The following is a 142958-nucleotide window of genomic DNA, read 5'->3' as shown; positions in this document are numbered from 1 at the left end:
CTTTTTAATAATTGATGAGCCTACATTGACACATCATGATCACCCAAATTCCATAGTTTACATTATGGTTCACTCTTGGTGTTGTACATCTACAGATTTGGACAAAAGTGTAATGACATGTATCCATCCCTATAATATCATAGAGTATTTTCACTGCCCTGAAAATTCTGTGTGATCCACCTATTCATCCCTTCCTATCCCCAACCCCTGGCAACCACTAAAATTTTTACTGTCTCCATAGTTTTGCCCTTCCCAGAATTTTAGCTGGAATCATACAATATGCCATTTTTTGGTTGGCTTCTTTTACTTAATAATATGTATTTAAGGTTTCTCCATATCTTTTCATAGCTTGATGGCTCATTTGTTTTTAACACTGAATAATATTCCATTGTCTAGATGTACCACAATTTATCTATTCACCTACTGAAAGAAATCTGGGTTACTTCCAAGTTTTGTCAATTATAAATAAAGCTGCTTGAAATATCATATGCAGGTTTTTGTTTTCAACTCCTATGGGTTAAATACCAAGGAGGACAATTGCTGGATGATATGGTAAGAGTCTGTTAGTTTTGTGAGAAACCACCAAACTGTCTTTCAAAGTGGCTGTACCATTTTGCATTCCCACCAGCAATAAAGGATAGTTCCTGTTACTCCACATCCTCAGCTCCACATCCACCAGCATTTGGTGGTGTCAGTGTTCCAGATTTTGGCCATTCTAATGAGTGTGTAGCAATATTTCATTGTTGTTTTAATTTGCATCTTCTTGATGATACATGATGTGGAGCATCTTTTCATATGCTTTTCATTTACCATCTATATATCTTCTTTAGTGAGGTATCTGTTAAGATCTTTGTCCCATTTTTTAATCCAGTTATTTATTATTGTTGAGTTTTAAGAGTTCTTGTGTATTTTGGATAACAGTCCTTCATAAATGTGTCTTTTACAAATATGTTCTCCCGGTCTGTGGCTTGTCTTCTAATCATCTTGACATTATCTTTCACAAAGCAGAAGTTTTTAATTTCAATGCAGTCCAGCTTATCAATTATTTATTTCATGGATTGTGACTTTGGTGGTATATCTAAAAGAAAATCACAATACCCAAGATCACCTAGGTTTTTGCCTAGGTTATCTTCTAGGAATTTAAGTTTTGCATTTTATATGTAGGTCTGTGATCCATTTATGTTAATTTTTATGAAGGGTGTAAGGTCTATGTCTAGATTCTTTTTTTTTTTTTTTTTTTTTTTGCATGTGGATGTCCAGGACCATTTGTTGAAGACTTTAGGTTTATTTCTGAGCTCTCTATTCTGTTCCATCATCTATTTGTCTATGATTTCACCAACACCACACTGTCTTAGTTACTGTAGCTTTGTAGTAAGTCTTGAAGTCAGGTTGTGTCAGTCCTCCAACTTCGTTCTTCTTAAATATTGTGTTGGCTATTCTGGGTCTTTTGTCTCTTCCCATATAAACTTAAAATTGTTGATATTTACAAAATAACTTGCTGGGATTCTAATTGGGATTGCATGGACTCTATAGATCAAGTTGGGAAGAACTGACCTCTTTTGTTTGTTTGTTTGTTTTATTTAAATTCAAGTTAGTTGATAAATAGTGTATTATTAATTTCAGGGTAGAATTTACTGATTCATCTGTTGCTTATAACACCCAGTGCTCATTACATCAAATGCCCTCCTTAATGCTCATCATCAGTTACCCCATCCCCCCACCCACCTCCCCTCCAGCAACCCTCAGTTTGTTTCCTATTGTTCAGCATCTCTTATGGTTTGTCTCCATCTCTATTTTTATCTTATTTTATTTTTCCTTCCTTTCTCCTATGTTCATCAGTTTTGTTTCCTGAATTCCACATATGAGTGAAATCATATGGTATGTCTTTCTCTGACTGATTTATTTTGCTTAGCATAATACACCCTAGTTCTATCCATGTCATTGCAAATGATTTCATTCTTTTTGATGGCTGAGTTATATTCCATTGTATATATACACCACATCTTTATCCATTCATCTGTTGATGGATATCTGGACTCTTTCCATATTTTGGTTATTGTGGACATTGCTGCTATAAACATCAGGGTGCATGTGCCCCTTCAAATCACTATTTTTGTATCCTTTGGGTAAATTCCTAGTAGTGCAATTGCTGGGTCATAGGGTGGTTCTATTTTTAACTTTGTGAGGAATCTCCATACTATTTTCCAGAGTGGTTGCACTAGTGTGCATTCTTACCAACAGTGTAAGAAGCAAGTTGGGAAGAACCGACATCTTGACAATACTGAGTCTTCCTATCCATGAATATGCAGTATCTCTTCATTTACTTAGGATATGCATCAGTTTTTTGTTTTTTGTTTGTTTGTTCTTTTTTAAGTGGGCTCCATGCTGGGCATGGAGCCCCGTGTGGGGCTTGAACTCACAACCCTGAGATCAAGACCTGAGCTGAGATCAAGAGTTGGACACTTAATCAACAGAGCCAACCAGGCACCCCTGATGTGCATCACTTTTGCGATTTTCCTCATATAGATCTTATACATCTTCCTTTAGATTTATACCTAAGTATTTCATTTTGGGCAGTACTATGTAAATGGTAATGTGTTTTTAATTTCAAATTGTACTTGTTCAGTTCCAGTATACAGGAAAGCAATTGATTTTTTAACCTTGTGCCCTGCAACTCTGCCATAATTGCTTATTAGTTCCAGGATTCTGTTGTTGATTCTTTTGGATTCTCTACATAGACAGTCACATCAGCTACAGACAATGACATTTTTTCCCAATATGCAGTACCTTTTTTAAAAATATTTTATTTATTTGTCAGAGAAAGGGAGCACGTGCCTACACAAGCAGGGGGAGTGGCAGGCAGAAGGAGAAGCAGGCTCCACACTGAGCAACGAGCCCAATGTGGGACTCAGTCCCAGCACCCTGGGATCATGACCTGAGCCAAAGGCAGACGCTTAACTGACTGAGCCACCCAGGCGTCCCAGACAATGATATTATTATTTCTTCCTTCCCAATCTATCTTTTGTTTCCTTGTGTTGTCTTATTGCACTAACTAGAACCTCCAGTGCACTGTTGAAAAGGAATAATGAGAGGAGTCATCCTTGCCTTGTTCCTGTCTTAGTGGGAAAGCTTCAAGTTTCTCACTTGATGTTAACTTTAAGGGCTTTTTAAAAAATATATGTAGATATTCTTTATCAAGTTGAAGACATTCTCCTCTGTTCCTAGTTTCCCAAGAGTTTTTATCATGAGTGGGTGTTGGGCTATAGGTTTTATGTATGTCCTTCACCAAGTTAGAAAATTCCCCTCTGTTACCAGTTTGCTGGGTTTTTATCATGAATAGGTATTGGATTTTTGTCAAATGCTTTTTCTCCATCAATTGATATGGCTCTCTGATTTTTATTCTTTTATTCTTTATAGTATGGAGGTTCCTCACAAAGTTAAAAATAGAACCACCCTACGACCCAGCAATTGCACTACTAGGAATTTACCCAAGGGATACAAAAATAGTGATTTGAAGGGGCACATGCACCCTGATGTTGGTGGATTAATTAATTAAAAAGTTGAATCAGGGGGCGCCTGGGTGGCTCAGTGGTTAAGCGTCTGCCTTCGGCTCAGGTCATGATCCCAGGGTCCTGGGATCGAGCCCCGCATCAGGCTCCCTGCTTGGCAGGAAGCCTGCTTCTCCCTCTCCCACTCCCCCTGCTTGTGTTCCCTCTCTCATTGTGTCTCTCTCTGTCAAATAAATATTTTTTTTAAAAAGTTGAATCAGCCTAATATAGCTGGAATAAGTCCCACTTGGTTGTGGTGTATAACTCACTGTTGAATCAATTTGCATCTATGCTCATGAGAGATACTGCTCTATAGTTTTGGGGTTTTTTTTTATCTTGTTTTAGTATTAGGGTAGTGTTGGCCTCACAGAATGAGTCAAAAATTGCTTCCTCTGCTTCTATTTTCTGGAAGAGATTGTGGAGAATTGGTATCATTTCTTCCTTAAATGTTTGGTAGAACTCACCAGTGAAACCATCTTGGTCTGGTGCTTTCTTTCCTTCTTTTGAAACGTTATTTATTATTGCTTCAATTTCTTTAATTGTATAAGCAATTCAGATTACCTATTTTTCTGTGAGAGTTTTTGTAGTTTGTGTCCTTCAATGGATAGTCCCTTTCATCTAAGGTATCAAATTGTAAGCACAGAGGTGTTAGTAGTGTTCCTTTGTTACCTTTTTAATCACTAGTGATGACCTTTCTTTCATTACTGATATTACAGATTGGTATGTCTTTTTTTTTCTTAGTTTGGCTAAAGCTTTATCAATTTTATTGACATGTTCACAAGCTTTTGGCTTTGGTGATTTTTCTCTATTGTTTTCAGTTTTATTGATTTCTGCTCTAATTTCTATTATTTCTTTTCTTCTGCTTGCTTTGGCCTTCAACTCTTCTTTTTCTAGCTCCCTGAGGTAGACACTTAGATTATTGATTTTAGATATTTTTTCTTTTCTAAAATATGCATTTAATGCTACTAAATTCTCTCTAAATACTGCTTTTGTTCCCTCCCCCAATTTTTGATGTTTTAAGTTCATTCAACTCCAAGTGTTGTTTTTTTTTTTTCATTTCTTGTGATTTCTTAAACCGACGGGTTATTTAGAAGTGTGTTGGTTTCCAAATATTGGGGGATTTTCCCTTCTTTATATTTTAGAAATTAAGCATTGGCCTTAAAGTGCTACAAAGCTATACTTTTTATCAAATAAGAACCAGAAATTACTTTTAGAGTGGCATGGATTTGGAGCACTCATACTGTACAACTTTTCCTTTGAAAACTTTCTAAGAAGGGGCGCCTGGGTGGCTCAGTTGGTTAAGCGACTGCCTTCGGCTCAGGTCATGATCCCAGACTCCCGGGATCGAGTCCCGCATCGGGCTCCCTGCTCGGCGGGGAGTCTGCTTCTCCCTCTGACCCTCCCCCCTCTCATGCTCTCTCTCTATCTCATTCTCCCTTAAATAAATAAATAAAATCTTTAAAAAAATAAAAATAAATAAAAAAAAGAAAACTTTCTAAGAAAATGCCACTTAACTACTTCATACCAGACAACAAAGCAGAAGAAAAATGCCTATAAGACCCCAGAACACCTTCTACGTGCCACATACAGCCCAGAGTGCTGTGGTCACAAAGGGGCCAGTCCAATATAATCATTAATTTTGAAAGATTGATATTTCTACTTCATAGACAATAACGTCCTTGCAGTTCAGCCAACCAGGCCTAGGCCAAGGTGAAGAAAAATCAGATTATTCATGGCTTATTTTCTTAAGTGAATTCCACTTTCCTTCTTACTACAGGAAATTCCAAACAATAAGAAAAGCCAAAGTAAAGAAATTAGGGAAAGGAAGAAGAAATAGTTATGACCTAATAAAAAACAACAACAAAATGAGTATCATCTTGATTACTTAAAACCTGCTTTAAACTTTCTGAGCAGGCTGAGCTTTTTAGTCTTTAATTACAAGTACTGTACCAACACAGCAATTACAAGGAACTGCCTTCCCATGTCATGGCAGCATTGGGTGTAAGTCCCATCATCAACATCATAAATAATTATTTCCTTACTACTGCTTTCTCCCCTATCCTTATGAATTAGTAATAGGCATTTCTATGAATTTGAAAATTTCACTCCCAATCTTGGATGCTACTTTATTATAAATATAATTAATTAATAAGGAATTCAGATGCCACCTCAGCTTTATCGCAACACATACAAACTACATTCCCAAATCACCTACCTCCACACGATCTCTGGTACTGTTAACAACTGACACGTCAATTTGATTTCAAAGTATTTATGCTTAGATTCTTATTTCCCAGACCAAAAAATATTCATCACCTTCTCTGGGATACTGGACATCCATTCCTTCTGGAAATCTTAAACTGAGGAGTTTATGGAATCTTCTAGAAACTACTAACTTATGATTCTTCAATACAATTTTTGGTCCCCAACCCCTAAAATGACTAATTTAAAAAAAAAATATGTGTTTACTGGGTCATACTCTAAATTGTATTTCATACCGTGAGTAATAGTAAAAATAAATGTGGAAGCCACTGACCTAATCTGACCCCATACTTTGCCTATCTCCAACTACCAGGACACTTCCATTTTGGTTCAACAGCAGCAGCAAAATGCTCTTAACTTCCTCTGAATGTTCTGTTCACCTCTTGCTCAAAGTGAAACCTAAAAACACAGGTTTCATAAACATAATTGTGGCAAAGTAGACGTCATTAGATGTCCTCTAAGCAGGAAACATTCTGCTTTATCTTGACCCTCATTGGACTTACATAAAGCAACTATGTGTTCATTTTTTGAAAACATATGAGTTTTTAAAGTTTGTCATATATGTAACACAAAATTTGCCGTTTTAACCATTTTTAGATGTATAGTTCAGTGTCATTAATTACACTCACAATGTTGTGCTATTACCACTATGTCTAAAATTTTTCCATTACCCTAAATTAAAACTCTGTACTCATTAACCAACAATTCCTCACTCCCCATTTTACTCAGGCCCTGGGAACCTCTAATTAATCTATTTTCTCTCTCTATGAATTTATCCATTCTAGATATTTCATGTAAGTGGAACCATACAATATTTCTTTTGTGTCTGGCTTATCTCAGTATGTTTTCAAGGTTTGTCCACATTGTAGCTTCTGTCAGGACTTCATTCTTTTTTTGTGGCTGAGAAATATTCCATCATATGTACACACCATATATTGCTTATCTATTCAGCTGTTGATAGATATTTGGGTTATTTCTACCTTTTGGCTATTGAATAATACTGCAGTGAACATTGGTGTACAAGTAGCAGTGTGAGTTCCTGCTTTCAATTATTTGGGGTATATACCCAGAAGTGGAATTGCTCAATCATATGGCAATTCTATGTTTAGCTTTGTGAGGAACCATGAAATTATTTTCCACTATACTGCACCATTTAACATTCCCACAAGCAATTTATGAGGGTTCCAATTTTTCCACATCCTCACCAACACTTGTTATTTTCTGGGGTTTTTTTTATCTAAAAATTTTTTTTTATTCTAGCCATCTTAGTGGGCATGAAATGGTATCTCATTACGGTTTTGATTTGCATTCTTATATCTTCTTTGGAGAAATGTCTATTCAAGTCATTTGCCCAGTTTTTAATTGGGTTGTCTTTTTGTTATAAAATGTAGTTGTTCTTTATATATTCTGAATGTTAGATCCTTATCAAATATATGGTTTGCAAAGTGTTCCCCATCTGTGGGGTTTTTTTTCACTTTTGTAATAATGTCCTTTGATGCACAAAAGTTTAATATTGTTGAAAGCCAATTTATCTATTTTTCTTTGTTATTTATGGTTTTAGTATCATATCTAAGAATCCATTGCCAAATCCAAGATCATTAAGATTTACTTCTATGTTCTCTTCTAAGAGTTTTTGGAGTTTGGTTTTGTTGTTATTGTTGTTGTTGTTGTTGTTTGCTTTTGGGGGGGTTTTGGTTTTGGTTTGTTGGGGGTTTTTTTGGCTTTTATATCTAGGTCTTTGAGCCATTTTCAGTTAATTTTTATATATGATGTGAGGTAGAAGTATGACTTCATTCTTTTGCATCTGGGAATCCAGTTGTCCCAGCACCATTTGTTGAAGAGACTATTCCTTCCCGATAAACAGACTTAGCTCCCTTGTCAAACATCAATTGGCCATAGTTGTATGGATTTATTGCTGGACTCTGTTTGGTCCCCTTAGGTGGCTGGGAACTCATTCCCTCTAAAGTCAACTCCTTCCAGATTGGTTAAGTTCACATAGTTTTTCTAAAATGGAGCTAAAATCTGTCTTCCCTGGGTCTTTCCCTCATATTTTTGTTCTTTCTTTGAGTCCATGGAGAATCTCTTCCCACTTGGTTTCCAAAACTCTGATGGATTTGCTGAATCAACTGTCACATTCTTACATTCCCAATAGCCCCCAGTCTGCTTTCCTCACTGGAAGTAATGTTTATGAAGCACCTACTATGAACCAACCTTGTGCATTTTCTCACTTCACACTCATCTAGCAAGAGAGATAAGTATGATTATTGACCCTATTTTATAGATGAGAAAACTGAGACTCAAAGAGGCTAAGTAACCTGCCTGAGGTCATATACCCAGACTCCAGATCCCACACCTTCTCTAATATACCAGGTTAAACCTTGTCATATTTTTTCATTTCTGCCAAGGACACAGTGTTGAGTTTGTCTTGTATATCTGAGGGATAGAGATACTGATAGCTGTTACTCCCCAGCTAACAGAATTTTTAAAAACTGGCCAAGGAACACATAGCTAGCAATGAGTCAAAGCTGAGATTAGCACCCAGGCTGCTAGATGCAGGGGAATGGAGAGGGTTTAGCCAGATTATAATTCTCCTTCCTATGTATGTGTTCTTGGGCAAGTCAGGCCACCTCTATGAGCTTCCATTTCATCTGTGATGTTTATAAATTGGAGTTCCATTCAAGATAGCAAACCAAGTACACACTGAAACTACCCATCTCACTCCAAACCTTAGAAATAACAGGGAAACATGAACATGAACAAGAGACAACAACAGAGGTGCCCAATGACAGGACTGAAGCCCCCACACACACCAGTGGGAGGCTAGGACAGTGTAGGAGCCACTAATATACAAAGTCAAGAGTGTGTGCTCTCATAACGCCCTAACCAGGTGTACCTGGGAGAAATATCCTAAAGTGATGGATTCACAACCACCTCTTCAGGTTCCCACAAACTCCCCAACTGCAAGAATTTACCTCTGAAAAAGTAGAGAATAGGAGCAATCTAAAAAGGACTTAACAACGAATATATTAAATGATTCAAAGGAAGGAATAACCACCATAAAACAAGAACAGGAGACTATGAAGCAAAAACAGGTGAACAGAAAAGAGCTCAGAATTAGAGCTCAAATATAAAAAGTACAGTTACTAGAATAAAAATTCAATAGATGGGGAAATAGAGACCCAGAACTGAGAAGGAATTTAGCAAAGTCACATCAGATTTTAGTGACAGACATGGAACTGGAACCAAGGCCAAACTCAAGAGTTAGGTTCTCTGAGGAGAATGGATGTTCTGTTTTTCTCTACCTTTCTCATTTCTCTCTTCTTTCTCTGAAGTATAAGCCTAATGCTGAGCTAAATTCCACAACTCCCTCCTAAATGAGAGACAAGACTTCTATTCCTTGACTGTGCAGAGTGAGGCAATAGGTTTCTCTTCAAAATGGAGAGTTAGCAGCCTCTCTCCTCTGGAACTTAAACAGAATCTTGATGTCTGAAGATGATTTGGTTAAGTGAAGACTAGAAAAGCAGCCAAAGGAATTGCCTCTTACATATTTGTCCTGAGATGCTGGGTTTGTGTCTTAACATCTCTAAGCCTCTGTTTCTTCATCTGTGAGATGTATTTAAGGGTCCCCACCATAGGCAGATGTTTTAAAAATTAAATGGGAAAATTTTTTAAAGACTTTATTTACTTTAGAGGGGGGGGAGCATGTGCACGAGTTGGGGGAGGGGAAGAGGAGAGGGAAAGAGAATCTCAAGCAGACTCCATACTCAGCATGGAGCCCAACAGAGGGCTCAATCTCACAACCCTAAGATCATAAACTGAAACCGAGTCAGATGCTTAACCAACTGAGCCATCCAGGTGCCCCAAGAATTAAATGGGAAATTTATGTAGCACATCAGAATTTTCTCACATGGAACAACTTCCTGGGACTTCACAGCCCTGTCCTTTGATCTCAAAGACACCCTAGATAAGGACAAAGCAATAAGCACGTGAGGCCCCAGCCAACAGAGAAGAGAAATTTAAAACTGTGAAGGGACTTAAAAGGAGAGGAAAAAAAGATAAATCAAAGGAGAATAGGAATATTGCCACATCACTTCCCCACCCACATGGCCAGAGAGCAGAGCTTTTCTTTTGTTCCGGAGATAATGCACATTCTCTGGTGGGCGAGAGGCCTCATAATACCCACAGGCATATTTGAAAACATTGTTCAACCATGCCACTTACAAGAGAAATGTTAATTTGTCCATTTACACAATAAAATAGTATTTTCCCACCTGAAATTTGAAAAGATGTTTAAATGATAAAACCCAGTGCTAGGGGTTTCTGGTCCAAGATGGCAATATAGGAAGAATCTGAACTCATCTCCTCCACAGAACACACTAAATTACACCTATTTATAGAATGTTCCTCCTAAAGAACTGGGGGTCACTGAACATCTTTTGCACAACCAAAATTAGAGAGAACACATAGAGAACAGCAAGAGAAATGAAGACATGGTAATGAAGGGAACCTCACTCCCAACACTTCAAACTGCAATGTGGAGCGATGGTACTGAGGGACCAGGAACAGATACCTCTGTCCTTGGGGACAGAAAAAAAGCTGTGGTTTACAAGAGCAATTGGCATATAAAAAAGCCAGCTTGATCTCCACCAAATGGTGGGGGGGAGATGCTGCAATGTTCTCCAGGTGGGAGGGGGTGACAAATATGATCTACACTCTCCCCCACCTTGAAAGCAGACTAGTGCACAGCCTGGCCAGTCTAACTAGCCTGCTGCCTCAGTGAACACTGGGCTCATAGCTCACACCAGCCCCAGCTGTCCCACCAAGGTGGCCACAGGGCAATACACACCAGGACACCCCTGGTTAACATTTATTGCAACCCAAGCCTATGCGCCAAGGTGATACAGGTGCCAAGCACCCTGGAACATTCCAAGCCTACACTACTTTGGCTTCAGATAGCTTGCTAGGGCACCTCCAGTGCAGAGTGCTCTGGAACCTCTCTGTTGACATCTGCTTCATATCCAGCTGCTCTGTCAGGTGCCCACCATGCGAAGCACCCTGGAACACCCACACCAGCCTCAGCTCCAGTCACCGTGCCAAAACACCCACTGTGCTAAACACCTTGGGGCACTGTGATTTGCACCCAATTCAGCTTCAGCTGTCCTGCTAGGGCACATTTTGTGCAGAGAGCCCAGGGACCAAACCAGCCCACACTTATTTTAGCTTTAGCTGTCCTACAGTGTACCCCCTGTGCATAGAGTACTAAGACGTCCCAACTTATACCCTGCCTCATCTCCAGGCACCTTTCCAAAGAACCCTTTGTGCCAAGACCCTGGAACATCTCAGTTTACATCTATTTCAGCTTCAGCTATCTTGCCAAGGTGCCGTTTGTGCACAGAGCCCCATATCCCCCCAGCATGCACCCACCTTAGTTTTAGCTATCCTGCCAGGATACCCTCTGCACAGAAAGCTCAGAGACTTCCTGGTCCACACATCACCTCAGCTCCAGCCATCTTGCCAGGGCATCCTAGGATGCCCCAGGTTGCACTCATTTCAGCTTCAGCTACCTACAAGGGTGCCCTCAACACATAGAAATCTGGGACATGCTGGCCTGCATCCACTTCACCTTTAGCTGTCTTGACAGGGTGTCCACTGTGTGGAAAACCCCAGGATCCCCATCCCACAGTAGCCACAGCTCCAGTCAGCCAGCAAAGTCACCAACTACACACAGTATACATAGGGGACAACCATACACAAGACCATCACTTCAAGTTTAAAAGAAGTAACTCTTCCACCTAATCCATAGAAACAAACATAGAAAGTCAAGCAAAATGGGGAGACAAAGGAATATTCACTAAAAGAAATAACAATAACAACTCAGAAAAACTAAGTGAAACAGAGATAAGCAATATGCCTGATAAATAATTTAAAGTAATGACCATTAAGATACTCACTGGGCTAGAGGGAATACTGGAAGAACTCAGTGAGACTTTCAATAAAGAGATAGAAAATATAAAAAAGAACCAATCAGAGTTGAAGAATATGAAACTGAAATAAAAAACACACTAGAGGGCGGGCACCTGGATGGCTCAGTTGGTTAAGTGTCTGCCTTTGGCTCAGGTCATGATCCCAGGGTCCTGGGATCGAGTCCTGCCCTATGTTGGGCTCCCTGTTCCATGGGGAGTCTGTTTCTACCTCTCCCTCTCCCCCTCCGCCTGCTCATTCATTCTCTCTCTCGCTCACTCTAATAAATAAATTTTTAAAAATCTTTAATTAAAAAAAAAACGCACTAGAGGGAATCAACAGTCCACTAGTGGATGCAAAAGAATGAATGAATCAGCAATCTGGAAGACAGGGTAATGGAAAGCACCCAAGCTGAACAGAGAAAGAAAGACGGAAAGATGGACAGACAGAGGAAAGGAGAGGAGAAGAGAGGAAAGGAGAGAAGGAGGGAGGAAGGAAGAAAAAGGAAGGAAGGAAGGAAGGAAGGAAGGGAAAAAAAAGAAAGGAAAGAAAGAAAGAAAGGGGGGATGGAGGGAAAGGGAAGGGAGGGAAGGGAAAATTTTTTAAATGAGAATACATTAAGGGATCTCTTGGACAACATCAAGTGAATAAACATTCACATTATAGGGGTCCCAGAAGAAGAGAGAAAGGGGACAGAAAACTTATTTGCAGAAATAATAGCTGAAAGCTTCCCTAAATAGAGGAGATAAACATCCAGTTCCAAGAAGCACAGAGAGTTCCAAACAAGATGAACCCAAGGAGGTCCACACCATGACACATAATAATTAAAACAGCAAAGTTTAAAGGTAGAGATTATTTTAAAAGCAGTAATAGAGAAGCAAAAGATTACTTACAAGGGAAAACCTATAAGACTATCAGCTGATTTTTCAGCAGAAATATTGTAAGCCAGAGAAGAGAATGGCATGATATACTCAAAATGCTAAAAGGAAAACACCTACATCCAGGATTATTCTACCCAGCAAAATTATCATTCAGATTTGAAGGGGAGATAAAGAGTTTCCCAGACAAACAAAAGATAGAGTTTATCACCACTAAACTGACCCTACAAGAAATGTTAAAGGGACTTCTTTAAGTGGAAAAGAAATGGCCATAGTTAGGTGTAAGAAAATTATGAATAGGGGCGCCTGGGTGGCTCAGTTGGTTAAGCGACTGCCTTCGGCTCAGGACATGATCCTGGAGTCCCGGGATCGAGTCCCGCATCGGGCTCCCTCCTCGGCGGGGAGTCTGCTTCTCCCTCTGACCCTTCTCCCTCTCATGCTCTCTGTCTCTCAGTCTCTCTCTCTCAAATAAATAAATAAAATCTTAAAAAAAAAAAGAAAATTATGAATAAAAATATGTAAAATATGACAGTATATACATAAACATGGAGGGAGTAAAAAAAAAGAAAGTCTTTTTTTTTTTTTAGAATGTGTTTGAATTTAAATGACCATCAAATTAATATAGACTGTCACATACTTAGGATGCTATATAAGAACTTCATGGTAACCACAAATCCAAACCTCTAACAGATAAAGAAAGCCAAACATAACACTACAGAAGCTCATTAATCCAAAGAAAGAGAGCAAAAGAAGAAAGGAACAGAGAACTACAAAGACAACCAGAAAACAAATAGCAAAATAGTAATAAGTACATACTTATCAATAATTACTTTAAGTGCAAATGGCCTAAATATTCCAATCAAAAGACACAAAGTAGCTGAAGGGATTTAAAAAAAAAAAAAACAAGACCCAGGGGCAACTGTGTGGCTCAGTCCATTGAGCATCTGACCCTTGATTTTGGCTCAGGTCATGATCTCAGGGTCATGAGATCAAGCTCTGTGTCAGGTTCCACACTCAGTGTGGGATCTGCTTGTCCCTCTCCCTCTGCTCCTCCTCCCCTCACTCATGCATGCTCTCTCTCTCTCAAATAAATTAAATCTTAAAAAAAAAAAAAAAAAAAACCAAGACCCAGATATATTCTGCCTATAAGAGACTTACCTCAGACCTAAAAATCCTAATGGAATGGATGGAAAAATGTTTACCATGAAAATGGAAATGGAAAAAAGAGTCAGAGTAGAAATACTTGTATCTGACAAAATAGACTTTAAAACAAAGACTGTAACAAGAGACAAAGAAAGGCATTACATAATGATAAAGTGATCAATCCAACAAGAGGATATAACAATTATAAATATCTATGCACCTAAGTACATAAAGCAAATATTAATGGACATAAAGAGAGAAATTGATGGTAATAAAATAAAAGTAGGGAACTTTAACACCCCACTTACATCAATGGTTAGATCATCCATGCAGAAAAATCGATAAACAGTGTCTTTGAATGACAGATCAGATGGACATAACGGGTATTTAAAGAACATTCCATTCCAAACCAGCAGAATACACATCCCTTTCAAGTGTGCATGGAACATTCTCCAAGATAGATCACTTGGTAAGCCACAAGACAAGCCTCAATAAATTTAAGAAGACTGAAATCATACCATGCATCTTTTCTGACCACAGCAGTATGAAACTAGACTTCAGAAGAAAAAAATTGAAAAAGACACAAACATGTAGAAGCTAAACAGCATAATACTAAATAACCAATGGGTCAATGAAACAATCAGAGAAGAAATTAAAAATACATAGAGACAAGGAAAATAAAAACATAATGACCCAAATTCTTTGGGACTCAGCAAAAGTAGTTCTGAAGGAAATACATAATGATACAGGCCTACCTCCAGGAACAAGAAAAAGCTCAAATAAACATCCTAAACCTACACCTAAACAAAGTAGAAAAATAAGAACAAACTCCAAGGTGAGTCGAAGGAAGAAAATAATAAGGATCAGAGCAGAAATAAATGACATAGAGACTAAAAAACAATTTAAAAAGATCAACAAAACCAAGAGCTGGTTCTTTGAAAAGTTAAACAAAATTGATAAACTCTTAGCCAGACTCATCAAGAAAAAAAAGAGAGAATCCAAATAAATAAAATCAGAAATGAGAGGGAAGAAGTAGGGGCGCCTGGGTGGCTCAGTTGGTTGGGCGACTGCCTTCGGCTCAGGTCATGATCCTGGAGTCCTGGGATCGAGTCCCGCATCGGGCTCCCTGCTCGGCAGGGAGTCTGCTTCTCCCTCTGACCTTCCTCCCTCTCATGCTCTCTGTCTCTCATTCTCTCTCAAGTAAATAAATAAAATCTTAAAAAAAAAAAAAAAGAGAGGGAAAAAGTAACAACTGACATCACAGAAACAGAAAGGATTATAAGAGAATACTACAAAAAAATTATATGCCAACTAATGGAACAAACTAGAAACAGATAAATTCCTAGAAGCATACAATCTTCCAAAACTGAATTAGAAAGAAATAGAAAATTTGAACAGATTGATTACTAGCAATTAAATTGTGTCAGTAATCAAAAAATAAAGTAAAAGTCCAGGACCAGATGTCTTCACAAATTCTACCAAACTGTTTCAAAAAATAGAAGAGGAAGTAAAGCTTCCAAATACATTCTATGAGTCCAGTATTACTGTGATACCAAAACCAGACAAAAACACTACAAAAAAGAAAACTACAGGCTAATAGCCCTGATAAACATGGATGCAAAAATCCTTAACAAAATATTAGCAAATCACATTCAACAATACATTAAAAGGATCATTCACCACAATAAAGTGGGATTTTTTTCTGAAGACGCAAGAATGAACAAATATTTACAAATCAATCAATGTGATACAAAATGAAGGACAAAAATCATATGATCATCTTAACAGATGCAGAAAAAGAATTTGACAAAATTCATCATTTGTTCATGATAAAACTCTTAACAAAGTGGGTTTAGGAGGAATATACCTCACCAAAATAAAGGCCATATGTGAAAAACCCACAGCAAACATCTTACTCAGTGAAAAAATGAGAGATTTTCCTCTAAGATCAGCAACAAGACAAAGAGGTCTACCCTTGCCACTTGTATTCAACATAGTACTGGAAGTCCTAGCCACAGCAATTAGACAAGAAAAATAAATTAGAGGCATCCATATTGGTAAAGAAGAAGTTAATTTGTACTATTACTACTTGTCACTTTTTGTAAATGACATACTATATATAGAAAATCCTAAAGACACATAAGACATGAATAGACATTTTTCCAAAGAAGACATACAGATGGCTAACAAACACATGAAAACATGCTCAACATCACTGATCATCAGAGAAAGACAAATCAAAACCACAATGAGATATCACCTCACACCAGTCAGAATGGCTAAAATTAACAACACAGGTTGTTGAGGATGTGGAGAAAGGGGAACACAATGGAGTGTGTGTATACACACATACAATGGAATATTACTCAGCCATCAAAAAGAATGAAATCTTGCCATTTGCAACAACATGGATGGAACTAGAGAGTATTATGCTAAGCAAAATAAGTCAGTCAGAGAAAGACAAATGCCATATGATTTCACTCATATTCATACCATATGAATTTAAGAAACAAAACATAAACATGGAGGGGGAAGAGGGGCAAACCGGGAAACAGACTCTTAACCATAGAGAACAAATTGAGGGTTACTGGAGAGGAGGGGAGTAGGGAGATGGATTAAATAGGTGATGTGTAAAGGAGGGGACTTGTGTTGAGTACTAGGTGTTGTATATAAGTGATGATGCACTAAATTCTATACCTGAAACTAATATTACACTGTATATTAACTAACTGGAATTTAAATAAAAACTTGAGAAAAAACATACAAAAAACCCCGAAAGACATCTCCAAAAAACTACTAAAATAAATGAATTCAGTAAAATTGTAGGATACAAAATTAATACCCCAAAATCAGTAGCATTTCTATACACTGATAATGAAGTAGCAAAAGAGAAATTGAGAAAACAACTCTATTTACAATTGCACCAAAAAGAGTAAAATACCTAGGAATAAACTTAATCAAAGAGGTAAAAGACCTGTACTCTAAAAACTATAACACATCAGTAAAAGAAATAGAAGAAGACACAAAGGAAAAGATATTCCATGCTCATGTATTGGTAGAAGGGTAGAAGTAATATTGTTAGAATGTCCGTATTACCCCAAGCAATCTACAGATTCAATGCAATCTCTATCAAAAATACCAACTGCATTTTTCACAAAACTAGAACAAATAATACTAAAATTTGTATGGAACCACAAAAGACCCCAAATAGCCAAAGCAGTCTTGAGAAAGAAAAACAAAGCAGAAGGTATCACAATTCCAGATTTCAAGACATATCACAAAGCTGTAGTAATCCAAATAGTACGATAATGGCACAAGAATAGATGCATAGAAGGGCACCTGGGTGGTTCAGTTGGCTAAGGGTCTGCCTTAGGCTCAGTTCATGATCCCAGGGGTCCTGGGATTGAGCCCTGAATCGGGCTCCCTACTCAGCAAGGAGCCTGCTTCTCCCTCTCCCCCGCTTGTGCTCTCTTTCATGCTCTTTCAAGTAAATAAATGAAATGTTTTTTAAAAAAAAAAAAAGAATAGATGCATAGATCAATAGAACAGAACAGATAGCCTGGAAATAAGCCCATGCTTATATGATCAATTAATCTATGACAAAAGAGACAAGAATATACAATGAGAAAAAGACAATCTCTTCAATAAATGGTGCAGGGAAACTGGACAGCTACGTGTAAAAGAATGAAACTGGACCACTTTCTAACACCATACACAAAAATAAACTCAAGATAGATTAAAGACCTACTACATGTGAGATCTGAGACCATAAACTTCCTAGAAGAGAATACAGTAATTTCTGACATTGGCCATAGCAACATTTTTCTAGATATGTCTCCTCTGGCAAGAAAAACAAAAGCAAAATTAAATTATTGAGACTACACCAGAATGAAAAGGTTTTGCACAGTGAAGGAAACCATGAACAAAACAAAAAGGCAACCTAGTAAATAGGAGAAGATATTTGCAAATGACATAGGCAATAAGGGATTAATATCCAAAATATATAAAGAACTTAGACTACTCAACACCAAAAAAAAACCCACACAAATAATCTGATTTTAAAACGGGCAGAGGATTATCCTACCTGACGATGAAAAACAAACTGAGGGTTCTAGAGGGGAGAGGGGTGGGAGGATGGGTTAGCCTGGTGATGGGTATTAAAGAGGGGACGTTCTGCATGGAGCACTGGGTGTTATATGCAAACAATGAATCATGGAACACTACCTCAAAAACTAATGATGTAATGTATGGTGATTAACATAACATAATAAAGAAAAAATAAGACAGTAAAATGGGCAGAGGACCTGAACAGACATTTTTCCAAAGAAGACATACAGATGACTAATAGACACATGAAAAGATGCTCATCATCACTCATCATCAGAGAACTATAAATCAAAACAATGAGATATCTCACCTTACACCTGTCAAAATGGCTAAAATCAAAATGACAAGAAATAACTAGTGTTGGTGAGGATGTGAAGAAAAGGGAGCCCTCATACACTGTTGGTGGGAATGTAAATTGGTATGCTACTGTGGAAAACAGTATGGAGGTTTCTCCCCAAAATTAAAAATAGAAATGCCATAAGATCCAATAATTCCACTACTGGGTATTTACCCAAAGAAAACGAAAACACTAATTCAAAAAAATAGATAGATGCACTCCTGTGTTTACTGCAGCATTATTTAAAATAAACAAGATATGGAAGCAGCCAAAGTGTCCATCAATAGAAAAATGGATAAGAAAGATGTGACACACACACACACACCAGAATATTACACAGTCATAGAAAAGGATGAGATCATGCCATTCGTGACAGCATGGATGGACCTGGAGGGTATAATGTTAAGCTAAATAAGTCAGGCTGAGAAAGACAAACACCATATGATTTCACTTATATGTGGAATCTTTAAAAAAAAAATAAACAACAAAAGCAAAATCAGACCTGTAAACACAGAGAACAAACTAATGGTTGCCAGAGGGGATGGGGCAGGGAGATGGGAAAAGATAGGATGAGGGGGAGTGGGAGATACAGGCTTCCAATTATGGAATGAATAAGTCACAGGAATAAAAGTCACAGCATAAGGAATATAGTCAATGATATTGTAATAGTGTTGTATGGTGACAGATGGTAGCTACACTCATGATGAACAGAGCATAATGTATAAACTTGTCGAATCACCACTCCATACACCTGAAACTAATGTAACGTCGTGTGTCAACTATACTTAAATTTTAAAAACTTAAAAAAAAACAAAACCCTATGCGAGGAAGGATGCAGCCACGTACCTGGACCCAGGGGCTGGGGTTGTGGGTAGGGTAAATAGTATGAATTACTTCCTAGCAAGCCACTAGGAAATACAAAAGGGTGCCACTTGTCTCCCACGGGGGTCACTGCTCCAGGGTTATCCCTTTACTGGCCTCAGCAGCCCCATTCAAATACAACGTTCTAGTCACTCTTTTGGTTTCCAAAACATGTTCTCTCACCTCCACATGCTGTTCCTTCTGCCTGGAACACTTTCTTCACCTCTTCCCCAGCCAAATCTCACTCACCCTGCAGGGGACTCAGCTTACACATTACCTCCTACAGGAAGCCCACCAAACTGACCCCTTCTCAACTAGGTCAAGAGCCTCCTCTGCCCTCAGAGCCCTGTGGGCTTCCACCATCACAGCAGCGGTTACTCTGGGTCTGTGTTCCCCCATGACACACATTTCCAGAATAAGCACATTGCAGCATTATATAGGAGGAGTGAAATCTCTTTTTGGAGAAAGAGGTGAGTTCTATGTAGTCTTGGGACCTTGAAGAGAGGGGTAGAGATCCAGTTTGGGGTCAGCATTTGAAAGAACATTCTAGGGGCGCCCAGGTGGCTCAGTCGTTAAGCGTCTGCCTTTGGCTCAGATCATGATCTCAGGGTCCTGGGATCAAGCCCAGCATTGGGCTCCCTGTTCAGTGGGAAGCCTGCTTCTCCCTCTTGCACTCCCCCTGCTTGTGTTCCCTCTCTCTCTGTGTCTCTCTCTGTCAAATAAATAAATAAAATCTTTTTAAAAAAGAAAAAAGAACATTCTAAGAATTCTGCCTCACTAACCAACCTGAGCTAGGACCAGATTTGAGGAACTGAGCGACCTTGGCTTGGAGAACAGCGCCACCTGGTGGTACCCATGTGAAATAGCACCTTCCTTCACTGGTTCATTCAACATTTATTGCCAACACATGTAGTGTTCACGGTGTATTTGACAGAGGGGATCATTTTTAATACCTCCTTCCTATAAAAAATATTTTCAGCGATAATCATAAAACAAATAATAATGATGACCATAAAAGAAATGCAGACAGTGAAAATGTACTTCCCTTCTGATAGAAAACTCTATGTAATAATGTAAATGATTGTCCAGTCACTAACAAGCGAATTGTAATAAAACTGAAATAACTGCAAACACAATTCAGGAAGCCACAAAATCTTGCCATTGATGTAATGTTTTTTCCTTGATTTGTTCGTTAGTTTTAAAACAATTTAAAAACAATGCTTGCATCTTAATGGTGTTATTCAAATTCAGTAATATAGTTCGCATATGAACTAATATGCACATTTACCAACTAAAAGTCTTACAGGTCATGTTTTTCCAGACTTCACTGTTTTATTTATTTTTTTTTTAAGATTTTATTTATTTATTTGTGAGAGAGAGAATGAGAGAGAGCACATGAGAAGGGGGAGGGTCAGAGGGAGAAGCAGACTCCCTGCCGAGCAGGGAGCCCGATGCGGGACTCGATCCAGTGACTCCGGGATCATGACCTGAGCCGAAGGCAGTCGCTTAACCAACTGAGCCACCCAGGCGCCCAGACTTCACTGTTTTAAATATTAAGCACAAAATCTCCAAATGGTCACCCAGAATGACAAAATGGAAGTAATATGAGCTTGTGTGTTTCATCTTTACAATCAGTGTTTGTCCCTTTTGAATCTAAATGTAGGAAGAGACTGTCTCCCAGGACGTGGAGACCCTCAGACAATTCCAAACCATTATAAATTTACTCTCCAAATGAATGCCATAGCCAAGAGTCTTGGTGTGTCTGGAGTTGAGGGTACAACTGGGGGTTCTCTGAATTAATTTTCATATAGAGTACAAAGTGCATCCAAGAATATGCTAATATGAGGCTTACACATAAATTATTAAAACTCAACAGTAAATGGTGAAATCAGAGTAAGGTCTGTACCTAATAATCCCAATGTAAAGTTCCTAGCTCTGGGGTCTTCTCACCAGCGTCACCCACCTGGGCCTCATGCTCCCACTCCACACAAGAGAAAAAGCCCCCGTCCTTCCCCCATAGTTCCACAAAACAGCCACAGAATTTCTAAACCTCCACAAACAAAAAGAAAGAAAACTTGCCTTCCCAGAAGCTGCAGAAAATCTCTTTGCCTTTCCCTGGCTCGGAGTGGGTTTCACGGCTGCCCTTGAGCCAGTTGCTCTAGAGAATGAGACAATGGCTGGGAACTGGGGATGGGGCCACTCACAGCTGAGGAACGGGGAGCAAGTTCAGAAAAGAAACACAGGAGCCTGCCTCTATTTCACTCGACCTGTTGGGTTCTATGCTCCAACATCCAATTTTCCATGTGGGGAGTGCTCGCTTTGGCAGCACATACACCAATTTTCCACGTGGGAAAACTGAGGCAGCAAGAGGTTGGGGATAGGACTTCTCAGTAGGACTGAGCCAGCACTTGGGACACCAGGTAATGAAGATCCCATCTGTGGCTGTCTGTGTCCAGGGAGGAAGGTGGGGCAGCTGAGTAGGGTTCTGGGTGATAGAATCACCTGAAGACACTTTAAGACACATCAGTGTTGGGGCGTGGGGTGGGAGGATGGGTTGGCGTTTGTTTAAACCTCTCCAGGTGATGGGATGCCTGGGTGGCTCAGTCGTTGGGTGTCTGCCTTCGGCTCAGGTCATGATCTCAGGGTCCTGGAATCAAGCTCCACCTCAGGTTCCCTGCTCGGCAGGAAGCCTGCTTCTCCTTCTCCCACTCCCCCTGCTTGTGTTCCCTCTCTCTCTCCCTGTGTCTCTGTCAAATAAATAAATAAATCTTAAAAAAAAAAAAAAAACCTCTCCAGGTGATGCTAACAAGCAACCAGCATGGAAAGCACCCACTTCACTCAATCCACAGACAGGGAAGCGGAGGCCCAGCGGCGCACCTGCCTCAGTTCCCAACTCTGCCATAGCTCCTCACTTGTACAAAAATGTCCTCAGGGCAGAGAAGTGGGAAGACCAGACCCCAAGGCCCTAGGAACCACATCCAGGCCCACCAAGAAAAGCTGTTTTCAGGCACTTCTCACTGACCCCTTCCAATGACCCAGCCCCTTTCCTGGTCCCCCTTCACCCCAGAAAAGATGAGGGACTCAAACAAGAGAGAAGCTGAGTTTATTACAAATGATTGAGGTCTTGCCACTTGAGAGTTCCCGGAGTCTTCCCCTTCAGGGCCCAGAGGAAGGAGGGTCCTTATTGTAAGCAATGCACCCTCAGCTCAGGGCTGCCCAGTAGATACCAGCCCAGGAGCAGGTTATACAATCCCACCCTCCCAGGGCCTTCCCTCCTCCCCCAGCCAAAGAGGACCGGTGACCAGGTGGGGAACACTAGATCAGTATGAGCCTGAGGTTTCAGCTGCCTGCCCTACCACAGCCCAGCTGGTTTGGGAAGAGGAGCTAAGCTGACTTCAGCCAAACTGGAGGTCCTAGGATGGGGCTGAAGCTGGGGCATCGCAGCTTGCAGGCCCCAAGGCTGGCTGGAGCTCAGACAGAAGCAGCCTCAGTCCCCTTTCCACACCCTGGGGGGCCTTCAGACTTGCTTGCCACGCTGTAGTAGTAGGCTCGCATGCGCTGCTCCACGGCCTGGAAGTCTGGGCGGTCCTCCCACCTGTGGGGGTTAGGTAGATCCAGGCCACTGACTACATCCCCACAACCCAGCTTCGGCTGGAGAATAGACACAAAGGGGGCTCAGAAAATCAGTGGGTTGTCAGGGTGTGGAGTTTGGGGTAATGGAGAGGTTTCTTGAGTATAAGAGGACTAGAATTCAGGTGTTGCCGTACCACGTAATAGAAGAGCTGCCGACATGCAGGATGTTGGGGGAACAATCTGTTGAGTGTTAACTGATGAAGATTAGGGAACTGGACTGATTAGGGAATCGAATTCATTGAGTGTCGGGGTAACAACTATCAACCAAGGGGAGCTGGGATATTGAATGCTGAAGTACTGCACATGTGCCAATGGCCAGTATATTGGGTGCTAGGTGCAGGCTTATATGGGTGCAAGGACGCTGCCCCTCATCTAGCAGAACATTGGAGCACTGACAGTGGGTTCAGCTAGTGGGGAGTTAGGCTATTAAAAATGCTAGCCTCTTTCAGTATTGGGGTGTTGGTGTACTGAGTATGTCCCAATGGGGGCCAGGTTAACACATGTTGGATGGACTGACCATTTATTATTTATCATAAATAGGGTGTCTATTTAATCAGGTGGCTTAGGTGTTTGGGTGTCAATGTCATAGGTGTTGGCCAGTGGAATAATGGATGCTGGGATAGGAAAGGTATCAAATGTTAGAATATCCATGCATTGCATGGCTCAGTGTAGGACAATAGCTTTTTTGGGTGCATGTTGCCTATCTTCTGATGGGAAGTTGAAATACTGACGATTTTAGGAGTTGGGGTGTTCAAGTGTTGACTTTGAACACCAGACAGGGGTGGAGGTTTTGAATATATTGAGTGTTTGGGTGCTGTAGAGGTTGCCTGTGAGAGTAAATAGGTGTTGGATGTTGGATGGTGGGGGACTGAGGAATTAGACTGGAGTATTATCCCATGCCCTGACCACTGGTACCATATTTTGGGTAAAAGAGTACTGACTTGTTTGAGAATGTGTTGAGTGTTGGCTGGTGGGGGACAGACGTTTTAGATGCTGGAGCATTAGGTGTCTACAGGAGGTGGTGCGGTGTGGGTCCATCAGAGCACCCTAGGGTCAGTGTGTTGAGGCACTGAGTGTAGGTGCAGAAAGTAAAGGTACCGAGGGTTGGAAAGGCTGTGAACTGGGCGAGTCTTGGGTGGGATGAGTTTTGGACTATTGGGCACCATGACCTCCACCCCAGGTCTAGGTGTCAGCTCAGCTGGGTACACTTCCCACCCACTGGCACTCACTTGTAGGTCCAGCAGTCACTCATGAGTGTATACATTTCAGGCGGACACTCTGCCGGGCACTCCATCCGCTTGCCCTGATCGATGAATGCTATGACCTCGGGGCCCTTCATCTTCTGCTCGAGCCAGAGCCAAGTGCAATGTGAGTAACGGGGGCCACCTCACTCTCACACCCCTTCCCACCCACCTACCCGCCTCTGCCCACACCTGCCTTGTAGGGCTTCTGGCCATAGGAGAAGGCTTCCCACATGGTGACCCCATAACTCCAGACGTCACTGCGGCTGGAGAACTTGCGGAAGTTGAAGCACTCGGGCGCATACCACTTGAGCGGCCACTTCCCTGCCGAGCGGGCCTGAGAATGGGGAGATGCTGCCAGGGCAGGGCTCAGGGACCCTCCACCCACCAACCTCATCCACCTGGGTGCCAAAGGGGCGGGGGCTCACAGTGTAGTAGCTGTCGTCGGCACCCAGTGCCTTGGAGAGACCAAAGTCACTGATCTTGGCGTAGTGCCGGTTGACCAGCAAGACATTGCGGGCTGCCAGGTCACGGTGCACAAAGTTTTTCTCTTCCAGGTACTTCATCCCCATGGACACCTGGTGCAGCAGCTCCGCCACATTGCTGACGGGGATCTCCTCTCTGGGGTACAGGGGAAGGCAGGGTCAGCTGGGAGGGGACAGCCCAAGTTCCCAAGGGGGCAAAGCCCACTTCTCTGACCCAGCTGAGCATGTGTTCATCAGGTGCTTGTTGGACATCTGCTGTGTGCCAGGCACGGGCTGGGGATATGGTGGGGAGGTGAACAAAAAAAGGCAGAAACCTCTGTCCATATCTAGTCTCAAGGTTCTACATTTCTCCCACATACTATGATTCCCAAACGTACACATTGACCTGCATCCTCTATATGCCCTTAGGGGAGATGTCTCACGGGCATCTCGAAAATAATAAAGACAAAGCTAGGGGCGCCTGGGTGGCTCAGTCGTTAAGTGTCTGCCTTCGGCTCAGGTTATGATCCCAGGGTCCTGGGATTGAGCCCCACATCGGGCTCCCCGCTCAGCGGGAAGCCTGCTTCTCCCTCTGCCCCTCCCCCGGCTTGTGTTTCCTCTCTCGCTGTGTCTCTGTCAAATAAATAAAATCTTTTTAAAAAATCTATTAAAAAAAAAAGACAAAGCTAAGTTCCTGATTGTTCACACACACAGGTGCACACAACCGGCTCTCCCCACTGTCCCCTTTCTCCGCCAGCAGCTACATCCTTTCATTTACTTGGGCCAGAGCACTAGCTTTCCATCAGCTCCTCTGTCTCACACCCAGCTTCCAATCTGTCAGCACACCCTGGCAGCCCTGACTTCAGAATCCCTTCAGAATCCTCCTACTTCTCTCCACCTCTGCTTCTGCCACCAGGGCCCAGCCCTCATCATCGTTAGCCTGGACCAAAAGAACAGTCACCTCTGCCCTAACCCCCCATGGTCTGTCCCCACACAGAAGTCAGGTCTGGCCGCTCCTCTGCTCAGAGCCTCCCAGGGCTCCCACCTCACTTGGGGTGAAAGTCCAAGGTCTCCCCATGGCCCACAAGGCCCTGCGTGATCTGCCCCAGCACCTCCCTACCCACATCAGCTCCCCCTCTCCTCCTCACGTACTCTGCTGCAGGCACAGGGCCTTCCTCACAGTTCCTCCGCTGCCCCTGGCACAAGCACACCTCAGGGCCTTTGCACTGGCTGTGCCCCCAGCCTGGACCGCTCTTCCCCCACAGCTACACTTGGCTGCCTCCTTCAGTTTACACAGGCCTCAGCTTCTCACTTTTCATCTCCCACCCTGACACTCCTAATCGTCTTTCTTATAGGACTTACTGTCCAACATACTCTCTGTTGTATTATAATTATTCTTGAAAACCTCTCTTCCCCAGCCAGAACACAGGACAGAGATCTTTGCCTCTTTTGTTCACTGATGAATCCCAAGGGCTGGTAATAGTCCCGATTACAGAGAAATTGCACAGTAAACACCTGTGGAAGAACTGACCGTGTGAGCCAGGTTACACCACAAACACCTGTGCACCAGTGGGGACGGGAGGTGATGGGCCCACGCCTCGGTGAGTGTAAAAGATCGTGTCTGTGAGGGTAAGAGTTGGAGGCATGAGGAAGCCTTGCTGTTAACGGCTCTGCCTTGTGGGTGTGAGTGTGGGCGGCGGGGTGTGCGGGGGGGGGGGGGCAGGAGTCAGTGAAAACAAGTGTGTGCTCATGGACAGATGAGCCTGCGAGGCTCCAAGCCCCACGTGCCCAGCCCGCCCCAGGGCTCACTTCTTCCCGAGCAGGAACTTGTGCAGGGGCCCGCCGCCCGCCATCTCCATGACGAGCATGAGGGCCTCGGCCTGGCAGACGCCAATGAGCCGCACGATGTAGGGGTTGTCCAGCTGGTGCATGATCTGTGCCTCGCGCATCATCTCGTCCTTGTCTGTCTTCTCCGTGCTGTGCTTCAGCACCTTGATGGCCACGTCGATCTGCTTCCTGCCGTGGCATGCACCTGAGTCAGCCCGGGCCCTGCTCAGCCCCTCGTGCCCACCCGACCGGCCTCTCTCCCCTCCAGACACGTTTGCCACCGGGTTCTCCCTTCAGGGCCCAGGCACACACTTCCTCAGCTGCCAGGGGCAGCTCACAGCCAAGCTCCTCACTGAGAACTACCCCTCACTGAACAAAACACCTCAACATTACACCCTCCCCAGGGGCTGCCTGTAGCCGGGGAGCGGTCAGCTCAAGGGTACAAGGGGGGCGTCTCTGCAGCTGCCCTGCGATGGGCGAGGCCTCTGTTGCAACTGCAGCTCGGCCCACCTCTCCCTGTCCCCGGCCTGCCTCTCCCACACTCTCAGGTGCTATCCCTGAGCCCTCCCAGTACTCCCCTAGCATGCAGTCTCCTGGCCCAGGGTCTGTCTCCCAGGAAAACTGACGTTGCATCCTGGCTCCAGCCCCCAAGGCCTGGGGAGGCCACTCCCGTCCTCTGCCCCCCCCCCCCCAGCGCTTCCCCAAACCACGGCAGGGGCGGCCATACTTGCGCATGCGGTAGACGCCCTGGCGTACTGAGCCAAAGTTGCCACAGCCAAGTTCGATGTCAGCCATGAGGAGGTTCTCCCGCTTCAGGAAGAGCTTCTTGTCCTTAAGCTCCTCAGGGTCGCTGTAGGGGCTCTCATACACACTCGTGTCCATGGGCATTGACTGTGCTTTCTCTGAGGACACTAGGCGTGCTGGGCACACACACACACAAGCATGCACTCCCAAGTCAGGATGAAGGAGTGGGATGGGGGGACAAGGAGGGCACGGCAACCCTGACAGCCACACAGCACATGCCGCAGACAGCGGTGCACCACCCAGAGCATGCCCAGGCACATGGGTACATGCGTGTGTTCATGTGCACGCGCGCACTCGTGTGTGCTCCTGGTCCCATCTGTGGGTGAGCTGGGAAGCCACATCCAAGTGGACTCTAAAGGCGTGTGGGTCTATGTGCACGTGTAACCACATGTGCCCCCGTGTGCTCACGCATATGCACGCATGGGTACTTTCACCCACATTCTGTGCATGATGAGGCCCAAAGGCATGTCTACATGAGTAACTGTTAGTGTGCCGGCTAGAGAACACACATCTGTGCGTGTGTGCCCACTGGCATGTCTGACCCTGCCCGGGTCTGTGGGTGTACCACATAGCCCATGTTTACCAGGGCTCCAGGATGGGGCTCTGCGTGCACATGCAACCATGTATGTTCTCTGCACGCACACATGGACAGGCTTGCATCTACACGTCAAACACATGAGCATCTGCAGCAAGGCATTTCAGGAACACGGGCTCTAAAGCCCACCTGCCCGGGCTCAAATCTCGGCTCCATTACTGCCGAACTGCAGGACCTCATTAAGTTACTTGCCTTCCTTTCTCATCTGTAAAATGAGAATAATTGCCATGACCACATCATCTGGCATATCAGAAACATTCCAGAAGTGCAGACATGCGTGAGCGTGAAGCATGACTGGCACATAGTAGGTGCTGGACAAATGTGTGTCTGTGGCCCAGGCGGTACTCCCCAGCATGTCCGCATGCCCCCCACGTATTGTCCAACATATGTAATGTACGTGCATACAGGCAGGCGTGATGGACACGCACCCACGCAGACGTCTATAGGCACAGTGTATGCACGGGGCAAACCAAGTCAGGCCTGGCCCATATCCCTCCCCTGCCCCAGCCCAGATCCCAGCCAGGGACCTTGACCGCAGCCTGGCATGAACCCCACACGCACACCTCCAGCTCACCTGGCTCAGGGGTATACCCGTCTGAGCTGGCGTCAATCCGTCTGGGAACCTAAAGGTCATGAGGTCAGCAAGGGTCAGCAGGACCCTGAGCTGGGGGCACCCAGCCCCTGGGACTCACATCCTCTGAGCAGTGCTGGGGGCGTCCCACTCTCCACCCCAGCCTCGCCTTGGGAACAGGACCCATCACCCACCTGCCTGGCTCCACCCCTCAGGACCCAACCCTGGGGTGCCCGCTAACTCACATGGGTCAATGTGGATGGGTGGACTGGGAGTGTGGGTGCAGCAGGCTCTGGGGGAGCAGAAGGGACAGTGAGGGGTGGGGCACGGGGCCTCCCACTCACCCCCCGGCCCCCACAACCCCCCTCACCTGCACTGGCACTGGTGTTGGGGCAGGCGTCCTTCAGGCAGTAGATGAGCCCATCCGCCTTCAGCTTCAGGTACTCCACCAGCTGTAGGGAGGTGGGCTCAGGGCCAGGGCTCCTCTCTTCCCCAGGCCCCTAAGCAACCCCCCAGCCACAAGGTGGCTGGGCAAGCTTACCTGCCAGAGAGTGTCAAACTTAGTCCCCTCAGGGATACAGTATTTGCCCGCCTTGTCCTGGCTGATGAGGTAGTGGTACACAGATTTCCCATAGATCAGGGACAGTGCGTAAGTGCCCTGCTCCTTCCGGGGCCTCAACCTGGCAGGGGGAAGGAGGGGATATCACCCCTATAATCACCTGGGCCTTTCCTGGGGTGACCCCCTGCTGGGCCCCACTTCCCACACACACACACATGCACACGCACACACGCACACACCCATGGGCGCTGCTCCTGATAGTCTCATAGAGAAGTGGCAGGGACTAGGGGCCCCAAGGTCAGGCCCCACTCAATGTCCAGACTTCTTGGTAACAGGCTGGTGGGGTGGGGTGAGGAAGGGGAATGAGAGGAGAATGGCAGGGTCCACAGGGAGACTTGTTCTGATTTGTGCAAAGGTGCCCTGGGACCTAGCCATGGAGTTGTGCTTACCTTTGTTGTTCTTCGTGTAAAACAGAAAGGAAAGCACTTCAATAACTAGACTGGTGGGCTAGCCTGGAGGTTATAGTCTCTAATTACTCAGACTTCAAAACCTGAAGTTCTGAACGGACAGCAGAAACTCAACAGCCAGTGCTCACTGGCAAACTCTCTTTGGAAAGAGATATGTGAGTTCATGAAAGAAGAGCTACCAATTCCCCCATAATAACCACATAGGCAAAGACATGGGTGTGGTCACCATATATATTTCCATGCCACAAATTCTACTTTATTTACCAAAATAGGTGGTATTTATTTACCAAAATACCAGTAGGTGGTACCAGTTCTTTGTCCTTGCTGTTCAAACTTGAACTTAAGCTAGAAGTACCAGCTAGGAAATCCATGTGGATCTCTACTTCCGAATATAGGGAACTTGATAATAGTGACAAAAAGAAGAGCTACCATTTATTGAGATACTGGTTCTAAATTCTTCACACAGTTGTCACTTAATCTTGACAGCATCCCCCACAAGGTAAGTCCTATTAATGTGCCCATTTTGCAGATGAAGAAACTGAGGCATATGATTACATCTCCTGCACAGTTGGTTAGCAGTAGAGCCAGGATTCAAATCCATTTCTGACTCAGTTAATTGCTAATAGGACCGACAGCCAGCTCTGTCACATGATCATCTGTGCCACCCCGAGCAAGTCACTGATCCTCTGTCTCAGTCTCCTCATATGTAAAAAGAGACAACTGAACTACGTCAGAGGTTCTTAACCTGAAAAGGGCTCCAAGGATGAGGATCGGGTTCAACTAGGATCTCCTATAGCTGTACGCAAAATCTCTGGGATAAACATGGTTTGGGTTGAGAAAGGAGTTCAGGGATGTCTGGGTGGCTCAGTCAGTTAAGCATCTGCCTTTGGCTCAGGTCATGATCCCAGGGTCCTGGGATCGAGTCCCACATCGGGCTCCCTGATCAGTGGGAGTCTGCTTCTCCCTCTGCCTGCCACTCCACCTGCTTGTGCCCTCTCTCTCTCTTTCTCTGACAAATAAATAAGATCTTTTTAAAAAAGAGAGAGAAAAAAAGGGGTTCAGCTTCAGAAAGATTCCCAAAGGGGTCTGTGATCCAGAAGAAGTTAGGAAACACTTAACAACATCCTGTTAAAGGCCCTTTGCAGGGGTCAGGTTTCTTTTCAAGTTGAATCAACCAGTACCACAAATCCTGCAATTACGCAGAAAGCTGTGATAGCAAACAGCATGCGGTAAAATTCCAACCATTCTTCAGCAGCTCTGAACTGTGGTCAAGAACAAGCATGGCCCTGGTCTTAATTCCAGGCCTGAGTGGCATGCATCTTTCTATCACACCCTACACCCTTATCTCAGAACTGGACCCGTTCTGGCTTGTGACAAGCATCAGGATCCACCAGGGGTATTTCCCTCCCCCCTGCCCCATGCAAGGTTCTATGCCTACAGCTTTGACCTTTAGCCCCCTAACTATCTCCATACTGAGAAAGCAATTCTTGACTAGAGGAACCACAAGAAGAATCTACAACAGCCTCTGTCCAAAGCATGCCTTGCCTAATTTTCCAATAGTCTGGCTCAAAGTAGCTGCTTCTGGTCTCTTGACATTGGCCAGCGTGAGTCACTGTCCCTAATAATGTCACTGCTCCAACTGCCTCTGAACCTCAGTGTCAGCTCAGTCTCTACACTGTACCTGATCCTAGCTCCCTCAGCCTCAGCCTCCTGTGGCTCTTGCTGGCCCTACCTGCCTCTATGACTTCAAGCTTGACATCCAAGGCACCCACAGCTAGTCAAAGCCCTTGGCCCTGGCTCTCCTGACTCCCCTCTTACCTCAGTAGACCAGTTAACTGTCATAAACTCTACAAAAAGTTTGCACAATTTTCCTTGGGGCACGGAATCTTCCATGGAAGCTTAAGACATAAAAGAGGTCAAAGCTGCGGTAGGACGGGGACAGCTGCTGGTAAGTAGCAGAGCCTGGATTCCCACCCAGGCTCTATTTCATTGATTCATCACTTTTGTCCTCCTGCTCCACAAGGACAGAGATTTGTGTCTGTTTTGTTCACTGCCATGTCCTCAGTGCCTGAAACAGTGCCTGGCACATAGTAAGTGTTCAGTAATATTTGTTGAATGGAGAGAGGACATTGAAGCAGGCAGAAGTTCAGCTACTTGCCCAGCATCCCCAACTGGGAAGTAGCAGAGCCTGGATTGCCACCCAGGCAGCCCAGCTCTGGAGTCCTAACCACTGCAGATCCCTTCCCATATAATGTCCCTTCGCACACTCAGAAACACACTACCGCCTTGCACATGTTAGCACAGATGCACCCCCTCATGGCCCACCTGCACGCTGAGGTCTGCCCCAGCCTCCAGGATTCCGGGCAACAAGCCCCAGCCTCACCACCCCAAAGCCCCAAGCCTCAAGCCCCACATACAGGAACTTGCCGTCGGTCTGCGAGCCCGAATAGAGTTTGCGCTCTGCCTCCTCGCGCGTCAGGCTGCTGTGGTACCAGGGCATCCGCTCGTGAGCTGTTGTGGCAATGAGCTTCTCCACCTGGGGAGCCTGGCTGATGATGGCCTGCTCCAGCGCCTCGCCCTAAAGAAGGGAGGATCGAGGAGACTTGTAACTGTCACCAAGTGTCACCAAGGGGCCAAGTGCGCAGCCAGAGGAAGCCTCTTTCATCTCCCGGGCCTTCCTAATTGCCACCGTCCCCGTGAAACCCTTCACCCTAGGCGCACCTAGGGTGAGTCCTTCAGGCAGCTGAGGACAGCCTCCCCCCTCCCATCTCCATGATCCCTCTCCCATCCTCCACCCATCCAGAGCCACGCCCCAGGCCCCTCCTTACAGGCGGCCCCAAGCTCATCTCCAGCTTGACGATCTGACACTGGTGGTCGTGTATTGCAGGCTGTGGAAGACCACCACCCACCACCCCCGCTGGCAGTGCCCCCAGCATCCTCTCAGGCCCGGCCCCCCGCCCCCGCCCAGCGCGACCTCCACCGGCCGGACCGGCATAGACGTGCCCCAAGGCATCGCTCAGGCCCCTCCCTCCGAAGCCTCCGACTACGTCCCGCCCCCACCCACCCCTCCAGCGTCCAAATCTGGCGTGGCACAGCAAAGCCCGGGCTGGCGAAGACGACCGTTCTCCCCTGCCCGCGCACCCAGGCTCTCCAGGCTCGGGGAGGCCAGCTCTCCCCAGGCCCCTCCGCAGGCCCCGGCCCCGGCCCCGAGGGCTCCGCGCTCGCACCTCCAGCTTCCAGGTCTGGCGCACGTAGTCGCGCACCATGGCGTCGCGCAGGCAGTCGAACACCCCCGGCTGCGGCTCGAGTCCCGACGGCCGGTTGCATGGCTTGCGCAGGTTGCAGGGCAGCCCGTCCGGGTCGCGCGAGTAGAACTCGCAGAGCTCGGCGGGGCCGCAGTGCGCCTTACCGCCGGCGATGGCGTAAGTGCCGTTGAGCTGGCGCTCGATGGGGAAGTGGTGGAAGCGCACATCGTGCACGAGCGAGAGCACGTATCCGCCCAGCGAGCGCAGGCACTGGCGCAGCAGGAAGAGCCCGTCGGCCATGCCCGCCAGCTTCAGGTGCTCCTCGGCCTCGGCGCGCGAGATGCTGCCGTAGAAGAAGGGCAGGTGCGCCGCGGGGTCCGGCATCGCCGCCGCCGCCCCTGTGCCTCGCCAGCCCCTGCGCGTTCAGAGCGAGATGGAGGGCACGTCAGGGTCTCGGCTTGCCTTCTTAAACAACGTCCGTTGGGCCCAGAGATAGTGGGAGCGAGGCCGCATTGAGGGGCATCCGTGCCAATCGTGCAGAGCCTGCTTTATGCCAGAATCGCCTTGGAGAGGAGTTCCAGCCTGCTGGGCTCAGATCGGAGAGTCCCCAGCCCTCCCCTGACTTTTCAGAGACTTTGTGCGAAGCGCCCAGACACCCCCACTGGCCCCCACACACCAGCACCTGGAACCATTCATTCATTTCCCAAACACGTGTTGAATTACTGTGTTTCAGGCTGGTGCTGGAGATAAGAGTGAATAAGACAGACATGGTCCTGCTCCTGAAGACAACAGTCTGGGGGACATATTAAACAAGAAATAATTACAGGCTGAGGTCCATGTCATAAAGGAAATAAATAGAGTGATACTAAGAGAAGAGGCCACTGTCACCTTCTCTGAGGAGGTAGCATTTGAACTGAGATCTGAAGGATGAGGAGGAGCCAGCTTTTCAAAAATCAGGAAAGGGAGCACATCACGCAGAGGGAACAGCAACAACAAAGGCTCTGAAGCTGGAACAAGCTTTGTTCTTCAAAAGAACCTTACTCTATTAACCTTTCCATGGAGTCCGCTCGGCCTTAGAAATTCCCCTTTGCCCTGCCCCCTCTGCCTTCACGGACAAATTTCTAGAAAGCATAAACTACTCTGAATATCCATCAGTAAGAGATTGGCTAAATACATTAGGGTTTAATTCCAATGTGAACTTTAATACCGCCACTAAATAAAATGAGATGTGCAATTGAAAATTATGATCCGGAGTGCCTGGGTGGCTCAGTCTTTAAGCGTCTGCCTCCTTGCTCGGGGGAGACCTGCTTCTCCCTCTCCCGCTCCCCCTGCTTGTGTTCCTGCTCTCGCTATCAAACTGTCTGTCAAATAAATAAATAAATAAAATTTTTTTTAAAGAAAGAAGTATGATCCAATGTGGAGAGGAGAAGGAATTAAAGATATTTAGATAAACATCTAGTAAGGCAGATAACCTAAAATTATCTGTTTTTAACTTTCTGGGGTTATAGTATAATGACAGATATCTTTTTTTTTAATAGATTTTATTTATTTATTTGACAGAGATATAGAAAGAGAGCACAAGTAGGCAGAGTGGCAGGCAGAGGGAGAGGGAGAAGCAGGCTCTCCTCTGAGCAGGGAGCCAGACATGGGGCTCGATCCCAGGACCGCAGGATCATGACCCGAGCTGAAGGCAGCCACTTAACCAACTGAGCCACCCAGGCGCCCCATAATGACAGATATCTTGATAAGCATTGGATTATACAGGTGTCTGAATTTCTCAAAGAATGTACTAAAATTTGTTCATTTCAGTGTATTTGGACCCTTTGGTTAAAAAAAAGAAGAAGAACCATAAAATATTGAATGCTAGTTAACAATCTATATGCAGAAATATTTAGATCTGGTGGATACTGATGATTGTATTTTACTTTGAAAAGCATCCAAAAAATAACATCAACTGATGGGTGGACAGATAGGTAGACAGATACAGTCAAGTCTTACTGTTCAGAGTAGTTCTGTAAAGTTATTGCAAACACTGAATTAGCAGATACTAAATGATTGCTCCTAGAGGAAATCCAAGGTTAGGTTCCTCACGTCTCTGGTCACAGCATTTTCATCACCTGATCAGTATATAACCCTGTTTCTGCTTAAAGACACAATTTGATATATATTGATTCATTGACACTGACTGTTCAGCCAACAGCACTACAACTCTAAGATTGTCTGACACATACTTTTCCTAGAAGACACATCACAGCCTTCTTGCACTTAGGAACACAAGAAAGCACATCAGCACTACACTGCCATTTGAGGACACTTGTTTACAGTGTGAGAAAAGGCAGAGGAGTGTCCCCTTGTTTGACCTCAGTGGGAATGTGCACGTCAGTTGACTCAAATTTCTTGCTTCTCTGCATGTGTTCCTGAATGACTATGAAAGGGCCTCAAGTATTTGGGGGTTACAAGTAAATATTAGCAAGTAGGCTAAATACAGAATCTGCTAATATTAGGATCAACTGCTTGTGACAAAGTGAATATAACAATATTAATTGTAGAATCTACAGGGTGGTTAACGGGTATACAACTAATTCTTCCCATTTTGCTGTATATTTACAAGTTTTTATATAATATTGAAAAAACTTACCTCCCCATAACAACTTCCAGACATTTCTCTAAGGTGGGCCCAGCAAGACCACCCAGGCATAGGTTGTGTTCAGGGGATGATCCTTGGGTGCCTTTCTTAGTTAAGCAAACGTAAGCAGGGCGTTCAAAGAAGGCTTTTGTGGCTTGAGAAAGGCTGCATTTCCCTCTGGGTGTCCAGGGACAGGCTAGGATGGGCACAGGGACTGAGAGGAAGATACTGGAATGGGAATCAGGTGAGGTCTGGGTTGGGGTAGCCAGAGGAGGAGCAAGAATCTGCATTCTAACCCGATTGCTCCTGACATTGGGGTTGGGAAGGCCAGGCTTAAGGGGATTCCTGGATGTCCTAACAGTTACAGGCAAGTGATTAATCAGGGACTACATTTGTGTCTCCACCTGGAGATGCAGGTCACCATTCCATCAGAGTGTTGAAGAGTCAAAAATGTTCCTAGGTATTTACCCTAGAGAAATGGAAACTTGCATTCACAGAAAAACCTACACAGGAAATGTTTATAGCCGCTCTGTTCACAACTGTCAAATTTTGGAAACAAATCTGCCTCCGCAGATGAATAGATAAACTGTGGTGCCTCCCTACCATGGGATACCACTCAGCAATAAAATGGAAGGAAATGCTAATACCCACAACACATGGGTGAATCTCAAAGGCATCACGCTGAGTGAAAGAAGCCAAACTCAAAAGGCCACAAACTATAATTCCATTCAAAACCGTATCAGTGGAAAACAATGCATCAGTGGTTGCCAAAGGCTGGGGGCCAAGGGGAAGGATTGACTAGAAGGGACATGAGGGGATTGGGGAGAATAGTCAATATTTTGATGGAGATGGTAGTTTCTCAGCTGTATGCATGTGTCAAATCTCACAGAAGTTTTCACTAAAATGGGTGAATTTTCCTGTATGTAAATTATACCATCATTTTTTAACGAAAGGAACTGGAAAGTATAAACAAACCAGACACTAGAAATAACTGACATAGGAAAGAAAATGCTGTCTATGCTCCTGCTCTACTTTCTTGACTCCCACCCCCTCACCAGCCTCACAGCCTCACCCACCAGGATGCTCTCTAGGCTAGAGAGGAAGCACTGATATCACCACCTGGTGGGCACGAGGCAAGCACCAATGCCCTCCTCAACACTGGGTCTCCTGAGTGAGGGACATTGGTGACCCCTCCCTCCTGCTTGAGCCTCTTGGCTCTCCCCAGTCCTTCCCTGACGTGTCTCCTCCCTCTCTGATGGTTCCTGCTCTGTCTCCTTCCCCAGCCCTGGTCCCCTTACTTGGGATGTTCTGCCTATGGCTATAATCGTGCCACCATGCCCACCTGTCTAGTCTAGATCTCTCTCCTGAGGTCTGATTGTGTGGTATCACCTCCTTTGATCTCCACCTGCTGTATCTATTAATAAAACCTGAGATCCAGATCTAACTCGCATGGTGTTTGTGGTTGGCTAAACCCCACAGTTTGTTTCCCATGAGCTGAGCTCCAGGGTCTGCAAGTTGCTTCTCGGCAATTTTTCCCCAAGGCCTCCCTTGCTCAAGAACTTACTGTGGCTCCCTCTGCCCACTTCATTGAATCTAACTAAACTCTTCAACCTTCCCTCTGCTCCAGCTGGGCTGTGCTATTCGCCCTTCTTTCAAGTGCACTTCCATACTTTTATCCATGCAGTGCCCTCTACTGAGTATACCCTCCCTACTCTTCTCCATCTTCCCAAATCCAGCCATTCCTGCCTCACAGACTTGTATAACTGCTCCCTATACACAGGACACAGGACCAGGCAGCAAGATGGGGGCTTGTCCAGGGGCTGTGGGGAGGGGTGGAGGTAGTGAAGCTGGTCTCTGGGGCAGGAAGCTGTGGCAGGAAATTGTCAACAACACAGTTTGAGAAGCTCCTCCCCACAGTGGCCACAGGTGCAACCTGGGTAGCCAGAGACGGGGTTAGTGCAGAAGGGGGGGTGGGGAGAAACTGGCCCTTGGGGCCCAGTTCAGGGCCATAAGCCATGATTGGCCATCTCAGATCAAAGGCCAAAGCATCCAAGAGGCAGGAGCCTTTCCCATGCATTCTGAGCTTTATCACAACCACCCTGTCTCACTGCCAATAACAACAACAGTAATAATAACACAACACTGCCCGGTAGGTGGGTCCTGGGCTTAGCCAGCCCCGTGTCTGCTTTTGCCTTCCTGTGCCCTTCTAGGCTGTCCTCACTAGTAAGCAGGGGGGTGAGAGCTGGAGTGACCAACTTTCCAGTTCCCAGAGATGCTGAGGAGGCCAGAGGAAGTAGACAAGAGGAGGCAGAAGATGAAGAGCCAGGGGGACAAGAGGCTGGAACATCTGTCCATGCAGCACTGCTTCAGGCCAGGCCAGCATGGACCCTTTCCTTTCAGAGGAGCTGGGCCAGTGTGCAGCCTCCTGATGGGACTAGATGTGGTTGGGAAGATCCCATGTTTCTATCCTGAGTCATGTCCCTATAGACTCCATGGCTTTCCGAGGAGATAAGCCCACCATGAGACCCTCCTACCCCATTCCTGCCTGGACTGACCCCATCCAGCCTCCCCATGAGCTTTGAGTTCAAAGATCCTAATTTGGCCTTCTCTGAGTTCACAGCTCCACTGAGAGATGAGGGGACACCAGGCTTGTTTTCACAGCCCAGGCCCTGGGAAGAGAAGGAAGAAACCTGTGGTTCTTGGTCAGAAGGATCTACCTGAATTTCCACCATTCAAGCATCCTCCTTGAGTAAAGGTAGGGTTCAGTTATATCTATTCCAGAGAGACTTGATACTCCAAACATACTTCAAAGGAAAAAAGGCTCAGGTGGTCAAACACATTTTCAAAAGCTATGGAAAGCATATTAGCATATTAAAGGCTCTGAGAGGCACCTGGGTGTCCCACTCTTGGTTCCTGCTCAGGTCATGATCTCAGGGTTGTGAGATTGAGCCCTGCGTTGGGGCTCTGTGCTCAACATGGAGTCTGCTGGAGATTTTTTCTCTCCCCCTCCCTCTACCCCTCACCCTCCATGCCCCCCTCTAAAATAAATAAATAAAATCTTAAAATAAATAAATAAATAAAGGCTCAGGGCGCCTGGGTGGCTCAGTCAGTTAAGCGTCTGCCTTCAGCTCAGGTCGATCTCAGGGCCCTGGGATCAGCTTTGTCAGGCTCCCTGCTCATTGGGAAGTCTGCTTCTCCCTCTCCCTCTGCCCCTTCCGCCCCCACTTGTGCTCTCTCCCTCTCTCTCTCTCTCTCTCAAATAAATAAAAATCTTGTTTTAAAAAATATAAAAATAAAAGCTCTGAGAAGACCTGCATGGAAGGACTGTTTTAGCTTTGTTTTATCCCCACTCCTATGTAGCAGAGCCTTGAGAGTCTACTATTCCACAGAACATACTCTGAGCATCAAAAGCCCCAATTAGATGTCCATTGTGAGAGCCCAGAGGGGAGACTGAGGCAATCAGGCTGCAAAGGGAATGAGCCCATCCAACTGGACTCGGTGGGAGGGGGTGGGATTTGCACCAGCCAGGCCTGGAGGCTCCATGAGCTGCCCTCAGCCAATGACCGCACCAAAGGCACTGCTGGAATGGGGGCCCAGCCCTCTCTGCCCATCCTTCCTCTCACTGATCCCCAATCTCCTGCCTGAGACCCAAAATCCCCCCTAAAGCCACACTTCCTGCTCTCTAGTCCACAATCATGGTGGGCCCCCCCTCTGCCCACAAATAGAGCAGCACAAGCAATTTCAGCCAATAAAATGCCACCTTGGTTACATTCTAAGTCACAGTGACATCAGTTGGCATTGGGCCATGGGTGGCGATTGGGTCCTTCATATTTTTTTCCTGACACCAGGGGATCAGATTTCAACCACAGAATCAGGGATCTAGTATGCAGTAGTGGTGGGGTCCTGGGCAGTGAGTTAAGCTCAGCAGACCCCACCTAGAAAATGGTGCAAGCAACAGTGCCTGGCACTGGGAGATTCCGGGGATTCCATGGGATAAGACTCACCAAGCACCAAGCACAGCACTGGCCTGCCATTGTGTTATCATGTCCTTCGCTGCTCTCAGCCCTCCAGGACTCCCACCTCACACAGGGGTAAAGCCCAAGTCCTCACAGTAGCCCCCAAGTCCTTATGCAATCTGCCCAATCCCTTCTTTGTCCTCATTCACGCCCCACCAGCCCCATGGGCCTCCTTATGTCACTTGTTCAGGTCACTTGATCAAATCAGGTTTGGTCCAACCTCAGGGCCTTTGCCCTGTCTGTTCCCTCTGCCTGGACCCTCTTCCCTCAAAACCCCTCACTTTAATCAAGTCTCTGCTTAAATATCACCTCCTCCTCCAAGAGTTCTTCTCTGACCTCCCTCTCTAAAATCACCTCCCCTTCTTCAGGATAGAGATATCCCTGACCCAGCTTTATGATTCTTCACCACCAAAAATGTGATTTATCCACCAACTTGTTGACATAGGACCTTTGTCCCCTGCTAGAATGTAAGCACCATGAGAGTGGAGATTTTGTCTCATTCCCCAACCCTGACCAGCAAGGCACATAGTAGGTGCCCACACCCTTCTTCTGGCCATATGCTTCAGTCCTCTCTGTTGTCCCCTCCTCCTAGAAGTGTTCCATGATTTCCACCCCTCCCTCCCCAAGCTAAGTCAGGCACCTCCTCTCTTGTCCCAGGGCCCGTCCTCCCCACATCACAGCCCTGATGGCCGTGTATGACCACTGTCTGTTGACTCCTCTGTCTGTGACCAGGCTGAGCTCCCCGAGGCAGAGCCTACAGCTGCCTTGTTTTCTACTGGAGCTCCTGCTTCCTCCCAATAAGCACGTGTCAAACAGGTAACAACAACAGCAGCTTCTGTGCCGGGGACTTTACTATGAGCATCATCCACTTAATCTAAACCTTGCCTCAACTCCCGTTAAATGGGAACTGTTAGCCCCATTCCTCAGCTAAAGCAACTGAAGCTCAGGGAGGTTAATGTCATGTTCAAAATCATGTGGCAGTCAGGATTTGAATGCAGGTGTCTGACCCAGCAGACTGCTCTCACCACTCTGGAGAATGAATGTCCTTTAGGGGACAGAATCCCTTGTTCTGAGCTGGATCCCTTGGGGCTTGAACCCTAGGCTGGCAGGTGTCCCTGCACTCTGAGCTTCCTTTGACCGTCACGGCCCAGAGTGCTGGGCTGTTGTGGGGTTGGGATAGGTCCTTGCACCCAGCAGACTTGCTAAGTGTCCGCTGATCCACTGGGCAATGCTGTGAGAGCAGTCCCCCCACCCCAACCCCTGCTGCCTTGGTTTAAGGGCCGTGTGAGCTCAACAAGGAGCTTCCCTTTGGAAGCCTGGGTGTCAGGCTCTGTGACTGTAAAAGGGAGATGAGGAGAGGCTTAGGGGGTGGGAAAGGTGGGATGATGAGTCGGGGGGACAGTAGGGTGTTGTCCTGTGCATTGTGGGGTGTTTAGCATCATTTCTGGCCTATATCTACTAGATGCCAACAAGACCCCCTAAGTCATGACCAAAAATGTCTCCAGACATTATCAAATGTCCCTGGGGGGGAGGTATAGGGGGTGCCAAAATTGGCTCCAGTTGAGAACCACAGCCTATGCTTTGGGTGGGCGGATGTGCAGGGAGGGGTCGACACGGTGAGGTCTGGCTGCTGCAGCCCCCAGGAGAGTCTCCAGAAGCAACGAAGTCCAGAGCCTGACCTCCCAGAGCTAGTAGTGACAGTTAGAATTACAGCCACGTGCTCAGATAACACCTACTATGTGCCGGGCATCTAGATCTGCAGCTGACCCCAGAACAACACGGGTTTGAACTGCTCAGGTCCAGTTACACGCAGATTTTTAACAGTACAATAAATGTCTTTCTCTTAGGATTTTCTTCATACTATTTTATTTCGTCTAGATTACTTTATTGTAAGAATACAGGACATGGGGCACCTGGGTGGCTCAGTCGTTAAGCGTCTGCCTTCAGCTCAGGTCATGATCCCAGGGTCCTGGGATCGAGTCCCACATAGGGCTCCCTGCTCTGCAGGAAGCCTGCTTCTCCCTCTCCCACTCCCCCTGCTTGTGTTCCCTCTCTCGCTGTCTCTCTCTGTCAAATAAATAAATAAAATCTTAAAAAAAAAAAAAAAAGAATATAGGACATAACACATATAACCTACAAAGTATGTATTAGACTCCCTATGTTATCAGAAGGTTTCCGGTCAACACTAGGCTCTTAGCAGTTACGTTTGGGGGGAGTCAAAAGTTATATGCAGGTTTTCAACTGCGTGGGGTTTTAGCACCCCTAAGCCCTGTGTTCCTCAAGAGTCAAGTCTATTTGTTCACACCCCATGAGTGAAGGATTTATGGACCCGGGACCTGACACACACAGAGGTACAGTGACCTGCCTAAGGTCCCACAGCACACACAGCAGGTAGCTGAGCCAGGACTCAAATCGAGGCCGCCTGGCTCTACAGTGTACGCTTACCACCGTCCAGGCTGTGTCCCTGCCAGCCCCGTGTCCCTGCCGGGGCTGCATGTGGGAGGCAGGAGGACAGGCACAAAAAGGTAAAGGAAGCACCGCACCGAGAAGAGCCTTCTGAGGTGGCACCCAAAGATTTTTCATGCCAGGAGTCCCTGGCCCTAAGCTCTCAGCAAAGCTTTACTAAGCACCCACTGTGCGCTCACTACCCAGGCTGAGACAGAAGTAATGATGCGCATCTTGAGTTGTTCACCACAGGAACCCCGTTCCTTCCTGCTGAGACTCTTTCCTGCCTGGGACATTTTTCCCAACCTCTTACCCAAGAGTTAAGAGCCAGGCACCTGCAAGGTGCCGATATTTGCCTCTGCATTTAACAGATGCACAAACTGAGGCTCAGAGACTCCAAGCAACCTGCCAAGGACACACAGCAGTTAAGCAGGATGCAGATTGTTTTCTCCTTCACCTCTCTGAGTCCCCCTTGAACCTGAGCTCCCTTATAAGTGGCTCAAGCTTCCTGGGCCCCCGATAGGAATCATCTGCACGTGGTTGTTCAAGTTCACAGCCCTGTTGAGCCACCCTCATATTTATGGGGCTGGTGGGGGCAGGGGGCAGAGCACATGTTTGCTCTCTCTGGAAGATTCTCTGCTTCCTGGAGCCAAGGGTGTCACCCTGACGGGGCCCAGCAGGAAGCGAGGGACTGAGCAGACATCGCTGTGTCCCCCGGACATGACCACTCAGCTGACACTCTGGCAGGGAATCTGCTTCCCTCAGGGTGGCCGCAAGGGGTGTCTGCTTCCTCTTCCACCTGGACACCACCCATCCCAATCCTACAGCCCCTCCTGGTCCTTCCCAGTGGCCTCCTAACTCCATCTCCCTCCACCAGACCCAGGCTACCCATGGAACTGGCAGCCAGGTGCTGTTCCATCCAGGATGACTTACCTGGAGATGTGCAGATGATATCGAGGCAAATGGGCTACAGGTCTCTGGTCCCCAACGTCAATAAACAGCTGGTTCTGGATGAAGAATTGGACCCAAGAAACTAACTTGGCTATCTCTGGAGCCCAAGCCCCCCGCCTGAGGCCCTGCGGCTCACCGCCCCTTCACATGCCCAAGCAAAGGGTAAGTAGGCTATACCGACAGAATCTTCACCCTCCACCAGCTGCCCCAAGTCCCCCGGGGTGTGGCTGTGGTGACGGGACAGGGGCAGAAAGCCGGAGGGCGGCCACTCACCTGGGCCCACCGGCAGCCGCACAAAGGCCCAAGCCAAGCAGGGACCAGGGCCGGAAGGCCTGGTGTACTCTCAGCAGCTGGTTTCTCTGAAACTCAACTTACTTCCTTGCTGTGAAGACAGGAAAGGGGGCTGCGTCTGAAGTTTACGCCAAAGTCACAAAGTGCTGTGTTCAAGGAAAATCGAAAGTCATGTGTTCCGGGGAGGGCAGAGGGCATTTCGCGTGCCAAGCAGGGCCTGCCCTGTGCTGGGGGAAACCAAGGTTAGCTGCAGGTGGGGGGGTTATGCAAAGTGGCAATTCCAACAGCATCCCCAAAGCCCGGGAGGAGAAGGAAAGGAGCGATGTGTACCAGAATGGGGGGTGGAGCAGTGGCAGTGGGAGGCTGATCCCCAGGACTCAGTGGAAACAGGAATGGCCCCACTCCCCCTCCTAGGGGGAGGGACATGGACCCAAGGCCTGCCTGGCCGAACTGCTCCTAAGAGTGATTTATTTATTCCACAGGCAGGTCAAAGCTGGAGAGAGGAGAAATTTGCTCAGTAGGGCCATACCCCAAAGGTTCAGAGCACCTACTGTGTGCCAGGCACTGGGAGAGCAATGACACCCCTGTCCCTGCCCCAACATGGGTCACAGGCTAGAGGCGGCGGCAGCTGAGTCAACAGGGAGATCAGGGCTGGGATGGTAACAGCCTGGGCACCATGTGTATTCAAAGGAGCCCCAGTGCACGTGGCGGGGGTGGGGGGAGAGGGGTAACCAGAGAAGGATTCTGAGAGGGATCAGCCATTTCGTCAAGACACAGAGACAGTGTGTCCCCCAGTGCCCACCTGCTCCCAGCCTGCCCCACCTCGGACCTTCCCCACAGGCTGTACCTGGCTGATCCCCACCTCCTGCTCTGGCCACAGCCTCCTCATCTTCATTTCCTCCCTTCCCTCACACTCACCCACACCCATGATGACAAAGGGGCCACCCATCACATCCACTCCCTGCTGCATGGCCACTGCCTGTGCTTGGTCTCCTCTCCCTCTGGTGCCCCAAGGCCTCAGGAGACTCTCCTCCACCACTTCCTTGCCCTCTTGAACATATGGGGACGTCTTCAGTGGCTTGCCCACGCATGCAGCCTCAGGAGTGGAAGGGTGCGGCCATCCTAGACCCACTGTTGAAACCCCAAGAACATTTCTTCTCTGGGTTCTGCCACTCTGGGGGACGTGGGCTCAGCCCCCCACAACCTGCCTGAGGTTTCCTCCATGCTCCACCCCAGGCCTTCTGTCCTGGGGACCTCTCTCCAGTCTCTACTGTCCCCCAGTTCCCTAAGTCCCCCTCTCCCCCCTTCAAGAAATCTTTTTTTTTCTGAGTTCCTGCCTGGGATACTTTTCTCCTACATCAGTTTCCCCCAAACTGTTTTTGCTAGAAACCTTCCCTTTCTCCACAGGCATCGTGAAACTCAGGATGCAGAAAAAAAAAAAAAAAAAAAAAAACCTGTTTCCACACTGGATAACCCTTTCTGGAGGGAGAGGAGAGGGTGCCAGCAGAGTGAAGAGAGTAGAAATCATAGCACCAGAATCACATCATGTACAGGCGTTGGAGTAGCTTTTACTGAGCACTTTACTACATGCCAGACAACAATGTAGGCAGTTGACAATTTAATCCATATATAACCCACTTAATTCATTTTCCAGATAAGGAAAGAGAAGCCCAGAGAGGTTGAATAACAGATACCAAATGGCCAGGCGGGACTGAAGCCCAGGCAGTCTGGCAAAAGAGCCCACCCGCTGGTGGACACAGGAGAAGGGAAAGACCTGGAAGGTGAGCAGGCTGCATGGGGAGGGCCTGAGGGCGGCCTCCAATCTCTGGGGACATCAGGCCTGAGAAGGGAACTTCTGGCCTCCTGTGAGGCACTGGTTCGGCGGCCCTCCAGCCCCCTTGCGGTCCCAGAGGTTGCTTTCTGAATCTACAGAGGCCAGGCCGGTGCTCAGAGGCAGACAGTTTGAGATTGGCTTGCAGATAAGGCCGTGTGTTTTGCCAAAGTGGAGGGAGGTAGATGGGTCTTTTGAACATTCAGAGGAAAGAGCAAACGGATGACGGATGGAAATGTGGGCTGGGAGAATTGCAGTGCATTTGTCCCGGCTGGGTCCACACAGGTAAAGAGGCTTGGAAGAAATTGGTGGCTTGCTGTCACGCCTCCAGGCCTTTTCCCACGCAGTGTCCCAGCCTGAACTCGCTTCCCCCACCTCCTCAACCGCCTGACACCGACTCCTCCTCCAGGTCAATGATGAAAGGTGGCTTCCTCCAGGAAGCCTTCCAATCCTCAAACTGAGCAGGGCCCTGTGTCAGTTTCACCTGATTTTCGAGCAGGCCACACTCGGCACCAGACCGCTGCTGGGGAAACCTCTGGCATTTGGATAGGGTTCGAGGTTGGGAGGCGGGGGAGGTTCCAGCCTGCCAGAGAGGGATCACACCTCAGCACAATGATCCCCAAAGGGAGGACAAACACCCCCCTTCCCCGGGTCCCTCCTGAATTTCCTCCCACCTGGGGAATCACCTGGCTGACCAGACCATGGTGACTTTAATCTCCTTGCTCTTTCTGGTTCTGCTGCTTATACCTCAGGGGCCTTGAGCAAGCTACCTGGGCTCTCCGTGCCTTTTCTCATGTAGGATATGGGGATGATAATGGGACCTACCTCATAGGGCTATTGTGAAAATTAAAGCAAGCCTCAAAGCAAATGCATCACTATTGCCAGCGACACCACTGACTACCGAGTTTCCCAATATCTAGAGTGTGCTGGTGATGGCGTGCACGCCCAAGGGCAGCAACGGGGTTCCCTTGCACCCTCCAGAGGCAGTTCTTGAGTACTATATCCTACCAAGCACCACTCAGGATCCTAAAGGTAGAAAGTGACACCCCTTAAAAATCCAGCATAGTTTAAGTCAAAAGAAAATTGATTTGCCACTCCAGCCATATGCGGTGCCCTTCCCTGGGGGCCATCAACTGGCTGGCTCCTTCTTAAACACTCAAACCACAATGACAGTGTTAACGTCTTCAGATAGTCCTTTGGGGCTCCCTATTTATTTAACACTGAGCACCTGCTCTAGGTCACTACAGATCTGCTGCGAACAACACCGATGAAAATCCCTTCCCTTTGTGGAAGTGACGTTCAACGGGGGGAGACAGAGAAGTAACAAATAAGTATTCTATCGAGGGTAGCAGGTGATTTCAAGTGCTAAGGAGTAAAATAAATCAGGAGAGGGTAGAAGAGGTAGGTGGGTGTGTGATTTTTAATAGACAGGTCAGGAGAGGCCTCGCTGAGGCGCTAACCTGTGAATTAAGACTTGAGGGAGCTGAAGGAGGGAGCCATGCAGAGATGAGGGGAAAAGCATTCTGGGGAGAGGGAACAGCAAGTGAAAAGGCCCTGGGGCAGGACGGTGACCACTGCGAAGTGGGGATCATCTTGTTCCTGGTTGTGTCGCCAGCAACTGGAGTGACACTTAGCACATAATAGTGGTCAGTAAATATAGCATGGATGGATGAAAATCCCAGGTATCGCCTTTAGGAAAAGCTTGCTCAGGGCTCAAATGATGCTTCCAGGTTGTTACCTCCTCCACTTGAAGACTTCATTCTCAGACAACTTTTCTTTCTGTGGTCTGACATAGTGACTCAGCAGATCTTACTCAAAAAGCAAGAATCTTGAGTAAAATCTATGAGATCTTTAAAACTCTGAGAATGGGATATGATTCACTGACATATTTTATATTTGGAAAATGTTGCAAAATACATATAGAGAGAGTTATCATTTATTTAAAAAAGAAGGAGGGGAAAGAGAAAAGAACCTATCTCTCCATTTTCCCAGCAGAAACTCTAACACAGTTCATTGGCTGAGTGGATCACATGTCCATCCCCCAACCAGTCCCTGAAGCCAGTGGATGGGATGTGAGAGTGGCTTAGGACTAGGTCACATGCCTCACGCACACCACATTGAGACAGAGGAGAAGAACCCAAGGGAAGTCAGAAGCTATGGCTGGAAGGAGGGAGAAAGGATGCTGGGCAGGCAAAGAGCCAAAGTGTTGCAAAATAATCATAATAGCTAAGATTTATTTATTCCTTTATATTGAACGCTACTGTATGTTGGCCCCAGCAAAGGTGCAATGCTCACAACAACCCCACAAGGTAGGTTAGCCCCCATTTTACAGATAGAGAAATTGAGGCCAAGAAGAAACTGAGGCTTGAGATTTCACAGCTAGTGAGAGGCAGAGGCTGGGAGCCCAGAGCCTCCACAGGGCTCCATCCTGAAATCCCCTGTGCTGTTTGGTGTCTGCCCCTCACCCAGCCAGGGTCAGGTTAGCTAGACCAACCACTGAGCTGAAGGTGGAAGCCCCCAGCATGAGAGCAGACTAAGAACGCAGGGAGACATCTCCTGGATAGAGGAAGAGGTAAACCCAAGCTGAGGCTCACAGTGGGCCCATAGGCAATGGGGAGACCACTGGCAGAGGCTAGAGGTCATTGACCCTAACTTGTTCTTCAAATGGAAGCCTGAGGTAGGGGTGGGAGGCCAACAGGAGGATGGGCTGCTTCTCAGTTCTAGGGTTCCAAGAGGTTGGGATGAGGATGGGATGAGGGTGGGGGTGCAACCTATCAGTAGCTCAAGGAAGAGTCTGGTATTTATGGTGTGCCTGCTGTATACCTAAGCCCTGACAGCCTCATGTCCTCCCAAGCTTCCAAGGGGATACCAGCAACCCACTGACAGGAAGGCTGTTCTACCTACTCTCCATGGTGTCCCCAGCCCCGCACAGTGCCTGGCATACAGCAGGTGCTTAATAAATGGTTCTTGCTGAATGAACCCTGGGAAGGAGGTAAATGCTTACCCCTATGGCAAAAATAAGGACACTGAGCCTCAGAGATGGTCAAGGCAGGACTGGTACTGGAGTCCAGCTGAGCCCAGCATCCCAGGGGACCGTTCGTGGGATATGCCCTCCCTTCTTTCCTCCCTCCCTGCTCAGTAGCAACACTGTTGGGGGCTTGGGAAGATGATGCCTAGGCCAGCACAAGATGGGCCCAGGGCTCCCAGGGCTCCAGGACTCCTTGCCCACATGAGACCGCCAGCCACCTTTGGGTATATGAGCTCCCTTGCCCTCAGACAGCGCTATAAGTTGCCCCCCAGGAAAGTCCACAAAACCTGCCATGAGCAGGTACCTCTCACAGTCTGTCTTTGGAAGGGTCCCTTCCTACAGCCATTGATCCAAATCTAGGTTCTCAGAGCTTAGAAGGATTTGGTTCAAAGAGAGAACATATTTTGGGGGGGGGAGGTTTTGTTTTTTAAAAAGAGGACAGAAGGGCGCCTGGGTGGCTCAGTCGGTTAAGCGTCTGCCTTCGGCTCAGGTCATGATCCCAGAGTCCTGGGATCGAGCCCCACATCGGGCTCCTGGTTCAGCGAGGAGCCTGCTTCTCCCTCTCCCTCTGCCTTTCTCCCTGCTCATGCTCTCTCTCTGTCTCTGTATCTCTGTGTCTCAAATGAATAAATAAAATCTTTAAAAAAAAAAAAAAAAAAGAGGACAGAAGATCCCACTTCTCAAGGGAAGACCCTTGAAATTGGAGTGGGATGTATGCCAGAGGGTCCATGGAGTTTGCCCAGACTGAAACCAGTAGGGCTTGTCAGGGGTATTAACCTGGACTTAAAGAGTCACAGTGACTCCCTGGTGCTGGTCCATCCTCCAGGTCAAGGCTTGGACCATCCCTAGTAGGACTCAAACAAGAAGAAAGTGGGCTGATTATTCACTGGGGAGAGAGGGGTGCAGAGGAATGTCTCACTCAGACCCAGCCTGGCCTTGACCTGTCCCCCAATTCCCCATGGCTTAAAGCTTTGAGGGCTTCCCCACTTTGGGAGAGCAGACAAGGAAAACCACATGGCCGGGAAAACCAGAGAGGGTGCCCTTAATATAAGCCACCCACCAGACCTGGTTTTCCAGAACCACTTCTATCCCTGGGGGGAATGCTTCACTCACTCCACCTCCCAAAAAAAGGAGACCAGAAGTCCTTCCCACTCATTCCTCCTCAGCAGGTCCCAAGGGTGACAGGGGCCAGGCTACTCAAAGGTTACAGCACAGACCCTGGGTCTGGATTAGAATCCAGGCTGCCCCCTTAGCTTGGGGCCTCTATCAGGTGATCTTAGGTGTCTGAGCCTTCCTTTTCTCGAAATAAAATGACAATAATCATGCCTAAAGGGGGACGACTGGGTGGCTCAGTCATTAAGCGTCTGCCTTCAGCTCAGGTCATGATCCCAGGGTCCTGGGATCGAGTCCTGAATCAGGCTCCTTGGCTCAGTGGGGAACCTGCTTCTCCCTCTCCCTCTGCTGCTCCCCCTGCTTGTGCGCTCTCTCTCTCTCTCTCTCTCTCTCTCTCTCTGACAAATAAATAAATGAAAATCTTTTTTAAAAAAAATCATGCCTAAAGGAATTTACACGCACAATAGGTTCTCAGTAAGTGCAGCTTATTAAGGTGGAGGAGGGTCCTAGGCTGAAGGTGACCCAAGAGACTTGGACCCAGGAAAGGAGCGCCGAGGCCAGCAGCGAGGAGGAGGCCGGGGTCCTCTCCAGCCGGAGGGAAGATTAGCCTGGGCCTGCACCTGCGGAGACTCTAAGCGGCTGAGCAAGAGCCCGCGGTGCTCGGCCCCCAGCAGACCGGGGGACCTTCTCCTTCCGCGGCGGTGAACTTCTGATGCGCCTCCAGCTTTTAGTCCACACCGGCCTCCGACACACCCGGGGTTCTCTGTCGGCACTGGTTGCCCTTGGTCTGCGGGTCCCTCCGGGCGTGATGTGCCCCCCGCCCTCCTGAGGCCACCTGCCTCCCTAGATCCCACTTCACTCCCTAGCGAACCCACCCACCCCCAGACGCCTTCCAGCCGGGCCCCGCGCGCGTCCTCGGCCGCCTGGACAGGGACCCTATGCCGAGGCCACAGCCCTCCCCGACCTCCGCCACTGTCGCTGTCGCCCGACCTCGGGCCTCGCTCGCGTCCTCGCCCTGCCGTCGCGACCGCCGCCCCCACCGCGGCCCCCGCCGGGACGGCAGTGGGTGTGCAGCCGCAGAGGGTGGGCGCTGGAGCGCGCGGACCCAGGGGCGGCTGCAGCCTCCAGGGGCCCCTGCGCCAGCCCAGGGCGCAACCTCTGTGTCCCCGTCCCAGGACAGCGGGCGTCCCCAGACACCACCTTCCAGCGCAGGGACAGGGCTGCTGGGCGTCCCCCACCGCTCCCCCCTCTGGACCCCTGCAGATGGGAGCTCAGAGACCTAAGAACACCACCAAAGAGCTTCAGCCCGCTGTCTGCCCTCTCCTCAGAAATGAGGACCTGCGAGGACCAGGCCTGCTTCCAATACTTTTGGTGGCCTCATGTGTGAGATTGTCTACATATTAGGTGTTCAATTAATACCTGCTCCCTGAATGGCTGAATCAGAGAACCGATGCTTTAATAAATAAATAAATCGGTAGTTGGTCGGGTTTGTCTTTGGGCAAATGTGTGTGTCTCCTGCACTAGCCATTAGAACCATACCACACCATAAGCATCCTGTGGTACAGCATTTGTGTCTTGGTCCATTCGAGATTGACAGGAGAAGGTCAACATTTTGTAGACCACACCTCACAGCCAGAAATCCAAGTGCCTCTCCGTGGTGTCCCGGTGGAGAGCTGCCTGGCCTCACAGCTTCCAGTCCTGGTTTGGCTGGCCCCACCGGCTGGCTTAGACACGGGACTTGCTCTTCAACAACTGTTTCTGTTTATCGCTGTGTTTTCCGGGGTTCTTTTCTTGAATCTTTTGCCACCAGGTCTTCCCATTCAGAATAAAAATATTATAGGTCATGTTCGCTGGAGGATGTCTAAAATAAAATACAACAAAACCATATTGCACAATGCTGTGTATAGGAATTCCTACCGTCTACTCATTGGGGAGTGACAGAGGCTGATGTTTCTGAGGGGTGAGCATTCTACTGCACATCAGGAAGGTCTGTCATGTGTGAAACTCATTTTGCCTCTGGGCACCAGAGAGCCTCTGGGAAACTCCTTTCCCCCCACCTTCTGATGACACAGGCTCTCCACAGCTTCGATTCGCCTCTATGGGATGGAGCCACAGTCTTTTTTTTTTTTTTAAAGATTTTATTTATTTATTTGAGAGAGAGAATGAGAGAGAGCACATGAGAGTGGGGAGGGTCAGAGGGAGAAGCAGACTCCCCGCCGAGCAGGGAGCCCGACGCGGGACTCGATCCCGGGACTCCAGGATCATGACCTGAGCTGAAGGCAGTCGCTCAACCAACTGAGCCACCCAGGCGCCCCCTTTTTTTTTTTTTTAATGAGCGAGAGAGAGCACATGAGAGGGGGGAGGGTCAGAGGGAGAAGCAGACTCCCCGCCGAGCAGGGAGCCCGACGCGGGACTCGATCCCGGGACTCCAGGATCATGACCTGAGCTGAAGGCAGTCACCCAACCAACTGAGCCACCCAGGCGCCCGGAGCCACAGTCTTGACCACTTCTTCTGACACCTCTAAGAGGCACAGAAGGGCAATGACAAATCCAATGGATAAGCCCCAGTCAGAACTGTGAAGTGGGTCAAGCTTATTTCCAGAATAAGCTCTTTAAATCTTCCCTTTCTAACTTCTGCCACATTCCAGGCTCCCCTTTCACTTCAGGGAACCCAGTCCTGTCTCAGAGGAGGAAGCTGGGTGTGAGGCAGTGGTGGCCGGCCTGAACGGGTTATCAGTCTCAGGAGTCTTAGTGTTTTAAAGAACTCCTTTAGGGAAAGCAATGTCACTCTTGTGGGCAAACTTAAGTACTGCAGCCTCCGAGTTGGGGGGGGGAGGGACACTTCACCCCCCATGGCACACCACAGCCCCCTTTCTCTGTGGACAAGCTGAGTTAGGCAAGACCCGAGGGACCTTGGGAAGCTGCTTTTCCCTGTGATTAAGAAGTGTGTCTCGGGGCGCCTGGGTGGCTCAGTCGTTAAGCGTCTGCCTTCGGCTCAGGTCATGATCCCGGGGTCCTGGGATTGAGCCCTGCATCGGGCTTCTGCTTGGCGGGAAGCCTGCTTCTCCCTCTCCCACTCCCCCTGCTTGTGTTCCCTCTCTTGCTGTCTCTCTCTGTCAAATAAATAAATCTTAAAAAAAAAAAAAAAAGAAGTGTGTCTCAAGGAATGCAGATGGAGGCACATAATTTCGAGATGCAGTTATTGCAAATGCATAGTCTTGTAAGCCATTTACTTTCTAGTGCCTTTCATGATTACAGCCACTGTGTCGGAGCCCTCTCATCGGGGGGATAGCAGACATATTTAGCAAGTGGTACAGACAGCCCCTGACTAGTCAACGTGGCCACTGTCAGAGCACAGCCCTGGAGGGCCACTCCTGGGCCAGGCATGAACCCTTCATTTGCAGGACTCTGGGGAAGACTGGAAAGTCTGTGGGAGGTCCTGGGAAGGTGATCTTCACCAACCAGTAGGGGGATCTTTCAATATTCTAACAATCAGGGCTACTGACCCAGGGTGAACAAGCCAAACATCAGCCCTGTGCTCATCTCCTCCACGGCCTCATCCCTCCCTGCCCTCATCTTCCTATTTTCCAATCTTTCAGCCCGAGGCTGTACCATCTCCTCTTTTAAGTGGCCCTCGGTGTGAAAACAGGTGTGGTCGAACCTAAGGGATTCTTTAGAGGCAAGCATGGTCCAAGCCAGGAAATCCATACCTAGCTGTGCATCACCACCAAGGCAGGGCTTAAAAACTCCTAGCTTCTGGGCCATCCGTACTCTATGAATATACAACCTAACTCCAGGATCAGCAGGAAGCTCTGGGGCAACATTGGCACAAATACCCACGAGTCCTTCGAAGGAAGGCGGGAGCTATGAGCCACTCACGATAGTTGTTTCCTCCTGATGCATGTGGTCAAGGCCAGCACCAACAACACTGTGACCACAAGGATTCCCGCCACTGAGGCGGCGGCAATGATGATGTTCCTCTGGAGGAACTGCAGAAGCTGCGCACACGGTACGTTCTTATTTTGAACATCTAAATGAAAAGGCACATGGCAAAGTAAACAGAAAGAGACAGCCCCATACAGATCTGCAGGGACAACCAGAACTGAAGACTATAGCAACTTAGCTGCTGGCTCCAAAAGTCCTCTTGGGGACAAAACAGGCTTTGTCTAGGAAAATACACTCGTAAGCTGTTTGGCGGTGGAGGTGAGAAGCTGAGGGTATGAGCCAGCAAGCAGCAAAGCAACCAAAAAGTAGAGACAACAAGGCACAGTTTGCAGGAGGAGAATAACAGGGGAGAGGTCAGATGGAAAGAGGAGTCAGGGGCCACAGAGGCAGTGGAAAGTTCTGCAATGGCTACTAAAAACAATGGAGTCAAATATTCAGTTTGAAGCTGGCCCCCATCACCCCACCCTCCCAGCTTCGGGAAGTTCTGCCAAATATATATAATCTGCCTCAAGTCTGTAAGTTTGGGGGAATTTCATGCACAAGGGTAAACATGCCACCAGATGATCTTGAGCTCTTACAGCCTGTAGGGACTTGCAGACATCTTGAGGGTAGATTCGGAATGCCACCGGGTGTGGGCTTTAGAGCGCAAGGCAATCTTAGCTGGAGACCCCAGCTGATATCAGGGACTCCTAGAGCTTCTGTCACTCCATTTGTAATGTGACAAAAGCAGGAATCAAGGACATGGGGCACAGACGTTCCATAACAGGAAATGGATGGTTTGGTGTGGAAAACCACTGAGGGGGCACCTAGCAATGCAGGCAGGGGGATGCTGGCCAAGGGCCATCTTGGGTTATGGGGAGAAATTTAGAAATGTCCAAGCAGGGGGAGTGGAAGAGGGAGAAGCAGGCTTCCCGCTGAGCAGGGAGCCCGATGTGGGACTCGATCTAAGCTACAGGAAGAGGCCACAGCACCAAGCAACTCTAAGGGCCCTGTTAGAAAAAGTCAGCACATTGCCATGATGGGCAAGTTTCTACCCATTCTGAATGGGCCCAGGCTCAGGTCATCCAAGGCTGAAGATCCAGGACTAGTTAATATTTGGATTTACTCCTCCTACTTGTTTGAAAGTCTCAGCGTGCAGTAATGGAGAGGCTCAGAAGATGATGCCTATGTTAGGAATGACCCTGGTTGGGTAGAAATGACTAAAAGTAGCATCTTTTCAAAAGGGTGGTCAAATTCCCAGAGTTAGTTTAATTCATCATTTTACTGGCAGATTGTATGCTTTTGTGGGTAAATTAAAGGCATGCTGACATCTCCTTTGTAAAAATACCATGAAAGGCACAGATGCACTCTGAAGTTATCTATACTTAAGTGTCTTATTTAGCTTACACTATATAGCTTATTACCTGTCCTAACTGCTTCTGCAAGTGTTTCTTTATCTATAGCAGAAAATGGCTCATTTATATCCCTGTTGGAGAGAGAGGATTCTTTATCCCTCTTCTCTGAATTGTGACCTACAGAAGACAAAAGAGAAAATGAGTTCATCTAAAAACAACCATTGGTCTGTGATTAGTTCTATTTTTTTTTAAGATTTTATTTTTAGGGGTGCCTGGGTGGTTCAGTCATTAAGCAGCTGCCTCCGTCTCAGGTCATGATCCCAGAGTCCTGGGATCGAGTCCCACATCGGGCTCCCTGCTCAGCGGGAAGCCTGCTTCTCCCTCTTCCACTCCCCCTGCTTGTGTTCCCTCTCTCGCTGTGTCTCTCTCTGTCAAATAAATAAATAAAATCTTAAAAAAAAAAAAAAAAGATTTTATTTTTAAGTAATCTCTACACTTACTGTGGGGCTCAAACTTACAACCCCGAGATCAAGAGTCACCTGCTCTAATGACAGAGCCAGCCAGGCGCCCCTGATTAGTTCCATTTTCATGATAAAAGTAACTTCCCCCAGGGGCGCCTGAATGGCTCAGTCAGTGAAACGTCCAACTCTCGATTTCCCCTCGGGTCATGATCTCGGGGCCATGCGATCGAGCCCTGAGGTGGGCTCCACACTCAGCGGAGTCTGCTTGTCCCTCTCCCTCTGCTCCTCCCTTGCTCACGCTCTCTCTCTCAAATAAATAAATAAATAAAATCTTAATAAAAAATAACCTCCTCTAGAATCAAAGTGAGGAGTTAGGGAGGATTTTGGAGAAAAGTCCAAATGTACATCAGTGTTTTGTTATTATTCTTTTAATCTAACAAATTCCTGGGTGACCCACCCATAGATTGAGACGGTGGTTTTCACACGTGAGTGTGCATCCAAATCACCAGGAGGCCTTAAAAGACAGACCGCTGGGCCCCACCCAAGAGTTTCTGATTCAGTAGGTCTGAGGAGGCTTGAGAATGTGTATTTCTCACAGACTACCCCACCCCCCCCACCCCCCGCCAAATGAGCTGGTCAGGGACCACCTTAGAGGACCTCGAGAGAATCTTTCAGTCAGTTGTTGAGCCTCTCTGACCCCAGTCTCCACAAGCGTAAGATAGAAATAATAAGACCTACCTCACAGATAGCATAATATTCATGGAAACAATTTAGAAATCACGAAGTACTATAAAAATTTTTCTTAAATTGCAAGGGCAAGACAGAGTGAACTACACTGACATATGCATTTATTGGGAGAGGGGCTATAGAATGGCCTAGCAGAAACAGGCAGGGCTGAAAATCAGAAATATTAGCATCCTAACTCTTCCACTGGCTATCTTTGACTCGTTTGTATATGAGACCTTGTCAAAGGGCCTGAGTGAGTTTAGCGTGAAGAAGACTGGGAAGCCAGGAGATCTTTGTCCAACACAAGAATGGCCCTGGAAAGGGGCTGGGAGATGTTCTGAGAAGTTCCAGGAGCAAACCAGAACCAATGGGTAGGAGATCCAGCGAGATGTGTGGACTAAGAGGTTAGCAGTTAGAAAGTAAGGCTATTAAAAAGGGAATGAGGAGGGCACCTGGGTGGCTCAGTCATTAAGCGTCTGCCTTCGGCTCAGGTCATGATCCCGGGGTCCTGGGATCGAGCCCCGAGTCGGGCTCCCTGCTCAGCGGGAAGCCTGCTTCTCCCTCTCCCACTTCCCCTGCTTGTGTTCCCTCTCTCACTATGTCTCTCTGTCAAATAAATAAATAAAATCTTCAAAAAATAAATAAATAAGGGAATGAGGAAGAGTGAGAAGTAATGAACCCTGTGTCCCTAGAACACTTCAAGGCTGGACCCCCCCAGGCCCAGATGCCTTTGAGCTGAGCGGCAGCTTTGGCGTGAGTTTGGTGAATCTGCCTTGGCCTAGTTCTCAAAGAGGTGGGAATGAGACAATGCGGTTAACACAGCTATGGTATGAAACAACAGCCTCTTGAGGTCTTAATTACTTCTGAGGAAGGAGAAAAATGTGTTCCTTATTCAATTTGACTTAGAAAAGAGAGAAAACTTCCAACTTAACATGAGTCATAATTACCTGACTCCAGAAACGCCAGCTTGTCAAATCAGTCAAGAGATTAACAACCACAGATACACAGAAAACTCTGGACAGTGCAGAGTTAGTCCACTAAGGGGTTACATTGGCCTTGCTCTTTCATAGAGGTGTGGAAAAGATAGACTCATCACTTGAACACAAATTTTTACCCTCCTTGTCTCTGTACCACAAACACAAAACCAGAATTAGAAGCCACTGTCTACATTTACCATCAATATGGGTTGTGATTTTGATCATTTGTTGGATTTTTTTTGGTGAGACAAAATAAGCACAGTTACCGAGTTTTGCCAAATATAGTCAGTTTCCAAACCTCGTTTCAACTACAGAAAACCATTAACTATGAGAGAAGCAGTTACAGGAGCAAGGACAACAAGCTAAGCCCCACATCCATGAGGCAAACTCAATTCAAGTGCCAATCAGTCACATCCTGGGCTGGTAAAAATGTGTCAAATGAGCCCAGAACCAAGAAATTTTGGCTTTGTGTTCAAGGAAAAGTCGAAGTCTTATGTCATCATTTCTCTCTCTTTTTCCTCTTAGGAGACTAGCACTGAAATAAGACTTTGATTGCTTCTACTCAGAGCACCCTACTGCGGCCCTATTAACTAAGACCTAGGTTCCCTTCAGTGGAGCTAAATCAATAATAGCTGGAGCTCGCTGCACACCTGTGCACACTTTAACAAGACACGTCACTTCTCAAAAAAAAAAAAATCATTTCCTCAGCCCTCTTCCTACCCAGCCCTTTTTACCATTAATTTTGGGGGGGAATGGTCACGGCTGCTAATGAAGATTTGTGGATTTCCTAGTGCAGCAGAATAGCTTCAGAGCAGCTCCTGGCCTCTGAAGAGGGGCCTGGTCAGCCTCCTTTTCTTGTGTAGTGTGACCTCTACTACTGTCTGCGGAGAGGTCTCTTCTTAATTCACTCTCTCTACTCAAAAAACCTTAGTCAGCAGAACTGCCTCTCTTTTGTCCTCTCAAAGCTCCATGCAAATACAACCTGAAGCACATTTTTTTTTAAGATTTTATTCATTTATTTGAGAGAGAGAATGAGAGAGAGAGAGCACGAGAGAGGGGGAGGGTCAGAGGGAGAAGCAGACTCTCCACTGAGCAGAGAACCCCATGTGGAAGTCGATCCTGGGACTCCAGGATCATGACCTGAGCCGAAGGCAGTCGCTTAACCAACTGAGCCACCCAGGTGCCCCTGAAGCACTTTTTAAGCACCTTCCATTTTAGCAGATTTATAGCTAATAATTACGGATGACACCGACTTTCCTATTAGCAGTGAGCTCTTGGAGGACACAAGTGCCTTGTTCAGCTCTCTACTCCTGGCACAGCACCTCTCACCGAGTAGGAGATCAATAGCTAGGTCTTGAGTGAGAGAAGGAAACTTGAAGACTCTTGACTGCAACCTCATGAGAAACTCTGAGCCAGAACCACCCAGCTAAGCCTGATTCATTGGCCAAGGCTGCAGTCCTTTGAAGGCTGACTGGCACCAGAGGGTCTGCTTCCAAAATGACTCACTCATACAGCTGTTGGCAGAAGGCCTCATCTCCCCACTGGCTGGAGGCAGGAGGGCCCAGTTGCTCACCACAAGGGCCTTTCCTTAAGTCAGTGGACACTGCTGGAATGTCGTCACAACATGGCAACTGACTTTCCCCAGAGTGAGCACTTCAAGAGATAGCTGGGCAGAAACCACAATGTCTTTGATGACCTAATCTATGAAGTAGCACACCATCACTTCTGTCACATTCTATTCATTCGAAGCAAGTCACTCAGTCCAACCCACACTCAAGGGGAGGGGTATCAAAGAATTTGTGGACCTATTTTAAAACCACAGTAGAAATGAAATTCCAAGGAAGACAGCTGAAGAAAGGAAATATTTGCTTATGTCCATATAAACATAAGGATTTGAATCAGCTACCTCAGGTTTTGTGGATGGAGAGAAGTAACACCATTACAAAGGGATCTACACTCTACCGGAAGCCTGGAATTGGGTATGTGACCCATCCCATTAAGCAGAGACGCCTGAATGATTGAATCAAGTGTTGAGGTTGAACCATATGAAAATAGAGCTATTTGACCAGTTTTTTAAAATTTTTATTTATTTATTTTAGAGAGAGAGAGCAGGAGGGAGGGGCAGAGGGAGAGGGAGAGAGAATCTCAAGCACACTCCCTGCTGAGCTCGGAGCCTGATGCAGGGCTCAATCCCATGACCCTGAGGTCATGACCTGAGCTGAAATTAAGGGTTGGACACTTAACTGACTGAGCCACCCAGGCGCCCCTTGACCACTTATGACCTACAAAAAAACAGTAAGTTCAAATGATTCAACCTGACATTATAGTTCCAAGGGAAGCTTTCTAATCTTCTAATTGTGAGACTCCTAGAAACTCAACATCATGGATTATCAAGATGAGTGTAATGATTAATATGTAATGTGATGCTTTGTGTAATTAAAAAAAAAAAAAAAGGAGTGGCCTCCAAACCTAGTTTAAATTGGCCACTGTACACCTTGGGGGTCTGGGGAGGTAGAGGAAAATAAACCCATTTTATACTCCAAGCACTGAGTCAAGCTCCTATAAGGGAGAAAAATCACACACTGAAAAAGCCAAAAGTAAACTTGAAGAAATGGAAAGACATCCCCATTTCCAGCACAGAATGATTTACCATCAGTTTTCCCAAAGTGAATATTGTGTTATAAATTTCATGTGATGCTAATAAAAATATCGACAGGCTTCTAATGAAGTTACACAAGTTGATACATGTGCAAAAACAAACATGCAAAAATAGCCAGGAAAACGCTGAACAAACAAAAACTGCAAAGAAGGGCCTAGTCTCATAGGCTGAATAGTATGAAACATACTATTTCAGCCTCTGTAATTAAAATAGTGTAGTACTGGGCACCTGGGTGGCTCAGTTGGTTAAGCGACTGCCTTCGGCTCAGGTCATGATCCTGGAGTCCCGGGATCGAGTCCCGCAACGGGCTCCCTGCTCGGCGGGGAGTCTGCTTCTCCCTCTGACCCTCCTCCCTCTCATGCTCTCTGTCTCTCATTCTCTCTCTCGCAAATAAATAAAATCTTAAAAAAAAAAAAATTTAAAAAAACAAAACAAAACAGTGTGGTACTGTTGTATACAGAAACCAGTAGGCCAGTGGTTAGGATAGAAAGCCCAAGAAGAGGGGTGCCTGGTGGCTCAGTCATTAAGCATCTGCCTTCGGTTCAGGTCATGATCCCAGGGTCCTGGGATTGAGCCCCGCATCAGGCTCCCTGCTCTGCAGGAAGTCTGCTTCTCCCTCTCCCACTCCCCGTGCTTGTGTTCCCTCTCTCACTGTGTCTCTCTCTGTCAAATAAATAAATAAAATCTTAAAAAAAAAAAAAAAGCCCAGGAAGAGACCCAGGACATATGGGAATTTAGTATAAGATAAAGGAGGTATCTCAGATCATTAGAGCACAGATGGACTTTTTAATAAATGGCGTAGCATTTCAGAGAAAAATGGCATGACCTGGACTGTGCTGATGAAATCATTCGAACCCGTGTGTGGTTCTCAGTATAAAATCATCCTTTCACGTCTCCTGGTGTAGACCTAGGTATCAAAGAGATGCTCAACTACATTGAATTTATGATTATCATGAAATTCACAGAAGGAAATGTATAGGACAAATTCAGGAATATTAGAGGTATTCATTTTGAAGAGAATTCTGTGGTAAATTAGTCTCCAAAAACCATCTAGGTCAATGGTTCCAAATGTTACCTGTAGGCAAATCACTTGGAAAATAGGCATAATTGTTTGGAACCCTGGACTCCACTTTTAGAAACTCTTGGTGGGTTCCAGAAATAAGGGTTTATAATCTCTTCCCATTTCTGATCCTCTACTCCATGGTTCAGTGTTGGGAACCACCCTTACTCCCAGGAAAGCCCACATATTTGCAAGCTTGGACAGTGACATAATTAGCCTATTTTCCCTTTTAAATCTTTATATCTGCCTAGGGAAGAAATGCTTCATGGGATGCTAGTTCTTCAACCTGTCTTCAGAGCCAATCTGCCTCCACCATAATTGGGTCTGTGAGATGAGCCTTTGCTCATCAGCTAAAGGGAAGCACTTTCCCACACTCCTCATGGTGGGGAGGGAGAGAACTCCTCTGGGGTATCACTTCAAGAATGTGCTCTGCCCCTAAAGGAATTTGCAAAAACAAAACCAGCCCTACAAGAAATCTTGAAAGGGGTCCTCTAAGCAAAGAGAGACCCTAAAAGCAACATAGGCCAGAAAGGAACACAGACAATATACAGTAACAGTCACCTTACAGGCAATACAATGGCACTAAATTCCTATCTTTCAATAGTTACCCTGAATGTAAATGGGCTAAATGCCCCAATCAAAAGACACAGGCTATCAGATTGGATTAAAAAACAAGACCCGTTGATATGCTGTCTGCAAGAAACTCATTTTAGACCCAAAGACACCCCCAGATTGAAAGTGAGGGGGTGGAAAACCATTTACCATGCTAATGGAAACCAAAAGAAAGCTGGGGTGGCAATCCTTCTATCAGACAAATTAGATTTTAAACCAAAGACTGTAATAAGACATGAGGAAGGACACTATATCCTACTTAAAGGGTCTATCCAACAAGAAGATCTAACAATTATAAATATCTATGCCCCTAACATGGGAGCAGCCAATTATATAAGGCAATTAATAACAAAAGCAAAGAAACACATCGACAACAATACAATAATAGCGGGAGACTTTAACACCCCCCTCACTGAAATGGACAGATTGTCTAAGCAAAAGATCAACAAGGAAATAAAGACTTTAAATGACACACTGGACCAAATGGACTTCACAGACATATTCAGAACATTCCATCCCAAAGCAACGGAATACACATTCTTCTCTAGTGCCCATGGAACATTCTCCAGAATAGATCACATCCTAGGCCATAAATCAGGTCTCAACTAGTACCAAAAGACTGGGATCATTCCTTGCCTATTTTCAGACCACAATGCTTTGAAACTAGAACTCAATCACAAGAGGAAAGTCGGAAAGAACTCAAATACATGGAGGCTAAAGAGCATCCTACTGAAGAATGAATGGGTCAACCAGGAAATTAAAGAAGAATTTAAAAAATTCATAGAAACCAATGAAAATGAAAACACAACTATTCAATATCTTTGGGATGCAGCAAAGGCAGTCCTAAGAGGAAAGTATATAGCAATACAAGCCTTTCTCAAGAAACAAGAAAGGTCTCAAGTACACAACCTAACCCTACACCCAAAGGAGCTGGAGAAAGAACAGCAAATAAAGCCTAAGCCCAGCAGGAGAAGAGAAATAATAAAGATCAGAGCAGAAATCAATGAAATAGAAACTAAAAGAACAGTAGAACAGATCAACAAAACTAGGAGTTGGTTCTTTGAAAGAATTAAGAAGATTGATAAACCCCTGGCCAGACTTATCAAAAAGAAAAGAGAAATGACCCAAATCAACAAAATCATGAATGAAAGAGGAGAGATCACAACCAACACCAAAGAAATACAAACAATTATAAGAACATATTATGAGCAACTCTATGCCAGCAAATTAGATAACCTGGAAGAAATGGAGGCATTCCTAGAGATGTATCAACTACCAAAACTGATCCAGGAAGAAATAGAAAACCTGAACAGACCTATAACCACTAAGGAAATTGAAGCAGTCATCAAAAATCTCCCAAAAAACAAAAGCCCAGGGCCAGATGGCTTCCCAGGGGAATTCTACCAAACATTTCAAGAAGAATTAATACCTATTCTTTTGAAACTGTTCCAAAAAATAGAAATGGAAGGAAAACTTCCAAACTCATTTTATGAGGCCACCATTACCTTGATCCCAAAACCAGATAAAGACCCCATCAAAAAGGAGAACTACAGACCAATATCCCTGATGAACATGGATGCAAAAATTCTCACCAAAATACTAGCCAATAGGATCCAACAGTACATTAAAAGGATTATTCACCACGACCAAGTGGGATTTATCCCTGGGCTGCAAGGTTGGTTCAACATCCACAAATCAATCAACGTGATACAATACATTAACAAAAGAAAGAACAAGAATCATATGATCCTCTCAATAGATGCAGAAAAAGCATTTGACAAAGTACAGCATCCTTTCTTGATCAAAACTCTTCAGAGTATAGGCATAGAGGGTACATACCTCAATATCATAAAAGCCATCTATGAAAAACCTACAGCGAATATCATTCTCAATGGGGAAAAACTGAGAGCTTTCCCCCTAAGGTCAGGAACGTGGCAGGGATGTCCACTATCACCACTGCTATTCAACATAGTATTGGAAGTCCTAGCCACAGCAATCAGACAACAAATAGAAATAAAAGGCATCCAAATCGTCAAAGAAGGAGTCAAACTCTCACTCTTTGCAGATGATATGATACTTTATGTGGAAAACCCCAAAGACTCCACCCCAAAACTGCTAGAACTCATATAGGAATTCAGTAAAGTGGCAGGATATAAAATCAATGCACAGAAGTCAGTGGCATTCCTATACACCAACAACAAGACAGAAGAAAGAGAAATTAAGGAGTCGATCCCATTTACAATTGCACCCAAAACCATAAGATACCTAGGAATAAATCTAACCAAAGAGGCAAAGGATCTGTACTCAGAAAACTATAAAATACTCATGAAAGAAATTGAGGAAGACACAAAGAAATGGAAAAACGTTCCATGCTCATGGATTGGAAGAACAAATATTGTGAAGATGTCAATGCTACCTAGAGCAATCTACATATTCAATGCAATCCCCATCAAAATATCATCCACTTTTTTCAAAGAAATGGAACAAATAATCCTAAAATTTGTATGGAACCAGAAAAGACCCCGCATAGCCAGAGGAATGTTGAAAAAGAAAAGCAAAGCTGGCGGCATCACAATTCCGGACTCCCAGCTCTATTACAAAGCTGTCATCATCAAGACAGTATGGTACTGGCACAAAAACAGGCACACGGATCGATGGAACAGAATAGAGAGCCCAGAAATGGACCCTCAACTCTATGGTCAACTCATCTTTGACAAAGCAGGAAAGAATGTCCAATGGAACAAAGACAGTCTCTTCAACAAATGGTGTTGGGAAAATTGGATAGCCACATGCAGAAGAATGAAACTGGACCATTTCCTTATACCACACACAAAAATAGACTCCAAATGGTTGAAAGACCTCAATGTGAGACAGGAGTCCATCAAAATCCTAAAGGAGAACACAGGCAGCAACCTCTTCGACCTCAGCCAAAGCAACTTCTTCCTAGAAACATCACCAAAGGCAAGGGAAGCAAGGGCAAAAATGAACTATTGGGACTTCATCAAGATAAAAAGCTTTTGCAAAGCAAAGGAAACAGTCAACAAAACCAAAAGACAACCGACAGAATGGGAGAAGATATTTGCAAATGACATATCAGATAAAGGGCTAGTATCCAAAATCTATAAGGAACTTATCAAACTCAACACCCAAAGAACAAAGAATCCAATCAAGAAATGGGCAGAAGACATGAACAGACATTCTTCCAAAGAAGACATCCAAATGGCCAACAGACACATGAAAAAGAGCTCAATATCGCTCGGCATCAGGGAAATCCAAATCAAAACCTCAATGAGATACCACCTCACACCAGTCAGAATGGCTAAAATTAACAAGTCAGGAAACGACAGATGTTGGCAGGGTTGTGGAGAAAGGGGAACCCTCCTACACTGTTGGTGGGAATGCAAGCTGGTGCAGCCACTCTGGAAAACAGTATGGAGGTTCCTCAACAGGTTGAAAATAGAGCTACCATATGATCCAGCAATTGCACTACTGGGTATTTACCCCAAAGAGACAAAAGTAGGGATCCGAAAGGGTACGTGCACCCCGATCTTTATAGCAGCAATGTCCACAATAGCCAAACTGTGGAAAGAGCCAAGATGTCCATCAACAGATGAATGGATAAAGAAGAGGTGGTATATATATACAATGGAATATTATGCAGCCATCAAAAGGAATGAGAGCTTGCCATTTGCAACGACGTGGATGGAACTGGAGGGTATTATGTTGAGCGAAATAAGTCAAACAGAGAAAGACATGTATCATATGACCTCACTGATACGAGGAATTCTTAATATCAGGAAACAAACTGAGGGTTGCTGGAGTGGGGGGTGGGGTGGGAGGGATGGGGTGACTGGGTGATAGACACTGGGGAGGGTATGTGCTCTAGTAAGCACTGTGAATTGTGCAAGACTGTTGAATCTCAGATCTGTACCTCTGAAACAAATAATGCAATATATGTTAAGAAAAAAAAGAAGAAGAAGAAGAAGGTAGCAGGAGGGGAAGAATGAAGGAGGGGAAATCGGAGGGGTAGATGAACCATGAGAGACGATGGACTCTGAAAAACAACCTGAGGGTTCTAGAGGGGAGGGGGGTGGGAGGATGGGTTAGCCTGGTGATGGGTATTGAGGAGGGCACATTCTGCATGGAGCACTGGGTGTTATGCACAAACAATGAATCATGGAACAATACATCTAAAACTAATGATGTAATGTATGGGGATTAACATAAGAATTTAAAAATTTAAAAAAAAGAATGTGCTCTGCCCCTCATCAGTCCCTGTCCCCAGGGGGAGAAAGGGACTTCACAGGTAAGTTTGGGAAGAGGATTCAGGTACCTATGGCCAGCTCCTCTCTCTCTCTCTCTCTCTCTCTCTCTCGCATCCATTTGCCTCCAGAGAGCACACATTCTGAACTGCTCCTCTATGCTGTGAATTTTACAGAAGCAAACTCTCTCATGGTGGGGGTTTGGGGAAACCACAGGTACCCTAAAGGCATCCAAATCGGCAAAGAAGTCAAACTCTCACTCTTTGCAGATGATATGATACTTTATGTGGAAAACCCCAAAGACTCCACCCCAAAACTGCTAGAACTCATACAGGATTAGGCACTCTTCCTAATTCGAAGTGAAGCACCCACATTATCCAGCCAAGTTTTCTAGAGAAGATAGTCTGAGCTCCATCTGCCGGATCCTTAGCTCAGTCTTACATTTGGCTCTAAACTCAGGCACAAGGAAGATAAGGTATTACTTATTGGCCCCCAACTCCAATTATATCCATTTGCTTTACCATTAATAGAAATTCTGTCCATGCTGCCAAGGAGAAACCTTGGTGCAGTAGAATACCCAGGAACACTGGTTCCTTTGATGAAAACTATGGGGGAAATAAATGAAAGAGAAAAATTTGTATCAGTACACACTTCTGAGTACTTTGGGTCCATATTTTGTTTTAAGTGTTACAATGTTAATACAGAATTCAACTTGTATTGGGGATGTATATTTGAAAGTTTACATGTCAATGTAGAGCGAGGCACCAGCTAGCTGCTGACTACAGAGACTGGAACCCAGGCAGATGCTGTGGGAAACCAACCTCGGGAACTGAAAATCACATCTGTATGTAAAATTCCAACACAGTGCCCATTACTCGGTTGCCCAGGGCACTTTCCTGTACTGCTGGAAGTTTCTGATGCACAATTCTATCCTTAGAACCTATGATCAAACAACTGTCTTAATTCTCAAACTGCTACTTAAAAAAAATAATCTGAAGCTGCTTTTGGGAAGTATCAGAAAGTATTTTTCATTTTTGTTATTTCTACTGGTGTGCCTAGGGCAAGTGATTTTTTTGGCCTGGGTCTTATCCCATTGAATGGGGGTACTAATGACTGCACCAGCTTTCCCCAGGGGCTAAGCAAAGTATCAAACTATGCACCGGGAAGTATAGGAAGTATAAAGCGTGTGCAAGACAAGGTTATTACATTACTCAGGGTTCCTGTTGTCAGGAAAGGTAAACACCACTTGCAATTCCAGTTCCTGTCTTCTGAACAGCCTCCAGAAAGTGAGAACCTACTTGACACATGAACTCCAAGGATCTCCACCCCCCCTCCCCCGGCAAAATAGACCATAGATTTGACCATTTTAGACCATAGATTTGAAGGTTATAGAGAGGTTTTCAGACAATTTTGCCCTTCATTTCTCAATTTGTCTTTGCCACGCAGGGAGCTGTTCTAACAAATGCTGAAATGATAGCATTGTATATATAATACGATACATAGACCCCTATAGGAAGAGATGTACCTATAGTTTTAAAGACATATACTTACTTTCTGAATTCATGTCTCTCTTTGTAATTGATTTGCTTGCTGTTCTTGCTTCATCAAATGGTGTCCCATATGGAACCTTGTAAAACACTTGCTGTAGAATTTCATCTCAAATGAAGTAAAAAAAGGCATGTTAATACCAGCTGTGGGGGATTGACATTTTTCTCTGCAAGTACCTAAAACAGTCTACAAATACAGTAAATCAATGATATAAGCTCAGTGGACATATGATATTATACTCTGAAATACCTTGCCTTGGGAAGGGAAATCCTAACTCCTACAATCATTTCTGAAAAAGTGTGATTGCACTAGATGTCTTGAGCAGTAGATATTTCCCACTGAAAGATATGCAGCTAGAAACTTTGCCCCAAATCTCATGACATTTAGTGTCATTATCTTCCTTCTTGCTCCAGTTATCATTCTGACCCACTTTGTAGTAAGTTTTGAAATGAAGAAGTTGGATTCTTCCAAATTTTTTGTTCTTTTTTTTTTTTTTAAGATTATTTATTTTAGAGAGAGAAGAGGGCGTAAAGACAGAGGAAGAGGGAGAGAGACAGACTCTCCAGCAGACTCCCCACTGAGCACAGAGCCTGATGCAGGGCTCAATCCCACAACCCATGAAATCATGACCTGAGCTGAAACCAAGAGTGGGAGGCTTAATCGACTGAGCCCCCCAGGAGTCCCCCAAAGTTGTTCTTCTGTTTCAAGATGATTTTGACTACTTTGGGTCTACTGAGATTCTATAGGAATTTCAGAATGAGTTATTCTATTTTCCAAAAAATGCAATTAGAATTTTGATAGGGTTTGCATTGAATCTGTAGGTCACTTTGGGGATTATTGTCATCTTTACAACAGTAAGTCTTTCAATTTATTAACATAGGATATCTTTCCATTTATTTAGGTCTTCTTTCATTTCTTCCAGCAATGTTTTGTCCCTTTCTGTGTACAAGTTTTTTGCCTCCTTCACTAAATGTATTCCTAAGTATTTTAATCTTTTTGATGCCATTGTAAATAAAATTGTTTTCTTGATTTCTTTTCCTTTTTTGGACTATTCATATCAGAATATAGAAATACAAATTATTTTTCTGTGTTGTTTTTATATCCTGCAAACTTTCAAATGGAGCTAGAGACTATCATACTAAGCAAAATAAGTCATTCAGAGAAAGACAAATACCATATGATTTCACTCATATGTGGAATTTAAGAAACAAAACAAAGGAGAGAAGGGAAAAAAGAGAGAGAGGCAAACCAAGAAACAGACATGGGTGCCTGGGTGGCTCAGTCAGTTAAGCATCTGCCTTTGGCTCAGGTCATGATCCCAGGGTCCTGGAATCAAGTCCCGCATTGGGCTCCCTGCTCAGGGGGGAGTCTCCTTCTCCCTCTGCCCCTCTCCCCTGCTTGTGCTCACACTCGCTCGCTTTCTCTCAAAAATAAATAAATAAAATCTTTTTTAAAAAAAAAAGGAAAGAGACTTAACTATAGAGAACAAACTAATGGTTATCTGAATTAATTTTTTAGCTCTAACAATTTTTGTGAACTTTTTATGGATTTATTTTAGATCCTTTCATTTCTTTTTCTTGCCTAATTTCTCTGCTAGGACTCACAGTCTATGTTGAAGGAATTGGCAAGAATGTCTCATGGCTGATATTAGGGGAAAAACTTCCATTCTTTCATCATTATGATGTTAGCTGGGTATTTTTCATATATGGACTTTATCACAGTGAGGAAGTGCCCTTATATTCCTAGTTTATTGAGTGTTTTTATCACAAAAGGATGTTAAATTTTTAAATAAGTTTTTTTTTAAGATTTTATTTATTTATTTGAGAGAGAGAATGAGAGAGAGAGAGCACATGAGAGGGGGGAGGGTCAGAGGGAGAAGCAGACTCCCTGCTGAGCAGGGAGCCCGATGCAGGACTCGATCCTGGGACTCCAGGATCATGACCTGAGCCGAAGGCAGTCGCTTAACCAACTGAGCCACCCAGGCACCCTATCCTGATCATTTTTAAGCATAGTTCAGTAGTATTGTTTATTCTCCTTGTTGTATAACAGATATCCGAACTTTTTCATCATGCAAAACTGAAACTCCATACTCATTAAACAGCAACTCCCTGTTTCCACCTCCCCTACCCCAGCCCCTGGCAACTACCATGCTACTTTCTTTCTATGAATTTGACTTTAGATATCTCTTATAAGTAGAACCAAACAGTATTTGTTTTCCTGTGACTGGCTTATTAAATTTGGCAAAGAAAGCATTGGGTTATGCTACAACATTCATGTTGTACATGCAACGGAATTTCCTTCCTTTTTAAGGCTGAATAATATTCCATTGTGTGTATATACCACATTTTGTTAGTCTATTCATCCATGGACACTTGGGTTGCTTCTACCTTTTGGCTATTGTGAAGAATGCTGCTATAAGCATGGCAAATACCTCTTTGAGACTTCCAATTCTTTGGGATACATAACCAAATATGGGATTGCTGGGTCATATGGTAATTCTAGTTTTAATTGAGGAACAGCCATACTGTTCTCCATAGCAGATGCACCATTTTAATTCCCAAAAAGAAAATTGGATTTTCTAGTCAATATGCTAATCGCTGCCCTTTGATAAGAGTTTAATCCATTTACACTTAATGTGATTACTGATAAAAAGAATTTACTTCTGCTATTTAACTATTTGTTTTCTGTGTCCTATAAATTTTTTGTTCCTCAGTTCCTTTATTACTGCTTTCCTGTGGGAGTATTTTTTTTTTAAGATTTTATTTATTTATTTATTTGACACAGAGAGAGCAAGAGCATGCACACAAGCAGGGGGAGGAGCAGAGGGAGAGGGAGAAGCAGACTCCCTGTTGAGCAGGGAGCCCAATGTGGGGCTTGATCCCAGGACCCTGGAATCATGACCCGAGCTGAAGGCAAATGCGTAACAGACTAAGTCAGCCAGGCACCCCAATTTTTTGTAATGTTATATTTCAATTGCCTTCTTTGTTACTGTTCTGTATATGTTTTAGTTCTTTTCTTCATGACTACTTTGGGAATTACAACTAACATTTTAAACTAATAACAACCTAGTTTGAATGGTACCAACTTAGTATATGAACACTCTGCTCATATATATCTCTACCTTCCCCTATATTGCCACAAATTACATCTTTACACACTGTATGTCCATGAACATAAATTTACAATCACTGTTTCATTCATCGCCTTTTAAATCACATTGTAAAAAAGAATGAAGTAACAAACCAAAATTACAATAATACTGGTTTTTACATTTACCTATGTAGTCACCTTTACCAGTGTTCATTTTATTCTCAAACTTTTGACTGTCTACTGTCCTTTCATTTCAGCCCGAAGTACTCTCTTTAGCGTTTCTTAAGGGGCAGATCTCTTAGCTTTTGTTTATCTAGAAATGTCTTAGTTTATCTTTTATGCTCAAAGAATAGTTTTGTCAAATATAAAACTATTGGTTGACAGTACTTTTCTTTCAGGACTTTAAATATGTCATCACTTCTGGTCTCCATGATTTTTGAGGAGGAATCAGCCATTAATCTTATTGAGGATCCCTGTAAACAATGAGTAGTTTTTCCTTTGCTGCTTTCAAGACTGTCTCTTTGTCTTTGGGTTTCAACAATTTGACTATAATGTGTTTCAGTGTGACTCTCTTGCATTTATGCCTGGAGTTTCTAGAGCTTCTGGGATGTGTAAAATCATCTAATTTGAGAAGGTTTTGGCCATTATTTCCTCATATATTTTCTCTGCCCCTTTCTCTCATTTCTCCTGCTAGCATTTCTGTAATGTATATGTTGGTACACTTGATGCGACCTTACAGGTCCCTCATCCTCTGCTCATTTTTTGTTCTTTCTGCTCTGCAGACTGGAAAATTTCAATTGTCCAAGTTCAAAATGATCCTTACTTCTGTCTGCTGAAATGTGCTGTCAAATCCCGCTGGTAAGTTTTTCATTTTAGCCACCGTACTTTTCAACTCTAGAATCTCAGTTTCCTTTCTATAATTTCTTTATTGACATTCTCATTTTGTTCAAACATTGTTTTCCTGATTTCCTTAAGTTCTTTATCTCTCATTTCCTTAAGTCATCAAAGACAGTAAACACACTGAAGATGGGTTCCTATTGCCCCTTCTGGTACCAGCAAGCTACACTGGGAATGCAGGCTGCCGACTACTTGGCTACCTGCTGTGGGGCTGGGGGAAGGAGAATGGTAGGATCTACATGAATTACTAAAATTTACCAGTCTCTTCATTAAGCATTCCTCTGGATGATGCAAGTTTTCAACTAGAATCCAACAGTCCAAAATAGTTGCTTAAGATAATTCTTGGCAGTTCAGTTGTAACATAGTCTTGGAGCTTCCTACCATCTTCTTTCCAGGCCTTGTTTTTCTCAAATGTTACATGAGAGACTTGGAATAGATCAATGAGTCCCAGCCTAGAATCACCTGGAGAGCTTTAAAAACTACTGGTGCAAATATCTCATCCTATGCCAGGGAATCTGATCAGGGGTCTTTTTAACAATCTCTCCAGGGGATTCTCATGCTCAACTAGGACTAAGGACCTGGGGAGAAGGTTTATCTCAGCCTCAGGGCCTCACCATCCCACCGCTGCAGAAATCTCCCGGGCACCTTGTCAGGCAGTTGTGATGCAGCTGGTCTAAGGTGGGGTCTGACTCAGCACTTGCAATAACTCCCACATGGTGGCCCTGTTCTGCTGCATGGACCCCTCTCTGAGGAGCAGAATCCTTTCCAAGTATCTATCTTCTATACTTTGCCTAATTTCCTGGGACTCTGACACTTCAAAGAACTGGTTCTAGCCTCAAGACAAGCACTTTCCCTCCCACCAAAGCATCGGATTATCTGAGAGACAACCCTGGAAAAGCGTGAGATTCTTCAAAACAGCATGGACGCTTCACATGAGGAGATTACTTACCGAATAGTTTAGACAAACCTTCATCCCAATTTTTTGAACTTGATGAAAATCCAGTATTCGAACCTGTGGGGAAAATAAACCTTAGCTGTGATTAAATCATTCATTGGATCTACATGAAATCTTTTTAAATCAATACTTTTTTACATGGTGTTTTGAGAGGAGCATCACGCACTTCACCTGCTCTAGGAGGAAGAGCACTGGACTTGGGTTCTAGTCCACCTTCTGAGTGCCTTGTGATCTTGGGCAGTAAAGTTCTGAGGGATTTGGTTTTCCCACCTGACACTGGTGGGAAAGGTGCCAACCACAAGAGGCCTGTGAGGAGGGGCTGAGATGAAATGTGTTGACGTCATCTGTAGATGGAAAAGTGTCCTCCCCTTATCACATCCCAGTGTTAGTATCTACTATGAATGGCAAGAAGGGACACTGGATGGTTATGCTCAGTGATCAGTGTTGGAGGGGAGCAAAAAGACAGGTGGACACACATCTCAGTGTCTTCTCAACAAACACTTTCCCCTCCATAAGAAATGATGCCAACAAGCCACGACTTTGACCATCTTGGAAATGGGATGCCTTCTTGTTTTGGAGGGCAGAGAACAAAACTGCTGCATACTCTGCACTAATCCACACTAGGGTCTACGTTTGGAGGGGGCTTGGAGGGCCTCAGGCCACCCCTACCTGATCTGTTTGATAAGCACAAGGAATTCCTGATGTTGTCACTGACGAATACAAAAATGAAGGTATAAATAGAAAAGCACTGGGTCAACAGTCTCCCCTAGGATGCCACGGACTGACTTCAAGCCTTCTGCTGACACTCATGTGGCCACGTCAAGGATATGGATTGACTGTGCTAAAAAGCTGTAGCAACTCATGGAATTTTGAACTATATTTTCAGGATGTTCTTTATGGATGTTGTGATGTCTTAGTTGCTGCACAAATTTTCTTGATTCTAGGTAAAGGCCAGCCCTTTTTTCCGTCCCCAGGGGAGTGGGCAAAACCAGCAGGGAGGAGAAACTTATCCCCTAATGAAGAATTTTCAGGGTCCCAGCAGCAACCTCCTGTCGTAAGTGACAGAGCATTCATGAAGTGTCTGCGGAATCTGAACTTCTAACACAAAACTGGTAACACCAGTTTTCACATGGTTTTCTCACAGATAATCTACACAGCCACTGAGTAATCTGTGCACTTTAACTTATACACATTGCAGCTTTCAACTCTACAAAAAAATGGGTAGGGAAGTCTGCATGGTGGATGCCAAATGATTTCCAGTATGACTACTTTGATCCAACTAGTGACAAATGCACAGTTCTAGAGATGAAACATGGGTGAATCATTAGGAATAGATACACTCAGTCACTCAACTTTGTCAAAAATGTGTTCTTCCCATTGCGTCAACCAAGGGAACATAATAAAAACATTATGCAGGATACACCATCATCATTACGCAGTAAAATATTTACTTTATCTGTGGTTTATAAAATGCACCATTGGTCACAAAAATGGTTTGCTAATAGTTTTATAATTTCAACACAGCATACCTGCCTGGATTGTCCTGATAAATAATTACTCAATCTAAATATTTTCCCAATGCACACAGTGTCCACCTTAAAAGGTTTGTCTGTCACTTGTGTGATTTATGCTAATTCCCCTGTTTTCTGCATATGTGACCAGCTTCTTTCCCTCAGCTTTGGCATTGGAGCATCAGTCCAAAGGCAGAAATAGGCTCTGTCTCTTAGTGCAAATATTTTCCAGAGGCTAGAGTGTGGGGTGGGGAGATAATGGGGAGGGATGGGAAGGCTTTACTATCCCAAGCCAGTGAACAGGGCACGCATGCACATTGAACTGTAGAGTGTTGTTGACTAGAAAGTCATTACACGACTCACAGCCAGTGTTACCAAGGACAGTGAGCACCACTTGCAAATCTGGTTCCTACCCTCTGAACAGCCTCCAGAGTGAGAGAACCTGCCTGACACATGAACTTCAGAGATCATCCCACAATACAGTGCTATTTAGACTTTAGACCACAGACTCCCATAGTCAGTAGAAGGTTATAGAGAGTATATCAGATAATTTTTTCTTCCACATCTCAATTTCATTTTGCCCCTATATACCTGGGTTAAGAATGTTAAAATGATAGGGTAGTACAAACGATACAATACATAGGCCTTTAAAAACATGTGCACTTATAATTTTAAAGACGTATACTTGCTTGCTTTCACTTCTCTCTTTGTAATTGACTTTCCTGCTGTTCTTGTTTCATCAGATGGAACTTTGGAAAACACTTGCAGTAGAATTTCATCTCAAGTGAAGCAAGAAAGGCATATTAATATCAGCAGTCCGTGATTAATATATCTACTCTGTATGTACCAGAATTAGTCTATGAATTCAGTGAATAAATGATACAAATGCAATGAATATATAATGTTATGCTCTAAAATGCCTTGTCTGGGGAAGGAGATTTTGGTCTATCTAAATCATTTCTGAAAAATTGAGATTTGGGGGCACCTGGGTGGTTCAGTCAGTTAAGCGTCCAAGTCTTTTTTTTTTTTTTTTTAAGATTTTATTTATTTATTTGAGAGAGAGAGAGTGAGAGAGAGAAAGAGCACAAGAGGGGGGAGTAGGAGAGGGAGAAGCAGACTCCCTGTCGAGCAGGGAGCCCGATGCGGGACTCGATCCCGGGACTCCAGGATCATGACCTGAGCCGAAGGCAGTCACTTGACCAACCGAGCCACCCAGGTGCCCTAAAGATTTTATTTATTTATTTGAGAGAGAGAGAATGAGAGAGAGCAAGCACATGAGAGGGGGGAGGGTCAGAGGGAGAAGCAGACTCCCCGCCGAGCAGGGAGCCCGATGCGGGACTCGATCCAGGGACTCCAGGATCATGACTTGAGCCGAAGGCAGTCGCTTAACCAACTGAGCCACCCAGGCGCCCATAAGCGTCCAAGTCTTGATTTTGGCTCAGGTCATGATCTCAAGGTTGTGAGATTGAGCCTGCCATAGGGCTCTGTGCTGGGGGTGGAGCCTGCTTAAGATTCTGTCTCTCCCAAGGGGAGCCCTCCTACACTGTTGGTGGGAATGTAAACTGGTGCAACCACTCTGGAAAACAGTATGGAGGTTCCTCAAAAAGTTGAAAATAGAGCTACCATATGATCCAGCAATTGCACTACTGGGTATTTACCCCAAAGAGACAAAAGTAGGGATCCGAAGGGGTACGTGCACCCCAATGTTTATAGCAGCAATGTCCACAATAGCCAAACTGTGGAAAGAGCCAAGATGTCCATCAACAGATGAATGGATAAAGAAGAGGTGGTATATATATACAATGGAATATTATGTAGCCATCAAAAGGAATGAGAGCTTGCCATTTACAATGACGTGGATGGAACTGGAAGGTGTTATGCTGAGCGAAATAAGTCAATCAGAGAAAGACATGTATCATATGACCTCACTGATATGAGGAATTCTTAATCGCAGGAAACAAACTGAGGGTTGCTGGAGTAGGGGGTGAGGTGGGAGGGATGGGGTGGCTGGGTGATAGACATTGGGGAGGGTATGTGCTATGGTAAGCGCTGTGAATTGTGCAAGACTGTTGAATCTCAGATCTGTACCTCTGAAACAAATAATGCAATATATGTTAAGAAAAAAAAAGAAGAAGATAGCAGGAGGGGAAGAATGAAAGGGGGGAAATCGGAGGGGTAGACGAACCATGAGAGACGATGGACTCTGAAAAACAAACTGAGGGTTCTGGGGGGGGGTGGGAGGATGGGTTAGCCTGGTGGTGGGTATTGAGGAGGGCACATTCTGCATGGAGCACTGGGTGTTATGCACGAACAATGAATCATGGAACACTACATCAAAAACTAATGATGTAATGTATGGTGATTAACATAATAATAAAATATTTTAAAAAAAAGATTCTGTCTCTCCCTCTCCCTCTGCCCCTACCCCCTGCGCACACGCTCTCGCTCCAAATAAATAAATAAATAAATAAAATCCCAATGGTATTTTTCACAGAAATAGAAAAAACAATCCTAAAATTCATTTGGAACCACAGAAGACCCTGAATAGCTAAAGGAATCCTGAGAAAGGAACAAAGCTGGAGGCACCACACTTCCTGATTTCAAACTATACTATAAAGCTATAGCAATCACAGCATACAAATTGTATGGCACAAAAAGACACATAGACTAATGGAACAAAATTGAGAGCCCAAAAATAAACCTTGCATATACAGTCAACTCATATTTGACAAGGGAGCCAAAAATACTCAATGGGGAAAAGATAGTCTCTTTAATAAATGGTGTTGATGGGGTGCCTGGGTGGCTCAGATGGTTAAGCGTCTGCCTTCGGCTCAGGTCATGATCCCAGGGTCCTGGGATCGAGTCCCGCATCGGGTTCCCTGCTAGGCGGGGAGCCTGCTTCTCTCCCTCTGCCTCTGCCTCTCTCTCTCTCTCTGATGTTCATGAATAAATAAATTTAAAAAATTTAAAAATAAAAAAAAAATAAATGGTGTTGAGAAAACTGAATAACTGAAACCACAAAACTCCTAGATGATATCATAAGAGAAAAGTTCCTTGACATTGGTCTTTTTTTTAATTTGTTATTTAAATTCAATTTAAGAGGAGTCTAGATGGCTCAGTTGGTTGAGCATCCGACCCTTCCACTCAGGTCATGATCTCAGGGTCATGAGATCGAGCACCGACTCAATGTGGAGTCTGCTTGAGATTCTCTCTCTTCTCCTTCTGCCCCTCCCCCCACTCATGTGCTCGCTTGCTCTCTCTCCCACTCTTGCTCAAATAAATAAATAAATAAAATCTTTTTAAATAAATAAATACATAAATTCAATTTAATTAACATATACTGTATTATTAGTTTCAGAGGTAGAATTTAGTGATTCATCAGTTGCATACAACACCTAGTGCTCATTACTTCAAATGCCCTCCTTAATGCCCAACACCCAATTACCCCATCCCCCTACCCTCCTCCCCTCCAGCAACGCTCAGTTTGTTTCCTATAGTTCTTGGCAACAATTTTTTTGGATATGATATCAAAAGCACAGGAAACAAAAGCAAAAATAAACAAGTGGAACGACATCAAACTACAAAGCTTTTTTTATACAGCAAAAGAAACAATCAACAAAATGAAAAGCAACCTACAGAATGGAAGAAAGTATTTGCAAATCATATCTCTAATAGGTGGTTAATATCCAAAATACATAAAGAACTCATACAACCCAATAGCAAAAAAACAAACAATATGACTTTTAAATGGGCAGAAGAATTAGATAGACATTATTCCAGAGAAGACATAAAAATGGCCAACAGATACTTGAAATGGTGTCAACATCACTTATCATCAAGGAAATGCAAATCAAAACCACATTCTTACACCTGTGAGAATGGCTATCATCAAAAAGACAAGAAATAAGTGTTCATGGGATGTGGAGGAAAGGGAACCCTTATGCACTGTTGGTGGGAATGTAAACTGGTATGGGCCCCAAGGGAACAGAATGGAAGGTCCCCCAAAAATTAAAAATAGAATTACCATATGTCCAGCAGTCCCAACTATGGGTATATATCCAAAGGAGATGCACACAGGATCTCAAGGAGATTATCTGCATTCCTATGTTCACTGCAGCATTAGTCACAATAGCCAAGATGTAGAAACAATTTAAGTGTCCATCAGTGAAGGAACGGAAAGAAAAGGTGATGATATATATTACCTAATATTACAAAATATATTACATAATACTATTCATCCATGAGAAAGAAGGAAATCCTGTTTTTTGCAACAACATAAATAGACCTTGAGGGCATTATGCTAAATGAAATAAGTCAGACAGAGAAACACAAATACTATATGATCTCACTTCTATGTAGAATCTAAAAAAGCTGAACTCATAGAAACAGAAAGTAGAACAGTGGATTGCCAGGGGTCAGGGGTGGGGGAAATGGGGAGATACTGATCAAAAGTTACAAAGGTCCAGTTAGAAGATGAGTAAGTTTTGGGGATACAATGTGTAACATTGTGATTATAGTCAATGATACTGTATTATGTACTTGAAAGTTGCTAAGAGAGTAGATTTTATATGTTCACAGCATAAAGAAAAAATAATTATGGGACATGATGGAGGAAATTAGGTACACTATGTGTTCTTTATTTTGCATTATATATGTGTATCAATCACCATGTTTACACCCTGAACTTACAGTGTTATATGTCAATTGTGCATCAATAAATGTGGGGAGGGGTACATAAGGTGATATCACTGTGAATCATATAGCACTGTTTGGGGGTAAAATGTGGTCCAACTTCAAAATAACAGGACCAAAATAAACATTTGGAACCCAAATTGTACAAAGAAACTCTGTATAATGGTTGACATACATCATCAGCGCTGAATGGTTAAATATTTTAAAGAAGACAAAAACAAAGCAGACTGAGACCCACTGCCTGGTCTGCATCCCTGAGGCATCCAGACACGTGGGAGAGGTAGAAGTACACACAGACACAAGCAAACACACTGACACAGCTGCACAGAGCAATATGGCAAGGGACAGGAGCAGACAGGAGAGGAAAACTAACTCAGCCCAAGAAAGCCAGAAGGTAGGCACTAGGCTGAACAGACTGAGAAGAAGGAGTGGGTCCTGCCAGGTAAGGCTGAGTTCTGGATCCAGCTGACCATGATACTGAGACCTCAAAAGTCACTCCTGTATGTAGATGTTAACTGTCAGTAGACTCCCTTCGCCTACACTCTGGTGCTCACTGTGATCTCAGCAGCCCTGATGGGTTAGTACGTGACATGCAGTAAACCTGGGACTAGCCTCTTGGGGACACTAACTCAGCGAGCTGCAAGCATCATGAAAAGTCTTTGAGGTAGTCCTGGGAGGGCTGCTGCAGCCAGGTGACAGCCCCCACCGAGATCCCACATGACATTCCCTGTGCTTCAGAGAAGAACCAGGAGTGAGAAAGGGACTGAACCAGAGAATTCCATGTCACATCAGGACTGCCAAGACATGACAAACCCAAAGGGCAAGGCTATCCTCAGAGAGTTTCAAAATTCATTTACAAATGTTATATGTGAAAACTGTACCTACAAAAATTGGGTGGAGGCTGGGGGAGGGGTAAAAGACTCAGCACTTATAGATAACAGATTCTACAAGTTCAGAAAACTCTTCCTTTATAAAACTATTAGTACTTTTTCATAGTTATATTTTTTGAAATCTATCATTTTCTCTTTTTATTTATATTTTATTTTTTTAAAGATTTTATCTATTTATTTAGAGAGAGAGAGAGAGAGCATGGGGGGGGAGAGGGAGAGAGAGAATCTCAAGCAGACTCCCTACTGACCATGGAGCCCGAGGTGGGGCTCGATCTCATGACCCTGAGATCATGACCTGAGCTGAAACCAAGAGTTGGACACCTAACCGACAGAGCCACCCAGGCACCCTTCTTTCTTTTTTAAAGACAGTGTCTATCTGTCCCTGGGGGACAACAGTTTCATTTTCTCCTTCTAGGTTTACTTTGCTAAGCCACAGAAAATCATCATGAATTCCATTAATACAGTATTTATTCAGACTCCTTTTTCAAGGGCTGTTGGTACATTGGTGGGTGGTCTACTCACTTGGATAAATAGGTGCTTATGATAGCAACACCAAAAAATCAGCTATCAGAATTACAAGTAAGATGATGAGTTCTCATTACTAGCCGCTTCCCTGATAGATGTGTTGATCTACAGGATCCTGAATTGTTGCTCAGAGAGAACCTGGAAAGTTTATTGGTGGCCCACCAATGCCAAGGCCAACACGGACATGGCGCTGGGCAGGTCAGTAGGCCTTTGGGGGATGATGGGATCCTCCCAAACCCCAAAGCAGACACCCATCTTCACACTCACTCACTCCCCTTCCACACATGTGGAATGGGATTCGGAGACATGGGGCTCCTGCAAGAAGGACAAAAGTCTTCTGATTCCCGGGTAAGAATTCCTGGAAGCACAGTAAGGGGGCTGCAAGAGCTATCTGCATCCCTTCACTCATTCAATCATGGTAACCTACCCATCATTCAATCAGCCAGACACTCAGTGCAGATTTACTGGAGCCTCTTTAATAGCACACGTGGAGGAAGGGCAAACCCAGAATTCCCAACATGGGCAGCTCCTGGAAAAAAGGTCCATGTCCTGTGTAGAGAGATATCCCCCTTCCAAGCAGGATTGGCAGGCATAGCTCTGTGATCAGAACATCCAACACGTCCTAACCCAGAGGGAAGCATCAGTGTTCACACTCCTGAGAGCTCTTTCTCAGACAAGATGTAACCCTCAGTGTCTACTCCTAACCCACATAACAACACCAGAGAGGAGAGATTTCTCTGGGCAAAAAGTCTCAGGGCAGAATCATCCCACACTAAGGAATCTGATCACTGGGGTGGTGGAGAGAGGGGAAGAAGATCTGTCTCTTTTTAACAATCTTCCCAGGGGATTCTCATGCTCAACTAGGACTAAGGACCTGGGGAGAAGGTTTATCTCAGCCTCAGGGCCTCACCATCCCACCGCTGCAGAAATCTCCCGGGCACCTTGTCAGGCAGTTGTGATGCAGCTGGTCTAAGGTGGGGTCTGACTCAGCACTTGCAATAACTCCCACATGGTGGCCCTGTTCTGCTGCATGGACCCCTCTCTGAGGAGCAGAATCCTTTCCAAGTATCTATCTTCTATACTTTGCCTAAATTCCTGGGACTCTGACACTTCAAAGAACTGGTTCTAGCCTCAAGACAAGCACTTTCCCTCCCACCAAAGCATCGGATTATCTGAGAGACAACCCTGGAAAAGCGTGAGATTCTTCAAAACAGCATGGACGCTTCACATGAGGAGATTACTTACCGAATAGTTTAGACAAACCTTCATCCCAATTTTTTGAACTTGATGAAAATCCAGTATTCGAACCTGTGGGGAAAATAAACCTTAGCTGTGATTAAATCATTCATTGGATCTACATGAAATCTTTTTAAATCAATACTTTTTTACATGGTGTTTTGAGAGGAGCATCACACACCTCACCTGCTCTAGGAGGAAGAGCACTGGACTTGGGTTCTAGTCCACCTTCTGAGTGCCTTGTGATCTTGGGCAGTAAAGTTCTGAGGGATTTGGTTTTCCCACCTGACACTGGTGGGAAAGGTGCCAACCACAAGAGGCCTGTGAGGAGGGGCTGAGATGAAATGTGTTGACGTCATCTGTAGATGGAAAAGTGTCTCCCCTTATCACATCCCAGTGTTAGTATCTACTATGAATGGCAAGAAGGAACACTGGATGGTTATGCTCAGTGATCAGTGTTGGAGGGGAGCAAAAAGACAGGTGGACACACATCTCAGTGTCTTCTCAACAAACACTTTCCCCTCCATAAGAAATGATGCCAACAAGCCACGACTTTGACCATCTTGGAAATGGGATGCCTTCTTGTTTTGGAGGGCAGAGAACAAAACTGCTGCATACTCTGCACTAATCCACACTAGGGTCTACGTTTGGAGGGGGCTTGGAGGGCCTCAGGCCACCCCTACCTGATCTGTTTGATAAGCACAAGGAATTCCTGATGTTGTCACTGACGAATACAAAAATGAAGGTATAAATGGAAAAGCACTGGGTCAACAGTCTCCCCTAGGACTCCCCTAGTCAGCCATGGACTGACTTCAAGCCTTCTGCTGACACTCATGTGGCCACGTCAAGGATATGGATTGACTGTGCTAAACGAAAAAAAAAAAAAAAAAACTGTAGCAACTTGTGGAATTTTGAACTATATTTCAGGCTTTTCTCTTTACGGATGTTGTGATGTCTTGATTCTAGGTCAAGGCCAGCCCTTTCTCCAGCCCCAGGGGAGTGGGCAAACCACCAAGGAAGAGATACCTATCTCCTCATGAAGGGTTGTTAGGGCCATAACACCCACCTACTGAGTGCCACCACATTCATAAAGTATGGGCAAGAATTTGAACTTACAAGCAGTGGCAATGCCGAGTCTCACTCGGTTTCCTGACAGAAAATCTGCGTAAACGTGAGTAATGTGTGCTCATGGCAGCTTTCCACTCTACAGGAAAACTGGTAATCAGGTAGTTAATAGTACACAGACAATGCTTCCAGTTCTGACGGCTTTTTGGTAAATGAAAGAAATAAAATTTCTCTTTTGCTGAGACATTAGTGAATCATTAAGAATCCATACAGTGGAAGTGGAAGTAAGCCCAGGCAGTAGAACGTTTGTTCACAAAAATGCTTTGGTTTTTAAAGTGCCCTGACAAAGAATAGTCACATTCTCCCCTTGTCCTGATGTCACCCCTGACATTTATATAATGTTTTGATTTGTATGGTTTGTATAATGTACCTCCCGTCCTTTTTGCTTTGCTCCACAGGCCCAGTATCTTTACACTGAGACAATGTGCCAGAATGCTGTCGGCCAACTGGTTTAGTCAATAGCAAAAGTGGTTCCAAATGCAGTAAAACCCTAAAAATAGAGGATGTAAATCTAATGTTCACTTTGAAAAATCTACATTCCTAAAATGTTCATAACGGCATGATTCAGATAGCTAAAAAGTGGGAACAACCCAAATGTCCGCCAACTGATAAATGGATTGACGAACTGTGGCATTATGCATACAAGGGAATACTGTTGGGCCACAGAAAGGACTGAAGTACTGATACAGGCTACAGGGTGGCTGAACATGAAACCTGTTACATGAAAGAAGCCAGTCACAAGGGCGCCTGGGTGGTTCAGTCGGTTAAGCGACTGCCTTCGGCTCAGGTCATGATCCTGGAGTCCCGGGATCCAGTCCCGCATCAGGCTCCCTGCTCAGCAGGGGTCTGCCTCTCCCTCTGACCCTCTTCCCTCTCGTGCTTTCTGTCTCTCATTCTCTCTCTCAAATAAATAAATAAAATCTTTAAAAAAAAAAAAAAAAAGAAGCCAGTCACAAAAGATCACACGTTGTATGATTCCATATGGGAAATATCCAGAAGAGACAACTCCGGAGAGCAGTCAGTACATTAGTGGTTGCCAGGGACTGTGGGAAAGAGGGAATGGGGCGTGACAGCTGGTGAGTGTGATAGTGCTTTATGGAGTGGTGAAAATGTTCTAAAATTAAGCAGTGTTGGGGCGCCTGGGTGGCTCAGTCAGTTGAGCATCTGCCTTCAGCTCAGGTCATGATTCCAGAGTCCTGGGATGGAGCCCCGCATCGGGCTCCTTGCTCAGCGGGGAGTCTGCTTCTCTTTCTGCCCGCCGCTCCCCCTGCTTGTGCTCTCTCTCTCTCTGACAAATAAATAAATAAAATCTTTAAAAAATTAAGTTAAATTAAATTAAGCAGTGCTGATTCACAACTCTGTGAATATACTAAAAACCACTGAATTATATACTTAAAAGGGTGAATTTTATGTTATGTGAATTATATCTCAACAAAGCTGTTATTTAAAATGTGTGTGTGTGTGTGTGTGTGTATGAGGGGATAGATGAAACAAGATTGGCCTAATTAGTGCATAGAGGTTCATACTACTTTCTACTTTTGTATATGTTTGAAAAATTTTGTAACAAAAAGCTCAGTGTGGGGCGCCTGGGTGGCTCAGTTGGTTAAGCGACTGCCTTCGGCTCAGGTCAGGATCCTGGAGTCCCGGGATCGAGTCCCACATCGGGCTCCCTGCTCAGTGGGGGGTCTGCTGCTCCCTCTGCCCTCTTCCCTCTCGTGCTCTCTGTCTCTCATTCTCTCTCTCTCTCTCAAATAAATAAATAAAAATCTTTAAAAAAAAAAAATAAAATAAATAAATAAATAAATAAATAAATAAATAAATAAAAAAAAGCTCAGTGTGCCTGTGGGCTACCCTCCTACAGAGGTCCTCTGAGAAAGCTTCAGTCAGGAAAAATGTTAAAGTTACCCACTTCCGAGCAAGAAGTCCCTACAGTGGATTCAGGGAGGTAAGGAAGGTGGAGGTGGGGAGAAATCCCGCATTCACCATTCCACCTGCGGGAGGAGAACACCATCTCCCTCCTGATTTAGGTTCACAGGGAGTCTCTTACTTCGGTATCTGCCACACTACACTTGTGATAGGACCTTTGAGAGGGTAGAGCTCTGTACCTTGCCAACAGTCCAGGAAGAGAACAAAGAAGAGGGTCTCTGCTCCTCTCTTCTTTGCCATAGTCTGTATCTCTCCTGAAATCCTTCAGCCATAACTGCCTCGAGCTCCAGGATACTGCGGAACCAGAAGGTCTATGAAGTCACACCAGGAAGCAAGATGGAGGGCAGTTCTACAGGGGGAGGGGGCAGGGCCTGGTGTCTGTGGAGAGGGACGAGAAGGGGCCACTGGCCACCCGGAGGAAACAGGCTTTCCACCCACCCCTTCGGCTCTGCAGTACCCTCCTCCATCCTGTGTGCACTGCAGCCTGAAGATGGTAGGATATTAACCAGGACTCTTAAGTTGTGCATGACAGAAAAATCAACTAAATCAACTTAAGTGAGCAGCACCTGGCTGGCTCAGTCGGTGGAGTATGTGACTCTTGATCTTGGGGCTGTGAGTTTGAGCCCCATGTTGGATGTGGAGATTACTTAAAAATTATACACACACACACACACACACACATCAGCTTAAGTGAATTGGAAGTAGCTAGGGTAGTCAGAAAAATCTTACGCTAAATCAAGATATTGCATTAGGAAAGTATTGTTATTTATTGTATTATATATGATTATAACTCTGGGGCACCTGGGAGGCTCAGTCGGTTAAGCGTCTGCAGCTCAGGTCATGATCCCAGGGTTCTGGGATTGAGCCCCGCCTCAGGCTCCCTGCTCAGTGGGGAGTCTGCTTCTCCCTCTCCCTAACCCCCACTCATGCTCTCTCTCTCTCTCACTCTCTCTCTCAAATAAATAAATGAAATCTAAAATATATATATATATGATTATAACTCTGAAAATATATACAAAAGTTGATGTTGTCACATGTATATCACTGTTTCCCCTATTATGTTTTATAAACATAACTATTTTTAAAGGTAAAATCTTTATATTATAGCACATTTAACTGTACATTCTTCCCCACATTTTTATTTTGCACTGAATCCCACAAATTATGTAGCCAGCCCTGCCTTTAGCCCTTAGGCTCATGCACTGTATGCAGTCAGGGACTGAAGAGACCTTTAGGGGACAAAAAGTTACACAAAAAGTTATATATTAGAATTCTGAGTGACTCAGGCATCTTAGCTTACTGGGACTGCCATAAAAAGCACCACAAAATAAGGGGAGGTGTGCTTAAATAATAGAAATCTATTATTTTATAGTTCTGGAGGCTAGAAGTCCAAGATCAAGGTGTCAGCAGGGTTGGTTCTTACTAAGGCCTCTCTTCTTGGCTTATAAATGATTGTCTTCTCCCTACATCTTCACATTATCTTTCCTCCATGTGTATCTGTGTCCAAATCTCCTCTTCTTATGAGGATACAAGTCATACGGGCTTGGGACCCACCCTAAGAACTTCGCTGTAACTTGATTGCCTCTGTAAAGACAGGCCAAACAGAGCCACATTCTGAGGTACTGTGCGTGAGGGCATCAACATATAAATTTAGGAAGGGGGATACAATTCAACCCATAACATTAGGTAATGGCAGCCCCATAAAACCTACTTCTCTAAAATATCTTCACAAAAACAAAAAATAGAACAACAAAAGCAACATATAAAACAACACAAGACTCACACCCTCAGCATACCCAAAAGACAGAAAATGTCCAACTTCAAATTATCAGTAAATAGAAAAATAAACACTAACTCCAGGCACTGACTCCCTCATTTCTGCCACTTGCCTTTGTTGTGAGAAAACACAGCAGCCCAAGATGGTCTAAAATCTCCTGCAGAAAGAGTAAACCTACCCTATGTGTGGAAATACCAAAAATGTGTCCTGGTAGATGGGAAAAAAATACCCAGGGGAGGAAAAGACATGAGAAAAGAGATGGGTGAAACTTCAGTGGAGCAAAACCTTGGAAAGGGCTGAGTGTGGGCTAGGTGTGAGGTGGGAATGGAGTCCACTGGGGGCCTTTTACCAGAGAGATGTCACACAGTGCTGAGGGTTAGTAGAAACCAAGGCAATGGAAAAAATAGGCTAACTTCAAACTCAAGAGGCACAACCACCTAACTCTTGATCCTCACTGCCCACTCCTGCTACTCTCCCCATCTCAGCAACAACTCCATCCTTCCACGCACTCAGGCCAAAATCCAGGGTTCATCCTAGACTCCTTTCTCTCTCTCTCACCACACATCCAGTCCATGAACAAATCCTCTCTGTTCTATTTTCCCACACCTCCCCAAGTCTGGCCACCTTCCCCACCTCCATTGCCCCTATGGGGACTACACCAGCATCACCTTCATTTTACTGCTGATGAAATAAGAGGCCAGGTAAGTCCCCTTAACATTCTTCAGGCCACTACTGAATCCTAGTGAGTCCTATTCCCAGAATACTTACCACCTCCTCTCCCATTTACCCCTTCCCTTCCCTCCCATCTGCTCACATCACCAGAGGAACAGAATTCAGGCTGCTTTGCAACCTAAGTGCACCCTATGGCACTTACATTTAAGTGATCATTAGCCTTTTTCTGCCTCATTTCTCTTATTTCCAGGCAGATTTGTTGAGTATCTAGGCATGAAGGGAAAACATCTATAATTATGCAGTCATCCAGGTCGAGAGCAGGAGTCAATAAACTTTTTCTATAAAAAGCCAAATAGAAAATATTTTAGGCTTCAGAGACCACATATGTCTCTGTCACATATTCTTCTTTGTTTGTTGTTGTTGTTACCTTTTTTTTTTAAAGATTTATTTATTTATTTATTTGAGAGACAGAGAGAGAGCATGAGCAGGGGGGAGGAGCAGAGGGAGAGGGAGATGGAGAAGCAGACTCCCTGCTGAGCAGGGAGCCCGATATGGGTGGGGCTCAATCCTAGGACCCCAAGATCATGACCAGAGCTGAAGGCAGAAGTTTAACTGACTGAGCCACGCAGGTGCCCTTTTGTTATCTTTTAATAATGTAAAAACCACTGAAAAAAGTCAATGAAACAAACTGAGGGTTGCTGGAGTGGTGGGGGTGGGAGGGATGGGGTGGCTGGGTGATAGACATTGGGGAGGAGATGTGCTATGGTGAGCACTGTGAATTGTGTAAGACTGATGAATCTCAGACCTGTACCTCTGAAACAAATAATATATTATATGTTAAAAAAAAAAAAGAAGAAGAAGAAGAAGAAGATAGTAGGAAGGGAAAAGTGAAGGGGGGGGCGGAAATCAGAGGGGGAGATGAACCATGAGAGACTATGGGCTCTGAGAAACAAACTGAGGGTTCTAGAGGGGAGGGGGGTTGGGGGATGGGTTAGCCTGGGGATGGGTATTAAGGAGGGCACGTACTGCATGGAGCACTGGGTGTTATACGCAAACAATGAATCATGGAACACTACATCAAAAACTAATGATGTAATGTATGGTGATTCAACATAACATAATAAAAAAAAATCAATGAAACCAAAAACTGGTTCTTTGAGAAAATCAGTAAAATAGATAAACCTCTAGCCAGACGGATGAGGGAAAAAGAGAGAAGACACCCATTACCAGTATCAAGAATGTGAGAGTAGACATCACTACAGATACTACAGATGTTAAAAGGAAAATGACATTACATAATGAACAACTTTTTGTCAATAGATTCTACAAGTCAGATAAAATGCACAGATTCCTTGAAAGATATAAACAGAACTTGCTCAAGAAAAAAAATAACCTAAATAGCTCTACAAAAAAGAAATTGTTTTTCTTTTTAAAAAAGAAAAAGCTCGGGACACCTGGGTGGCTCAGTCGGTTGAGTGACTGCCTTCGGCTCGCGTCATGATCTCAGGGTCCTGGGATTGAGCCCCATACTGGGCTCCCTGCTCAGCAGGAGGCCTGCTTCTCCCTCTCCCACTCCCCCTGCTTGTGTTCCCTCTCTCACTGTCTCTCTCTGTCACATAAATAAATAAGACCTTTAAAAAAAGAAAAAAAGAAAAAGCTCTATGTTAAAGAAACTGAATTTGTGGGTACAAACTTTCCCACAAAGAAAACTCAAAGTCCAGATGGCTTCACTGGTTAACTCTACCAATATTTAAGGAATAAACATCATCAACTCTATACAAACTCTTCTGAAAAGTTGAAACCGAAGAAATACTTCCTAACTCATTCTACGAGACCAGCATTATCCTAATACCAAACCAGACAAAGATATTATAATAAAAGAAAACTATAGGCCAATATCTTTCATAAAAGATGCAAGAATTCTTTTTTTCTAAAGATTGTATTTATTTATTTGAGAGAGAGAGAGCACAAGCAGGGGAAGGGGCAGAGGAAGGAGAAGTAGACTCCCCACTGAGCAGGGAGCCCGATGTGGGGCTCAATCCTGGGACCCTGGGATCATGACCTGAGCCAAAGGCAGACACTTAACCAACTGAACCATGCAGGCGCCCCAAAGATGTAAGAATTCTTAACAAAATTTTAGCAAATTGAATCCAACATTATTTTTTAAAGACTAACATACCACAACTAAGTGCGGCTTATTCCAAGAATGCAAGGCTGCTTGAACATTCAAAAATAGATAACTGTAATTCATCACATTAATAGAAAAATCATATGATCATCACATTAGATGCAGAAAAAGTACTTGACAAAATCTACCATCCATTTAGGATAAAACCCCCATTGATGTAAAATAAAGGGAACTTTCTCAGTTTGATAAAGGGCATCTATAAAAAATCTACAGTAACATATATCATAGCAAAATGCTTTCTCCCTAATCTCGAGATCAGTGCAAAAATGTCATTCTCACCCCTTTCATTCAACATTGTTCTAAAGGTCTACCCATGCAATAAGGCAATAAAGAGAAATGAAAGGCATATGAATTAGAAGGGAAGAAGGAGGGGCACCTGGGTGGCTCAATTGGTTAAGCATTAGCTTGATTTCAGCTCAGGTCATGATCTCAGGGTAGTGACATAGAGCCCCACATGGGGCTCCAGGCTGGGTGTGGAGTCCGCTTAATATTCTCTCTCTCAAAAAAAAAAAAAAAAAAAAATCTCTCTCTCCCTCTGCCCCTCCCCCCTCTTAAAAAAAAAAGAGAAAGGAAGAAGTAGAACTGTCTTTATTCTCAGTTGACTTGATCATCTACATAGAAAATTCTAAGAAATCCTAAGAAAAAATGAGTTTAGTAAGGTGGCAGGATACAAGGTCAATACTGAAAAATCAATTGTATTAACAGAATGGAAAGACAAGCCACAGACTAGGAGAAGATATTTTTGAAATACGTATGTAATAAAGAGCTTGTATCTACAATATACAAAGAATTCTTGGGACACCTGGATGTCTCAGTGGGTTAAGCATCTGACTCTTGATCTCAGCTCAGGTCTTGATCTTGGAGTGGTGAGTTCGGGCCCCATCTTGGGCCCCACACTGGGCATAGAGCCTACTTAAAAAATAAATAAATAGGGGTGCCTGGGTGGGTCAGTCGGTTAGGCAGCTAACTCTGGATTTCAGCTCAGGTCATGATCTTGGGGTCCTGGGATTGAGCCCCGTGTTGGGCTCTATGCTCAGTGGGAAGTCTGCTTCAGGATTCTCTCCCTCTCTCTCTGCGCCTCCCCCTGCTCACTGTCTCTCTAAAATAATAAATAAATAAATCTTTAAAAATTAATTAATTAATTAAAATATACAAAGAATTCTTAAAACTAAAAAAAAAAATTAAAAATGGGCAAAAGATCTGAACAAACACCTCACCAAGAAGATATACAAGTAGCAAATAAGCATGTGAAAAGATGCTCAACATCACGTGTCATTAGGGAATTGCAAATTAAAACAGTAATGAGATGCCATATACAGCTATTAAAACAGCTAAAGTCCAAAACACTGACAACAAATGCTGGTGAGTATGCGCAGCAACAGGAATTCTCATTCATTACTGGTGGGAATGTAAAATAGTACAGCCACAGGACACCTGGGTGGCTCAGTAGGTTAAGCGTCTGCCTTTGGCTCAGGTCATGATCCCAGGGTCCTCGGATCGAGCCCCACATCAGCTGCTTGCTCAGCAGGGAGCCTGCTTCTCGCTCTGCCTGCCACTCCCCCCGCTTGTGCTCTCTCTCTCTCAAATAAATAAAATCTTTAAAAAAAAAAAAATAGGGGCGCCTGGGTGGCTCAGTTGGTTAAGCGACTGCCTTTGGCTCAGGTCATGATCCTGGAGTCCCGGGATCGAGTCCCGCATCGGGCTCCCTGCTCGACAGGGAGTCTGCTTCTCCCTCTCCTACTCCCCCCTCTTGTGCTCTTTCTCTCTCTCACTCTCTCTCTCTCAAATAAATAAATAAAATCTTTAAAAAAAATAGTACAGCCACTTTGGAATGAAGTTTGGTGGTTTTTAACAAAAAAGCATAGGTTCACCATCCACCAATCACACTCCTAGGTATTTACCCAAATGAGTTGAAATCACATTTACACAAAAAGCTGCATATGAATGTTTATACCAGCTTTGTTCATAATTGCCAAAAATTGAAAGCAACTAAAATACCCTTCAATAGATGAACGGATAAACAAACTGTGGTACATTGAAACAATGGAATATCATTTAGCAATAAGAAGAAATGAGCTATCAAGCCACAGAAACACATAGAGGAAACTTAAATGCCTAACACTAAGTGAGAGAAGCCAGTCTGAAAAGGCTACATGCTCTATGGTTCCAACTATATGACATTATCTGTAAAAGGCAAAACCAAACAGTAAAAAGATCAGGTTGCCAGGGATTCAGGAGGAGGGAGGAATGAATAGGTGGAACATATGTGATTTTTTAGGGCCATTAAACTATTCTGTATGATACAGTAATGGTGATTATATGACATTATGTATTTATCAAAACCCACAGGATGTACAAAACAGTGAACCCTGGTATAAGCTACAGACCTTAGTTAATAACAATGTATCAATATTGGTTCATAAATTATAACAAATGTACCACACTAAAACAAAATGTTAATAATAGGGGAAGGGGCTCCTGGATGGCTCAGTTGGTTAAGTGTCCCTTTAGTGATTTTGGCTCAGGTCATGATCTCATGGCTCGTGGGATTTAGCCTCAAGTTGAGTCAGTCTCCCTGATTACCAGGGAGTCTGCTTGAAGATTCTCTCCATCTGTCCCTCCCCCCACTTGTGCATGGGCACACGTACTCTTTCTCTCTCAAATAAATAAATCTTTAAAAAAATAATAGGGGAAAGAGGGTAAGGGGTGGAGGTATATGGGAACTGTTACTTTCTGCATCATTTTTCTATAAACCTAAAATTGCTCTAAAAAATAAAATCTATTTTTAAAAATCAATTGTATTTCTATCTACTGACATTAAACAATTAGAAATTGAAATTTTAAAAATACTATTGATAATAGCATCAGAAATATAAAACATTTAGCAATAAACTTGATGAAAGAGTATAAAACCTATACACCAAAAAATTCTTAAAATAATAATATCAAAGAACAACAAAAAAATAAAAATATAAATTAAAAAATTAAAAATTAATTAATTAATTAAATTTAAAAAACAACAAAGCGTTGGTGAGGATGTGGAAAAATAGGAACACTTGTGCAAACTTGTGCCGCCACTGTGGAAAACAGTATGGAAGTTCCTCAGAAAGTTAAAAATAGAACTATCCTATTATCCTATTACCCAGGAATCACACTACTGGGTATTTACCCCCAAAATACAAAAACACTAATTCAAAGGGATACATGCACCCCTGTGTTTATTGCAGAATTATTTACAATATTACAATTATTTACAATAGCCAAATTATGGAAGCAGCCCAAGTGTCCATCGACAGATGAATGGATAAAGAAGATGTGAGATAGATAGATAGATAGATAGATAGATGATAGATATATGCCATAAGAAAAGACTGAAATCTTGCCATTTGCAACAACATGGATAGAGCAAGAGACTATAATGCTAACAGAATGCTAGCAGAAATAAGCCAGTCAGAGAAAGACGAATACCATATGATTTCACTCATATGTGGAATTTAAGAAACAAACAAAAAATGAGCAAAGGTTAAAAAAGAGAAAGAGGGAGAAACCAAGAATCAGACTCTTAACTATAGAGAACAAACCGATGATTACCAGACGGTTGGGGGATGGATGAAATAGGTGATGGGGATTAAAGAGTATGCTTTATCAATTAATGATAATAATCAGAAAATTTTAAAGACCTAATATGGAGAGAGACATACTATGCTTATGGATCAGAAGACATTATGTGGGGGTGCCTGAGTGGCTCAGTCAGTTAAGCATCTGCCTTCAGCTCAGGTTGTGATCTCACAGTCTGCCTGGCTCAGGTCATGATCCCAGGTCTTGGGATCAAGCCCCACAGCGGGCTCCCTGCTCCGCGGGAGGCCTGCTTCTCCCTCTCCGTCTGCCTGCCGCTCCCTCTGCTTGTGTTCTCTCTCCCTTTCTCTCCCTCTCTGTCAAATAAATAAAATAAAATATTTTTTTTTAAATAAGATAAAATTTAAAAAAATAAAATTAGATAAAATTACTAAACAATTAAAAGTAACAAACATGTTCCATGCAATAACATGAAGCAATCTCAAAATACATGTGCTGAGTGAAAGAAGTCAGACAACAAAAGATACATACAGATGAGTCCATTTATGTAGTCCATTTATATACAATTTAAAATCCCACTATATTACAATTTATTCTATATATTTAAATATATAAATACTGTATTATGTATAACCATGTAATCATATACAATAGAGAATTCTAGAAAATGACAACTAATCTATAGTACAGAAAGTCCTGGCTAGTGCTTGTCTAAGGATAAAGGGGCGAAAGGGGGAGGAAAGGAAGGGCTTAACCAAGGTGCATGATGAACTGCAGGGCAATGTATATCTTCATTATCCTGATTGGGGAAAATGGTTTCACGGTGTATTCATATGTCAAAATTCACCAAACTGTACTATTTATATATATGCAGTTTACTGTATGTCATTTCTATTTCACAGAGCATAAGAAAATGCAATGTACAACAAGGTGACCCTATGTTTTCACCTGTGAGATACACAAAAATGAAACAGAATGATAGGGTTCTGATTTGAAGATAGCAAATTACACCCAGGCATCTGACTCTTCAGTTCACCCCAATCTTCCATCCTAAGTGCCCAAGGAAATAATAAGATAAGATCTTAAAAGGAAATCCAACAGAAATCAAAGGGGAAGCACTCAGGCTACAGCAAGAACTCATCCAATTTTCAGGTAATTTAGTTGACAGTATTTCCTCAATAGTTTTGCTTGGTCACTAATTTTTCTCAAATCATTGGTGGCCACAGCTGGGTATCTGTAGTAGAAAGAATGAGGAGGTAGCATCAGGCAGAGCATTCCATCCTCTCTGTCTTTCTTTTGGGGTCTGTCTCTCGGGGAAATCCCCAAAGACCCTATCCGATGGTTCTTCCAGGCATGCTAAGAACTGACCTGCATTGGTAACTTTTGTCTTTATTGGTAACGTGGGTATAAGGAATAGTTACTGAAATTGAGAAGATCAAAGGACTCTAAGAGCTAGGGAGCCATCCAGATAAGAAATGGGGGAAGGGCGCCTGGGTGGCTCAGTCGTTAAGCGTCTGCCTTCTGCTCAGGTCATGATCCCAGGGGCTCAGGTCATGATCCCAGGGTCCCGGGATCGAGCCCCACGTCGGGCTCCCTGCTCCGTGGGAAGCCTGCTTCTCCCTCTCCCACTCCCCCTGCTTGTGTTCCCTCTCTCGCTGTGTCTTTCTCTGTCAAATGAATAAATAAAATATTTTTAAAAATTAAAAAAATAAAATTAAAATAAAAAAAAAGAAATGGGGGAGATGCTGAGAGAAGCTAGAAGGAGCAAGGAAGGAGTGGCTGGCCTTACAGGTTTGGGGGATTCTCTCACCTTGTCACTCTCTCCTGCCCCTCCCAGTTTTTCTTTCTCTTTGTCCCTTTCTCCCTCCAAAGTAAGGTTTCTGAGCTCCTCCTCTTCATGGTTGTCTTAGAGGATAATTGATGAGCCTGCCCTCCTGCCTCTGTAGCCAGGTTCGCTCTATAGCCTTCAATAACATGTACTTTGGGGGCCCTTTTCAGCCACTCCTCCCCCAGCACTGTTGCCCCTGCTGCCCAGGGTTCATGGAGTTTCTTCGCAAGCAGAACCCTAGCACTTCTTTCATAAATGCTTGGCTGTTTGTCATGCAGATACTTTTCCACTTCAGTTTTTTTATTTCATTTAAAAAGTAATATATCTGAAAGGCAGACATACAGACCAATGAACTAGAACAGAGAGCCCAGAAATATGCCCTCACATATGTGGTCAAACGATTTTGACAAATGCCAAAACCATTCAATGGGGAAAGGACAGTCTTTTCAACAAAAGGTGCTGGGAAACTGGATATCCACATGCAAAAGAATAAAGTTGGACCCTTACCCAACATTATATACAAAAAACCCAAAATGGGTCAAAGTCCTAAATATAAGAACTAAAACTATAAAATCCTTAAAATAAAACAGGGCAAGGGGTTGCCAGGGTGGCTCAGTTGGTTAAGCGTCTGACTTCGACTCAGGTCATGATCTCAGGGTCCTGGGATCCAGCCCTCCATGGGGCTCTCCTCAGCAGGGAGTCTGCTTGTCCCTCTCCCTCTGCCCCTCCCCGGCACGTGTGCATGCTCTCTCTCTCTCTCTAAAATAAATAAATAAATAATCTTAAAAAAAATGTTTTTAAATAAAACAGGACAAAAGCTTCAGGACATTGGATTTGGTGATAATTTCTCAGATATGAAACCAAAGACACAGGCAACAACAACAAAAATAGACAAATTAGACTTCCTGAAAATGCAAAAAATTTGTGCATCAGAAGACACTATTAACAGAGTAAAAAGGCAATCCACAGAATGGGGGAAATATTTGCAAATATCTGATAAAGGATTAATATCCAGAATGTGTAGAGAGCTCCTAAAACTCAACAACAAATAATCAATTCAGAAATGGACAAAATATTTGAATAGACATTGTCCCAAAGAAGATATACAAATGGCCAATAAGCACATGAAAAATGCTCAACCTCACAAATCATTAAAGCAATGCAAATCAAAACGATGATGAGATACCACCATATACCCATTATGTTGGCTACTAAAACAAAACCAAAACCAAAACCAGAAAATAACAAGTGTTGATGAGAATGTGGAGAAACTGGAACCCTCTTGGGCTGTTGTTTGGAATGTAAAATTGTGCAGCTGCTATGGAAAACAGCATGGCCGTTCCTCAAAAAATTAAAAATAGAACTACCATATGATCCAGCAACCCTATATATGGCTATATATGCCAAAGAATTGAAAACAGGGCTTCAAAGAGGCATTTATACACCCATGTTCATTAGGTAGTGTTATTCCCAGTAGCTAAGATGTGGAAGCAACCCAAGGTCCCTCAAGAGATGAATGAATAAGCAAAATGTGGTATATTCATACAACAGAATGTTATTCAGCCTTGAAAGGAAATCCTGTCACATGCTACAACATGGATGAACCTTGAGGATATGCCAAGTAGAATAAGCTAGTCACAAAAGGGTAACTATGAGGTATCTAAATGCATAGAAACAAAGTAGAACAGTGGTTGCCCTGGCCTGAGGGGAGAGGGAATGGGGAGTTACTGTTTAATAAGTACAAAGTTGCAGTTTTACAAGATGAAAAGAGTTCTGGAGATGGATGATGGTAATGGTTGCACATTACGAATGTATTTAATACCACTCAACTGTACACTTAAAAATGGTTAAGATGGAAAAAAAAATGGTTAAGATGGTAAATTTTATGTTGTGTGTATTCTGCCACAATAAAAAAAAATGAGGGGAAAAATATATATACAGAACAAGTTATAAACAATTCAATAGCAAAAAAAAAAAAAGTATATTGTAAAAAAAAGAATTCTCCCTTCATTCACCCACATTTACCAGTGGGCCCTTTCCCATGTGAGCCCTGAAGTTGCCTCATAAACTCTTTGGAGACTCTCACACATATAACATTTTGGACACTAGGTCTGGCTTTCTTTGCTTTGACTTAGCCCTATGTCCTGATGTGTTTCATATGAGATTATATAAAACTTCATTATTTTTAATGGTTGCACACTAGCCCATTTTATGAATGCATACTTATTATTCCATTTGCATAAAGTTCCTAAATAGGCAAAACTAACCTTTGGTGTTAATTCAGGAAAGCAGTCACCTCGGAGGAGAGGCCGGGCAGCGACTGAGAGGAGCGGGTAGCTTCTGGGGTGCTGCTCATGCTCGGTTTCTTAAACTCAGTTATGGTTATACAAGTGTGCCCACATTGTAATAATTCATTGAAATGTGATTTCTGCACTTTTCTGTATAATGTTGTGCTTCACTTTTACCAAATTTAATCTCACAGTTTAGTGGGAAAGGTGTAAGTAGAAGCAAATAACCATGGCTCAGTTTGGTAAATGAATTTAGGACTCGATCCCTTGCACCCTTGAGGCAACAGATCCCCGCGGGGCTGGAGGCTGCGGGCATGCTGACCTCAGCTGTTCTAGCTGGACAGCCCCGGACTAGTTACAGAGTTGCGAGGCCCCTCGGTCCCCACATCTGCGAAATGGGAATAAGAATACAGCTACCTGACAGTAATTGCAAGGATTTAATATAATCTATGTAAAATGGGTAGAAGTGCTCCGCAAACACATAGCATGTGTTCGATTAAAGCCAGCTACCAAGTTACCACAGAACTGTAATTTTTACACGGAAAAGGATTCTCCCCAGGGCTCGGTAAAGAAATGCTTTGGGTAAAATACCCAGCCCCGGCCTCCTCGGGGACTACGAGCTCACGAAGTAGCGTGGTCGCAGGTGCTGCCGCTCGGGAACGAAGTCTTCCAGGACAGGTGACTCTCAGAACCCCCTAGACTCTGCCCGGGTCCCCTTTAAGAGCCGAGCCATGACGTCACCCCCGCCCCCCCAAAACACTGCGCAGCCTACCTTGGAAGCGCTCCTGCAATACTTCCGGGAGGCCTCAATTGGCTGGTCAGGACCCAGAGGCCCCGCCCCTTTGCCCGCACGCAGCAGGCCCGGGGCGCCCGCCGTCAATCCGCACGAGTGGGAGCGGTGATTGGCCGGGGCGGGGGGGCGCTCTCCAGCAAGGCCCGCGGGGCTAGCGTAGGCTGCGCGCGCGGGATGGGAGGGGCGCGGCACCGTGGCTAGAGCGGCCGCGCTCTAGGTCCGCACGCCCGCCGGTCGCTCCTGCAGCCCCCCGCTGGGCAGGGCCGGCCCGGCCGGGCCATGGAGTCCTACGACATTATCGCCAACCAGCCCGTGGTCATCGACAACGTGAGGCCCGGCAGTCGGGGGGAGGACGGGCGCCCTGCCCCCGGGGGCGCACGCGGCGGCGCCGGGAGGGACCCCCGCCAGTCTCCACTAGTCCTCCACGCACTGCCCGCCCGCCACGTCCGCCTAGGGCTCTCCTGCTCAGCTGGCTCTGTCGCCCGGGCCTTGGGGCCAGCCCCTCCACCGGTGCAGCGGAGCTCCTGCCCGAAGCGCCCCCCCACCCCCGACCCCGAGCCCGGCGGGGGCGTACTGGAGAGGCAGGGGATCCATCTGTCTGGCGACACTTGATCAGCATCCGGAGTGCTGGAGTGACAGCCCGACGGCCCAGCCATGCACCCGTGTGTCAGGCCTGGGGATGCACTCTGAGCACTGCTTGGTTGGAAGGGGGGTCACTGGTTAGGTTTCGGCCCCAGCCCCTTTACTCCCTTCTCGGGCTCTGGGTGCCCCTCCTCGTGGAAGAGGAGAGATAGCATTTGTCCTTTTGCACAGTGCTGGTCTGATCTTTCAGAGAGAATTCGCTTGGTGACCTCTACAACAGCACTTCCCAAGAGGCTGCAACTCTTAGCAGGACGCCCAGAGTGGACAGGCCCTACTGGGCTCTTTGACTGGTCTGCCAACCACATATCCACCATCACCTGGTTGGCCACTTGGCTACTTTGACCCTCTCCTTAAGTACTCCTTGCCCGAGCTGAGCAGAAATTCCACAGCTAGCAGGACAGTGGGGAGAGTTCGGATAATGGTTTGGAAGCTTCAGAGAAAAGTTGCCTGGCTTCCTTGTGGCCTTGTCCTTCAGCACTGAGGTTCAGCATGTTTTCAGCTGGCCTCTGAGGATTTCTGACCTCAGAACTTTCCGGTCCATGGGAGGAAAATGAAGGGCAGGAGATCTATAGATCTGCCCCTAGCTGGGTACCTGCCTGAGCTGTGTGTGCCTTGGAGTTTTTGATTATGACTCACTCCTCTTTCTGGGATGTGTCTCCCTCCCACATGACCCCCATGTAATCCTGAATGGCTTCCCCCCCCCCTCGGAGTATCCACGTGGGCTCCTTGAATCACAGCAGGGGATGTTTAATAAGAAGGCTAGAACTGGGCTCAGAGGTCCTCTCCAACAGGCTACAGGAAGGACTAGGACACTTCCTTTCTTGGTGGGCAGATCATTCACTTAGGCTAACCAACAGGCTTAGGAGTTCAGAGGACAACCTTCCTGATCCCCGTGGGCTTCCAGCCCCTCCTCTCTAACGAGAGGATGTTTATTTCTGCACTGCACCAAAAGGTTGTGACGGTGATCTGTGGGAAGTGAGGTTGAGAGGCTGATTCCTTCATTAGTGGGAGGTTTCTAGATCAGGTTCCCTTTAAGATCCTAAGTCTAGTTTCCATGCTGGAGCAGTGGCGGGACCAAGTTCTTTACCTGTAGTCTTTGGAGAAGCCACTTGAAGAGAGGTGCCGGTTGTCACTGTACACAGTGATCTTCCCCGGGTGGGTCCTGTATGAAGTCAATGTCTGCTGGGATGGGAGGTGGGGGTGGCCAGGGGCTACTGAAAAAAAAAAACTATGCTTGGAGGTTGCTTCTAGCTGACTTTGGGGAGTAGCTTATGCTGCTATGGATTCTTCCTGCCTGGAACTGACCCTAGAGTGTGCAGAGGAGGATGTACTTCATGTTTTCTCAATCTCCACAATATTGACATAGATAGATAGTTCTAGATAATTCTTGGTGTGTGAGGGGCTGGCCTGTGTATTGTAGGATATTTAGTAGGATCCCTGGCATCTACCCCCTAGGTGCCAGTAGCCCTCCCCCCCTGCTCTCCCCTCCCCAGTGTCCAGACATTGTCAAATTTGGGAGAAGGGGTGTAAAATCACCCCCTAGTTGTGAATCCCTGGTGTCCTTGTAAATGATCTTGCCCTCTTGGCAGGATCTCAGACTTCCTCCGCGGGCTGCCATGATGGAGCAGCCAGTTCTCTCTACTGCAGGGCACTGCCTTCATCTGGAGGTGTATGTCAGGAGCTAAACATTGTTTTTCCTTGCAGGGTTCGGGGGTGATCAAGGCTGGCTTTGCAGGAGACCAGATTCCCAAATACTGTTTCCCAAACTAGTAAGTGTTGCTCAGGCAGCAGCCCGAACCTTTTTGTTGGATTCCTAGAAGAACATTGGCTCTCTGTCACAGCTCTCTTTGAAGCCAACTCTTGCCCCCCACCTATAAGGGAAAACACCAGACTTGTGAGGCTAATGCTGTTACCGGCTCTGGAAGGACAAGACAAGTGCTGTGGGCTTCCTCCTCTTTGAAGTCTCATTTTGGTCCCCCCTTGAGCCAGGGAGGAAGGAGAAGCCACCAGCATTCTGTTGGGAACAGGGTGGCATAGCAGCAGCAAGAATGGAAGGGAGACAGCTCTGGGAGCAAAACCTAAACCCAGAGGAGAAAGAGTGGAGCATTAATGCACAGCCATCCTTTCCTCCCAGGCAATGTTTCTTTCAGAGCTTGTTTATTTTCCAACTCTAGAAAATAATGGGTTTCGGTCAAGGGGAGTGTTTCCCCTGAATAGAGCCAGTGACAGTAGGAGTAAGAGGGGGGAAAGCACGAAATAAACCTGGAGTGCTCCTTCGGCTACTGTAGCCCATTGGGAAGTTTTTCCTAGGTGGTGCTTCTTCTCAAATCCTGGAGGTTTTAGAGGGATTGGCCTAAGCAGGGGCATTGGGAGGTCCCAAAGTGGCTGGCTATACCAAGAACCCCAGGCCTGGTCTGGGGACAGGGCCAGTTTGGAGCACCAAGCACTCAGTAGGGCTTCAGCTTTCTTTTCTGAACCCCACTTCGGTACAATTAAAAGTTCCTATTGATGTGCAGGGAACTTGGGGCAAATTTTGGAATGGTAGGTCGTCCAGTCTTCCAAGAACTGAATCTGTATTCTGAAAGCCCTGGCAATGGGCAGGGGCAGGATCAAATGAATGAGAGAGGGGTGCACAAGGGAGCCATGACCCAACTTTGGGACCTTGGTCTGTAGACAGTGGCGGCAGCCCTGCCCTCCTGAAATCGAGAGCGTGGGCTGAGTCATTGTGGCTACAGAAGCTGACCCTCTGCCAGGGCTGGACCATGAAGGGCCCGAGATTCCAGAGCTCTCCGCCTTCTCTGGGAGGGAGGGTGGGTAATGGAAAGGATACCTTTTCTTCTGACCCTGAGCATGCCATCCTGCCGAGGCCTGCTCTGTAGGCCCATATCCCCTAGGCCTGGGTTCTGGCCTTTGCCACGTGGCCACGTCCAGATGCTTTGGAGCAGTTACCCTTTGACCACAGAGTTAGACTGGTTTTCCTGGACGTGGGCTCACCCACGCCCCCCACCCACCTTGCTGCCTCGACCTGTCCTTGCAGTGTCGGGCGCCCTAAGCACATGCGAGTGATGGCTGGAGCCCTGGAGGGGGACCTCTTCATTGGACCAAAAGCAGAGGTAACACCTGTGGGGCCTGCCTTTGCCTGGGCTTGGGGTCTTCATAGTCCCGGGAACATGGGCTCATGGTCAGAGCTATACCTCCCGAGAGGGAATCTGTTTTCTGGGGCCATCTGTCTGGTATCTTCCTGGGCTCTCAAGGCTCCAGCTCGGAAACGCCCTGAGATGGCACGAGGGTTCCTGTATGGGGGAACAGACTACTTCAGGCCCTGTCTTGTAGAGCGATTTGGAAGCTACAGAGGAAAGAGTTGATTAAGAAGTGACTTAAGAGTCTGGATCCCTCAGACTTGATGACTGATAGAAATGAGTGTCGTGGGGCCACCTCTTACACTCCAGGTGGGGTGGCTTGTCTAAGTGCTGCACGGCCAGAGGAGGCCCCGGGGGGAGGAGCGGAGGTGTAGAGGGGCAGCAGCAAGTGCAGTTTAGGCACCTGGGGGACACAGTGGGAGGGGGCCTGAGCCAGGGGTGCAGAGATGCGGGCCTTTCAGGAGGTGGGGTCGGTAGGAGCCATGGCTGTGGGTGAGAGGGGTCCCGTGGTGTTTGGTGAAAGGGGGCACGTTCTGGGGGGCCACCGAAGGGCAGGTCCATGCAGGACGTGTGAGCAGTGGCTGAAAAGCTGGAAGGAGCAGTGAGCAACAGGTGACCACAGGAGAGAACAGCGTGGGATGGGCCACAAGGCGGCTCCTGGCACGGGAGCAGTCACCGCAGAGTGGTGGGGAAGGAAACTGGGCAGTGTGAGGGGAGAAGAGGGGAGAATGTGTTGGCGGCAAGTAGAGAAGCCCCCGAAGCACAGCCAGGGGAGGAAGGGGAGGACTAGCATGGGAGGGAGCACATCACCACCCTTGCTGTCCCCTGCCAGTTGAAGCTGACTGGGCCCTGAGGGCCTGAGAAGCTGCTGCTGGACAGAGGAGCCTGTGCTGAGTGTAGGACCTGCCACCAGGCTTGGGGACACCCAGGAAGCAGTGGTGGTTCTATTCAGGGCAGATGAAGGGGCGGCTTCCAGGAGGGCGGAAAGCAGTTGCTGGAGAGGGGCCCGGCGCTCCGGCTGACCTTCCCACCTTACCCCGCAGGAGCACCGGGGGCTGCTGGCCATCCGCTACCCCATGGAGCACGGCGTGGTGCGGGACTGGAACGACATGGAGCGCATCTGGCAGTACGTCTACTCCAAGGACCAGCTGCAGACTTTCTCCGAGGAGGTGTGACAGGCGGCCCCGAATTCCCCGCTCTGCCCTCGCTCTGCCGTCTCGCTGCTCTTTCCTTCCTGGTTGTGCTGCCCCGCTTCCTCTGCATTTTATTAGCGCCTGCTGCCTCTTCGTGGCGTGGATGCGGGTCCGCACAGTCGGTGGCTGCCAAGTCGAGCTCTCCAGAGAAAGCGGGATCTTTGGAAGGGGAACTGCTGACAGTGCACTGTTGTCCTCGGGCAGGACGGCAGACTGCAGTGGCCTGTGCTCGCAGCGGGGGGTTGACCGGCTGGGAAGATCCTTCTAGGACCTAGCACGTTGTCTGCGCATGCCTAAACCCTGCCATCTCTTGTAGCATCCTGTTCTCCTAACGGAGGCTCCACTCAACCCAAGTAAGAACCGGGAGAAGGCAGCAGAGGTGTTCTTTGAGACCTTCAATGTGCCAGCCCTGTTTATCTCCATGCAGGCCGTGCTCAGCCTGTGAGTGCTCCCCAAGCCCTGGGGGTCTCCTGGGACCCCGTCCTCCCTGCGGCCGTCCTCCTGCTCGTGTCTCACTTCCCCATAGAAACAGCCCTCTGGTAACTGTTCCTTTGGGGAGTTCCTCAGGTCCCTTTTTCAGATCCGATAATGCACATGTCCCAGGGTCCCTTCCAGGGGTGAGGAGGGCCCTGTACCTCAGTGGCTGAGATGAAGGGATGCTGACTTGGTGACAGGTATGCAACAGGACGCACGACGGGAGTGGTTTTAGACTCGGGGGACGGGGTCACTCATGCTGTCCCCATCTATGAGGGCTTTGCCATGCCGCACTCCATCATGCGCGTGGACATTGCTGGCCGTGACATCTCCCGCTACCTCCGGCTACTGCTGCGCAAGGAAGGAGTTGACTTTCACACCTCAGCCGAGTTTGAGGTTGTCCGGACCATCAAAGAGGTGACAGACGGCAGGAGGGTGTGGAGGCAGGCTGGGTGCGGCAACGGGACATGGCGGCACCAAGGCGTGAGGTTGAGCCCCGGGTGTGGGTTTCCCGGTTGCAGCCTTCTGAGCGTTGTGTCCCTGCCTACCGCAGCGAGCCTGCTACCTCTCCATCAACCCACAGAAGGACGAGGCTCTGGAGACGGAGAAGGCGCAGTACACCTTGCCAGATGGCAGCATGCTCGACGTAAGTTGCCCGGCCTGGCACTGGGCGGGTGGCGGTGATACTGGTATCTGGAGGAAGAAGAGGCCCCCTCAATCTTGTGTTCCAAAGGTGGGGCCAGCGCGGTTCCGGGCCCCTGAGCTGCTGTTCCAGCCAGACCTGGTAGGTGATGAGAGTGAGGGGCTCCACGAGGTGCTGGCCTTCGCCATCCACAAGTCCGACATGGACCTTCGCCGGACGCTGTTTGCCAACATCGTGCTTTCGGGTGGCTCCACGCTTTTCAAAGGTAGCCCCATTTGGGAGGTGGCGATCAAGACTAAGGTACCATCAGGACTTAGACCACAACCCCCTCCCTGGAGCCTAGGACGTGGCCCATTTTCTATTGGCTTTTTGGTACTCAGCATTTATTTATTTATTTATTTATTTATTTTAAAGATTTTATTTATTTATTTGAGAGAGAGAATGAGATAGAGCATGAGAGGGGGGAGGGTCAGAGGGAGAAGCAGACTCCCTGCCGAGCAGGGAGCCCGATGCGGGACTCGATCCCTGGACCCCGGGATCATGACCTGAGCCGAAGGCAGTCGCTTAACCGACTGAGCCACCCAGGCGCCCAGCATTTATTTTTTTAAGAGAAAGGCTTAAAATTAAATTTTACTGACTTTGTAAGTAGGTGATTGGTTCACATAAGATCTGAAATGTGTGAGATGACGTCTCCCTTTCCCCACTGTCTTGGTCGCCCCGCCCCCTCCCCTGGCAGGTACGGGTTCCTCAGCTGTGCGCTCAGTAGCACTGTGCAGGTGAAAGCAAAAGTGCGTTGCCCCTTGCTCCCGCTTTTACACCCTCATAACACGCTCCCCACGCTGCACACCGTGTATTTGTCACGTAGCCCCATATCTGGAAGGTCTTTCCCCATCCATGTGAGCTCTTTCATACGGCCATGTGGTGTTTCACTGAATGGATGCGAGGTTGTTGCAGCCATCTCTAATCACAGACGTGCTGCATCGGATAACCTCACACAGTAAGAATATCCCTAAAGGGGAAATCCCAGGAGACTTGCTGAGTCAGAGGGTGGGCATAGGTTCTTGTTATCTGGTAGATACCGCCAAAGTGAGTCCCCCAGGGCCCTCCCAGCACTGCATGTGATCTTTGCCTCTGTGATGGGCAGAAATGGTAGGTATTTTCCCCTGATTTGTCATTTACCTGTGACTTTGCTTTGGATGGAAGAATGCAGGAGCCAGACCGAGGTGTGTGACTCGGGGTTCCCTCTCACGCTGCCTCTCTGAGGAAGCTGGGCCCACTTCAGGCATGGTGCTCTTTCCTGCCCTTGGGGTGGCTCGCCCCCCTTCTTGATCCTGGAAAGAACTAGTAAAAGAAGGCTGGCAGCAGCTGGGGACACCAGAGGGTAGAGATGGGGCTGCTAGTGGTAAGGGGGTTCAGATATGGGCTCTGGGCTCAGCCAGCCTTGTGTTCACAGGCTTCGGTGACCGATTGCTAAGTGAAGTGAAGAAGCTTGCCCCAAAGGATGTCAAAATCAAGGTGAGGTTACAGGGAGCCCCATGGGGCATGGGGGTGCTGGGCAACCTTGACTGTGGGGGAGGAAAGGGCAAATGCCACCTCGACATCCTCTCACTCCCAGCTCAGCTCGGCCGCCTCCTCCATGTCTGGCTGCTCCCACTGCTCCCAGCTGATGCACTTGCTACCTGGCCTCGGGCCCTGAGGGAAAGGTTCCCAAGGCTGGGGTGGGGGCTGCCGTGTGGGGTGGACAATTACATTGCTGCTTGTTCCCTCTAGATCTCGGCCCCTCAGGAGCGGCTGTACTCCACGTGGATCGGGTGAGGCGGGGCTCACGGGGAGGGCTCTGGGAGGAGACCATTGGCCCAGGCCAGGTGGAAGTGGGTGGATTTCCCTCCCAGGTAAAGGAGATGGAGCTCTGAGTGCCCAGAAATGGCCGATGGCCGAACGCTTGGGTCCACAAGAGTCTATCCCTCCCTTCTCACAGTGGCTCCATCCTGGCCTCGCTCGATACTTTTAAGAAGATGTGGGTATCCAAAAAGGAGTATGAAGAGGATGGCTCCCGTGCTATTCATCGTAAAACCTTCTAGTGCCCGAAGAGGTGTAGCGTGGTGGGAGAGTGGGAGCAAAGGGGAGTCAGAGCCCTTACCCCTTTCTGGTCTGGGCTCACATCCTAGGCCTAGAGTCCCCTGCATGCCCTGAACCCTGGGCAGATGGGGCAGCCATGCTTCCCTGCAGCCCTCCCCTGCGCACGCGCACACACACACACACACACGCACACAAACCTGCGCGCACACACACAGAGTAACATTTAGCTGCATGGATGGAGTCATGAGCTGGAACTTAGGAATTGAGGAGCCCAGCTTTGGATTGTTCCAGGAGTCTCCCCTGGCAGGGTCTTGTTCTGACCCTTGGGGCTGCTTCCCTAGGCTCCAAGGCCAGGATCCCTGCCAGAGCCAGAGTGCCTGGATGCCTGCGTAGCTAGCCTTGAGGCGTGGGTGGAGGGGTGGCCAGCGGCTCCCCACTGGTGTGTCACCGCTTCCTGTGCCACACCTAGGCATCCCTTACCCTATCGCATTCAGTCCTCCTGTCTTCCTAGGTGGATGCCTTGGTGTAGGCTGAGGACTGGGCAGTCTTCCATCCCCAGCCAAGGGTCTGGCCCAGGTACAGACCCTTTGAGCCAGGGCAGAGGATCACTGGGTCCGGGTGGCCACAGTTTATTGCGGTCTCCCTTCAAAGCACTTCATTGACACTGCTCCCTCTCCTTTACCTTAGTGCCCGGGATAGGAAAGGGTTAACGGTCTTCCATTTGTTGAGAGGAAGCCACTTAATCTGGAGTCAGACCTAGAGGGAGTAAGGGGGGCACATTTCCTTTTCCCACCTCTCCCATGAAGGAGGTTTTCATTGACCCTGTGGCCAGGACCCCTACTTCCCTCTCCCAGATGTGTACAATAATTTAACACAGTTGCCTGAAAACTTTTTTTGTAAATCATTATAGTAATAATTATGGACAAGGCCTGGTGCGTGGCTCTGTTTCCTTGTGGTTCTTTGTGTTGTTGTTCACTCATCCATCCCTGGGGACTTTGAGAAAGGACCAGCAAGAAGGCAGCATGGTACTGGCTCTAGCTCAGAAGCCTGAGGGTTTCAGTGGTTGGCGGGGCAACGTGGCACAACCTGGGAGGCCCCAGGGGGTTGGGCTCTCAACCTGGTGGTAGAATTCCCCTGCCTCATTACCCACTTGCTGCAATCCACCAGGAGGAGCAGAGAACAAGGCTGCCTTCCCCAGCCTTATTCCTGGACAGGACCTCGTGGCAGGCAGGGCTTGGGCTCGGGGCATCTGCACCCGCCCATTCTGTCTGGGCACCTCTGCTGGCCTGCTCAGACATGGCCGAGGCTGACAGACCCAACAGTGATGTGGGCTCAGGGGTCAGGCCAGCTGGAAGGAGACTGCTGGGGGAGGTGGAGAAGGCTGTGTTGATGAGCTAAGCTCTGAAGGAAGAAGCTGAGTGGTGGGGGATGGGAGGGTACGGTGAGGCATGAGAGAGATTGGTGACTGTCTGCCCTTTCCTTCCTTCATCAGGGATTTGGACACCTGCAGTATGTCCAGGGAGGTGCCACAGGTTTGGGCCCAGTGGTAAACAAGACATGTCTTTGCCCCCAAAAACGTATGGGTTAGGGGAAGAAGATGGGACTGGCCATTTTGGTAGCATTGTGGGGCTGGGAAGAGGGGCATCCAACCCAGCAAGTGGTGGGCTGACTTGCACAGGTTCAGGAGGGGTCAGGCAGGTAGGGGAGGGTGTTCCTGGTTGAGGTAAGAACTCAAAGGGATGCCGGGGACCAGTGGGGCTTGAGAGAAGGGCATGGACCCAAGTGATGCCAAGTTAGCAGGGAAGGGTAAGTGGCCTCCTCTGGTTATAATGCAAGATAAACCCAAAAGGGAGGTTGGGGCCAGCTCGTGGAGGGCCTTGAGCGGGTTTTTAGCTGTGTCCTAGGTGATGGGCAGCCGGCCATGGGAGGATGGTTGTCATAGCCGTGTGTTGTAGGCATTTGGATTTGGTGGGGTTGAAGGAGGTCCGAGAGCTGAGATCAGGTAGTAAGGGAGAGCTGACTGAGGCCTATCATCACAGGGCATTTTACCAGGCTTTGTGGTCACAAGGTAGTTAAGCCTGTATGTGCCCTCAAGGGGAAAACAATTTACAGAGAACGCTTTTTGGGGTTGGGTTCATGATACCACTTTCTCCAAACTACACAGGTTTGGAGCATTATTACTTTGACTCCTTTTCCTTACCTTCTCCACTTTCTGCCATTTACCAAGTTCTGTTGGTTCTTCTATAATGCCTTTCCTACCCGCCGCTCCTTTACTGTGCTGGCCTCTACCACCCTGTCTTATGATGCTAGCTTCATTCTCCCCCCTACCCAGTCCATTTGCTCTTGGATCTCAAGCCCACATAGCCTTGGTTCTGCCACTTCCTAATCCAAAATGTCAGGCAGTTCTCCACTGCCTGGCAGAAAAGAACTGAATTGATGCACCGCAGGTAAAATCCCCTTCATGAACTACATGCTGCATTAAATTCAGGCCCGTTGGGATCTGTTCCTTTCCTGTTGTAGGTTCACACATCATCATGCTTTGCCCGCCAGCTTCTACTCTCTGCCAGGAATGACTTTGCCTCATGTCTGTCAAAATCCCATCCTCTAAGGCCAAGCACAATGCAGCATCCTCCCCACTCCCTCTTCCAGCAGGGACAGTACGGTTACAGATCTCTGGTCATGCCAGGTTTCCCACTGTTGGAGAAAAGCTACAGACAAAAAGGTGGTAAGGCTAGAACGAACTTTGTGGTATTGGATTGGGATTGGAGGTATGGACTCATGGTTTTTAATACACATACAGATAGATGCTGAAATAAATAGGCTTCAGTGTGTGAACGCTGGGGTTACAATGTATGTACGTATTTCCCAGCCGTGTTTGCTTAGAGGACCTAGACACAGTGACACCCCAGTAACAGGCACATACAGTGCTTCTAAATACCACTCTTCAGTAGAAGGAATCAGATCTAGAGGAATTCCAGATCTAGAGCAGAGAAAGTATAAAATAAGCCTGGTATATCTTGTGGTACCATAGAGTAAAGAAGTGCCCCGAAAAGGAGGCAGAAGGACACAGAAACCAACTTGAAGGAGCACCAGTGATCAAATCTGTGGTGGATGATAAGCCATAATTTAAAATACTTATGAGTCCACTCTGATATAAATAAACTGAATAGATGTAAACATAGGGGGAGGAGGGACAGTTCTTCCTTACAGTAGTTTAATTCCTGTGGAAGGAGCAATGGAAAATGGAAATCACCACAGGCAGGCAAACACCACAGTACTAACTGTTGTAGACAAAAATGGATGCAAACATTAGTGAGCAAAAGCAAGGACATTTGCATTGCTTCAGAGTATCTCCCCACAAGATAACTAGTAACTACAAAAAGGAAAAATAGTAACTTTATGGCGCAGAAACCTAGTGGATAGCACCTCAAACCAATGACCAAAGTGTGCCTCCGCAGTCATTAGTCACGGTCTCTTGAGGTGCTGTACTAAGTAAGGCTGCAGCGTCACCCGTGCTATTCCCATCACCTCAGTCTGGCCAGGGACAAACAGGCAAACCCAAACTCAGGGCATCCTGCAAATTAACGGACCAGTTCTCTTACTCAAAAGTGACAGGTTATGAAGGTAAAGACAGCAACTGTCACAGATTGGAGAAGACTAAGGCATGACAGCGAAATGCAATGTGAGGTCCGGGACCGGACAAGGACCTTACTGGGAAAGCCGGCAAAATCAGTGAATAGCCCCGTGTGAGTGTGAATTTCCTGGTTTCAGTCAATGTGCTGTTAACATTAAGGGAGACCGGGTGGAGGGTAAACAGGAACTCTGTGCAGTCTCTGCAATTCTAAAATTACCTCAAAAGGGTGGCGGGCGGGGAGAGCTCAGGCTCAAGCTGTGTTCTGCATTCACAATCCTGTCACCACAACTAGCTAGCTGCATAATCCTGAGCTGTTCCTAGGAGTCCCCATCTCTAAAATGGGGGTGATAGGGCGCCTGGGCGGCTCAGTCGGTTAAGCGACTGCCTTCGGCTCAGGTCATGATCCTGGAGTCCCGGGATCGAGTCCCGCATCGGGCTCCTTGCTCAGCGAGGAGTCTGCTTCTCCCTCTGACCCTCCCCACCTCATGCTTTCTCTCTCTCTCTCAAATAAATAAAATCTTTAAAAATAAATAAATAAAAATAAAATGGGGGTGATAATAATAGTACCTACCTCATGAGTTTATAAACAGCCTGGAAGGGTGAGCCTAGAACATTCTGTGCCGGAAAATTTAAAAAGTGCTCAAAGAATGATAGGGACATGTCAAAAGGCCACAGGTGCCAACTTGAAGAAGCTCCTACCAGCCAAATTTGGAACAAATTAAACATCAGAAGCTAAATAATAGTTACGAATTATAACCCACTGAATATAATAAAGCATGAGTCCATTCTGATATAAATCAAAGTCTTGGTGAGGAGCATTTCAGTGTTGCCCGCATAAGATACTTACTAAGGAGCAACTGCACAGTGAAGTCTGACAAACGTTAGTTTAATCAGGTGACCAAAGTGAACCCTGTCAGCAGTGGGACAAGGCGACATCACACGCCTAGCAGGAAGAGTGCAGCATCACCTCTGCAGTGCTCGTGCCCAAGACACATAATGCTGAACCCAGTCCTGGGGGAACATCAGACCAACCCGAGTTGGTGTAATTTTCAGAGGTCTGGAAAGACCGAGGAACTGTTCCAGAGTGGAGACGACTAAAGGGACATGACAACTAAAGGCAACATAGGATTCTGAACTGGCTCTATAAAGGATATTATAGGCACACTTAGCAAACCTTGAATAGGGTCTGAGGATTAAATGGCAGAACTGTATAAATTTTAACTTCCTGATTTTTGATGGTCATATTATAGGTATATAAAAGAACATCTTTGTAAAAAACATACACTGAAGTGCGATGGGGCATCAGATCAGCAGCTTACACTCAAATCGTTCCAGGAAACAAGTTTTTTATTCTGTATTTGCAGATTGTTTAATACCGTCAGAGTGAGGCTTATCTTCTTCCCTCGCTTCTACAGGCTACATTCCTTGCCTGGTATTCCTTCGCTTCTAGCCTCCTTCTTCCATCTTCAAAACAACAATGCTGCATCTCTCTGGCCATTCTCCCACAGTCACATCTCCCTTGGACTCTCTTCTGCTGCTGCCCTTGAATTATTGAGCCCACCTGGATAATCCAGGATAATCTCCCTATTTTAAGGTCAGTTGATTTGCAGCCTTAATAACTTTTTACTACATTACCTAATGTATTCACAGATTCTGGGACTAGATTATAGACATCTTTGGGGGCCATTATCCTGCCTACCACAATCTGGACATGTACTGGGGATTTTTCTTTCTTTAGGGGAGAATGTGTTGTTGTTTTTTTTTTAAGCAATCTCAACATCCAGCGTGGGGCTCAAACTTACAACCCTGAGATCAGGTCGCATGTTCCACAGACTGAGCCAGCTAAGCGCCCTGAGAATTGGGTACAGCTTTATTTATTTTTATTTTTTTTAGATTTTATTTATTTGACAGATAGAGACACAGCGAGAGAGGGAACACAAGCAGGGGGAGTGGGAGGGAGAAGCAGGCCTTCCACTGAGCAGGGAGCCAGATGTGGGGCTCGATCCCAGCACCCTGGGATCATGACCTGAGCCGAAGGCAGATGCCCAACGACTAAGCCACCCAGGCGCCCCTGGGTACAGTTTTAAAAAGCAAAGAGGGTCTTGAAATTGAGGGAGGGAGAAGATAAACCCAATTAATGACATATGGAGTCAAAAGCGCACCCTAAGAAGGGTGGAAAGGAAGACAGTGGAAAAGGAAGGGGGAATGCAGGAGGTAGGCCAGACAGAAGGGCTGAGTGGCAGTACCGGAGTAAACTCTTGTTTAGAACAGCATTTGAGGTGGGAGTGGTATGGGTAGATTTTTTTTTAATTAATTAATTTATTTAAAGATTTTATTTGAGAGAGAGACACAGCGAGAGGGAACACAAGCAGGGGGAGTGGGAGAGGAAGAAGCAGGCTTCCCGCTGAGCAGAGAGCCCGACGTGGGGCTCGATCCCAGCACCCTGGGACCATGACCTGAGCCGAAGACAAGACGCTTAACGACTGAGCAACCCAGGCGCCCCAGTATGGGTAGGTTTAATAGATAGCTAGGTATTCCCCTTCCCAAAGGGAATGGCCTTGAATGGCAGACAAATGCTCTAGCATTTCCTGGAAACCAAAGATAATGACAGCAAAGAATAGAAACAGCAGCTCTGACTATACCTTGAAGAGGAAGTAAGGCAACATTGGGGGAAATGACTTTTCTCCCTAAAGCTCCCCATCATCAGCTCAGCTCAAAGACCTAGTCTGGGCCGCCTGGGTGACTCAGATGGTTAAGCGTCTGCCTTCGGCTCAGGTCATGATCCCAGGGTCCTGGGATGGAGTCCCGCATCGGGCTCCCTGCTCGGCAGGAAGCCTGATTCTCCCTCTGCTTCTCTCTCTGTCTCTCATGAATAAATAAAATCTTAAAAAAAAAAAAAGACCTAGTCCAAACCAATTTTGTGGAGAAAGTAACTAAAGCCAGCTCTGTGGCTAATCCCAACAAAAACAGAAAGGTACCAGGTACCAGTTCCATTTTACAAACAGCTTTTGAGAACTTAATTGTCCAGGATGTCACAAATATAACGTAGCTGAAATGGACTTTTTAAAATTTCTTTCAACTCTTATTTTTATTATAATAAAGTTCAAACATACACAAGAGTAGAACTATGACCCTTCTTCTACCTGGCTACAATGTATCATTCCTGCCCGAAACTCCTCTTCCTTTTCTTCCCACTGTTTTAAAGCTAATCCCAGACATACTTCACCCCTAAGTACCTCACCAAGAATCTCTAACGCATAAGTTAACTCCATTAACACATCTAAAATTTAATAAATCCCTAAATGTCAAATACCCAAAGTTCAAATTATTCAATTTGTTTTCTTTACAGTTGCATTTCTTCAAATAAAGATCCAAACAAGGTCCACGCTTTGCTCTTGGTTGTTATCTCCCTCACTTCCATTTCACTTGATAGGTTCTCTCTACTCTTTTCCTCATTGCAATTTTTTAATTTTAAACTATTTTTTTAAAGCAGGCTCCACACCCACTGTGGAACTTGAACTCATGACCCTGAGTTCAAGAGTAGCATGCTCTACCAACTGAGCCAGCCAGGTGCCCCTCCTCACAGCAATTTATTTGAAGAAACTGGTCATTGGTTTCTGGAATTGTCTCATATTCTGGATTTTGCTGATGGTATCCCCATGAACTATGCCTTGAACCCCAAGTCTTCAAAGCTCCCAAAACTCTGGTCACAAGGTCACCCTATTTTATAACAATACTGTAAGCCATCTGCCAGGCTCTTTATATTACGTTATTACTTCTAACACCTCACAAGGTTGGTTTGTTTGTTTTGAAGATGTAACCTACCCTCAGAGGGCATGCTCCCAGTGACAAAGCTAAATGATGGAGCCAGTATTACAAGTCCAGTCGGCCTGATGCCATAGCCCATGCTTTCCCCATAGCAGATGGTCCCAATCATTGTATTATGGGATTGTCAATCTCGGCATACACAAGCACATGGATGGCAAAATAATATTAACAGATAGCTATTCCCAATGTAAGAATCCATGCCTCCCAAAAAATAAAGGATAGAAATAAGACCAGCCAACTATGGGAGAAGGAGCCAACACAATGGCTAGTCTTTATTGGAAAGAAGAAACTTCACAGCACATTTTGAGTAAGTTAGTGCAAAGGCTCAGTGGGCCAGCTGGTGAGGCACCAGCTTGTAATGGGTTCCACAGCTAGGGCATCGCTGGGCCTCGCCTTTGTGCAGCCAGAACCAGATGACGGTACTATTGTCCTCTTCACCTGAAAGGGAAAAGGTGGTTGAAGTCCATCCAACCTAGAAGTGGAGACTTTCAATATTAACCTCCTCCTCAGACACCTCTAAGACACAAAGTTATGGCTGACATCTTAAGAGATCAATTCAAGCTCTCTCCTTCCCCACTTTTCAGATGAAGAAATGAGGCCCTGAGTTTACTTATGGGCTCACATCAGAGTCACTATTAGGTTCTAAGAGTAGTTCTGCCTATGTAGAATCCCAAAGCATAGTCCATTCTGATATATAGCCCTAGTGCCTAAAATGGTATCTGGCAAAGAAGTAGAATAAATATTTTCTGGATGAATACTCCTTCATGCTGCATCCCCAATGAGCTGGTATTACTGATGTTCTATGCCTCTTTAGAGTAAGGACAACCTACTTAATTAATGAAGGTTAATGAAGTTTGAAAGGGCCAGGGGACCCTTAGAATAACTCATTTACACACATATCCCCTTTACACACATGCACACGCACACACACACACACCATACACACAAAAGATTTGAAACATCTTACTGACATCCTGTATAGAATACATTAAACAAATGGACAAAAAAATAGTGGTGAGGTACTTACAAATGCAGCCCACTATTCGCTTGTTGGTGATAGATGGGACTAAATTAGGGTCTTCCTTAGTGCCTGAAGCTGCCTTTGGGGCTAGCATATTGTATGGGTCCTGAAAAAGAAGTAAGCCATTATGCCAAATGATCCCTGCCCTCCAAAGGCTAGTGGTACTGTTCCCACACAAATCAGGTTCCCTATCTCAAATGCTACCAGAGAGGAGACCGTTCTGATCCCATCACCCAAGACCATGAACTCCAGAGAAGGCTCAGAAAGGAGCTTCTCACCAGTCCTTTCCGTGCAGCCATCATGACCTCCCTCTCCAGCCCAGTCGCCTGGTCATCATCAGTAGGAACACCACCTAAGGGAAAAAAACGTGAATTATGATGTCTGAATTATCAAGACGAAAAATGCATTATACACGAACGTTTACATATAATTTACAAGCTCCTAAGGGCTACTCAAACACACTGTCTCCTAAGAACCACTGTCACGATCCCCAAAAGCGGCAGCACAGGGTAATCTTTTCTTCCTTCAACCACGGAGACCAATATTTCTACACATTTTTTCTAAAAGGAAGTCAGAGTCCTACTGGGGTTCGTCCAACTTGAGGTGAGCGCGGCTCTGAAGCGCAGCTTAGCCTCTCCGCATCCCGGTTGCAACCCCTGTCCCCCAAGGTCACCCGGCGCCTCAGTTTAGGATTCTTCCGGAGCGGGGGTCAGTTCGGTGCGCGGCAGCACAAGCGGCCAGGAATAACAGGGAGAAGCCCGCCGAGCCTGAGGCATTCAGGGCCCCGGAGCAGTCACTGGGGCCCCGAGGAGCTGAACGGCCCGCCCCGCTTCGCTGCCCTGGCACCACCCCGGGAGGGCAACGGTGCCGGTCCCTGACGCGCCGGGCGGGCCGAGTACCTCCAGATGCCATGGTGCGCACCGCGGCGACTCCATTGGGACCGCGGGCCCTAAGGGCCTGCGCGGCCAGCGCTCCAACTCCGCGAAGTAACCTTGAAGCCATCACGCCCGCCACAAACACCAGCACTTCCGGGAGCAGGCTCCGGAAAGAGGCGTGACTTCCGGGGGAGGGCTTCACCCCAACCGCTTGTCGGACTTCCGCTTCCTCCAGGCCTGGAGCCCGCCCCCCCGTCACGTGACTCTGGCTGGAGGCCGGGAGAGTCAGCGCGTGCCTGGTTCTCACTGCGGTCCTCCGCTGCTCGGTCCCGGAGGCACCCGGGCCGTCTCGGTATGAAACGTAGGCTTCTGGGGCTTTGCCCTTTACTAACGCAGAGGCAGCTCGTTTTGCGCCCTTGGGACTCCGTGGCCTCCTCCGTAGAATGAGGCGACCACAGTGGAGTTCCTGTGCGTGTTGCCTGCTAGCTGTGCTCTGTAAACGAGGAGGCTTCTTGATGGAACTTGTTAAGCCCGAGTCTGTCAAGAGACTTGCTGGACCCCCAAATGATTTAAATTTATTTTATTCTTTTTCCCCAAATGACTTAAATTTAGGAGCTAGCTCCTGAAGGCCACTGTGTTAACTGTTATGCGGGTTCGCCGGGCAGTGTGAGGCATCGCGAACTTGTTGCATTGGCCCAGTCTGTAAGAACTTGGGCAGGACCTGCCCGCAGTCCTAGCATGTTTCCTGTTACAGTGGCGCTGAGATGATGAAGTCGTTGTGGGGATGAGGTCCAGGCTTCAGGTGGGGCCGGGGAGGGGAAGGAGGATTGGGCCAGATTTAGGGCCCCTCCCAGGACCAAGACCTTTGGTGATGTGGAGTGAGGGGGTGGGCTATACCCGGAGGTTATTAACCAAGGAACAAGTTAAGGGACGCTGTTGTGTCCTGACTTGTTATAATTTCAAATCCATGTTTTGAAAGCTTGTTTTGGACAAGGTTGTTTGTGGTTTGAACTCGTTTTGAAGTTGGGTATTAGGACTTAATGAACTCTCGCCCCTGGCGTGGAGAGGACTGTTATGTCCTTGCTGTAGCAGCAGTGGGTCCATCGTGTAACAGACTTTTAAACATTAAAAACCAAGAGGTTTGACCAACACCTCGAGAGTGTTCAGTCTGGGCAAGGCTACTCTTTCTTGATCTAAATAGTTCTCTGAAGATCTTGAGACACTTTCTCCTGCCCTAGTGAGGCTACTTTTGGTCAGCAGTGGTGTTAAACCCTGCAGCAGTCTTAGAGAAGGGGCATCTGTCCCGGCCTTGGCACTCGTAGGCAGTGGCACAATCCGTTTAGTGGTCTCGTCGAAGCAGCATACCTTCCTGCCAACACTGGTGCCCTGGGAGTGCGGAACCTAAGCTGGAAGCTTTATCCAGCTTTTAGTTGGAAGGATTGACTCTACCCAGTGTGGAAAGGTATACCTCAACTAAATTTGGACTTTCATCTCCCCTTGCCTGGAACAATAGCGTAATTAACCTGTCACTGGTTTGAAGTCTGTTATTTCTTTATTAGCTTATAAAGAGACATCCTTATGCTATTGACTTGTGAAATATTATAAATTTTAATTCCCTCAGTGAACCTGTATTAAATAAATCGTTAGTAAAGACAGTCTCAGTCTCTGAGCATAATTTGCCCCAAATAAAATAGGGGAGCAAGAAGGGAAGTTGATAATGGGAAGTGGAGTCACCGAAGGTACCTGGGCCAGAGTTCTCTGGTTAAAACTGAAAACATCTTCCATAGCTCCCGATGCCCGCAAGCTGAGGTGTGCAAGCTTCTTAGAAGGGTCAGCATTCAAAAGTGTAAACACTGCCCCTCATCGGCTGCTAGGACTTTGTTCACATTGTCAGTATAGCCCTATCTCAGTCTGACTCCATGGAATATGTTTCCCTACCAGATGGAGATTCCCTTCAGAGCAAGAATTATGCTCTATTCATCTTTGAATCCTCAAGTGCCTTCTAGAGGCCCGGCATGTAACAGGAGCAAGTAAATTTTAGTCACTTTACTTCTTGGAGAGATTATACAGAATAAGTTTTCTAGGGCTTCTCCTGGCCCAGTGAGGTCAATTTGAGGTACACTGGGGAGGGTTGAAGTCGCAGGTGTTTCCATCTGTCCCGTGCAGGTTATATTTTCAAAAGGACCTGGTGGAGCATTCCTTCATGGGAGCATATTTGGTCTTCATGGGTGCCCCCTCCACCAAGCAAAAAATGGTCTCTCTTCTGAGGCAAAGAATGTCTCGATCCTCTTGAAAGGTGGGTTTTGCTTTGAATGGCTTCCAGTGTTACTCCTTTCTCTCTTAATCTCCAGTGCAACTGCTCCAAATTAAATTGGGGGGGGAAAAATTCCGTAAATCTTAGGAACGTTCCCCAAGAATCTAGGGTTGATTTGTACCTGTGGTTAAATGTTTAATGCTAGGGAAAAAGCATTGGTCTGAAATACAGGTGTCCTGGGATGGAACCACACCAGTTAGCCTAGCCAGTTACTTTTCTTTTGGCCACCCATTTCCTCATCAGTAAAATTGATTAGACTAGATTAGTATTTCCCAGAATCCTAGTCTCAAGAGATGCTGTCAGTAAAAAGGACTTGGGAAGTCCTGCATTTACTGAATTCCCTCTTGGAGATGCACATTCTAGCACATTAAAGGCTCTGATTAGGCCTGCAGTGAAGAATCCTGTTTAATTCACCTGTGGTTTAAGCCAGAGTTTTTCCATCTTCATTGACCCCTCTTTGCCAAGAAGCACCTAACCCAACTCTCAGCAGGCCAGTGAGAAATGCAGTTGTGAGGAGTTATGATTCCCTGCTGCCTGACCACAAGACTGGTTCACTCCAGTCTATGAAATGGAAATAAGGTTTATGCCTAATCATAGGACATTTTTGCAAGTCCTTATTCAGCTCACAAAAGACCTGGGATTCTTCAGACTTTGCAGATGAGCTCCTATGTCAGGACCAGTCTCTAAGCATCCCCACCCATGCCCTGCTGCTTCCAGCTCCCACTACCCTCTGCTCACACCCCTGCCCCCTAATGTCTCCTTGGGAAACAGTCTCCCCTACTCCGGCTCCATCATTGTCTTTGCCAAAATAAGAAACTTTCACTGAGTATTATATTTTTACTTTTATAGGATAATTTTTATTGGTCAAAATACATATTGTAATAAGTCAAACATATATGGTGAGTGAGGAAAAGGTTCAATATTAACAGTTTTGTGTTTTTCCATTTGTTTTCCTTTCTCTATGCCAGGGTTTCTCAACTTCAACACCATTGGTATTTTGGATTGGATAATTCTTTCCAGGGTAGGGTGCAGTCCTGTGTGCATTGTAGGATTTTTAGCATTTCTGCCATTCGCATTCCCCAGTGGTGACAACCAAAAATGTCTTCAGCCATTGCCATGTGTCCCCTGGAGGGCAAAATCACCCTGATTGAGAATCACTGCTCCATGCTCATATAGACATATTCAAACAAATGCGCATATAAGGGATGTTTCTTTTTTTTTTAAGATTTTTTATGTACTCATTTGAGAGAGAGAGCAAGCAAGAGCATGAGCAGGGGGAAGGGGCAGAGGGAGAAGCAGGCTGCCAGAAGAGTCCTAGCTCAGCAGGGAGCCCGATGTGGGGCTCGATCCCAGGACCTAGGATCATGACCTGAGCCGAAGGCAGACGCTTAACCAACTGAGCCCCCCAGGTGCCCCCTAAGGGATTTTTCTTAAAATATACAGATATATAAGTGAATATAATTACAAAAATATATATTACCAGAAAATGTATTACCTATCCAGAAATGAAGAAAACATTTTTTAATTGGCTATTCATATTCTTACTAGGGGAGGTCCTTTATCTTATTGACTTGCAGAGACTCTTTGAATGTTAAGGAGGTTGTATTGAGTCCTTCCCATGGGCCAAGGCTGGTCCCTATTCAAAGGGAATAAAATGTGGCTTCTTCCTCAAATAGATCACAAGAAAGTGGAAGGGGTGAGAACTTGTTCTTAGTTTGGGCAGAGTTCTCACAAGCTTGAAAGAATGGGGTCATAAAAGGGACTTAATCTGCATTTCTGTTGCTCTGGCTGGGCCACAGAGACCCTGACCACTTACAAAGGCATGTGTAGGGCCAATTTTTAATTATAACAAGTCGGGTAAGGGGGAGACAGTTGCTGTGTGCAGGCCTGCTGGGATCCTGCTTCAGCCAGGGACAGCCCGGACCTCAAGGGCCACCTAAGGAGGCCTGAGGAAGGGGTGATAAAGTGGCTGAACCTCCTGCAGCCTGATGGGAGCTAGGACTCTTCTGGCAGCAAAGCCAGGTCAGAACAAATGAAACGTTTTTGTGCAGATGCCACAAATCTGAAATGGGTCACCTGGAACTGTGGTCAGCATGAGGCCTGAGCTCATGCGCTGGGGCTCAGAGGGATCAAAGGAGGATTCTTCTGTGTGTGTGTGTGTGCGCGCGCGCGCACGTGTGCGGGTGGGTGGGTGTGGGGGGGGACGGGTGTGTGTGTAAGAAACAAAAGCACTGGTTGTGGTCAACCAGTGGGGCCGTACAGGAGCAAATGTGAATTGCCACCCTTCCTCTCCCAGAACCCTTCTCTCACCCCATAACCCTCTTCCCCATCCCACGGAGCCCCCTTTACCCTTCCAGAGAGGAACATAAGCTCCACCTGGGAAATCCTAATCTTCCTCTCTCCCCCCATGCCATCTCTTCCTTTCCCCTCTTCCCTTCATCTCCCTCCATCAGCCTGCTGGGCAGGCCCATGGGATCTGTTCTTCCTGGGTCAGTCAGGCCCCACTGACCCGCACAGAAGAGGTGAGTAAAGGGCTGTTTGCAGAGGGGTGGCGGGGTTTAGGCAGCCCCCAGGGATCTTGAGGACCAGGGATGGCCACCCTGGGCCCAATGGTATTTGCACCTGGGGAGTGCTGAACAGCAGGAGGAGCTGCTAGAGCCTTGGCAGAGAGGGTAGGGTGGAGGTGAGGAGCAAAGTGACCCTAACCGGCAACCAGAGCGCAAGGGAGTCCCTCGATGCCACCCATGGATGACAGCCCCCCAGCGGAGAGCAGGGGTGGAGGGGGATCCAGAGGGGCACACAGAGAGTGATCAGCATGGTTCTCTGCCTGGGATGATGTCCTGCTCAATGGTTCAACTACACTGTCATTCCCAGGTCCTTGCTCCGTTGTCCATGGTACCCAATGCTAAATATGCCCAACCATCTGTTTTCTGGGTTCCTTCTTCCAAGTTGGCAAGCACTGTCAGAGAAAAGCGTACACCACGAGAGGCTTGTGACTGTCACTCTTGGCTGAACCCTCCATGTTGGGAGCTTGGTGGTTCTTTCCTTCACTGTGCCCTGCCCATCTTGTATTTCACTGAGAGTCAGCCTCCCTTCCCTCCTCTTCTTCACCCTCCTCCTCCGTTTCCTTCGTCCTCTCCCCCTGGTCTTGGAGGAACAGGGTCTCTCCTCCCCAAGGCTGCCCCTTCACCTGCTGGGCTCTTCACCCTCTCCCTGCATCAGGCCCCTTCCCTTGGCTTCAAGGATGCTGAGACCCTAGTCTTTTCTCAGGTCAGTGCCTCTTCCATCCACTTCCAGACTTCTGGAAGAACAGCTCTCTCCCTGTGTTTGTCTACCTCTTCAGTGGCCACTTACGATGTCACCCAACCTACTGTTTGACCCCACTGTGCCCTGAAATTCTGTTGCTAAGTTCACCCTTGGCCCCCCATTTGCCAACCCCCAGACTCTGTTTATAACCTCTTTCTTTTAGACATCTTCCTGTTGTTAGCTGCCTTGTCCTTGCCTTCACTCAAACTAAGCTTTCTCTACCTTGCCTTTCAGTCTCTTGGCTCTTCTTCCTCCACTGGAGGTTGATCTCCAGGGACCATTTCTGTCATTCAGGCCTTACCAGAGCCCTCGTTCCACTCCCAGCCCACCCTCCCCAGCTAAACTGCCTACCCCCATCTCCACCTTTCTCTGTTCCTTCAGTACTCAATCACATATACTGCCAAGAAAACCCTTTGTATGGCCCTCAAGATTCTCCTCAGGCTGGCTGTCACCTACGTGTTCTGTCCTTCCCCACTGATCACTGACAATCCAGTCTTCAAATATACCATTTACATTCATGCCTTCGCACATTCTATTCCCTTTTCCTTGAATGCTTCTCCTTTTGGAAACGAGTTGGTATTCCAACTCCAACTCCGAGACTGTGGGCAAATGTTATCTCGTCTGTGAGGTCATCAGACTTCCACCCATGGGGTTGTTATCCCACTTGTGTGTGCTCCTAGAGTACTGGGCCTGCTTCCATTAGGAGATTGATTACACAGCGTAATTACCTTTTTGTGTGTGTTTTGCATCTGGGCAGCCAATGCGTGATAGCTGCTCGGTGTTTGTTGAATGACTACTGAATGGATGGATGCATTACACAGGACAATTGTTTATCTGTGTTTGCTGTACCTGGTTATTGAAATTTTTCTTAATTTTGTTACATAATGTCCTTGTATAAGATCCTATATGAGAAGTTACTTTTGTAATTGAAAATAAGGAAAAACTTTTATTTCCTTCTACCATAGAGACTCTGTATTAGAGAAGCATGTAGACCCTTGTGTCCATGCCCCTCCCACACACACACACTTTTCTTTCTTTTTTTTTTTAAAGATTTTATTTATTTATCTGAAAGAATGGGAGACAGAGAGCATGAGAGGGGAAGGGTCAGAGGGAGAAGCAGACCCCCTGCTAAGCAGGGAGCCCGATGTGGGACTCGATCCCGGGACTCCAGAATCATGACCTGAGCTGAAGGCAGTTGCTTAACCAACTGAGCCACCCAGGCGCCCCCACACTTTTATTTCTTGCTTCCAAGAAGCTCAGAGACAGGCTTAATATTCATTCACATAATCACATTAGTCCCTCTGGCCAAAATGTGGCTCTTCCTTCTCTTTGTGGTTTTGATTCTTTTTTTAATCTTTTCTCCAATACCTCTTTTGAAATCAAACAGTGGAGTATGGAAGAAAAGGTATACACTGAGGTGTCAGAGAAACATGGGTTCAGAAGGTCTTGCAACTAGCAGCTCTATAACTTGGGCAACTTAACCTCTCTGAACCTCCAATTTCCCTTTTGTAGGGTCATTAAAAAGGATTGAATTACAATGTATATAGTGCATGTAGCACTTGCTAGATGATCAATAAAAGATAATTACATGAAGGAGAATAAATGAATAAAATAATTGAAAGTGTCCCTCCAGGCTGGCCGATGGAAATCGGGGTCCTGGGAAGGAGCAAGGCCAACTTGCCTAAAGCCCCTCTCCCCTGAGTCAATCCCAGCTCTAGGGTCACTATTCAGAGGACTCTTGGGAACACAGCTTTTTAACCGGGCTAAGATATCAAGTCACCACATAGCATGTGGTTCTGCAGAGCAGGGGTTGAAGGAACAAGAGATCCTAGGAGGAGGAGGAGACTGAGCTCAGTTGGCATGACCAGGCCCAGAGGAGGGCCTCTGTTGGAGTCCCTGAGCCACCTGAGGCAGCCCTGTTGGCCAAACCTCCTTTTCTCTCCTTCCAAAGTCCTCTGGTTATTGAAATGTGGAGAAATGTGGAGGGCCTCAAGGACACAGGGCCTCAACACAAAGAAGTGAGAACAACAGGTACTAAAATGAGAGCAAAACTCTGGGAGACGTGGGGAAAGACAGGCCAGTAGCAATGAGAGCCCTGGGCTTAAATGTGGGCTCTCATAGCCCAGTGCATGGCCCTGGGCCAGGCAGGTGGCCTTCAAGCCTCAATTTCTTTTTTTTTTTTAAGATTTTATTTATTTATTTGAGACAGAGAGAATGAGAGAGAGCACATGAGAGGGGGGAGGGTCAGAGGGAGAAGCAGACCCCCTGCCGAGCAGGGAGCCCGATGCGGGACTCGATCCAGGGACTCCAGGATCATGACCTGAGCCGAAGGCAGTCGCTTAACCAACTGAGCCACCCAGGCGCCCCAAACCTCAATTTCTTCCCTGGAAAATGAGAGTAGTCAAAGTGCCCTCCAGCTCACAGTGAAGATGGAATGAGCTAATGTTGGTGGAAGCGTTTGTATCCTGAAGAAGGATTATTGTTCTGCAGGCGCCTGGGTGGCTCAGTCGGTTAAGTGTCTGCCTTCGGCTCAGGTCACAATCTTAGGGTCCTGGGATCTCAGGGTCTTGGGATGGAGCCCCACATCGGGCTCTCTGCTCATTGGGGAGTCTGTTCTCCCTCTCACTCTCTCTCTGTGCTCTCCCCTCTCCTTCCATCCCCCTCTCTCTCTCAAATAAATAAAATCTTAAAAAAGAAAAAGAATTATTCTTGTATAGGTTAATATTTTCAACTTTGCCTGGGGCTGGCTCACTCGGTCTCTTCATATTAAACTTTTAAATGACGCTCATTAAAATGAATCTACCTATGTATGTTTAAAACATTTAAAATGGCAGGAGTAAAAAAAAAATTTTTAATAAAAAATTAAATGGCAGGCATTCTCCAAAGAACAGGAAGGAGTTCAGATGGGCTTTCAACCTCTTCAATATCCCTTTTAACAAATGGAAGTCAGATGAATACATGAGCCCAAACTCCTAGCGGAGCTGATCAAAGGAAGTAAAGGTCAAGTTAGCAGTGTTGCTAGGAAGGCCTTCCAACACACCAAGGCCTCTGCCTTCTCTCCCTCATGTCCTGGCCCCGGAAGAGGGGCTCCCTCAGGGTATGTGGGCTTAGCTAGAGTGCCCGCGGTAGCTTTGGCCAGCTCAGCACAGCTCTACCGCCCTCCTGCCTGGAAAACCACGCAGGAGGACGATTAATTAGCTATTCAGGATGCCTAATTAAAAATCAGTGCCCCAGAAGAGTAGGATATGAGTTTTAATTGATGACAGGACGGGCTGAGGATGACGAGAAACTGTGTGTGTAAATGGCCTAGCTCGGGGCCAGGCACAGGGTGGGGGCTCGACCAGTTTGTGTCGAGTGTGAACCTGCCGGGGCCGACATCCTCCAAAGCGCGCGCACACAGCCGCACACACTCACACACACTCAGCTACACATGCCTAGGACAGACCCATCTGTTCTCAAAGCAAAACGGGGTGAATAATCATCACGGACGGTGGTTATAAGAGGAGCGCTCTCAACACACAACACGGTCAGCGTCTTTACTTGGCAAAGATCTCAAGTGGTCTGATGGTGGAGAGGCCTCCGTGGGCCAGGGTTCAAATCTTGGCGTCGCCCCCTTCTGTCGTTTCCCTCTGGGCCTCCCTGTCCTCATCGGTCCGGAAGCCCTGGTCCCCACGTGAGGATCCCGCGACTCTACTGCGCGTAAAATGGGGGGCGCAGATCCACAGCTCAGAGAGGTGAGCGGGTGCTGGGCGTGGCCCTAGGGCCTCTGCGGCGGGGAGCACCGCCCACCCGTGGGCTTCCGGCGCGCGGCCGGAAGTGCGCGCGGCATGGCGTGCACGTGGGGGCGCACGTGGCGGGGGTTGGGGGGGCGCCGGCGGCGGCGCGCACTCTCGGATGCTGGACGGCTGTTGCCTGCCCAGGTGCGACCTGCCGGCGCAACGTTGGGGACGCGGGAAGGCCCCTGCGGCCTTGAAGGTAGGAACCCGCTCCTCTCCCCAGCCCGGTCTTCCGTCGTTCCAGCCCCACCGTCCTCCTCCAGGCCTGTGCCCGGGCTTCCGCACCCTCCCCAGCCCTCTTAGCCCTGCCCTGCCCGCCCAGCTAGGACTGCCGACCGTCCCAAGGTCGCTGTAGGTCAGACCTGGCACAGCCGCCCGCCTCCTTGTTTGCGCTCTCCTGGATTTCCCGGTTCAACACGTGTGCTTGCGTGTTACTCCAACCCCGGGCGCCTTGCTGGACCCAGGGCTGGCCCTACTCTCCTGGGTGGAAGTGTCTCCAAAGCATCGTTTGCTTTGTTGGGACGGAACTGTCTTCAAACTAACTTGAGAATTGGTTTACGTTTTGGTTGATTTGGTGGTTTTGTGTGTGCGTGTTTTTCCAGGGTTTCCCTAGGGCACAAAGGGTAGCTGCTATTTTCTTTCCAGAAAGGCTCTCTGTTCCCAGCCCATGCCTAGTTTGATGGATGTGCAGTTTATAATACTGGAGACTGTTTGACTTTTCTTTGTGGATAAAACTCGTTTCATCTTTCAGATTGCGAGCTGAGGCCGTGCTAACCAGAGCCTCTGCCCTCACTAACATTCCTAAGCTATTAAATATTTGTTTAAAAGGATGGACATAAAGCATGGTGTTAGGAGTAAGGCATCTTGAAAAAAGCGATATTCATAAAAACAGGGCTGTTGTCATAGTCTCAGTTAATCTTGGATCCTTTTTTTTTTTTTTTAAATCAAGGCTCGAAGCATTTTGGATTCTATAATTATCTGACCTCATGGCCACACTTTAAGACAGGTTATTTTATTTTTCTGGTAGGGAGGAAAGCAAAAGAACAAAAAGTGGGGCAACATGTTGAAATCATACCGTGGGACAGCGATGGAGAGTGGGAGGGTTGCGGAGGGAGACTGAACGTTCCAGGCTTTGGGCTTGGGTTTGCAGGATTTCGGGGTTTGCAGTGGGATGAGGTGGGCAGATGGAGTTGCAGTCCCTGGGCTGAATGGGAGAGGAGGGAGCATGGTGAAACCAGATGGCTTCACATCTTAGCCTGGAAAGAATATGAGTGCGATGGAGGAGGAATAGGTCCTGGCTGGTTGGTGTTGGGGGCTTGGGGGGTGGGGGGAGGACAGAAGAAGTAAAGTTTAGATGTTGAGTGTGTTTCCCCATTTGACTGGGATGGCCTTTTGTCTCCTCCTGTGTTCCTGTCTCAACACCTAGCACACAGCACTTGGAGCAGGTCAGATTAACCAGAATGATCATTTTTGATTGATTCCTGGGTGCATCTTTGTTGACATGTTAACAGCTATTGAAGTTGGGCTGTGTTGTCTTCCTTTGTGTCGTTGTTCACCTGGCAGCTTTTTGTCTTTCTTGGTGGCATAGAAAGTCATGATGCTTGGGGCACCTGGCTGGCTCAGTCATTAAAGGATGCAACTGTTGATCTCAGGGTTGTAAGTTCAAACCCCACGTTGGGTGTAGAGATGACTTAAAAATAAAAATAAAATCTTTGGGGGGGGGAAGTCATGATGCTCTTAAAATTGTGGCATCCCACATATAGTAATGAAGTACTATAGCCAGCTGTGGCCTTGGTCCAGCAATTGCAGGTTTCAGAGTTGGGGACTCAGGCAGAAAAGATGACCTTTTATCAGACAGTACCCTTCTACTGTCGTTCATTTCTTCTTTGAAAATATTAACGTTTTCAAGGAACATGACAGAGGGGGTTGATAAAAACAAGAACAACAGATACAAGTATGAAAAATGTATTACTTTGTGGGTTGGAGAGAGAAGAAGTAGCTGGTGGATGTGTCTCCTTTCCTGGTAAAATTGGACCACCATATAACCACTGGTAGATGGATACCTTTGAGTGAAATGTGCTTTGCCACAGCCAGGCTTAGCCGCCCAATGGGCAGGCAGCCCTCCCCCTTGAGACTGCTCATGTCCAGCCAGTCTGAATACAGCTGTTGGGACTGTGGGGCCCATGCTCCACCATCCATTGGAGTCTTGGTGACCCTGGGTCTACCCGTGGCAAAAACCTCCCATTGCTGTAAGCTCTCAAGGGCAGAGGCCATATCTTACCCATCCTTGGTTCCCCAGTGCTCAGCACAATGGGCCTGATGCATCAGACATGCTAAGGTGGGTCTTGCTGAGTAAAACTGTGGTGGACAAGTTGAGGCAAGTTGTCTTCCTGGTGCTTCAGTCAAAGTCTTCATCTTGCAGGGATCATGTTCTAGGTGAAGGTTCCCATCTCAGTCTTCAGTCATCTGTGCAGCTGCCCTGTGAGTTATTGGTTTTGTGAGCTAACCTGCAGAGTCTGCATTTCTCACCCTTGGCTTGAAGGATGAGCTTTTGGGACTCCGTCCACTTATAAATTGGAATCTGCTTATATGTCAACTCACTTTGCTTCCAGAGAGCCTCACTAGTTAACCCACAGGATATTAGGATCTCTATGGATTGATTGTGCTGGGTCTGCTGCTTAAGCAGGTGAGCAGGTCCCAGCCTCCAGAAAGCTAGAAAGGTGAGTGAGAATCTCCTGGAAAGAAAAGGGCAAAGTTCACCTTCTGCTTTGTCTCCAGAGAAGACACAGGCTGAACCCCAGGGGCCCTCAGGATCTGCAGGACTTGACCCCTGCTCCCCATTCTAGGTGCTCCTTCTAGAATGAGATGCTTTGAGCATGCAAAACATCTTTTCTCAGCCTGCACCAAGATGGTCTGGGGGTGGTTTGCACAGAAGTGGAGACTTGTAGGAGAGTTCCTTTTCTGTCTTCTTTGGCTGACTCTCAGGCTCCCAGGGGGTGGCTGCACTTTGCTTGAGAATGCCACCACCACCAGTTTGCCAGTTTTATTTTTTTTAATCTTTCAAGGTGACTCTGGGGGTATTTTTACGGATAAATGTCTGGTGATCTTCTAGATTTCAGTTGGATTTGTGAGAAATCCTGATTATCACTGTAAGATTTTTTGGAAAAATTTGAAGGTATTAAAAACAAAAACCAGTTTTCATCACTTCCATAAAAATTATTTCAGGCAAGAATCATGAGCAGAATAACACTGTATGTTAACTATCCTGGAATTAAAATTTTTAAAAAGAATCATCAATGGATGGTAAAACTAGGAAATGAAAGTAGGACGAGAAACAGGATATTTACATAATCTCAAAGCATCTTCCCGTAAGACACTGATTAATAACAAAGGGAAAAACAGTGATATTACAGTGGAGAAACCTGGCAGATACTGCCTTAACCAAGTGATTAAAATTAGCAACAGCAGTAGAGACAAATCACCATCATGTGCCTTCTGATATGATGTACTGAGAACTCAGCATCACATCTGTGTATTCTTGCTCCAAACACATAACCTGAATCTGATCATGAGGAAATGTCACATAAACCCAAATGCATAGAGTCTACAAAGTAACTGGCCTATACTCTTCAACAGTGTCAAGACCATACATACACACACACACACACACACACGCACCCCAACATGCACATGGGATAATTAATGATAAACCAAATATAGTGAAATGTTGACATGGGGGAATTTTGATACAGAGCATATGGACTTTTTTTGTGTTGTTTTTGCAATTTGGGGTATGTCTGAAATTATTTCAAAGAAGTAGAAAAGGTTTTCACTTTTTTTCTAATAAGAATTATGGATGTGGGAACAACTAAAATATGTTATATGTACTTGACAGGGAGAGCTTGACAAATCTGAATAGTTTTTGTAGTATGGTAACATCAAAATTTTGTGTATCCTGGTAGACAGCCAAAAGAAATGAGTATTTATATCCTTCAAAAGATGTGTACAAGAATATTCATAGGAACTTTATTCATAATACCCTGAAATAAGAAACAATCCACATGTCCATCAGAAGGAGAGTGGATAAATAAGTTGTGATGTAGTCATATGATGGAATACAGTAATGAAAATGAACGAAGAGCTGCAACATGCAACAACGTGGATGAATCTCACATGCGTGATGTTGAGCAAATTATAATCAGACACAAAAGAGCACCAAATATATGCTTTCATGCATATAAAGTTCAAAAACAGGCAAAATAATTGATGGTGTTACAGGCACAGTATTGTTACCTTTGGGGGTTATTGACTGAAAAAGATATGAGAGATCCCTCAAGGGTGTGAGAGATGTTCACTATCTTGATCTAGGTAGTATACACACACACAAATTGACCCTTAAACAACATGAGGGTTCAGTCATCAACTTCCTGCACAGTCGAAAACCTGCGTATAACTTTTGGCTTCCTAAAAACTTCACTACTAATAGCCTTTTGTTGACTGGAAGCCTTACCGTTGACATAGACAATTGATTAATATATATTTTGTATGTTATCTCTATCATATACTGTTTTCTTACAATGAAGTAAGCTAGAAAAAAGAAAATGTTATTAAGAAAATCACAAGGAAGAGAAAATTTATAGTACTGTACTGTATTTATAGAAAAAACCCACATCTAAGTGGACCCACGTAATTCAAGCCCATGTTGTTTAAAAAGCATTGTATACATGTGTATAAATTCATCAAGCTGAATGGTTAAGATTTGTGCACTTTCTCTAAGTTACACATCAATAAAAATTAAAATGTGTCTTGTGAGGGCTATAGATCCAAATGTGAATTGTAAAATAATAAAAATTCTAAAAGTTGACATGAGAATATGTTCATGACTTTGAGATGGGGAAGATTTCTTAAACGGGACACAGAACACACTAATCATAGAAAAAAAAGTTGATAAATTAGACTACATTGAACTTAAGACTTTTTTCTTTATAAAGACACACCATTAAGAGAGTAAAAAGACAAGCCATACAGTGGGAGAAAATATTTATAACACACAAAACTGACAGGGTTCATCTTGAGCATATATAAGAATGCCCACAGATCAAGAAATGTTAAGGACAACTCAGTAGAAATTGGGCAGCAGGTACTTTATAAAAGAAGATATCCAGGTGGACAGCACAATATGAAAAAAATGTCAAATCCCATTAGAATCAGGAAAATGAAAATTTATAATAAAAAATGCAATGAGGGGCACCTGGGTGGCTCAGTCGTTAAGTGTCTGCCTTCGGCTCAGGTCATGATCCCAGGGTCCTGGGATCGAGCCCCGCATCGGGCTCCCTGCTTGGCGGAAAACCTGCTTCTCCCTCTCCCACTCCCCCTGCGTCTGTTCCTTCTTTTGCTTTGTCTCTGTCAAATAAATAAATAAAATCTTTAAAAAAAAAAATCCAATGAGAAACCAGTACATACCTACTAGAATGGTAAATGTTTGAAAGACTGATGGTCTCAGGTGTTGGCAAGGATAGGATGAGGAGAACTGGCAAATGGCATACAAAGGGTAAGTTCATGCTACCACTTCGAAACTGTTTGACCTTATCTACCATAAATGAACATACCTATTCCTGTGACCCATCAATTTGACACCTAGGTGCACTCCCATCAGAAATGTGTGTGATTGGGTGTGTGTACAAAAGGCAAGTATAACAATGTTTTTAGAAGCATTATTCATAATTGTCAAAAACTAGAAACAATGAAAATGTCTTCCAACAAAAGAGTTAAGCCTATATTCATGGAACAGAATTGTGTCTTCCCCCAAATTCATACATTGAAGCCATAACCCACAATAGGATTGTATTCAGAGATGGGGCCTTATGGGAGGTAATTAGGGTTAGATGAGGTCTTGAGAGTGGGACCCCATGATGGGATTAGTATCTGTAGAAGAGGAAGAAGCCGGCACATGATTCTCTCTTTCCCACAAGCACACCAAAGAGAGGTCCTGTGAACCAGCAGGCAAGTAGTCTCCCACAAACCAGGAGAAAAGGCCTCAGAAAGAGACCTGTCTTGCCAGCACCTTGATTTGGGACTTTCAGCCTCCAGAACTATGAAAAATAAATCTGTTGTTTGAGCCACCTAGCCCATGGTACAGGCATACTTTGTTCTATCGCACTTTATTGTGCTTCAGAAATAATGCTTTTTTTTTTTTTAAACAAATTAAAGGTATGTGGCAACCCTGCCTTTGGCAACTCTGTTGGGGCCATTTTCCCAATAGCATTTGCTCATTTTATGCCTCTGTGTCACATTCTGGTAATTCTCATAATATTTCGAACTTTTTCATTATTATTATTATATTTGTTATGGTGATCAGTGATCTTAGATGTTAACTATTGTAATTGTTTTGGGCGCCATGAATCTCACCCACATAAGACAGCAAACAATAAATGTTATGTGTGTTCTAACTGTTCCATGAACCAGTCATTCCCTCATCTCTCTCCCTCTCTCTTCGTAAGGCCTCCCTATTCCCTGAGACACAGAAATATTGAAATTAGGCCAATTAATAACCTTATAATGGCCTCTAAGTTTTCAAGTGAAAGGCATAGTTGCACGTCCCTCACTTTAAATCAAAGCTAGGAATGTTTAAGCCTAGTGAAGAAGGCCAAAAGCTCCAAACAGCCAAGTCGTGAATGCAAAGGAAGAGTTCTTGAAGGAATTTAAAATCACTACTCCAGAAAGAAAGTGAAAGAGCCTTATCGCTGATCTGGAAAAAGTTTGAGTGGTCTGGATACAAGATCAAACCATCTGCAACATTTGCTTAAACCAAAGCCTAATCCAGAGCAAAGCCCTAACTCTCTTCAATTCTGTGAAGGCTGAGAGAGGTGAGGAAGCTGCAGAAGATAAGTCTGAAGCTGGCAGAGGTGGGTTCACAAGGTTTAAGGAAATAAGCTGTCTCCATGACGTCAAAGTGCAAGATGAAGCGGCTAGTGCTGATGTAGAAACTGCAGGAAGTCATCCAGAAGATCTAGCTCGGATCATTAATGAAGGTGGCTACACTAAACAAGAGATTTCCAATGTAGACAAAACAGCCTTCCATTGAAGATTCTATCTTTAATAGCTAGAGAGGAGAAGTCAATGCCTGGCTTCAAAGCTTCAAAAGACAGGCTGACACTCTTGTAAGAGGCTAATGCAGCTGGTGGTTTTAAGTTGAAGCCAATGCTCATTTACCATTCTCCAAATCCTAGGACCCTTAAGAATTATGCTAAATCTACTCTGCCTGTGCTCTAGAAATGGAACAACAAAGCCTGCGTGACAACACATCTGTTTACAACACGGTGTACTAAATACTTTAAAACCCCCAGTGTTGACACCTGCTGCTCAGAAAGAAAGATTCCTTTAAAAATATTACTGCTCATGGACAGTGCACCTGGTCACCCCAGAGTTCTGATGGAGATGTTCAATGAGATTAATGTTTTCCTACTTAACATCCGTTTTGCAGCCCATGGATCAAGGAGTAATTTTGACTTTCAAGTCTTATTGCATAAGAAATACGTTTTGTAAGGTTATCATTGCCATGAATAGACAGTGATTCCTCTGATGGATCTGGGCAAAGTAAATTGAAGACCTTCTGGAAAGGATCCATCATTCTACATGCCATAAGAACATTCATGATGCATGGGAAGAGGTCAAAATATCAGCTTTACCAAGAGCTTGGAAGAAGTCAGTTCCAACCCCCACGGATGACTTTTAGGGGCTGAGGACTTCAGCAGATGAGGTGGAAATGGCAAGAAAACCAGAATTAGAAATGGAGCCTGAAGATGTGATAGATTACTTTGAGTCTTAAAAACTTGAAAGGATGAGAAGTTCCTTCTTATTGATGAGCAAAGAAAGTAGTTTCTTAAGGTGGCATCTACTCCTGGCAAAGACGATGTGAAGATTTTAAAAATATCAACAGAGAGGGGCGCCTGGGTGGCTCAGATGGTTAAGCGTCTGCCTTCGGCTCAGGTCATGATTCCAGGGTCCTGGGATCGAGTCCCGCATCGGGCTCCCTGCTAGGCGGGGAGTCTGCTTCTCTCCCTCTGCCTCTGCCTCTCTCTCTCTCTCTGACTTTCATGAATAAATAAATAAATAAATATATATATATCAACAGAGGATTTAGAATATTTTTTTTAAAGATTTTATTTATTTATTTGACAGAGAGATAGAGAGAGAGCACAAGTAGGCAGAGAGGCAGGCAGAGGGAGAGGGAGAAGCAGACTCCCCACTGAGCAGGGAGCCCGACGCCAGGGCTCGATCCCAGGACCCCGGGATCATGACCTGAGCCGAAGGCAGCCACTTAACCAACGGAGCCGCCCAGGCGCCCCCAGAGGATTTAGGATATTACCATCAGCTAAGCAATGGTAGGGTTTGAGAGGACTGACTCCAATTTTGAAAGAAGTTCTACTTTGGATAAAATGCTGTGAAACAGCATTGCGTGCTGCAGAGAAATAGCCTACGAATGGAAGAGTCAATTGATGCGGCAGACTTCGCTGTTATCTTATGTTAAGAAATTGCCACAACCAGGCGCCTGGGTGGCTCAGTTGGTTAAGTGACTGCCTTCGGCTCAGGTCATGATCCTGGAGTCCCGGGATCGAGTCCCGGCGTCGGGCTACCTGCTCAGCAGGGAGTCTGCTTCTCCCTCTCCCGCTCCCCCCTCTTGTGCTCTTTCTCTCTCTCACTCTCTCTCTCAAATAAATAAATAAAATCTTTAAAAAAAAAAAAAAAAAAGAAACTGCCACAACCTCTCCAGGCTTCAGCAACCACCACTCTGATCAGTCAGCAGCCGTCAACATTAACGCAAGACCCTCCACCAGCAAAACAGTGGACTTGCTGGAAGCTCAGATGATGGTTACCAGTTTTTAGCAGTAAATTATTTTTTTTAAAAGATTTTATTTATTTATTTGAGAGAGAATGAGAGAGAGCACATGAGAGGGGGGAGGGTCAGAGGGAGAAGCAGGCTCCCCGCCGAGCAGGGAGCCCGATGCGGGACTCGATCCCCGGACTCCAGGATCGTGACCCGAGCCGAAGGCAGTCGCCCAACCAACTGAGCCACCCAGGCGCCCAGTAAATTATTTTTTAACCAAAGTATGTACGTTGTTTTTTCAGACACTGCTATTGCACATTGAATAGACTATAGTGTAAACATGACTTTTTTATGCCCTGGGAAACCAAAAAACCCGTTGGATTCACTTTATTGCAATATGCACTGTATTGCAGTGGTCTGGAACAGAACCCGCAATATCTCTGAGGTAGGCCTGCATTTTGCTATGGCAGCCCAGGCAGACTGAAGTACACAGACATGTATAGTAGCATCAACCACCTAATTTTCTGAGAATCCATTCTGCGCTGGACCCTGGGCTGGGCACTGGGATACAGAGACAAGGCTTCGTCTGTGCACTTAAGTGACTCAAGAGGGACCAAGTCATCAGTGTGGTAAAAATACACGAAGTGTTGTGCGGGTGAAGAGGAGGGGCCGAGAAATGGTAAGTTTCCTCAGGCAGCAATGACACATTTACTCCTCTTTTGTGCTTGAAAGTGCTCCTCCGTCTTGTGCTCCATCTGGAGTGGTGACCTGCTGAACTTTCAGAAACCAGAGTGCGCTGCTTTTCACGATCTTGAGGAACAGCCAAAACTGGAATGGCAAAACCCGTCCACTCCGGAGCGGAACAAAGACCGGGGTTGTGTTTCCACACTCAGTGGGTTCTGCATTTTCAGGAGGACATAAAAGCACTTGTGCTCAGAAAAGAAACCGATTGAAAAAGAGTAAATATCCTTCCCTCCCACCCTCCCCAGTTGCACGCAGCTTTTACTGCATGGACTTGGTCTCAACGCATCAGCAGTTTCTGATTCTTTTTATATTTTATCATCTTTATGGACTTCTCAACACTGCAACGTTTGCCTGGGTTAGGGCGGTTTTCTTGTCTTTGGCAAATGTTCCAGACTCGACTTGGTATACTTTAAGTTCCCCCAAAGAAAAGGGTTTTTTAAAAAAGCAGCCTTAAGAGGCGCCTGGGTGGCTCAGTCGTTAAGCGTCTGCCTTTGGCTCAGGTCATGGTCCTGGGGCTCCCTGCTCAGTGGGAAGCCTGCTTCTCCCTCTCCCACTCCCCCTGCTTGTGTTCCCTCTCTCGCTGTCTCTCTCTCTGTGTCAAATAAATCAATAAAATCTTTAAAAAAAAAAAAAGCAGCCTTAATCCCTGTACCTTGTATTCTCAAAAGGCACTATCACAGAGAATATTACTGAGAGATTTTAGTGATACTTTTTGTTTGTTTTTTTCTTTTCCTTCTTGCTTCTTGGTTAGCATCAACAATGTGAACAGCTTTTAGCAGGTTTTCCAGCTTCCTGATGCCGTAGTCCTTTGTCCTTTGGAAGATTAGCAGCAGCAGCATGGACCTTCAGTTTTGCTTCCCTTGTACTTTCTTTTTTAAGAAAACAGTTTTATCGAGATATAACTCCATACCATACAATTCACCCACTTAACGTGTACAGTTGATAGAATTGTGCCACCATCCCTACAGTCAATTTTAGAACATTTTCATCACCCCAGAAATAAACCCTGCATCCCTTAGCTGTCGCCCCCCACAACTTCCCTCCTCTCTCCCAAGCCCTTAATTTGCTGGATTTGCGTGTTCTGGACATTTTATGTAGATGGAATCACACAGAATGTGGTTTTATGAGTTGGGCTTCTTTCACTTAGTGTAAGGTTTCCAAGGTCCATCCATGTTGTGGCGTGAGTCAGTACTTCATTCCTTTTTATAGTTGAATAATACTCCATTATATGGATATATCACATTTGCTCATCCTCTCAACAACCAATGGACATTTGGGTTGTTTTCCTTTTTTGGCTATTATGAATAATACTGCTGCATTATTCATGGATAAGATTTTGTGTGGACATATGTTTTCATTTCTCTCTTGTTTATACCTAGGAATGGAATTGGTGGGTCATATGGTACCTGTGTGTTTAACCATTGGAGGAACTGCCAGGCTGTTTCCCAAAGCCCTTTTCCTTGTATGATCAGTAAGCCAAAGAAATATTTTACTGCTCTTTAACTTCCGTAGGATTTTGCAAATTTTGCTACTGACCACCTTTGCAGTTTATCTGTTAAAATGCTTTCATAAAAAAGCTGGAGGTGTGATCACCATGCTTACACTCCTTCTCTCTACATATTTCTCATCCTCTATAAGTCTGATGGATCCAGGCCTTAGTCTTCTAACGCCCTTAGGAACAGAGACTTTTCCTACCACAGGCATTGTTATTTATGGACCAAATAGCTTTTCAGATACTTCTGGTTATAAGAGCAATTTCTTTTGCCAATCTTTACCTGAGATTCCACTTACATATTGAGAGTTTGGGTAGGGCGCCTGGGTGGCTCAGTTGGTTAAGCGACTGCCTTCGGCTCAGGTCATGATCCTGGAGTCCCGGGATCGAGTCCCGCATCGGGCTCCCTGCTCGGCAGGGAGTCTGCTTCTCCCTCTGACCCTCCTCCCTCTCATGCTCTCTGTCTCTCATTCTCTCTGTCTCAAATAAATAAATAAAATCTTTAAAAAAAAAAAAAAAAAAGAGAGAGTTTGGGTAGAATGTCACACACAAGTTTTGGGTGCTTGAGCTAATGACTCTGTGATCATGCTCATGTCATGACTATGTTGGCCACAAAATGGCGTCCAAATCAGGAACATGGGAAAAGCCCTTGGACTTTCAGTGTCACCCTTTGTGATACACACAAAGGATTTTTAATGTTTTCAGAGGCCCTCACCACCAGCCTCCACCTTCTATGGAATGCAGGGCTGTTGCCACCAGGTACACTATTATGGGCTCAGTTGACCCCCTAAAATTCATATTTTGAAGTCCTAACCACCCCAGAATGTGACTGTATTTGTAAATAGGCCTTTATAGAGGTAACTAGGGCTAAATGAGGTCATTGGGGATGGACCCTAATACAATAAGACAAATGTAATAGGTTGAGTAACAACTGCCACAGTTAAGATAGGGAATATTTTCATCACCCTCTGAAGAACCCTCATACACCTTTGCCTGGCCATGGCTTCTGAGCCAGGAAGTTACACAACTGAGTTGATGCCCTAGGTCTGGGAAGGTTGAATCAGAAGCAATGTTCAGGAAGGACTGGAAGGAAAAAGGGGTAGAAGGAAAAGAAACTGGTTATTTCTTTTTTTTTTTTTTTTAAGATTTTATTTATTTATTTATTAGAGAGCGAGCAAGAGAGAAACAGCATGAGAGAAGAGAGGGTCAGAGGGAGAAGCAGGCTCCCCGCTGAGCCGGGAGCCCGATGTGGGACTCGATCCCAGGGCCCTGGGATCATGACCTGAGCCGAAGGCAGTCGCTTAACCGACTGAGCCACCCAGATGCCCGAAACTGGTTATTTCTTAAGGTAGAAAAACCAGAAACAAATTCCACTGGTGAATGGGAGGATGGGCAGTCATGGGCAACACCTCCCTGAAGGCTCAAAGGAGGACAAGGTGCCAGAACCAGGGCAGAGGATAATTTTCAGCATCATCCTTATCTTGCTGGTCCACTAGAAGCATCTGATGCTGCCCTTCAGTACTGATATAGGCACAACTTTAGAATATTTTATTATTTTAGCCATTGTACAAAAATTACAAACCATAAATCCTTTACTTAATATGGTTATTTCCTATATCTCTAAGTACTTTTCTCTCTTTTTTTTTTTTAAAGATTTTATTTATTTATTTGACAGAGAGACACAGCAAGAGAGGGAACACAAGCAGAGGGAGTGGGAGAGGAAGAAGCAGGCTTCCCGCGGAGCAGGGAGCCTGATGCGGGGCTCGATCCCAGGACCCTGGGATCATGACCTGAGCTGAAGGCAGACGCTTAACGACTGAGCCACCCAGGCGCCCCAGTACTTTTCTCTTTTTAATCCATGATTTCTGCCAAGTTGTGTTGTCCTCTACTTACTTGACATTAGTTTACATGTACTTTTTCCCCCCATGGATAATTTATATATCTATTTATCCTTTCTCGTGGTAAAATACACATAGCATAAAATTTACGATTTAATCATTTTAAAATTCAGGGGCATTTAGTAAATTCACAGTGTCATGCAACCGTTAGCACTGTCGGGTTCCAGAATGTCTTCATCACCCAAAAAGGAGACCTTGTACCCCTGGTACAGCTGCTCCCCATTACTCCTCCCCTCCCCCTCACACCCCAGCACTCAGCACCTGGCAACCACTAATCTACTTTCCCTCTCTATGGATTTTCCTATTCTGGGCATTTCAGATAGAGAGAATCATATGCAATATGAGACCTTTTGTGTCTGGCTTCTTTCACTAAGCATAATGATTTTAAGGTTTATCCATTGTTACAGCATGTATCAGTGCTTCATTCCTTTTTGTGGCTCAATAATACTCCATTTTATGGCTGTCTTACATTTTATTTATCCATTCAGTAGTTGATGGACATTTGCACTGTTTCCACCTTTTGGCTGTATGAACATTCACATGCAAGGATTTAGTCTGAGTACCTATTTTCATTTCTTTTGGGTATGTACCTAGGAATTGCTGGTCAAACGGTAACTCTATATTTAACTTGCTCGGGAACTGCCAGACTCTTCTCCACAGTGGCTGTACAATTTTACATTCACACCAGCAGTGGGTGAGGGCTTCAGTTTCTCTGATCCTCACCAATACTAGTTATTGATTGGTTGGCTGGTTGGTTGATTGCCATCCTAGTGGGTGTGAAGTGGCGTCTCATTATAGTTTTGATTTGCACTTCCCTAATAAAGTGGCCAATGACACTGAGCATCTTTTCATGTGCCTTGGCCATTTGTATAGATTCTTTTGAAAATGCCCATTTAAATCTCTTGCTTACTCTTTAACAGGTTTTTTTTGGTCTTTTTGTTGTTGAGTTGTAAGTTTTTCATATATTCTGGATACTAGACCCTTATCAGATTTATATGATTTGCAAATATTTTGTCCCACTCTGTAGATTGTCTTTTCATTTTCTTGACCTAGTCTTTGAAGCACAAAAGCTTTAAATTCTGATGAAATCCGATGTATCTATTCTTTTGTTTTTGTTGCTGTGCTGTTGGTATCATATCTAGGAAACCATTGCCCAACCTAGAGTCATGAAGATTTACTCCTGTGTTTCCTTCTCAGAGTTGTATAGTTTTAATGCTTATATTTAGGTTTTCCATTTTTAAAAAAGATTTTACTTATTTATTTCTTTGAGATAGAGAGTATGAATGGGGGGAGGAGCGGGGGTGGGGGGTGAGGAAAGGGGAAAGAATCTCAAGCAGACTCCATGCTGAGAACAGAACCCCCACATGGCGCTCGATCCCACAACCCCGAGATCATGACCTGAGCCGAAACCAAGAGTCGGACACTCGACTGACGGAGCCACCCAGGTGCCCCTAGGTTTTCCATTTATTTTGAGTTAATTGTTGTGTGTGGTGTCAGGTGAGACAAGGATCCAGCGTCATTCTTCTGCATGTGGATGTCCAGTTGTCCTAGCACTTTTGCTGGACTCTTCTTTCTCCATCAAATGATGTTAGCATCTTTGTTAAAAATCAAATGACCATAGATGTATGTGTTTATTTCTGGAATCTCAGTTCTAGTTCATTGATATATGACCTAGACATGATATGTCTACCCTTATGCTAGTACCACACTGTTTTGATTACTGTGCCTTTGTAGTAAGTTTAGAAATCAGGAACTTTGAGTCCTCCAACTTTATTTTTCCTTTTCAAAATTGTTTCAGGGTCCCCTGTGATTTTATATGCATTTTAGGATCGCTTTTTCCATTTCTGTCAAAAAAGGCCTTTGGGATTTTGACAGGGATGCATTGATTCTGTAGACCACTTCAGGGAGTTTTACAGTCTTAGTGATCTTGAGCCTTCTAATCCATAAATTCAAGATGTCTTTCCATTAATTTATGTCTTCTTTAATTTCTTTCCACAATGTTCTGTCATTTTCAGAGTTTAAACTTTGCTAAATTTATTCCTAAGCGTATTATTCATCCATTTCATCTATGTTGCCTAATTTGTTTGTGTACGGTTATTCATAGTATTCTCCCTTTTAATCATTTTTATTTCTAAGGTTGATAGTAATGTCTGCACTTTCATTTCTGATTTTAGTGATATGAGTTCCTCTTTTTCTTGGTCAGTCTAGTTTGGTTTGTCAACTTTGTTGGTCTTTTCAAAGAACCAACTTTTGGCTTTGTTGACTATTATTTTTTCTATTCTCTTCTTCTTTTGTTTCCCCTCTGATCTTTATTATTTCCTTCCTTTTGCAAGCCTCGAGTTTAGTTTGCTTTTCTTTTTCTAGTTCCTTACAATATAAAGTTAGGTTACTGATTCAATTTCTCTTTTTAACGTAGGCTCAATAATACTCCATTTTGTGGCTTTGTTACATTTTATTTATCCACTCAGTAGTTGATGGACATTTGTGAGCTATAAATTTTCCTGGGAGCACTGCTTTCATTGCATCCCATATGTTTTGGTATGTTGTGTTTGTTTGCACTTTCCTCTAAGTATTTTTTTTAAGATTTTTTTTATTTGTCAGAGAGAGAGACCGAGCACAAGCAGGGGGAGCAGCAGGCAGAGGAACAAGCAGGCTCCCCTCTGAGCAAGGAGCCCACTGCAAGACTCGATACCAGGACTCTGGGATCATGAACTGAGCCATCCAGGTGTCCCAAGTATTTTTTAATTTCTCTTATGATTTCTTCCTTGATCTGGTTGTTTAAGAGTTTGTTGTCTTATTTCTACATATTTGTGAAATTCCCAGTTTTCCTTTTTTTTTTTTATGTCTAGTTTCTATTATGATCAGGAAAGATACTTTATAAAGGATTTCCATCTTCTTAAACTTATTGAGACTTGTTTTGTGGCCTAACATATGATCTATCCTGAAGAAAATTCTGTGTGTACTTTCAAAGAATGTATACTCTTTGCTCTGTGAAGAGTGAAGAGTGAAGAGTTCTGTAGATGCCTTTTATGTCTAGTTGGTTCATGGTGTTGTTGAAGTCCTCTGTTTTCTTTTGATCTTCTGTCTGGTTACATTATTGAAAGTATGATAATGAATTCTTCAACTATCAGTTTATAACTATTTCCCCCTTCAACTCTGCCAAAGCTCTCTTTTGAGGTACATGAATGTTTATAATTATTATGCCTTCTTGGTGAATGAGTCTTATATCAATATGTCATGGCTTTCTTTGTCCCATTGTAATTTTTGACTTAAAATCTGTTTTGTCTGGTATTAGGATAGCTATTTCAGCTCTCTTTGGATTTCTGTGTTCATGGAGTATCTTTTCCATCCTTTCACTTTCAACCTATCTGTTTATAAAGTGAGTTTCTTGCAGATAGCGTATAGTCAGATGTTTTTTCATCTATTTTGCCAGGATCTACCTTTTGATTTGAGAGTTCAATCCACTTACATTTACAGTAGTTACTGATAAGAAAATATTTCTGCCATTTTGCTATTTTGTTTCCTATATACCTTATATCTTTTTTGTTCCTTAGTTTCTCTATTGCTGCCTTCTTTTGTGTTTAATTGGGGGTTTTTTGTACTGTATTGTTTTGATTCCTTCTTCATTTCCTTTTCTCTATATTTGCAAGTTATTTTATTAGTGGTTATCCTGGAGATTATAATTTATATTTTAAATTTATAACAATCTAGTTTAAATTAGCTTCAATAGTATAAAAAAAACTCTGCTCCTATACAATTCTATCCTTCCCCTTTATGTTTTTATTGTCACAAATTACATCTTTGAACATTGTGTGTTCATTAACATAGATGTATAATTGTTGTTTTATGCATTTGTCTTTTAAATCCCGTGGGGGAAAAAGAGTTATAAACCAAAAATATAGTAGTACTTGCCTTTTTTATTTATGTATAAATATCACATAGTTCACAGTCTAGTTCAGATTAATACCAACTTAATTTCAATAAGATACAAAACTTCACACCTATATAGCTCTATTCCCACCCCTCCTTTGTGCTGCTGTTGTCATACAAATTTTATCTTTAGACATTGGGCACCCATCAAAGACAGGTTTGTAATTATTGCTTTACAGTTGTCTTTTAAATCAGGAGAAAAAGAGTTACAAGTAAAAACAACATTTATACTATCTTTTAAGTATATCCATGTTGTTACCTTTATCACTGTTCTTTTTTCTTCGTATGGATTCAAGTTACTTTCTAATGTCCTTTCACTTCAGCCTAAAGAATTTACTTTAGTATTTCTGGCAGAACAGATTTGTTAGAAACAAATTTTCTCAGTTTTTGTTTATCTGGGAATATCTCATCTTCTCATTTTTTGGAGGATAGTTTTACTGGGTACAGCATTCTTGGTTCCCAGTCTTTTCTTTGTGCACTTTGAATATTTCATCTCACTGCCTGCTGATCTCTGGGGTTGATGAGAAATCACCTGTTAATCTTATTGAGACTTCCTTGTAGGTGATAAATCATTTCTCTTCGTGCTTTTAAGATTTTCTCACTGGTTTTTAACAGTTTGAGTATGATGTATTTAGGTGTGGATTTCCTTGAATTTATCCTACTTGGAGTTTTCTGAGCTTCTTGGACGTGCAGTATTCTTTCTGTCCCCCTCCACCCCTGCCATCTCTATCTCCATCTCTCTCTCAACTCCTGGAACTCCTATTATGCATATATTGGTGTACTTAATGGTGTCACACTGGTTTCTGAGGCTCTGTTCATCTTATTCTTTTTTCATTTTGTGCCTCAGAATTGACTGTCTCAATTAACCTCTATAAAAGTTCACTGATTCTCTCTTCTGCTAGCCTGCATCTGGTGTTGAAGCCTTCTGCTTAGTGAAATGAAAAACATCATACTCAAACTGTTAAAAACCAGTGAGACAGAAATTCAATGTATTTCAACTCCAGAATTTCTGTCTGGTTCCTTTTTATAATTTTTAAAATCTTTATTGATAGTCCCTGTTTGATGAGACCTCATTCTCTTCTGGTTTCTTTTAGTTCTTTGTTCACCATTTCTTTGGTTCTTAGAGCATATTTGAGACAGTTGATGTAAAGTTTTTGTTTAGTAAGTCCAATGCCTGTGCTTCCTCAGGGACCGTTTCTTTCATTCTTTTTTGGTCTATGAATGGACCATACTTTGTTGTTTCTTTGCATGCCTTGTAGTTTTTGTTGAAAATTGTTCATCTTGAATATTATAATGCAGTAACCCTGGAAATAGGACTACCCCCCCGCCAATATGAATTGCTGTTGCTGGTTGTGAGTTGTAGTTGATTGTTTAATGACTTTTCTAAACTATTTTTATAAAGACATTACTAATTTGTTGTGTGTGGTCACTGAAGTCACTGTTCCTTAAGCTTAGTGGTTAACTGGTAAGTAGTTAGAAAATTCCTTAAATGCCACCACCACCACCACCACAATAAAACTCTTCTGGTCTTTGCAGATTGGTTCTGTGATGGAGTACTCCCTCAAAGCTTAGGCAGGCCTTTCTTAGGCAACTCTGCCTTCGCCTTCATTTCCTGCTTATGTGGAGCCTAATGATCAGCCAGAGGTTAACATTTACCATCTTCTGGGGTCTTTCCTAAACATGCATTAGCCCTGGGCATGCATGTGGCCTTCTGGACTCTGGTTTATGTGGGAGTTTTTAAAATCTTTATTCCTCCGTGTATCTCCTTCCTCAGCCTCTTCCTTTTCAGGCCGTTCAGACGCCCTGCTGCTTGCCTCACCTGTTATCCCTTGCCCCGGGTGGTTGTGGCTGATAGACTTGCCTTTAAATGCTTTCAGCAAATGCTGCCCAGGAGGCCACTTCAGCCCTGAGAAAGTTCCAAGTGAGAGAAAACAAAGGTAAGACCCTGAGTTGATCCCTCAGGGAGCCAGGATAGAGATCAAAACATACAACCACAATTCTTTGAGAACAGAGTTTATATTACCCTCTCCGTCACTAGCAAAGCCACACCAGGAACACAGCCTCCCACCAGCTGCCTCTTAACTGGGGGTGGGGGATGAAGTCGGGTAAGTTCAAAATCCAGAACACAACTGTACTGAAATTTAGCAGCTTCTTTCTTCATTAAGCCTTTCCCTGCTTGTTGTTACTTTCTTGTTAAATTTCAGAGTTCTGTAAATGTTGGTTCTGACAGGTTTTGTTAGCTTAATTATTGCTTTTGTGGAGGGACAGGTTTCTGGGATTCCCTAATCCCAGGTATGAACATTTTGCAGTTATTTGTATATTGATAGCGTGCTCTCTAAAAAGAATAAGCCATTTTATTTTTTTTTAAAGATTTTATTTATTTATTTGACAGAGACAGTGAGAGAAGGAACACAAGCAGGGGGAATGGGAGAGGGAGAAGTAGGCTTCCGCCGAGCAGGGAGCCCGATGCGGGGCTCGATCCCAGGACCCTGGGATCATGACCTGAGCTGAAGGCAGACGCTTAATGATTGAGCCACCCAGGTGCCCCAAGAATAAGCCATTTTAGAGTACCAGCAGAAATGTATTTCCTCACAGCCATATCAACATTTATCATAAATTTTTAATTTTTTAATGATTTCATTATGATTAAAGAATACTTCATAGGCATATTGATTTGAATGTCTTCCATTTTGGTTGGGTTTGAACACTTGTTGAGTTAGTGTTTGTGTTTTTTGTAAATGGTTGTTTCCTTTGGAAAGTAGCTCATTCAGATATCAGCCTTTCA

General features: G+C 45.5%; 5 protein-coding genes across 11 annotated transcripts in view; 2 read left to right on the top strand and 3 right to left on the bottom strand.

The window, feature by feature from the left end:
• Nucleotides 1-22183: 22183 nt before the first annotated feature.
• LOC118008218 (tyrosine-protein kinase ZAP-70) lies at nucleotides 22184-43772 on the bottom strand. 7 transcript variants are annotated; one of them, XM_035001723.1, is made up of 14 exons: nucleotides 43751-43772; nucleotides 42815-42923; nucleotides 32486-32918; nucleotides 31676-31836; nucleotides 28774-28912; nucleotides 28603-28684; nucleotides 28478-28524; nucleotides 28236-28284; nucleotides 26990-27182; nucleotides 26245-26451; nucleotides 24400-24592; nucleotides 24168-24308; nucleotides 23960-24072; nucleotides 22184-22692 (listed from the first exon to the last, which is right to left on the bottom strand). In XM_035001723.1, the coding sequence occupies exons 3-14, from the start codon at nucleotides 32885-32887 to the stop codon at nucleotides 22569-22571; spliced, it is 1851 nt and encodes a 616-aa protein (XP_034857614.1). In that variant the 5' UTR covers nucleotides 32888-32918; nucleotides 42815-42923; nucleotides 43751-43772; the 3' UTR covers nucleotides 22184-22568. The 7 variants fall into 7 exon arrangements, with proteins under 7 accessions (XP_034857614.1, XP_034857612.1, XP_034857615.1 ...); XM_035001721.1 differs by having other exon boundaries at nucleotides 42524-42923; nucleotides 43751-43771; XM_035001724.1 differs by lacking the exon at nucleotides 43751-43772 and adding an exon at nucleotides 42524-42597 and having other exon boundaries at nucleotides 24164-24308; nucleotides 42815-42977.
• Nucleotides 43773-50219: 6447 nt separating this feature from the next.
• Nucleotides 50220-85923, bottom strand: CUNH2orf92 (chromosome unknown C2orf92 homolog). Its single transcript, XM_035001719.1, has 10 exons — nucleotides 85887-85923; nucleotides 83415-83529; nucleotides 80194-80256; nucleotides 73531-73620; nucleotides 71325-71387; nucleotides 66392-66496; nucleotides 65362-65445; nucleotides 54153-54260; nucleotides 52684-52834; nucleotides 50220-50665 (listed from the first exon to the last, which is right to left on the bottom strand). The coding sequence occupies exons 2-10, from the start codon at nucleotides 83473-83475 to the stop codon at nucleotides 50530-50532; spliced, it is 861 nt and encodes a 286-aa protein (XP_034857610.1). The 5' UTR covers nucleotides 83476-83529; nucleotides 85887-85923; the 3' UTR covers nucleotides 50220-50529.
• A 10596-nt stretch (nucleotides 85924-96519) lies between these two features.
• On the top strand, nucleotides 96520-105475 carry ACTR1B (actin related protein 1B). Its single transcript, XM_035001718.1, has 11 exons — nucleotides 96520-96684; nucleotides 98704-98768; nucleotides 100037-100112; nucleotides 101183-101308; nucleotides 101649-101773; nucleotides 102007-102223; nucleotides 102360-102452; nucleotides 102540-102714; nucleotides 103903-103964; nucleotides 104220-104260; nucleotides 104428-105475. Exons 1-11 carry the CDS (start codon nucleotides 96637-96639, stop codon nucleotides 104528-104530), a joined length of 1131 nt encoding a protein of 376 aa, XP_034857609.1. The 5' UTR covers nucleotides 96520-96636; the 3' UTR covers nucleotides 104531-105475.
• Nucleotides 105476-112229: 6754 nt separating this feature from the next.
• On the bottom strand, nucleotides 112230-114059 carry LOC118008215 (cytochrome c oxidase subunit 5B, mitochondrial). Its single transcript, XM_035001716.1, has 4 exons — nucleotides 113911-114059; nucleotides 113290-113363; nucleotides 113018-113117; nucleotides 112230-112428 (listed from the first exon to the last, which is right to left on the bottom strand). Exons 1-4 carry the CDS (start codon nucleotides 114011-114013, stop codon nucleotides 112316-112318), a joined length of 390 nt encoding a protein of 129 aa, XP_034857607.1. The 5' UTR covers nucleotides 114014-114059; the 3' UTR covers nucleotides 112230-112315.
• A 28822-nt stretch (nucleotides 114060-142881) lies between these two features.
• Nucleotides 142882-142958, top strand: part of FAM178B (family with sequence similarity 178 member B) — an 89297-nt gene continuing 89220 nt past the window's right edge. The window contains exon 1 of the mRNA XM_035001715.1: nucleotides 142882-142958. This exon is cut by the window's right edge and continues 673 nt beyond it. The gene's annotated coding sequence lies outside the window, so the exon portion shown is untranslated.

Source organism: Mirounga leonina, unplaced genomic scaffold (genome assembly GCF_011800145.1).
Source record: "Mirounga leonina isolate KUSES-001 unplaced genomic scaffold, KU_Mleo_1.0 Mir_125, whole genome shotgun sequence".
NCBI classification, from domain to species: Eukaryota; Metazoa; Chordata; class Mammalia; order Carnivora; family Phocidae; genus Mirounga; species Mirounga leonina.
Note: the sequence above shows the minus strand (reverse complement) of the source record. Positions and strands in the feature narration are given on the sequence as shown.

What these genes read in the sequence shown, in the direction of transcription:
- LOC118008218 (XM_035001723.1), bottom strand. Translation starts at nt 32,887, where the DNA reads ATGCCGGACCCCGCGGCGCACCTGCCCTTCTTCTACGGCAGCATCTCG. An exon ending in GCCAGACCTGGAAGCTGGAG is followed by an intron (nt 31,837 to 32,485) that starts GTGCGAGCGCGG and finishes TCCCTTCTTTAG; the next exon opens with GGCGAGGCGCTGGAGCAGGC. An exon ending in ATGGCCAGAAGCCCTACAAG is followed by an intron (nt 24,073 to 24,167) that starts GCAGGTGTGGGC and finishes TGGCTCGAGCAG; the next exon opens with AAGATGAAGGGCCCCGAGGT.
- CUNH2orf92 (XM_035001719.1), bottom strand. Translation starts at nt 83,475, where the DNA reads ATGGCAAAGAAGAGAGGAGCAGAGACCCTCTTCTTTGTTCTCTTCCTG. An exon ending in CTTCCTGGACTGTTGGCAAG is followed by an intron (nt 80,257 to 83,414) that starts GTACAGAGCTCT and finishes TTTTCCCCACAG; the next exon opens with GTTCGAATACTGGATTTTCA. An exon ending in AAAGAGAGAAGTGAAAGCAA is followed by an intron (nt 71,388 to 73,530) that starts GCAAGTATACGT and finishes TTTTCCCCACAG; the next exon opens with GTTCGAATACTGGATTTTCA.
- ACTR1B (XM_035001718.1), top strand. Translation starts at nt 96,637, where the DNA reads ATGGAGTCCTACGACATTATCGCCAACCAGCCCGTGGTCATCGACAAC. An exon ending in AGCCCGTGGTCATCGACAAC is followed by an intron (nt 96,685 to 98,703) that starts GTGAGGCCCGGC and finishes TTTTCCTTGCAG; the next exon opens with GGTTCGGGGGTGATCAAGGC. An exon ending in TCATTGGACCAAAAGCAGAG is followed by an intron (nt 100,113 to 101,182) that starts GTAACACCTGTG and finishes CTTACCCCGCAG; the next exon opens with GAGCACCGGGGGCTGCTGGC.
- LOC118008215 (XM_035001716.1), bottom strand. Translation starts at nt 114,013, where the DNA reads ATGGCTTCAAGGTTACTTCGCGGAGTTGGAGCGCTGGCCGCGCAGGCC. An exon ending in GCGCACCATGGCATCTGGAG is followed by an intron (nt 113,364 to 113,910) that starts GTACTCGGCCCG and finishes TTTTTCCCTTAG; the next exon opens with GTGGTGTTCCTACTGATGAT. An exon ending in GCGAATAGTGGGCTGCATTT is followed by an intron (nt 112,429 to 113,017) that starts GTAAGTACCTCA and finishes TTTCCCTTTCAG; the next exon opens with GTGAAGAGGACAATAGTACC.